This window comes from Dipteris shenzhenensis, chromosome 26, assembly GCF_047967505.1.
Source record: "Dipteris shenzhenensis isolate YYH24624 ecotype China chromosome 26, Dip_SZ_1.0, whole genome shotgun sequence".
NCBI classification, from domain to species: Eukaryota; Viridiplantae; Streptophyta; class Polypodiopsida; order Gleicheniales; family Dipteridaceae; genus Dipteris; species Dipteris shenzhenensis.
This window is the reverse complement of record NC_141621.1, coordinates 15,025,400-15,147,295: the sequence shown is the minus strand read 5'-3', so window position 1 is coordinate 15,147,295 and position 121,896 is coordinate 15,025,400. Positions and strand designations below refer to the sequence as shown.

Below are 121,896 nucleotides of genomic sequence, written 5' to 3'. Positions count from 1 at the left end.
GTAGTCTTGGAGCTTCCGTTCCCTCTTGTACGTATGAAATCTCTTCTTCTCCCTTGTGTTTATAGTATTTTGAGTTGCATTGGAGTGGAGTCTCACTCTATTGACAATGAAGATCACTTCATATTCCTTCTCTTGAGTCTCTCTTCCCTTTTCTTTCTTTTAAAGCCTTAAAAGTTTTTTCTATTTGGCCGCTCATTGCACACGCATGGTCCATCCATTTCTCGAGCCACCAAGGGAGTTACTTACCCTCTTCTAGGCGAAATCTATGAGTGGTGGATTGTTGATGAAGGTGGAGTCTTGAGGGAGCATCCTCCCCAGGCAAAATTAGCATGGGTGGAGGGCAATTTTTATGACTGTTTGACCCTCTGTTAGTGTTTTTCTCATAACTTTTTGTTTAATAGTTTGATTTTGATGAAACTTATATCAATGCAAAGCTCTTTTCAATGCACATGTCTCTATGTAATTAGACCTTGAATCAAATACTACTGCAAAAAGTTATGAGTCTCCGTGTCTGACAGTCTATTTTCATGATAGTTTTTACCCCCGTCTAGTAAACCACCCATAACTTTATGGCCGCTTCTTTGTTTCTTATGAAACATATATCAATGCAAAACCCATCTCAAGTCGCATCTCTTTATGTGTTTGAATCTTTGATATCTTATCTCTACTGAAAGTTATAAGCCTATGTGTCTAATGATAGTTTGCAGAGTGTTTTGAGCTAATTGTAAAGGTATCTATGAAGGAGGTGCAATGTTTCCGACCCAATCAGCCCCTTCAAACTCCTCGATATATATATATCAATTCATGTCATGTTGAGCCACAAGATCTTCTTTTAACAATGTATCGCTCTTCGCTTTGATGCAAACTGGCTTGCTGAGATTGTGGCCTCTGTTGATCCTTTTCTTCTCCCTACGGTTGAGTACAACATCACTTGGGATGTTACCATCTTCATTCTCATCTAAGGGAGGAAAGGATGGTGTGGTATCTTGGCATAAAAGCTTCTTTTTAATGTCCCTTTCTCAATGATAAATATCTCTTCCACTCAGTTCAAAAGTAGTAGGAAGTGAAGAGGTGCTTGAAGTTTATTACGCCCAACTTCATGTCATAGTACCACGAAAGTTACAATGCATTGAGAGTATACTTACGCTAACACATTGCCATGATATCTTGGCATTGAATTGGCAAAATAGCATTTCTTGGCTTGTAGATCCAAAGCTATCAAACTCTAAAGTTTCCTGCATGGCCAATTAAGAATCTTTATTATTTGACTTCATCTTACATCTTGCAAAAGTAAATATGAGGTCGCGGTGTCACTTACATCTCATTATATGAAAAAACAATAACTCGTACGTTGTCCATATTGAGAGTTTGCATCTAGGTGCAGATATCTTTTATTGACTTTCTATTATTATTGAGCCATGTAGAAAGCAGGGAATCTATGACATATACACACTTTCCAAAGGAAACCAAGATATCATTATACTACATCAAAAAATAACCAAACATTAGCTCATTAGATTTAATCAATATATAAATACTAAGCCAAGATAAAGTTTGTATCAAACCTGAGGGTAGCCTTTATAACTTTATCATTAACCTCTTTCCCTCAATATCTTAGGATTTTAAACTCTTTTGCACCAAATGATAGATATTGAGGTCATTGTCCAATCACAACCAGAACATCAAAGTTGCTTCCTATTTCTTGTAGCTTGGACAAATCTTCAGAATTCTTCAATGTGAGCCGCACCATCATCATATGCTTTAAGTTCCCATATAAGTGATGTAGTTGACTGTCTATGTTAGGAAAGTCTTTCGGTGATTCTTTTATTGTCTTAAATATTTCACTTTCAGTTTTTTCAACAATCACCATATCTATTAAACTTAAAGGAAATATTGTGGTCTTCCTAACTTCAGATCCATGTGAATTCATTTCTTCTTCCTTCCCCTCTGTCGTCTGTAAAAAATACAAAAGCTTGTGAGATTGATAGGTTATAGTTAAATGTAATGCTTGTAAAAGAAAAGTAAAGGGTCATAGCAAGATATGTGTCCGTGATTTCTTTGCGTAATCTTGTGAGCCAGGAAGATCATCCATGTCATCATCTGCAATCATTTGTGCATCACCTTCGTCTTTATCCTGGGAGCCATCAAGATCTTCCATGTCATCATCTCCAATCCTCTTATGTTCCACCTCTTTCTTGTAGCTGACAGTTAGATCAGCTCGCAAGTGGAAGTGTGCCATGCAAGCCTTTCTTTCAATAATATTAGTGGAATATCCTTTTTTGAGAAGATCTTCAAAAAAATATCCCCTCTGTAATAAGGTGACCTCCCAAGTAGGCGGTTGCAAGTATTCCAGCATAGTAATCAAAAGACTTCCACTTTTTGGAGGACATTTGTAGATTTTGGAGTGCACTTGATGATGAGAGGACCTGTGGATTTCTTTCTCCTCTAGCATGAGACACAAACTCTTGGAATTCCCCCTTATGTTATGTTGTAGGGACTGGTCAGGATATGGACTCCGCATGCATAAGAGGAATGATTCGAGGCATTGGATCTTTAATCCACATTCTCTCTTGCTTGTCTTGGATGCATACACACCATTGTAGATCTTGAAATCAGAGGCATAAACTTTCTCCAAACTGTTATGTATCTCTTCCTTGTTTTCTTTATTGACAAAAATGACAATATTGCAAATTCTAGCTCTACTAATGGTGGTGTAGAGTATTCTATCGATGAATTGGCGAATATCATTGGAAGAAACCTCATCAATAAAGAATACTTGGGGCTTATCCCAACTTGTTTCATCAAGTAAAAAGTCCTCATCTAAAATGCCCCTGTATGCTACAAGCTTTCTAGATTCTAAAGTGATGTTCACATTGAATTAAAAGCCATGGTTGACTGCACTTGTTATTCTCAGTTTATGCTCATTCACAAGCTTCTCAACATATGTAATGACCTATGGTGGGATTTTGGCTCTCATGAACGAGGTGACTACTTCGGCTCCATCTTCTTGATTCTTCATCCACTTATGTGCCCATGCCTTTTCCTTAGTTGTGGATAAAGCAGCTATATGCTTCACAATATTAGGGTCAATACACTCTTTCTCTCTTGTAATTTTTAAGAGTACGACACTTCTACTTGGCTCCCCATCCCAATTTCTTCTCACCTCCTTCTCTAGTACTTCTACTTGGCTCCCCATCCCAATTTCTTTCCTCCCCTTTCTCTCCCTCCATCCCACTCCCGAATGTCTGTCAATCAAAATTTCTGTTGTTGTTCAAATGTCCATCGCTTGCCACAACATCGATTTTCCATCTAGGTGACCTCTATGGGACTTGGATCGTTTATGAAGTCTAAGCATGGAGGTAGTATTCTCCCAAGTTGGCACCAATAGAAAGAGTAGGTGTTTTTCATGACAGTTTGACCCCCTGTTAGTATTTTGTTCATAACTTTTTGCTCGGTGGTCTGATTTGGACGAAACTTTTATCAACGCGAAGCTCTCTTTAGGGAGCATCATATTTTGTCTTCAGTTATTGTATTGGATGTCAAACCAAAAATCTATGACTCTTTGTGTGTTGGTTTCTTTTTCAGATAGGTTTTACCCCTGTTCAGTAAACTGTCCATATCTTTCTGACTGCTTCTCTGTTTCTTACGAAACTTATATTACAGCGAAGCCCATTTCAAGGCGCATCTTAATATGTGTTTGAATATTTGATGTCATGTCTTTGCAAGCTAAAGATGTCCACTTCCGGACCACTTTCAGGTGAGTGTGACACCCGCTCGAGTGAAAATACAAAGGTTTTGCTTCAGTTTGCAATACCTCGATCGAGGTGTTATCTCCAATGAAAATCACACACGAGGAAAACCGAGCCAAGCCAATACCTCGATCGAGGTCCTAGAATTTTTTCACCGAACTGAGCCTATACCTCGATCGAGGTCTCGTGGCATGCCACCTATACCTCGTTCGAGGTATCGTGGCAATCCAGCTATACCTCGATCGAGGTATTGTGGCAAGTCCACATACCTCGATCGAGGTATCGTGGATAGATGTCTTCGATCGTGTCAAATACCTCGATCGAGGTATGTGCCATCCGACAGGGTAGTTGACATACCTCGATCGAGGTATGCTAGACCGATGACTTGGCCACAAGTCTGATACCATGATCGATGTATTTGGCATCCGGCTGGCAGCTGACATACCTCGATCGAGGTATCATGGCAGGTCCATACCTCGATCGAGGTAGATGAACCGATGTGTATGGGGTATGTCAAATACCTCGATCGAGGTATCGAGGTATGACAGAGCGATGTATATGTGGCATGTAAAATACCTCGATCGAAGTATCGTGGCATGTCTATACCTCGATCGAGGTATGATGGATTGATATGTATGTAGCATGTGAAATACCTCGATCGAGGTAGCGAAACCCTAAATTTTCGTATATAAAGAGAGGGACCCCCCTCATTCTTCATACCTCAATCGAGCTCCTCCTCATCGAAATCGACAGATTTGCGAGAGCTCGACGGAATTGCGGCAGTGATGGAGAACGACCGACGGACGACGACGGAGATGGACGGAGCGGGAGATTCCAGGTAAGGTTTTTTTAATGTAGCATTTTTTTTTGCCAAAATTTATTTAAATTTTAGTTTATAGGAATAATTATAAAATATTTCTAAATTTCAAATGCATTTTAAAGTTTTTTAAAATTATTTTTTGAATTACGTAATTTTTTATTTAAAATGTGAAAATGTATATAATTGTTTTTAAAAATCATCTTTAAAAAAAAAGAGATTAAAGTTATTTTTTAAATTAGTGCTATTTTTATTTAAATAAAAAAATATTTAAATTTTATTTTTAAAAATCATCTTTAAAAAAAAAAGAAAATAAGAGTTTAAGGTAGCTTTTATGTTATTTAAGTTATTTAAGTTAGTGAAGTTTTTATTTAAATGTCAAAAAGTATATAATTTGTTTTTAAAAATCATCTATTAAAAAATATATATAACTGAAGTTTTTAAATTACTGAAGTTTTGAATTAAATATAACGTTTAAATTTTATTTTTAGAAATCATCTATTAAAAAAAGAAAATAAGAGTTTAAAGTAGCTTTTATATTATTTTAGTTTATAGGAATATGTAATTTAATTATAAAATATTTCAAAATTTCAAATGTATTTTAAAGTTTTTTTAAATAATTTTTTTAATTACGTAAATTTTTATTTAAAATGTGAAAATGTATATATTTTGTTTTTTAAAATCATCTATTAAAAAAAAGAGAGATTAAAGTAGGTTTTATGCTATTTTTCAAATTAGTACTATTTTTATTTAAATAAAAAAACGTTTAAATTTTAGTTTTAAAAATCATCTTTAAAAAAAAAAGAAAATAAGAGTTTAAGGTAGCTTTTATGTTATTTAAGTTAGTGAAGTTTTTATTTAAATGTCAGAAAGTATATATTTTATTTTTTAAAATCATCTATTAAAAAAAAAAGAGATTAAAGTAGTTCGCATGTTATTTTTTAAATTAGTAAAGTTTTGAATTAAATATAACGTTTAAATTTTGTTTTTAGAAATCATCTATTAAAAAAAAGAAATTATTGCGGTGTGCGTTTATCTATCTTTATGTGGAATATTATAGATTATATAATTGGTTAAGAGTTGTTTCATGATTTAGGTAGAGTAAGTAGGCTGAGTTAACAAGCTAGAGCAAGATGATCTAGTTAAGGCCTAGTCAAAAAGTTGTTTAGGGCTAGCTATTCCCAACTAGCTAGGAGCCAGTCATGCCAACCAATCATTCAACAGATGCTCCAAGTCAAGCAGTATAACCAGGGTTATCTCAATGACCATAACCTATCTCTATCCTATAAATATTGTCATTTCCTATATATTCTATACATTTAAAGATGCTATTCTACTTTAGTTTGGCATATGTTTAGAGGTGCAATTTGACTTCCACTTGCAATTATGGAGAGGTGCATTTGTCCACCTTCGTGTGGAATATTCTAGTATGTAGGTCTTGCCTTGGGTTATATCTTTCAAGTTAGCATCTATTCCTTGTAGTCCATTATAATGTATTGTACATAACATTTTCTTTCTATCACTCAGTATCTTTACATCTCTCTTTCAAAAATACACCTCTACTACATACTTTGACATGCTAGTAGAGCTCATGGTAGTGTAGAGCCTCAAAAAATGGAGGGAGCATCTAGAACAAAAGCTTTTTGCTATTAATTACAGCAAGGGTGGGTAGGAGAATGAGCTTGAAGAAATTGACTTTCTAAAGTAAACAACTTGTAAATAATTGTAAATACGAATTGAATTTGCGACATAGCACTGTTGTAGGCATAGCCACACATTTGGCCCATCTACCGGTAGGTGCATAGGATGATCCCAATGACATCCTACCTCATCAAGGAGTATGTACAAATAGTTTTCATTACATAAATAGATTATAAGTCATGTTGAATAGAATATTATTTTCATTACCTAAATAGAATATTAATTTCCATGTGTTTTTTTTTGCATGCGCTAGCCAGCGCGCAGGTTCTGGCACCACTATTCGTATGCAGATAGCGATTCTGAGAGCTGAGATGAGGGCACTGCAGGATGCTAGGGCACCCCCTCACTTGGTTGCGAGTCTAGATTCAGTAATTGATGCTCTGGGTCGATTGGACACAGTTGAGGATGTTGTGGATAACTTTCAGGCACAGGCTGAGGCAGAGATCACGAGTCATGGCTTGGATTGGAGAGCCATTCGAGAGTTGTTTGAGCGTGAGTCACCTCACAGGCAACCTTAGAGGATATGTTTTGGGATGGTCACACTGAGGTGATGCGATCACGATCAGGGCTGTCCTTTCATATTTTACATTGTAGGAACCCCGTCATAGTAGCACACATTTATTCGAGATATCTCGCTACGAATGGTGGTTGATTGCCTCACAACCGTCAGATAGCCAGGTCATTTGCCATGCAGCTATACGCTGAGTTTGTGCTTGGTCATCGGGTAGACTACCTTAGTACCCGTCTAGGATCAGGAGCGGGACATGGTAGGATGGGGCTTCAGGAGCGTCAGACTGCAGGTGTTCGGCGTCGATGCGAGGCACTAGAGTTGCACACTATCCTTGCACCGGCATTGTGAGCTGTTGGAGGACAGATTAGGGGGGATGTTCATTCAGTGGCATCATCCTTGACGACATGGTCTCTGCCCTATCGAGATCACTTTCGATTCCACCTCCCACATCCATGGAGCCTCCCACATCTACACCATCTCCCACATCTACACCGCCTCAGCACGAGTTGGAGACTCGAGACGCACGGATTGCAGAGTTGGAGGCATTGTTGGCTGAGTCTAGGGACAAGGTTAGTTATTTTGATTATTTTAGTTTATTTTTTTGTTGCGTGTTTTGAACTGAAGTTTTTTGGTTAATTCTCACCATGCACGCGACATGTTTGCATTGCAAGCACATCTATTGCGATAGGATATGGAGTCTCGTGTACGACTATTGGAGGCAGATTTGGAGGAGCAGAGGATTCGGACACGCATAATGTACCATCGAGCAGAGCACTATATTTTGCAGTTGAGACATATTAGTCGTGATCCATCTCGCCATAGTTCGACCCCAGCGTGGCCCTGTACCCTGCTCCTCCTATAGATGTGCTGACTAGGACACCCATAGATGCACCAGTCATAGCCAGGCTTCCTACCACCACTTGCATCCTTTGCCACGAGGAGTTTAATGCAGTAGGGTGGTTTGGACTAGGGTGCAGCCACATCGCACATCTCCATTGCATGACCTGCCACATGGTGGCACGATCAGTGTGCCCTGTATGCTTTGTTGACATTGATGTGGCCACATACATAGGACTAGGCATGGATGATCTATATCCTGGTCATCATCAAGCCATTGATCCATTCACCCATGTGGTCTTGACAAAGCACTACAGGGAGGAGGCACTGAGAGCTTTGCTGCAGTAGGAGGGTGCTGATACGTCAGTGGCTACAATGTGTGTTCCATGACGCTTCTCATATGGTGATTTCATGCCAGGTGACGAGGCACGAGCAGAGGAGGCACACCGTATTGAGCGAGAGGTAGAGCTTCAGACATCCTTGCAGCAGTGGGTGGAGCAGCAGCTTGGGTGGGGCTGAGACTAGTGTCTTCTACATGTAGAGACGATTACTCGCGCTGGATTTGAGGCACGAGTATTCGCATATGCATGACTTTGGGAGCTGAGACGTGCATACATAGAGGAGGCGAGGGAGGAGATGGCAGCGGTGGCTTGTGCAGCATGCCCTCCTCTTCATCAGGATGAGGCTGGCCCATCTCATGCAGGAGATGAGGCTAGCCCATCTAATCCGACTTTGCCTAAGGGCACATAGCGGACGGGCAGAAGAGGATAAGGCACCTCTTAGGAGAGATGAAGCTTGAATCTCTTGAGGCCAAGGGAGGAAGAGTGAGTAGAGGTTTTCTTGGGAGACAAGAAAGCATCAAAATGACCATTCTTTATAATGCCTTAGAGAATCCTCGTGCATGGCTTTGATAAATGAGGGCAAGTCATCTCATATGGAGATGGTATGCTAGTGATATGGAAGCATCTTCATGGCACATGTAGTGTTAAGAGGGCAAATATAAAGGCTAGGTAAAGACATATAGACTATGTGGTCCTCACCCTTGTGTGCCCCTACCTATCAGACCTAACAAAGAATTATCTTTTTCCTCACATAATTGGTAATTCCAATTGCAATTGTCATTCACATTCAAGTGCATACATCTTGAGGAATAAGGTGATAGTGATATTGATTAATTACTTCCCTAAGATATACAACTCTTCCTCATAGTATATCTACATTTAGATCTTTGTCTCACTTCAGTCAGAGTGCAATCAAACTGAACCAAGTCTGATCAACCAAAAGTCCAAAGAGCCATCATTTCATCAAAATCAAACACAAACCATAACATCATCATATTATGTCCAAACTACCCATTATTCAAATGGTGCTTACATAAAGTATTGGCTTTCTTAGTTTTTTTTTCTTAGGCTTTCAATATGAAATTATTTGATATGCTATACAATTGTTATTTTTTTAAGCTTTTGGGGTTCAAAAGTGATCTAATTCACTCCAGTCAACATTCGATCTTCACGGCCAATCTTTACTAGATAAATATGAAAGGTACTAAGTCCAATTCACTCCATTTGACATTAGATCTTCATGACCAGTCTTCATTGTAGAAATACAATAGGTACTAGGCTTTGTCAAAATCCGTTTCAACAACTTAGGTATCTTCCCCAAATGGAATAAGCAATGAACAATGATTTAATTACAAGAGGAACAACAAAATTAAAGGATTTCTCAATTCTCAAGCATTTTTACTCTCCCCATTAAATGATAGTGTAATGGTTTATAGGGAGTGGACACCTACCAATCATGAAATTATTTCACATTGAGGTTATGTCATCTTTTCCTAGAAAGACCAAAGATAGTGGATTATGATAACCATGCTATAGCTACCAAATTATCTTGTAACATAGACCATATAGGTCTATAACTTCCATATAGATTTATAAATTATGACAAATATATAATGCTTTTGTCTCCAAGTTGAAGTAATATTGACAGTCTTTCATTTGAATTAGGCTTACCTCGGTAATCCAAATCCTTTAAAGTCTTTTTAAGCATAGACTTTGCTTGAGCTTTTGTCTGGCTTGGAGGAAGATTCTTATTCATCATCCCCTTTAGCCTTTTTCTTTGTTTTCTTCTTGGCAGGCCAACTCGTTTTTAATGTGACCGATTCAAAAGTCTTGGTTGGATGGGAAAATTTTGGGTGACTATTAGTCAATCTAAGAACAACCTATAATCACAATAACCCAAAGTGACTTATCATCTAGTGGTGTGCTCAACTGATTAATTAGAGCTTGCATTCTAAACACAACGTCTTGAATGGACTCAATTTCTTTATGCTTTATGTCATTGACTTTGTGTGAACATCTTCCTCATTGATGTCTAGGCTTCATACATTTGTTGTCAATCTATAAATTAACTAATTGGAAATCGATTAAATTGCACTAAGCTGTCTTTGCCAAGGTGCAAGGAGAGTAATTCATGTACTTCTACTTCAACATGGAATCTTTTCCATGGCATACCCACATGAAAATCTATAAATGACTATAAAAGTGAAGAACTTCAGCTCCCTTAAATCCTTGCTGGGTCATATCATCAGTGCAGAGGGCATTGCATTTGACCGTGACAAAGTGACATTGCATTCACCAATGCAAAAGAGTGCTTGCATTTCTTGGGGTAGATTCGGTGGCATGGCAAACACTTGCAGTTTTTGGTGCACATGGCTATCCTATTGAATGCACTAGCACATGTGGAGCCTAAATCCTTATTGTGGTGTGCAGAATGTGAGAAGGCTTATCAGCAACTCAAGGTTCAACTCTCCTAGGTGCCCATTCTAATTCCTCCAGATTGAGAAAAGACATTGCATGTGTTCATAGATGCCTCTGATCGAATGTATCGATGCAAGAGGATGAGACGAGGTGGTTTTGACTAGTGTATTATGCTACCACCATAGGCTATCTGTAGCACAAGAGAAAAGCTATTTGGTAACAGGGCGAGAATGTTTGGGGATGGTATTTTTTGTAAATAAGTTTTGGCACTATCTCTAGGTCGACGGTTTGTGTTTCACATCGACCACTATGTATCTAGTGAGGTAGTAGAATCTCACAGGCCGACTTGCATGGTGGATGCTGCTTCTTTAAGAATTTGACTTCAAAGTTGTACATCGACTAGGGTCGCAACATGCGATGGCGGACTACCTGTCTCGCTTGGTTGGGCAAGCCCGCAAGAGGCATCAAGGATGAGTTCCCAGATCTGGAGCTCAATGTGGCCTTTATGGCAGCCGCCGCGGAAGTTGCTGCCTGTAGCAAAAAAGGTGAGTCAGGCAACCCCCTGGTCTTGGTATGACGAAATGCTCTACTTCATGACGTCCGGACAGATGCCGACTAGAGATTAACGGAAGCAGTCGACATTGAGAAGCTGGGGTTTGAAGTCGTGGTTGGGTAGCTTTACTGAAGACACTTATCGGATGTCCTACTCCAATGTGTGCTACCCATGGACAAGAAGCCATGCTCATGGAGGCACATTGTGGAGTGGAAGAAGGCCACTTCGTGGGCACTATCACGGCTAAAAAAGATGCTACGGACTAGTCTATGTGGCCCATACTATAGAAAGATGCTCGCCAATTTGTGCTATGATGCTATCTGTGTCAACGGCTTGGTTAACCTTCCGATCAGGATCAGATGCCTATGCAGCCAGTGCTACCTTTGGGACCATTTCAGAAATGGGGATTGGACTTCATGGATTCTTTCAAGCCTACAGCCGCACGGACCAAGAATTGCTATGTGCTTGCAGCCACACGGATTACTGTACCAAATGGGTGGAAGCTTGGGCTCTACAGGATAACGCCACACATTTCACAACCAAGTGCCTGTATAAAGAATTTCTTATGTTGGTTTGGTTGTCCCATTGAGTTGGTCAGTGATCATTGGAAGCATTTTGTGGCTCGAATCATGAAGGAGATGACTTCGTTTTATATCACATGCAAATGATTGCCAAAGCACATGCAAAGGACATGTAAAGCACATGCAAATCCACAAAAAAATCATCATCATACTATTTGCAACAAGCGAATGGCAAGGCAGAGTTTTCCAACAAGCAATTTAAGTGGATCACCACTTTGCTGTTGGTGAGTAGTCATCGCACAGATTGGGATGAGAAGCTACTATCTGTAGTATCGGCATACCGCACTTAGTTCAAAGTGGCCGGAGGTCTAATACCTTTCAAGCTTGCATTCGGTATGGAGGCTATCACTCCCTTGGAGTATGTGGTGCTAAGCTTCTGCATTGTGGTAGAAGATAGACTACTTCCACAAGAGTCAAAGGAATTCTAGCTTGATTTATTGGAACGGCTAGAGGAAGAGCGGATGGAGAGCTATTACCTAACTCAAGTGGTTCAAGCACATAGGAAACGGGAATGGACCTGGCCTCGAAGAATAAATTCTTCAAGAAGGGGCAATTGGTGCTCATTTTCAATAACCGAATGGGACGGATGCCGAGCAAGTTAAAGATGGAGTGGTCTGGCCCATTCTAGACTTTTGAGTATTACGGATCAACTTTATTTTACTTGGCCGATCTTCAAGACTGGGTGTTACCACTTCCACTGAATGGTTTCTGCTTGTAGAGGTACAATCATGAGAGGTGCCTTAAATGTCCATTCCCTGTAGCATGTGAGATACTCATTTCATGGCTAGGAGTGGGAGCATAGTATCCAATGGCAGGATCTTGCAATCCATGGCCTTAACTGCTAGTATTAGCTCGAGTTTAGTGACAGCCGCCATGCACATCTCGACCATTGATCCCTAGCATCACCTAAGTCCAATTCTTCCTATTGTTTACTCACAGTATCTCACACTTGCATTCCCCCTTCTGCTCATGCTCTCACCCTCAGTGTTCTACTCATCTCTTCATCAGCCCTTCTCCTCCACCTTACTCCCATCTCGCCATCAGCTTTCACCCTCATGGGCATGGCGTAGCTCAACACCTTGTTGCCAATACTAGTGCTTAGTGATGAAATCATCAACGAGCTAGCTTCGCCTTCGAAGTTTTTCCAACATTGTGCATCCTCATACACCCAAAGACAGTTCAACTATGCAAGCAACTTGCACAAGGGGATCGAGTGCAGACACTCGATGGGCCGTGCACTCTTATAATGGATCTGACATATGAGCGACTATTTCTACCCATGGATAGGGAGACACAAGACTTTCCCATGCTAGGATCATCAACGATGGAGGCGAAGTTTGGGTGACCAGTCAAAGGAGAGTATCGCCTCAGCAATCATGAGAGAAGGCTATTATTGGCTCTTGGAGGCATTATTTCTATAGGCGGAGGCGTATACGATCTGCATGCGCACCCAAGGGATATTACTGCTTGCAGAGTCTCCATTTATCGCATGGGCATTCATATTGAAGGACCACCTTCAAGCGGAGGCATCAAGGGTGGCAAAGGCAGCAACATGAGGAACCCCAATGATGATGAAGTTTGGCTAGGTGCTCAACCTTCTCTTTCCCCATCATTGGTGGCAACACGAACGTGCCTTGGGGCAACTATCTCAGCATTGGTGTGAAACGGTCCTCGAATTGTACTACCTAAACAACAAAAGAAGCAAAAGATGAACCAAGAGGGCGGCATCTCTTCTCATTTGAAGATACCCAGATCGAGTGCTTCGATAGTAGCCATAGTGTCCTCAGTACCCCCTTTGCCACTGCCCAATTCAATGCAGTAGATATCCCTCAACACTCCGGCAATTACTATTCTGCCAATCACAACAGCCCAGAAGGGACGCAAAGTGTGGCTTTGGTGATCAACACTTCAGAGTTGCCACGAATGGAAGGGATGATGAGTGCGGCTGCGGTGACTAGTGCAACTGCAGTGCCTAGTGCAGTGACCAATGCAGTGTCTAATGCGATGACCAATGCGATGTCTAGTGCGGCAACGAGTGTGGTGACTAGTGCGGTGAGTGCATCTACTACTTACCTCCAGACTCGAATCCATTTTGGGAGGGGCAACAAGTTTTGGTGACTCTCTCTGACAGTGGCAAGAGAGAATTATGCAGTCCATTGGCACATCGTCACTGGTGGCAACCACGACAATAGGGGGCACTTCAATAGTTTCCATGCAACTGGTTTGCTCTCTCCCTGTCACTACCCCTCTGTTTGTCATGGTGGGGTCCTCACCACCCACTGTGTTTTCAAGACCCTCGATACCACTGTCACAACCTGCCCAGTTAAAGGCTTGTGGTAGATTTTTGATGGGGTTGGCAAGACACTAGGTAGCACAACAAGTCAACCAATCACAACTGGAGGAGTTACTGAAGGAGAATGAGGATTTGCAGACCCAAAATTCCGTTCTTCAGAGTCAAGTGGAGTAGATGCAGATTCAACTCTAAACTCTGGAAGAGCATGCACGGAATGCAGAACATGCCCACACACTTTGTGAGGAAAGCCTCCAGAGCACCTTTGTGGAATCGCATCATCAATGCACATCAAATGCACTGGCACACTTTATGGCAATAGTACTCGGCACGGTGGTAATAAATGTGGATCAGGTCTTCAACTTGCTAACCCCTTTGCAAGATGAGATGCGGTGGGAATGGGATGCCCAACTCATGCACTGGCAACACGATTTAGCTCCAACCAGCGACAGTTGCTGTCTGATTCCACGACCACCTGTTGGAGGGGCAGGCGCACTTTTTGGTGAGGGTGCAGAAACAAGTGTGTAAGGGAACACGGTGAGCCACACTCCGACCTTCAAGAGGACTGGATCATAGTAGGGAACTACTGAGGGAGGCGGGTGCATGGCAAAATTAGGCAAAGCGGGAATGGAGGTGGCCGACGCTTCATGGGAGGATAGGTACAATGCCCTTGCAAAAGTCAGAGTGTGTGCACTCAGAGGGGGACAGCCCAACAAAAATATCCCTTCTATAGGCACACATTGAGTGTAGTGAAGTACTAATTAGGAGGTCTTTAAGTGTATGTGATTTGCATTAAGCTATGCCCATACTTGGGCTACTCACCATGGAGTGCAACATGTAAGGGAAATCCCTTGGCCTTGGAAGTACTCAAGGCATTTAGGTAAGGACTCAAGCCACTTAAGGTCACTCCCCATGTGTGCTTGTGAGAGTCATGTTTTGGTTGTAGGTGCGAGCGACAAACGAGCTTGTAAACCCTAAGGAAATAAAGCTCCCCAAAATGTGAACCCTAAGGCATTAAAGCTCCCCAAATTGTGATCTTCGAAGGATTTGTGTGAGCATTTGATCTCACCAAAGATAATCACAAGTTATGGGGACAAATCATAACGGTAAGAGCTATTCAATACATGAAGGATCTCACATAGGGGCTTGTGATTATGAGCTTGTAGTAGATAGCTTTGTGACTTTACTTGCCACATGAACTTGGCCATCAAGTACTCTGAGAATGTCACCCCTTGCCATCTAGCATGACACATTGACATGCCACATTATCAAATATTGCAAGCACAATATCCTTCAAAGTATTACCTCTTCCATGTCATCCAAAATTCGCCTAGCTTATAGAAACCCCAATTAGACTAAAAGAGTCCATTTATGTTAGTTTAGAACAACTAACATAAACGAATCTATTTTTTGAGAGTTAGATCCACAACGTCTAAATTGGTTAGGCAAATTTTGGTAATGTGTCCTTTTTCATTGACTTAATGATTTTGCAAGATAAAGAAGTCCCCTTCCCCATGCATCTTACCCCTTAGTTAAACTTTATTTTGTAACCCTTTTCAAAAGATTAGGGACCTAGTTGGCCTTTCTTTTCACCACATTTCAAAGCCATGCTTATAAGTCTCCATTTGAGGAGGACAAGGGGTTGGAATCTTGCATAAAGATAGGGTGTGAGATAGGGTTGGACTCTTGCATTTGGGGACAAGGTATTGGACTCTTGCATTTGAGAACAAGGGGTTGGACTCTTGCATAAAGATAGGGTGTGAGAGGGTTACCTATAGGGAAATTTTAGAACTGCATGGACTACCATCCGGGCATCACGTAGCATCATCATAGGTTGCATATGTGGTCTAGCATGAAGGGGCTAGATTGGGTTGTAACTTGGCCCAACATGCTAGGCTAGGTGGACATGGAGAGTGGAAAGCCTAATGGCAAGGAAAGGCCGATGGTTGGGTTTATAAAAGAGTTCAAAAGATGAGGTAGATGGAGGGCTATTATGGGCCTTACATAAGAGGCCACAATATAGTCAATTATGTCTAAATCAAGTAGGAGGCTAGACCAAATTTGGACAAGCAGATTATGGTCATATACTATACAACACGTCTCCATGCAAGGCTTCTTAAAGACTTTGCAAGTCATAGTTTTTCAAAGTCTTGGAACAACTTATCATTGAAGAATGCTAGGCATATATGTTACATTGTTAGGAATTCATGAGATGTAACTTTCAAAATAGAACTCCAAAAGGGGTCATGCAATTTATCAAACCAAATGGTAGGAAAAGCACTACACACTTATGATATATTCTCTGTTGTTAGTATACTTGTTCTTGGAAAATCCATTTCAATAGTTGTAAAATGATAGTATGCCACTTTGCAAGCCATTTAAAAAAACAAAAAGCATGCAAAACTCATAAGAAATGTACACATAAGTTCGTAAAGCCCTCTGCTCAAGAAATGGTTGGAAGTCTAACATATTAATGAATACTCATCTTGATATTGCATATAGTTGGATTGGCAAGTTGTGAATGTGCAAAGTAAAATTTTCTTACACAATATTCCAATAAAAATGCTTCAATAACGTTGATGATCAAAATATTAACAAAAATACGTGATTGTTTCTCTTTGGACATAATAGCTATTTTTTGGTGTAGTAAGAAATAAATAGTTGCTCTATTAGGATATAAATGCATGGCACTTTGAAATGGCTAAAAGGTGTGTATCTAGTTACAATTGTTACAGTCTACCTGAAGTGGCACCTATTAGAAATCCTTGTAACATTAAGAGTTTCTCCAAGAATCCCTTTGACATTATGAATTTTATCAGTTCTCCAAGAATCCCTTGTTTTATGCTTGGCTAAAGCATATTGAAATACATCATCGTTTAATTCCAGAATTGTTCAAAAGGGCCTATGACCTAATGCTTATGAGATTAGGGGATAAAACCAAAGCCTATTTTTGTATATCCTATGCTAACATGTGCATATGGATCGATTATTGTTAGTGGCCAATCCTAGATTACCATTTGAGCATGTTTCAACCCTCACGTTGACAACGTAGTATATTTCTTCTCATTTGAGCATGTTTCAACCTAACCCTAACTCAAAGCCTAACAAAGTTGTATATTTCTCTCTTATATTAAAAAAAAACATCCACACTTGCTCAGCAAGCTACCTCCATCCCTTGCCCAAACATTTGTTTATCCCATGTGAATCAAAGAGAGGCCCAAAATGACAAAAGGTCTTGCATACACACATTAATTATCAAGGAAGAAATGATACATTGCCCTCTGAAGTTACCCCAAAGGACCCATCTCATGAGGTCCAGAAGGAATTGATGGATACGCGGGATGGAGACAGCTGGAAAATTGTGGGGGGACGTAAAGGTAAAGCAAAGTATGTTGCTCTTGTCGACCCCCTCGGCCTATGCAGGTCAGTCTAAAACAAATGAAATTCATCCTTGTAGTAGTACAAAAACCCCCAAGGTGGTTGATGTGGATTTTGCTACCGAGCTGAGCAAGAAATCTTATAGTGCCTCTAGCAAGGGGGATAAAGAATCCTTGATTGTGCAGAAGACCCAGGAGAAGGTGACTCTGGATATTGTATGCCTGCAGTAATTAAAATGTGGGGAGCATGATCAGTTTTGGTTCTTGGTGAGCAAGCTTGGGCATACTATTTTTTGCGTGGAAGCTTCATCCCAAAATTTATCAACATTATGGATTGTAGAGGTAAAGCATGTCATTATGTAAATTTTAGTCTATCAAAATGGGAAGGTCTTGTATGGATGAGAATGTATGTGTATCAACATGGTATAGAGGCACCGTTCAAGAGGATTGAAGATTTGGGGGCAGTTCACCCCCTTTGTTGATGTAAGCTTTTCAAAATACACATTTTTATTTTTGTACCAAGTGCTTAAATCAAACAAGTACATGATGTACACTTGGAAGCCCATAGATATGGATGAAGCATTGAATGAGGTGTGGCAGGCTTGGCGAGCAGGTGGAGGGACATAAGGAGGGGGTGATGATGATGAAGTGGATGAAAGTGGTTATGGAGAGAACGAGGACTTGGACGGTGATGATGAGAACGATGAGTAAAGGGCTAGGAAGTAGCTCTAGAAGCTTTGTATAGATAGGAACAATTATATATGATACGAACAATTTTTGTTTAGGCATAATAATGTGATGAAGTAAGGAAGGCTATAGGGCCAAATTGCTATTAGAGCACGTATCTGTCATATCAAACCATGAGTGCTATTATGGCACATGGAGAACATCATAAACCTTGTATAAAGCGGGAGAAACCAACTAAAAGTTAGTGAAATTCACCATCCATTGTGGTAGTAATGCCACCTCTATGTTTTTTAAAACCACCTTGGCTAGTGTCTCCTCCTAAGAAATCTTTGTCAAGAAATCTTTGTCTTAAACCACCTTGCCTCCTCTTTAGAAAACTAGCACTTGACTAAGTGTTACTTACACATAACAACCCTCAACATTATAACCCATCAAAAGAAATTAGTATTGTGCATCAAGATGAGGGTATGCAAAGGAAGAACAAGGTGAAGAAACAACTCCAATAGGTTTTAACCATAGCACTGGTATTTTTATTTAGCACAGAGAGATGGGGACCCTAATACGATACAAGCGTGGTTTATAAGGGCCTTTATAGATCGGCAATTCTCTCACCTGCCAAGCCTCTTCTACAAGGGCAAGTTGTCTCATCAAAAAAATCATTGAGTCTACCATTCACGTCACCTATACAAAAATGAGCAAGCAAGATTCCCTGCCCAACCGTATGGGCAAGCAATGATAATAATACTAAAAAGTTATTATTAGTGCGGCTGGTGGGGCTTGAACCCAAAAGTCTTTTCGTTGGGCTATAGGCGGGTTTGCTTGGTGTGTATTGTCGACCCGTGCTGCCAAAAGGGAAAAAATTATGGCTTGGGCTTAGTGTGTACTTGGCCTAAGGACCACTTGCTCTACAAGTGGTGGGAAGGTGCATTGTTTTACTTAGACCAATCACACAAAATTAAATTTGCATCCGCCGTATGAAGGCCGCCCACCAAGTGGGTGGTTGAAAAATTATACTTGCAAGCCATGTTGAATCCGCACCACTTGACATAAAATTTTCCCTCTATCCACAAGACCAATCAAACTTAGATGTAATTCAATGTTGGCCCCCTCCTCCATAAAAGTTGACAAGCAAGTGGTGTGAACAACCACACCCAGTGGCCCTCCCTCCATTTTCATTCTCCATGGCTGGACGGGTGGTGTGAACTTGCCCGAAGAGGGCTCATTACGGAGAGGCTCATGAATGAGTTGGGTTTACTTCAGGTTACATGGTAAGAATGAGGTTAAGTAAAGTGAACCCTAGTTTGATTGTGCATTTATTTTTATGATTATGAAGGGGACGAGCATTTTCTGAGCGAAATCTTCCGAGCATCCGAGCGAAGGAAAAAAAAAGCTTCCAACTATGCATAAATATGGCAAAAATCGATCAGAAGAAAACATAGTTTCACTTAGAAATATGCAAAGTATTATAGCAATGCCTATTTTATACAAAAATCTTTAGGTGAATCTGTAGGAATGGTGAGAGCATAATGGGATGGCTTTTGAAGAAACCCACATGTAGAGTAGACTTCTCTATGAAAATTCCCTTATGATCCTTCTTACAACTTTTACTTAATAGGGGGTGACATTGAAAACCCTCTCTCAACCTATCTTCATGAAAGAGTTTCTTCAAAGAAAACTCATTGAAGCAAGCCATCCAGGTAGTTTCGCCAGCGAAACCCCTTTGAAGCAAGTCTCCCAAGGTAGTTTCGCTGGCGAAACTACCTTGGACAACACTTTTAAAAGTGACATAACTTTCATATCCAATGTCCAAATATAGTCATTCAACCACTCAAATTGATCGGAACACCCCATTTGAGCACATCTATGGAGTTATATTTTGGAAAATCTTTCATATATAGTATTAAATATTACATGTATTTTATGACAGTGATATATAAGCCCAAGTTATAGTAATTTAAACTTCTTTAGAAACATGTCCATAAATATGCTATAAAAACACTAAAAAGATATTGCCATATGATATAAATGTGTTAATAAGTAATTATATATGCATAGTATTATTACATTGAGAGTGATTATGAGGAATGTTTCTTAAAGGAATCAACACTTTTTTAAGGTAATAACAGGGGTACAAAGGGATGTCTCTAAATAAGAAAATTATGTTGTGTAAAAATGAATGAGTGACTAGTCTGTATATTTTTATGATAAAGGGACCTAGTTCTAGTGAAAATAAAAGTGTAAAAACCATGTTTCCTAAAGAAAAACATTTTTAAAAATCTCTTGAAAAACACGCTCAGATAAACCTGCTCATAGGTTTTTGCTCGTAAAATTAACGCATCCATGAAGGGCATGATCCGCAACACAAATAGGACTGTTGCCATTGTGCGATATCTTTTTTTTGGGGCGTTGTATTGAAATGGAAAGTGCCACAAGCACCTCCATACGGGGTGACCAAGATAGAATCTTGAGCTACTCCTGGGCCTTGAGCTTAGGTTTGGCACATTCACAAACCACACGTTTTAGCCTCTTGGTCTAAATGTTGTTGGCACCGCTGTGCGATGTTCAAACGGGGCGGACTCTTGTAGCTTTCCCCTGGCCCCCCATGGGAGGTGGTCAGCTGTTGCAGCTCGCTAGAGGTTGCCATTGGTTTTCAATTTCTTGACTGGTGCTTGGGCGGGGGGGGAGAGTGGTGGATGAAGTCTTTTGTGTGCGGACAGGTTTGTGCATACCCATGCAGCATCGGTCCGGTCTGAACCCACGCTGAGGCCACATGGCAGAATGAGGTTAAGTAAAGGGAGCCCTAGTTTGATTGCAGCATCAACCGCAATCAAATGAGCCAACTGAGCAGCAAAGCAGAGGACTTTTCGTCATAGCAGGGAGAGCTTCTACTCTATCACGCCATGTCCGCCCTTGAAATTGAAGCTCCTGAGTATGCTCCGCAATCTTTTCCTTTCTTCCATCTTCTTGAAATTTTTTACTTGCTTTCCCTGATCATGGTTTAGCTCAAGTCCAAGGCTTCTGCGATCGGGCTCGTTCATTAGTCTGTTTTAACTTGTTTTTCAAATTTAAATCTGGGAGAGTGGTTGGCTATAGCTGCCAAAATTTTCGATACGACTGGCAGAAGGCAGGCTAGTTACAAATTTTCTCGTTCAGCGAGAAAAGTGTACCTTCAATTATCTGGCATTCACCATGATTTTTGGGGGTATGTGAAAATGAGGAGGCTTTTCGTGGTTAAGGGGTGAGTATTTGACTTTGATGCAAAATGTGTCAAACATATTAGCAGGTTGGTGCTATTTACGATAGCTGGAACTTTAAAAACCATTTTTTGTTTTACAACCACACCAGTCTCCTTGGTGCTTAACATGCTGCATGTGTTTGTTAGCTGCGCTCTGATACTACTTCGTCCTTTCTCCATCCGCTAGTGCAAAAGCACAAGTCAAGGACATTAATGACGCATGACCTGTAGGCTCTTGGAAAAGATGTCACGTGGCATGTGAGATGAGTTATAATAGCCAATTGAAACAAGTGGAAACACTTTGATTTTGATGCCGCAGCTATAGGCTGCTCTTCGAATTCAATTGCCATGCCAAGTTTGCCTATTCATGGAGGTGACAGGCTGGTTGAATTAAAGAGGTTTTAAAAAGACTAGATCTCTTTACGTTGGCGATGGGTGTTTTGTGCATGGATGCAACCTACACAGAATGCAATGGATATGCTGATCTGCTTGTGAGAGTTCACTCAACTAGAAGCGAAAGTATAAACTTGAAACCACAAGACTGGATCTTCTCCAAAGAGTGGAGCTCAAACACATGCAGAAAAGTGTAGACAAACTTGACAAGAAGGGAGCTTAAGGATGAATTTAACGGCAGCCACAAAGGGGGCATCAAAAGTGAAGAAAGGAGCTGTAGACCTCTCCTTCCTGCTCATTTGGGCTGGAGATGAAAGTGGAGGCCTAGGGGAGCGATATTGGAATGGGCGCACTAGCTGACAGGGAGTTCGCCTACTAGTTCACCTCTAGTCTCCTCTAGGTCTGCTACATGAAGGCTGCAGTGTGGGCTAAATTATGACACAGGTTACTGGTTTGCCATTGGCTAGTCCCTCCGATGCAAGTAATTTTGGACCCCTCGACAGCTGCACAATTACGTGAAACCCTATTGTATCACTAGACCATTTACATTCCTCACAGTGGGGAATGAGATGTGAGCAATGGCTCAGACTTATGCACACAAGGTGGAGCATCAACTTTGCGGTCACTCTCGATGTCCAAACTATCGTTCTTCAGATGAAGAATATATGCATGTGAATCTAGTTTAAGCACCTCCATGAAGATGTTGGCATAGTATATGCGGTACAGTGGTAGGCAATCTTCATTTGTTTGTTCTAGTTCTTCTCATAAATGAAGTGGTACTAAACCTGAATGCCTTCGAGAGAGAGCATAGATTGCTGGTTTCTCCGAATGGCCATGCAACCCTAGTTAACCACCAAAAGAGCGCCTTGCTATATGACACATGAGGCTTATGGGTTTGGATGTATCTCGGAGGACATGGGAACATATAAGGATCCTATACTTTGCCCACGTGAAGGAAAGCACTAGTTCTTGTTGATCTAGGACACACAAACTTGTTTGAGCAAGAAATGGTAGCTCCAGGTTAAATGCCATGAGCCTAGATCACTTGCCTTGTTTGAGTCACAAAAGTTGTTGAGAGTGGCACGTGAAGGCCTGATTGCCTTCATGTATTTGATTAGTTGCATTTTGGCTTTCCAATGGTCTTGGCTTAGTTTATTAGGAAACATCTGAGCAATGTACGTGATATTGAGTTGTGTGTTGAAAAGATAGATCAATTTGCTGACCAACTTTCAATACAATGTTTTGTCAGCCATGACAAAGCGTCCATGATGGACAATTCACGTTTGTCTCCATAGGAGTAGCAGACTCCATCATCAATGTGTAGTGATGATGCATATGATGCCTCTAAAAATTAGGTAGTTCTCAATCTCTTGAATATGTGTATTGTTACAATCATCTTGCACTGTACAGGGAGAATGGCGTGCCTTATGAATGTTATCTAGAATGGCCTCATTGGTGGTAACCATTTCATTATATGTGTGTGTCAAACAGTTTCTAAATTCCCCACCTTTTTCAAAATTAAAAAACTTTAAAAAGCGAAAGAGCCATGTAACCTCTCTCTAACTAGAAAATTAAAACAAAGGGCAAAATTTGAAAGAATTTGTTTAGTATAACTTGGATCCAATTTCTAGACGACCTTTACTAGCTTTAGAAGCACTAAAAGATTACCACTCTTGAAGGAATCTAGGACATTTTTTGGGCATCCTTGACATCATTGATTGAGGTCTGCACTGGCATTAGTTCCAAAGGCTACATTCAGCACTTTGAGGCTGTTGTGGAGCCAAACTGAAGCAATCCTCAATAGATTGTCAACATCAGTAAAAATAAGATTTGCCAGGTGTTCATGTATCAATGCTTTACCTGAGCCTACCCACTACTTATGATAGGGGAAAAGAATGTTCAGTTGGGTTTAACATTGCTAGATACAAGATCTAACAAGTCAAGAACTTCCTTATCAGAAAAAGGTTATAGATTAAGCAGTGATTGCTCTCCTATTGGCCAACTTCTTAAGGGGCTCAAAAGTGAGCGGCAAGCTTGTAAGTTGCAACGCCTATTTGAGACTTTGAAACATCAAGTGACTACTATAACTTTGCTAGCCGTTGTTGATCCTAACAAGCCATTCATGATTGAAAAAAATGCTAGATATTTTGCTATAGGTGATGCTCTATTCTAAGATGGGAAACTAGTTGCTTTGGAAAGCAAAAAGTTGAATGATGCTCGACTAAACTGTTACCCAAAAGAATGAGTCTATGGTTTTAATCAAGAATTGCAGGAGGGCTAATCGTTGAATGCAGCTACTGTGGTTTTTAGAAAGAGTTTTGTTATTGGCAAAGTACGACTATATGTCTGAGGATAATCATTCCTTAACACAGCAGAATAGGGTGAAAAGGTAAACTGGCATGGAATTGTCCATGCAAGAATCATGGGAGAAATCCTAGGAAAGGACAAGAGAAGGAGTGTGCAACAATCCAAGCTCGGTGCGGTTTTAAAAGCTTTTTGTGCAGACTGAGAGTGCACCTACAAAGGGCTATTGACAGCCCCTGAGGAACATGAAGATTTGGTGGCTGGTTACAGCAGGGTAGAAACAATTAGGACTCTCATGCAGGCTGGTTATACCCAGGAGGAAATTGATCTTTCCTTCCAATTGACAAATTATGTTATGGATGAGCTCGTGATCCCAGAAGCTTCAGAAGCAAAGTGGGCTTAAGCTACTTCCAAATGTAGTATCAAGCTCGGAACAAAAGAGGAAGTTCAAGCTAAAGAAGCCACTGTAGAACAGTTGGATACAATCGATGCTGACAAAACAGAAGTGTGGGACATGCAATAGATACAGGAGCTTAACCATGCATGGCTAATGTTGGTTAAGGATCAAAAGAATTACTACGGATGCTAATCTTTGGCTAGATTATTTGAGTAATTGCTATTCATGTAACATCAACCAAGGACGATGAGAAAGATGGGTGGAAATACCCAGACCATTTCCATACACTAGCACACTATAACATAAACTTAAGCTTTGCACAATGTCACATCAAAATTGTGAGTCAAAGTAGGAACATGGCCACATGCATGGCATGCAATAATAGAATGCCATAATTGTTGGGTATTGCAATTTTAATTGGGCAAGGGCTATCTTAATGATTGCTATTCGCTTGATAGGTTGGAGAGTGGCATCATGGTCTATGATCTAGAATGTCTTGGACAGATCATTCACAATTTTGAGCGGCTTTCTAAGAACTTACTGTGTAATCGTTTGGGATATGTGGAGGTTTAAATGCAAAAGGTGTAGGTATGTAAACCGACCCCAACGATTCTTTCAATGTTCTCACGAGTGCGCTTTTGAGGAAGCAGATGGAGCAGCTTCTTTGATGGGTGGGTATAGGCCCATTGTGGATAAGGAGATGTCACGATCTGTGACGTATTCCTTTCTCTATACCTTAGACTTATGGATGGTTTAATGAATGGACACTTGTGGAAGGGTATGCCCTTTCGACAGGACACTTCCTATGAGGCACAACCCTTCACAAGAGACATTCTATTGAAGAGACGCTCCCATTGTAATGTACATTCTCATCAAGGGTCACACCCTTCACAAGGGGTACACACCTCTTCATGCACATACACTTTGGAGTACACACCTTTTCGTGTGTGACTCTTCACTCTCTATATAAGAGAGGCCCAATTGTATGAATGACACACGGCAGACACTCAAGCAATACAAATATTCCTTGTTCTCTGCTATTTCAGTCTCCTTTCTGTTCCTTAGCACATTTCTAAATACAGTAAATCTAGGATTTCTTACAGTGGTATCAGAGTAAATTTCGCTCCTGCCTGTAGGAAATGCCCCCTACCTTCTAGCGCCTATGTGATACATCTTTTTCCGCTAGAAGGATATCCATGCACATTGTGCATGGAAGAGATGGAGAGAATGAGTGTAAAATTTTTTAGCGCCAACCCCACCTAAAGTCATCAGTGGCTTCTCCATCTTCCTCACATCACGAGACGCATCTTTTCCACCATCGGACACACCTTTTGATGAAGAGTTTTTGACTCCTCACCCAAGGGACACACCCCATCGTGAAAAAAAGGACACATATTTTCGTGTGGGGACACCCCTCTTTAAAACAGGGTAACACCCCTTCATGAAAAGGTACACCTATTCCAAAGGGTCACACCCCTTAGAATAGGCACACCCTTTGGCACCAAGCACCACCCTACAAAAGGGTACCTAGAGGGCTTAAAAAGGGCAACCAGCCCTAAACCTAAGGCCCAACCCAAGATTACCCTTGCGTCCAAGTAACCCAACCTTTAATTTTTGGGAAAAGCAAGGCCTAGCAGTTATTGCAGCCTTCACAAATCGGTTTTTGGCATCTCGTAAGTCGCGCCCTCTTCTCGAAAGTCATGCCTGCTGTTCCGTACAGTCTATCAGGCCGATTCTGCCCCTCCCTTGCTGTTTTCTGCTTGCCAGCCCACGCCAAGCCCATGTCAAGCTTGCCGATCTCTGTTTGCAGGTTTTTGCTCAGCCTTTGGCAGCCTTTCATAGTCAAGCCAATCATGCCCTCAGCCTTCTATTTGTTCGCCAGCCTCTGCTCAACCATGGATGGGTTCCATTGCCCTGAAGAGTGACAGCCTGACGCCAATCTCTGCACAGCCTGCTAGATCTCTTCACCTCGCCATCTCAGCCTGCGAACAAAGGCCTTGTTGTACGGCAGCCCCTCTTGTACAAGAAAACCTCACCTCTATCAACAGCTCAAGCCCCAACTGGTTGATTGTGCCATTGTTGGTGACATATTTCTGCCCACAACCGGACTGTTTGGTCGCTGAATCGCCTCCCTCTACAGCAAACCCTAATTTCGAAATTTGAAGCCTGACTATTGCCTTCTACCAACTCGACATCAGGACCTCCTTCAACTCGCAATTGATGCTGTACTTTTTTTCCAGCCCAAAGCCCACCATTGGTACACGCTTTTCAGCACAGTCTGGCAGATCTAATCTATTTCAGGTGGATTCTTTCCATTCTATTTCTAAGGATTATCTTTCATATTGTTATTTGCTGCTCATTATCAAATTACAGCAAATGAAAGCCCCCTCCTTAAAGCATGGAAACCCTTGGTAATGCCCGAGTCCCTTCAAGGACACCTCAGGCATCATCTATCACACAATATCGTGTTCAGTTTGCACAACCAGCCCATTTCGGAGCTTTTGCATCGTGGGTCTTTTGTGTCACGTGCCCTTCCAGTGATTTGGACCACATCCTATACCTTCTGCGTGAGGCACCTCAATTGCATTCCTTCCTCAGCACAGTCTAGGTTGTGTTTCACGAGACACATAGATATCCAGAACCGGATATTCGTCACGAGTTTGTTGTCCATCTTTGGAGAGACTTTTACCCCTCAGCTTTAGCATCTCTAGGGTACTCTCCACCTCCTTCAGCTCTCAAATATCCTCGTGCACAGGCTTTACCTTCCCCAAGATAGTATTTACACTCTGAAGGCACTCCTTCTCCTGGATATCCTCCACTCCTGACAGCAGCTCCTTATCTCTTGTCAGATCCGTGGACTCTACAATATACCCCTATACTCTCACGAGCAGTAACACCCATTTCAGGCATCATCAGTGTTACCTCATACAGGACCTCATCTACCAGATTTCCACGGGTGGTTCCATCCTGCCTCGCCTGCCCCCTCCAACATGAGCAATCTCAGGGAGCAGCCCGGATCTTCTTCTAGGAATGGTACAAACTAGAGCACAGGTTCGTGCTCTTCGCACAGGGACCTCAGATATGTCGTAGCGCTCGCGTGCAGCCTCTTCGAAGATCAGCGACTCAAGTCCAAAAAAGACCCCTGAAGTCAACTTACAAGGTGAAGCACTACTTCAACTTCAAATTTTCCAGCTTCAGGACAGCATCTCCGACTTGGTCTTATTTCATTATCTCCACCAGGGTCTTATTTTGAGTGGGAGGGGATGTCACGATCTGTGACGTATTCCTTTCTCTATATCTTAGACTTATGGATGGTTTGATGAATGGGCACTTATGGAAGGGTATGCCCTTTCGACGAAACACTTCCTATGAGGCACAACCCTTCACAAGAGACATTCTATTGAAGAGACACTCCCATTGTAATGTACCCTCTCATCAAGGGTCACACCCTTCACAAGGGGTACACACCTCTTCATGCACATACACTTTGGAGTACACACCTTTTCATGTGACTCTTCACTCTCTATATAAGAGAGGCCCAATTGTATGGATGACACACTACAGACACTCAAGCAATACAAATATTCCTTGTTCTCTGCTATTTTCAGTCTTCTTTTTGTTCCTTAGCACATTTCTAAATATAGTAAATCTAGGATTTCTTACAGTGGTATCAGAGCAAATTTCGCTCCTGCCTGTAGGAAATGCCCCCCACCTTCTAGTGCCTATTTGATACATCTTTTTCCGCTAGAAGGATATCCACGCACGTTGTGCATGGAAGAGATGGAGAGAATGAGCATAAAATTTTTTAGCGCCAACCCCACCTAAAGTCATCAGTGGCCTCTCCATCTCCCTCACATCACGAGTTGATGTGAATGGACACGACAAAAATCGTGTCTTTTGATGTGCTTGGGCTGTCCCAAAACCAAGGGACGCACCTTTTCCACCATTGGACACACCTTTTGATGAAGAGTTTTTGACTCCTCACCCAAGGGACACACTCCATCGTGGAAAAACAGACACATCTTTTCGTGTGGGGACACCCCTTTTTAAAACAGGGTAACACCCCTTCATGAAAAGGTACACCTATTCCAAGGGTCACACCCCTTAGAATAGGCACACCTTTTGGTACCAATTACCAGCCTACAAAAGAGTACCTAGAGGGCCTAAAAAGGGCAACCAGCCCTAAACCTAAGGCCCAACCCAAGATTACCCTTGCGTCCAAGTAACCCAACCTTTAATTTTTGGGAAAAGCAAGGCCTAGCAGTTATTGCAGCCTTTGCAAATCGGTTTTTGGCGTCTCGGAAGTTGCGCCTGCTGTTCCGTACATTCTATCAGGCTGATTCTGCCCCTCCCTTGCTGTTTTTTGCTGGCCAGCCCACGCCAAGCCTGCTTGCCAGCCCACACCAAGCCCATGTCAAGTTTGCAGATCTTTGTTTGCAGGTTTTTGCTCAGCCTTTGGTGGCCTTTCATAGTCTCGCCAATCATGCCCTCAGCCTTTCTATCAGTTTGCCAGCCTCTGCTCAGCCACGGATGCGTTCCATCGCCTTGAAGAGTGACAGCCTGACGCCAATCTCTGCACAGCCTGCTAGATCTCTTCACCTCGCCATCTCAGCCTGCGAACACAGCAAATTTCCCTCAGCCCGCCCCTCTTGTACAAGAAAATCTCGCCTCTATCAACAGATCGAGCCCCAATTGGTTGATTGTGCTATTGTTGGCGACATATTTCTGCCCACAACCGGACTGTTTGGTCGCTGAATCTGTCACGATCTGTGACGTATTCCTTTCTCTTTATCTTAGACTTATGGATGGTTTGATGAATGGACACTTGTGGAAGGGTATGCCCTTTCGACGGGACACTTCCTATGAGGCACAACCCTTCACAAGAGACATTCTATGGAAGAGACACTCCTATTGTAATGTACCCTCTCATCAAGGGTCACACCCTTCACAAGGGGTACACACCTCTTCATGCACATACACTTTGGAGTACACACCTTTTCATGTGTGACTCTTCACTCTCTATATAAGAGAGGCCCAACTGTATGGATGACACACTACAGACACTCAAGCAATACAAATATGCCTTGTTCTCTGCTATTTCAGTCTCCTTTTCTGTTCCTTAGCACATTTCTAAATATAGTAAATCTAGGATTTCTTACAGTGGTATCAGAGCAAATTTCGCTCCTGCCTGTAGGAAATGCCCCCCACCTTCTAGCGCCTATCTGATACATATCTTTCTGCTAGAAGGATATCCATGCGCGTTGTGCATGGAAGAGATGGAGAGAATGAGCGTAAATTTTTTTAGCGCCAACCCCACCTAAAGTCATCAATGGCCTCTCCATCTCCCTCACATCACGAGTTGATGTGAATGGACACGACAAAAATCGTGTCTTTTGATGTGCTTGGGCTGTCCCAAAACCAAGGGACGCACCTTTTCCACCATCGGACACATATTTTGATGGAGAGTTTCTAACTCCTCACCCAAGGGACACACCCCATCGTGGAAAAAAAGACTCCCTTTCGTGTGGGGACACCCCTTTTTAAAAACAGGGTCACACCCCTTCATGAAAAGGTACACCTATTCCAAGGGTCACACCTCTTAGAATAGGCACACCCTTTGGCACCAAGCACCCTACAAAAGGGTACCTAGAGGGCTTGAAAAGGGGAACCAGCCCTATACCCAAGACCTAACCCTAGACTACCCAAGGGTTCTCCAAACCCACGTTTTAATTTTTGGTAACCACCACCTAGCAATAGGCGCACGAATCAAAACGCGAATTCTTGAAATATGTTTCGCCTTTTTTTGCCGTACGTGATTGCGCCATATCCTTGCAGCAAGCCGTGCCCTTCGTTAGGCCTCCATCTTGTGTAGTTCTTGATTGCCTGCATCAGCCAGCTCTTTTGCATACCTGCCTACAAGACCTTTTGATTGAACAGATCCCCTTTGCAGCCTCTATCGTCATCTTGCTGCCCAGATTTCTGCAAACAAGGCATAGGTGCCAGAAATTCGCCATCTTCTTCTACTGCAAATCACTTCAACCAGTCCCTCTTTTTCCAAGATCTCGCCTCTATCAACAGATCGAGCCCCAACTGGTTGATCGTGGTTTTGCTGGCAACATCTTTCTGCCCACAACCGGACTGTTTGGTCGTTGAATCGCCTCCCTCTACAGCAAACCCTAATTTCGAAACTTGAAGCTTGACATCAGGACCTCCTTCAACTCGCAATTGATGCTGTACTTTTTTCAGCCCGAAGCCCACCACTGGTACACGCTTTTCAGCATAGTCCGGCAGTTCTAATCTATGCCAGGTGGATTCTTTCCGTTCTATTTCTAAACTTTGGGGATGAAGAGTTGAGTACCCCTTCTAAGAGGTCCAAATTCCAACCGCGAGAGAGAATTGAGTTCCCTAAATATGATGGGGCAAGGGAGGCTGACAAAATCCTCAATTGGATTTGTCATTTTGAACTTTGCCCATCAAGACAAGACCGAGCAAGAGAAGCTTGATCTTGCCACATTGCATCTGCAGAAGGATGCTCTAATTTGGTGGTCCTTGTCACAAACAGGAAAAGAGCCTATTCATGAATGGGCTAAGTTTGTGGAGCAACTGAAAGCCACTTTCATGTCACCGAGGCATGAAGAGAACCTAACCTTTCGTAGGGAGAGGTTTAGGCAGTTCGATGATGAGAGTAATGCAGATTTTACAGCCAAATTTTGGAAACTCTCTCTAGAGTTACCCGAAAAGAGTGAGGAAGATAGGAGAAAGAAGTATTTAGCAGCCTTAAGCCCAAAAGTAAGGTACGAGGTTGAAATGTTTAACCCGACCACGCTTAAGGACCTCACTAAGTTGGCTGAAATAGCTGAGAGGAAATTGGATCCGCGTAAACCCTTCAACAAAGGAAATGAGAAAGCTATTGTACAAAATGTTAACAGCCAATCACGTCTTGGATGGATACCATTTCCTTCCATGACTGACGATGAGAAGAAAAAGCTAATTAAGGAGGGAAAATGTTTCGGATGTAAGAAACATAAGCCAGGGCATCCATGGCATAAATGTCCTACTCTATTAGCCAAAATTGTCAAAACCAATTCTGTAAAAGGGAAAGGCAAAGCATCCAAGTAGGAGGGTGAGGCTTCTACCTCCTCATCCCAAGACTCTACGATGAACATAGAACCAAGAGTAAATGCTATCCATTCAGCCAACACTGCTGTATGGATGTGTGAAGTGAATAGAGAGTAGGCATATTCATTGTAGAGTATGGATAGAGGATAAATATTTTTCTCCTCCGTGTAGAGCATCTGATAAGATAAATATGGCTGAAATAGAAGAGTTGGAAAAAGAGATTGAAGGTCTATAGTTTCTATAGACTAAGTAGCTCTCCATCTTAAAATCATCCATAGCCAAGGTCTACCTAGTTCAATGAAAACATTTGGGTGAGAGAATCGTTTTAATACTGACCAATTTGTTGAGGATGTGTTTAAGCTTATTGAGCAGGTTACTGTAAAGAGATTTCAGCAGCTAAGTATTCATAAGAGGATTCTGAGCATGAAGAAATAGTGAAGAGGCACTGCAGTGGTACTTTTGCATTTTGTATATTCGGCATCAAGAGGAACCAGAACTTGAAGATGAGATATAAGTTCGGATTCAGAAGAGATCGTGTACTACTAGGAGAAGATTATTTGCAGATTATGAAGAGAAGATGCAAATGCAGAAGTAAAAGAGAAGCGTACGCAAGAGAAAGAGACAAGAGAGGATCCAGAAGAGGACTCCTGCCCATTCAAGCAGGAGGGAGTGTCATGACAAGAGAAATCACTAATCTATGATTAGTAGACATTAAAACGTTATTATTATGTTATACGCCAATGGTGTAACATGTATTTGTATTTATGATGGACACCGACCGATTTGTTATGGCGGTGGATCATCTGAGTAGATAGGACTAGTCGAGCTGGAGCCACTGCTTCAGATGGCATCGAATTTGGACATGTGATACTTATTCTATTAATAAAAATGTGCACACACGTGTCTAGGTCCTAGGGGCAACAGGAAGGGAAGGGTGGATTAAGGTGCATTGAACGGTAGATGCATGGGTCATAGGTTAAGGGTAGGTGTAAATGGAAAGATGGAACTTGAGTGATCTCAAGGGACATTAATGAAAGGGTATCACTCTTTCATTGTGAATCTCACGTTGCATTCTCTCTACCACATTGCATTCATCTGTCATCTCTCTCCCACCTTGCATGTAGGTCGAAATAGAAACAAGTACTCTCACGAGGGCGCTCTTCCCCATTGGAGGGCCAATCGGAATTCAAATTATGCATGTCGAAATAGAAACAAGTACTCTCACGAGGGCGCTCTTCCCCATTGGAGGGCCAATTGGAATTCAAATTCTGCATGCATTGCACACATTTGTATTTTTCGAAAAGTGTGATTTTTCACACCTAGTTGCCTCTGCCCTACAAGTAAAGAAGTGGGTTCCTAAACGTCAAGTAAAGACTTCACTTCTGTTGGTTACGGCAGTAGAGGAGACACCAACAAAGGATCCTCTTGAATATCTCAACCAACCTTTTTTCCAGCCCTACTTAGATATTTTTCCACAGGAATTGCCAAAGCAGTTACTAAAACCGGAACTGATCGTGGGAAAATGAACAGCTATGGATTCACGTTATCTGACTGAGTTAAAACTGTCCACAGCTCTCCCTTCTCTCTCTCTCTCTGGACAAACACTAGGGCCCAGGACAAACTGTCGGGCTGGACCCCCCCGAAGGTCTTTATTACTTTCAGAAATACTGTTACAAAAGTTCAGCCTCAAGCTGTCTCGTAACTCTCTCTCTAAAAACGTCAAAAGAACTCTCTTTTTTACAAGGGCTTCAAGCCCCATTCAAATTGGCAACATGCCACTTGTCTAAAATCTAGACTAACTCTTATTACAAGCCACATAGGGCCATTCTGGAGTCTTCCAGGCTCTCGGTCACACGAACCGCTTCCTAGGTGCTTGTCAGGCTCCCATCTCGCTTAGGAAAATAATCCTTCCTAGTACCTGCAACAATTAATTTAAAGCGCACCACCATGGTACCCATTAATTGTTAGCGCTTTGCATGCAAAATAACACACTGTGGACTAATCCTAGTCACGGTGGGCGTCCCCACTGAACACATGTGCACATCTAAACAAATATATATATAAATAAATATATATATATATTTTCTCTGGTTGACCGAGGTCAACACTCTTGATTATAATTAAAGAGCTTCGACCAAAGGTCAAGGCGCTTTAATTATAGCCAAGTCTCTCCAACCGGAGTTGGCACATCTTGGTTAACCGGGGTTAACCCTCTTGGCGCATGCCAAGTCTTGTTGACCAAAGTCAACATTCTCTGACCGTAGTCAGGTTTACTTGACTGGAGTCAAGTATCTTTGACCGTAGTCAATCCTTTGACCATTAAAATAACTCTTTGACCGTAATTAACACATATAACATTCTTTAATTAAGATCAAATAAATGGTCAACTGTACTTTGACTTAGGATATTTACATTGTGGTGACATCCCCTCGGCTTCTATTCAGTTGACCTCAACTGAAAAGCTTCCTTGTAAACATCCAAAAGCTGTGGATGATCGGATAACATGTCTTCGTCCATCCACTTGGCATCTAATGCCGTATAATTCTTGAATTTTACAAGATACCTGTAAAATTCCTTACCCTGAGGGCCTTTACGTACAGTATGGTACACAATTTGCTCTGGCTGAAGGACTTCCTCCAGCTCATCCACTTCTGGTGGATCCTCTGATACTGGTTCTGTAGGCTCTGGTCCTTGAAATTTCTTGAGAAGACTCACATGAAATGCATTGTGAATCCTCCAATGCTCTGGCAATGCTAATCTGTATGCAACCTCATTTATTCTTTCTGTAACCCTGAAAGGGCCATAGTATCTGGGAGATAACTTTGCATACACTTTCTGTTTGCCTTTAAACTTGCGGAGCCTAGCTTTTTCAAACTTTAAAAGTACCCAGTCCCCTTCCTTGAGATCCAACTGTCTCCTATGTTTATCTGCAGCCCTTTTATGTTTCTCTTGAGACCTTTCAATTGCTGTCCGGACTTGGCTGTAAGCTGTCTGGAGGTCTCTTACAAACTGATCAGCTGCAAATATTTCATCTTTAGTCCTCAATATAGGTGGCAAAATCACCTTTCCATATATGACTTCAAAAGGGGCTTTTCCTGTAGAGCTATGTACTGTATTATTGTAAGCAAACTCTACTAACGGTAGGTACTTTTCCCAGTCTGAACTCTGGTCACCCACGTAGCATTTCAACATATCCAAAATGGTAGAATTTGCTACTTCACTTTGACCATTTGTCTGGGGATGGAAAGAAGAAGAAAAATTCAGATTCGTCCCCATGTTATCAAATAAAGCTCTCCAGAATAGACTGGTCATTCTGGGATCTCGATCACTAACAATGGACTTAGGCATACCATGATGTTTAAAGATCTGTGCCATAAACAACTTAGCCATATGATCTGCCTTTATGGTTTTGCGAACCGGAATGAAATGAGCTTGCTTGCTGAATCTATCAATGATAGTCCAAATCCCATCATTCCCTGACTTTGATCTCGGCAAATCAAAAATAAAGTCCATTGTAATATTTTCCCATGGTGCCTGAGGCACGGGAAGAGGCATAAGTAGGCCAGGTGCCTTCTGTCTATCATACTTGATTTTCTGACACGTAAGGCATTCAGTAACAAACTGATGTATATCTTTCCGCATTCCTGGCCAAAAGAAATACCTCTCTAGTGCTAGAGTTGTTGCTGTAATTCCTCTGTGTCCAGCATAGGGAGGTGCATGGCATTCCTCCAAAATCTTTTTCCTCATCTCCTGGGTGATGCATAGGCAATCATCTTTCATTAAATACCCATCTTTCAGGGAATAGTGACTGGTAGATTGTCCTTCTTGCATCTGCTGTAAAATTTCACCAAAATCAGAATCATGAGCATATTGTTCTCTCATGCCTTCCAGGTCCTGATGATAAGCAATAGTTACATTATTGACCTGGGGTCTTCGGGACAAGGCATCTGCCACTCTGTTCCGAATTCCTGGAGTATGGACAATCTGAAAATGATACATTGACAGCATGTTTGCCCATTTCATATGCTTCTCTGAAAGCTTGGTCTGAGTTAAAAAGTATTTCAGACTTTGGTGATCTGTTTTGACAGTAAAATCTGCACCCAAAAGATAGTGTTTCCATGTATGGATAGCATGAATTACAGCCAATAACTCTTTCTCATAGATTCCTAAATATCTTTCCGCATCCCGAAGTCGTCTGCTTTCATAGGCTACTACATGACCATTCTGATGCAATGCAGCCCCAACACATTCTCCACAAGCATCACAATCCACATCAAAAGACTGATACAGATCCGGAACTACCAGAATAGGCTCTGTAGTCAACTTTTCCTTGAGTGTATTGAATGCTTTCTTCTGTGATAATCCCCATGTGAAGGCTGCATTTTTCTTAGTAAGGTCATGTAATGGAGCTGCGATATCAGCAAAATGTCTGATAAACCTTCTGTAGTAAGAACACAAGCCTAAAAAGCTTCGAACTTCATGCACAGTTTTCAGCTCTGGCCATTCCTGAATGGCACGGATCTTTGCTGGATCCATTTGTATCCCATTCTTGGATATTATATGCCCCAGATAATGGATTTCTTCCAGGAAGAATTCACTTTTCTTGCTGTTTGCATAGAGCTGATGATTTCTCAGCTCTTGAAACACTATAGCAAGATGTTCTCTGTGGTCTTCATCTGTCTTAGAAAAAACTAAGATATCATCAAAGAAGGTACCGGTAAAATGCCTGTACTTCCGGAAGATGCGATCCATCATTCTGTTGAATGTGGCTGGAGCATTTGTCAATCCAAAAGGCATCACTAAGTATTCATACAACCCGAATGTTGTGCGGAATGCTGTCTTATGCACATCCTGAGGCTGTATCCTCACTTGGTGGTAACCACTCTTTAAGTCTATCCTGCTGAAAACTGAAGCTCCATTTAATTGATCCAAGACATCATCAATACGCGGAATAGGGAATCTATTCTTGATGGTCATTTTGTTCAGTGCGCGATAATCAACGCACATACGGAATGAACCATCTTTCTTCTGTACTAACAGTACAGGGGAACAAAAAGGAGACGAGCTGGGCTGAATCAAGCCTTTGGACAGCAAGTCCTGTACTTGAGCCATAATCTCCTCTCTCTGAGTCGCACTGACTCTGTAAGGGGGTCTGTTTGGTGGCTCACTACCAGGCATTAACTCTATCTGATGATCTTCTGGTCTCTCTGGGGGTAACTCCCCTGGTAAAACATCAGAAAAGCAATCTTTAAAGTTTACCAAAAACTGAAACTTATCTTTGTCTGCATCATTCATTTCAGCATGCATATCAGTCTCTTTTTCTTTTACAAAAACCATGTACGCAGAAATTGCAGACTTTATTGCTTTACTGCATGAAACATCAGATACAATGGGGATAGTATCCCCTTTATTCCTGGCAATTACACGCTGATTTTTCCCCCTATGTACAAATTCCAGCACTCTTTCAGGAAGAGTCAACTTCACTGCCTTGCGGTGAAACCAAGGCATCCCCAAAACTACATCATAATGTTTCAGTGGAGAAATGAAGAAGTCTTCCTGATCCACATAACTCTGAATATGAAGACGGAGCTTCCCTATCAAGGGAGTAACTGGCACAGGATTCCCACAAAACATTTGATCGGCATCCAAAGCCCTGCCTAGCTCTTCCGTCTTTATTCCCAGCCTCAGGGCTAGATCCTCTGATATGAAATTATCAGTAGCCCCTGGATCAAATAAAATCAGCGCTTGCTGGTCTCTAACTTTGCCCCATGATAGCAGCAATTCTCGTTCTTCTGGGTTCAAAGCATGACCCAGTATATCAGGAATACCCCCCCGCCATTGGCTTTTGCGGTCCTCGTGGCTTCTCTGCCTCTTTTCCCTTCGATGATGAAGGCTTTTCTGGGCACTGGGCAGCCACATGCCCCTCTTTTCCGCACCTGAAGCATTTCCCATCTCTACGGAATTCTGCTATCTGTTCAGGGGTAAAAGTAGATTTGCCTTTATAGGTCTTTGAGAACTGAGTACCCCTCGGCTTCTGAGACTGAAACCCTTTCTTTTCAGCCTTAGGGGACTCTTTCTTTTCTGATTTTTGAAAATCAGATTTCTTTTTATCAGCACGTCCTGCATGCAAGGATGGTACTGTAGATGGATCTTGTAGCGGTACAAGACTCGCTACTGAGGCTGAATGCATAAGATCTTGAATATTCTTTGCCCCCAAAGCATTCACTACTGCCTGAATTCTTGGAGTGAGACCTGCTCTGTACTTCCTCATCTGGGTACCTTTGGAGATCTTTTTGAACGGTGCAACCTGCAAATAAGCATCCCAGAACTTTTGGTTGTACCCATCCACTGTATCTCCTGCATCCATGTGCAAGCTGTCCCAGTCTTGAAGAACATGGTCTCTGAACTGTTTAGGCATGAACTGCTGGTAGAAGGCTTTCTTGAAGCCCTTCCACTTTCTTGGGGCTGACCCATCTGTAGTCAGTGCACTCCACCATGCACTAGCCGTTGCTGTTAAGTGTAAGCTGACCATTCTTAATTTGGAGGATTCTGAAAATTTCTCTGTACCAAATGCAGCATCAAACTGTCTGATAAACTGCAATGCTTTGTCTGTATGACCATACTGTCCATTGTAGGTCATAAACTTGACAGACTTTCCTCCCTCTTTAAATTCCTTGGTCGCTTTGGAAGACTTTCTCTTCCCAGACTTCTCGTGTTTCCTTCTTTTCCTGGATGGTTTATCTGATAAGGAAGAAGAAGACACAGAAGTCGAACTCGAGGTAGACGGTGATGGACTAGGAGATCGGTGACGATGCCTGGATGTCTTTTTACTATGGGACCGTCTCCTATGAGATCTATGAAATCTCTCTCTCTCAGACTGTACACGGGAGTGTGCCTCTGGCATTGGCACGTCATATACTGGATCAGGCATAGCCTCTGCTGGAAACAAATGCTGAGCCCTGGGATCCCTTTTTAGATTTTCCAGCTCTTGTATACGAGTGCGTACCATTTGTTCAAATTCTTGTTGAGTTTGCAGCACATTCCTCTGTTTTGGATGCTCATCCCTATCTTGAGAATCCCACTGGATAGGTGATTGATCCATATTCTGAGATCTGCAGATTTTCTCACACTGTGCAAGTAATTAATGCACACTACCTTTGCTTTTCCAACAGAAAAAGTACCTCAACAAGAGGTGTTTTGCACTCACAATCTATGCCAGTACGGGCTGTCAGTTCAAGGCATGTACCCACACAGTTGCCAAAGCATCATCAACTATGTTGCCCTGTTCTGGCTGCTGCAGATGGCTTCAAAAGGCATCTGTTTTTCCCTCTTTTTACTGTTCAAAGGCATGCATTTTCCTTTTTCTGCAAATCTCTGTTTTCTCTGCTTTTCTCTGGTTTTCTGCTACTTTTCTGACAGTAAAAACCTGACAGGCAGGAGAAAATTGATAGCCAAAACTGTCTCTGCGACTGTCTCTTTTTTTTTTTTTTTTTTTTTTTGTGAAAACAGTAACCAGATGGAGTGACTGTTAGTTAGTCTAACCAGACTAACTGGTTCTGGTTACACCAACCAAACTGATCTGGTTAGGCCAGATTAACTGGACCAGAGTTGAACTGACTGAACACTGGTTCAACTAACCAGAGTTAACTGACTGCAGTTGACTTAACCAGGGTTTCACTAACCACAGGTCAACCAACCAGGGTTTAACTGTACCAGGGTTAGCTTAACCACTGGTCTGCCAGGCTGGCTGCCACGTGTCAGTGTGCCACGTGTACTGCCACGTCATCAGTCTGCACATGCTGCCACGTCAGCACCCACGCGTGCCTGCCACGTGTCTGCCTAGGTGGCACCCTGGCCACGTCAGCACAGCCAAAGGTTTCAAACCTTGGCTATGGAGGAAATCATCGCGCGTCGCGCCTTCTGGAGATTCTGTAACGGGACCTTGTACGTGCGCCGAACCATCAGGCCTCCACCTTCGATTTCTTCAAGCAACGAACGATGAAAACACCCGTTCGGTGCAGGCGTCTCTCAAGCATAACTTTGGGCGTCAAAATCACTAGTCCTTCGTTATCTCCCGAGAACCTGACTGGCCTTACATGAGCGCAACTTACACATCCTTTCCCGAGGCAATAGGTAGCAGCTGGCTTCGCTTCTTCTATACCTACGCCAATTAAGGGCACGGGAGTCCTATTACCGCAGCCACAATCTCCTGATTGGAATTGATACCCGTCGATGATCTCCCGTGAGATTACGTGAATCCCGTCGATAGCCGAACTAAGGAAATCATTTCTGATCACTTTGCGCCACGAATTCTCTCTCTTACGCTGAATCGTCACAACCTGAGAAGGTTATGAACCTTCGCTCTGATACCAATAAAACCGGAACTGATCGTGGGAAAATGAACAGCTATGGATTCACGTTATCTGACTGAGTTAAAACTGTCCACAGCTCTCCCTTCTCTCTCTCTCTCTGGACAAACACTAGGGCCCAGGACAAACTGTCGGGCTGGACCCCCCCGAAGGTCTTTATTACTTTCAGAAATACTGTTACAAAAGTTCAGCCTCAAGCTGTCTCGTAACTCTCTCTCTAAAAACGTCAAAAGAACTCTCTTTTTTACAAGGGCTTCAAGCCCCATTCAAATTGGCAACATGCCACTTGTCTAAAATCTAGACTAACTCTTATTACAAGCCACATAGGGCCATTCTGGAGTCTTCCAGGCTCTCGGTCACACGAACCGCTTCCTAGGTGCTTGTCAGGCTCCCATCTCGCTTAGGAAAATAATCCTTCCTAGTACCTGCAACAATTAATTTAAAGCGCACCACCATGGTACCCATTAATTGTTAGCGCTTTGCATGCAAAATAACACACTGTGGACTAATCCTAGTCACGGTGGGCGTCCCCACTGAACACATGTGCACATCTAAACAAATATATATATAAATAAATATATATATATATTTTCTCTGGTTGACCGAGGTCAACACTCTTGATTATAATTAAAGAGCTTCGACCAAAGGTCAAGGCGCTTTAATTATAGCCAAGTCTCTCCAACCGGAGTTGGCACATCTTGGTTAACCGGGGTTAACCCTCTTGGCGCATGCCAAGTCTTGTTGACCAAAGTCAACATTCTCTGACCGTAGTCAGGTTTACTTGACTGGAGTCAAGTATCTTTGACCGTAGTCAATCCTTTGACCATTAAAATAACTCTTTGACCGTAATTAACACATATAACATTCTTTAATTAAGATCAAATAAATGGTCAACTGTACTTTGACTTAGGATATTTACATTGTGGTGACAGTTACCACCTCGACGATCAGTGGATCACCCAATTGAACTTATTTCCACCGTCGAAACCTCCTTATCGGGTTTCTTACACTCAAAATGAAGAAATCCAAAGACAGGTGACCGAACTACTCAACAAAGGTCACATTCGGCCTAGTCACAGCCCTTTCGGATCTCCTGTACTACTTGTGGAAAAAAGAAATAAGTTAATGCGCCTCTGCATCGACTACCGAGCCCTCAACAAGCTCACTATAAAAAACAAGTATCCATTGCCTCGCATCGATGATCTCTTCGATTAACTTCTACACGCAACACAATTCTCAAAGATTGATCTTCGTTCATGTTATCATCAAATTCGCATACGAGAAGACGATTAGTACAAGACAGCTTTTCAAACAAAGTATGGACACTATGAATGTTTGGTCATGCCTTTTGGGTTAAACAATGCCCCGGCCACATTCATGACATTAATGAACGACATCTTCAGGCCTTTCCTTGATAAGTTCGTCATCGTTTACCTTGATGACATTCTCGTTTTCAGCAGATCCCTTTCGGCACAGTAGTACAAGTTCTTTCAAAAGATCAACCTTCGACTTCCGAACAGAAGATTTTCTCATCCTATTCTTATACGGACGACCTTCTCTGTTATCAAGATCGCGTCTGTGTACCACATGATAAGGATGTTCGACATCTTTTGTTTAAAGAGCATCATGTAGTTCTTTATGCTGCCCATCTAGGCATCAACAAGACTTATAGGTTACTCAGTGCAACATACTACTGGCCTCAGATGAAAAGCGACGTCATCAAAATGGTTTCATCTTACGTCTAGTAAAGACTTCACTTCTGTTGGTTATGGCAGTAGAGGAGACACCAACAAAGGATCCTCCTGAGTACCTCAACCAACCTTTTTTCCAGCCCTACCTGGATATTTTTCCATAGGAATTGCCAAAGCAGTTACCACCTTGACGACCAGTGGATCACCCAATCGAACTTATTCCCGGCAGTAATCCACCGTCGAAACCTTCTTATCGGGTTTCTTACACTCAAAATGAAGAAGTCCAAAGACAGGTGACCGAACTACTCGACTAAGGTCACATTCGGCCCAGTCGCAGCCCTTTCGGATCTCCTGTACTACTTGTGGAAAAAAAGAATAAATCAATGCGCCTCTGCATCGACTACCAAGCCCTCAATAAGCTCACTATAAAAAACAAGTATCCATTGCCTAGCATCGATGATCTCTTCGATCAACTTCTACACACGCAACAGTCATCACCAACATAAAGGTGCAGCCACTGACAAGCAAAACAACCCTAGGACTTTGTACCATCTGTACGGGTGACCATAGATGGTTCGATTGTTCCAAGCGACCAAAGCAAAATTCCAATATGGAACCTAGTACTTCCCAAACGGAAGATGCTACCCTAGTACAAGACAAGAAAGGCAAAGCTGTTTGAATGGCAAATACCATCCATATGAGCCTTGCCAGTAACCCTGAACCTTCCCTGGCCACTTAAGTACTTTGTGTCCAAGGATCGATTCGTGGAACAACGGTCACTATCCTCATCGACAGTGGCTGCTCTCATAACTTCCTAGCTAGTTCTATGGTCGAAAAACTTCGGTTGACCACCAGTCCTAGTCCCATGGACTATCAGATTGAACTCGCAAATGGAACCACCTTCTTGTGCAACATCAGGATAAAAAACTTGTCTTTTCGCATACAAAATTATACGGACAAGTTGAACTTCGACATCATGCCTCTTTCTCGGTACGATGTCATACTTGGATAAGAGTGGCTCTACGACTATGATCCATCAATCAGTTTTCGCAGCCATACTATCCAGTTTGTCCACTAGAGAAAACTTATTGAGCTAACTGGTTCTAGGGACTCTCCTTCAACCCCAGTTGCCTCTGCCCTACAAGTAAAGAAGTGGGTTCATAAACGTCAAGTAAAGACTTCACTTCTGTTGGTTACGGCAGTAGAGGAGACACCAACAAAGGATCCTCCTGAGTACCTCAACCAACCTTTTTTCCAGCCCTACCTGTATATTTTTCCACAGGAATTGCCAAAGCAATTACCACCTCAAAGACCAGTGGATCACCCAATCGAACTTATTCCCGGTAGTAATCCACTGTCGAAACCTCCTTATTGGGTTTCTTACGCTCAAAATGAAGAAATCCAAAAACAGGTGACCGAACTACTCGACAAAGGTCACATTCGGCCCAGTCGCAGCCCTCTCGGATCTCCTTTACTACTTGTGGAAAAAAAGAATAAGTCAATGCGCCTTTGCATAGACTACCGAGCCCTCAACAAGCTTACTATAAAAAACAAGTATCCATTGCCTCGCATTGATGACCTCTTCGATCAACTTCTACACGCAACACAATTCTCAAAGATTGATCTTCGTTCAGGTTATCGTCAAATTCGCATACGAGAAGGCGATGAGTACAAGACAGCTTTTCGAACAAAGTATGGATACTATGAATGTTTGGTCATGCCTTTTGGGTTAAACAATGCCCCGGCCACATTGATGACACTAATGAACGACATTTTCAGGCCTTTCCTCGATAAGTTTGTCATCGTTTACCTCGATGACATCCTCGTTTTCAGCAGATCCCTACATGAGCACAAACAACATCTTCACCAAGTTTCTGAAATTCTCCGCGCGAATTTTCTCTACATCAACGTTGAGAAGAGTGAGTTCTTCAAGACCCAACTCGAATATTTGGGACGTGTTATTTCAGCGCAAGGCATCTCTGTGGATCCCAAGAAGGTCGAGGTAATCCGAAACTGGCCTACTCCTAAGAATGTTCATGATGTCGGCTCTTTTCTCGGATTGGCAAACTTCTACCATACAAAGGTCTATCAGTTTTCCGAGATCGCAACTCCTATGTTCGAATCATTGAAAAGCACAGCTGTTTTTCAGTGGCTTCCCGAAACAGAGTATAGTTTCCAACAACTCAAGCAAGCACTCACTGCCACACTAGTTATGGCTATTGCTGACCCAAACCTTTTATTCGAGGTCATGACCGACGCTTTCAACATCGCTACAGGAGCAGTCTTGATGCATGAGGCAGAGTTATTGCTTTTGATAGCCATAAATTTTTCGATATCCAAACCCGATACCCAGTTTATGATAAGGAGTTTCTTGCCATTGTACATGCTTATCGCTCTTGGAAACATCATCTCATGGGAGCCGAATCGGTAGTCAAGACAGACCATTATTCTCTAAAGTATATCTTTACTCAGCCCGTCATGAACGGTCGACAAGCACGCTGGATTGAGTTTCTGGCCAACTTTCACATGACCATTGAGTACATTCCAGTACTACGCAATGTAGTTGCAGATGCTCTCAGCAGGTTAACTCTAGCATCAATTATGGTAATCTCTACATTATCTGTGGATGTTCTGAATTCATTCAAAGGAAAGTATCTCAATGATAAAGACTTCGGCACAGCAGTACAAGTTCTTTCAAAAGATCAACCTTCGATTTCTGAACAGAAGATTTTCTCATCCTATTCTTATACGGACGACCTTCTGTATTATCAAGATCGCGTGTGTGTACCACATGACAAGGATGTTCAACGTCTTTTGTTAAAAGAGCATCTTGTAGTTCCTGATGCTGCCCATCCAGGCATCAACAAAACTTACAGGTTACTTAGTGCGACCAAACAAGCCTTGTACCTAGGCACATCATCACCTGTGACCTTCATTTTGTAGACCCATTTACATGGCAATGCTTTCTTTCCATTTGGCAAAGAAACCAAGTCCCAAGTCTTATTCTTCATAAGTGAACTCATGTATGATTGCATAGCATACTCCCACTTGCATTGATCCTCGTGCATCATAGCCTCTCTGTAGCAAGAAGTCTCCCCGCAATCAGTAAGCATCACATAGTCGACCCCTGGAACAAACCTATCAGGAGGTCTAGACACTCTAGATGATCTTCTCAAGGGCATTTCAGCTTGCTGTCCCACCTGCATATCAGCCACATTTGGCTCATCATTTCCACCAATAGATGATCCATCATCTACCCTTGATTGTATACCTGTGGGAGTACTTGGTGGTACCATTTCTTGCACATTTGGTGCATGGACAGCTTGCTGTCTATTAACATATGCAGGTGGATTCACATCTTGGAAAGTGATTCTCCTCATTTCCACATCCCTCATGGGTGCCTTATGCATCTTCTTCTCATTGAAGACTACATCATGGCTGCGTATGATCTTCTTTGCTTCTGGATCCCAGAGACTACTGCTGGTCTTAGATGAAAAGCGACGTCATTAAAATGGTTACATCTTGCTTATCTTGTCAACAAATGAAAGCAAGCCGACGACTCCCAATAGGACTTCTTCAGCTCCAACTGAAAGGTGGGAAAGTATTTCCATGGACTTAATTACAACATTACCACGATCTTCCAGAGGTAATACTTAGATTATGGTAATTGTTGATCAATTGTCCAAAATGGCACACTTTGTTGCTTGCAAAAGAAGTGCACAGGCTTTGAACATTGCCAAACTCTTCATACAACACATCTTCCGACACCATGGATTGCACAAGAATATCGTATCCGACAGAGATCCTAAGTTTACCGGTCACTTTTGGATTTCACTGTTCGAATCTTTGGGTACAACTCTATTGTTCAGTTCAGCCTACCACCCAGAATCAGATGGCCAGACTGAAAGAGTCAACCAAGTTTTGGAAGAAATGTTTCGACATTATATTCAGTCACGCCTAGCAGCTTGGGAAGAGTATCTACCACTCCTTGAGTTTGCTTATAATAACTCTTTCCATAGTGCCATCAGCATGACTCCATTCAAAGCAGCTTATGGACACACTCCTTGTACCAATGAATTTTGTACTTCAACATTGAGTGGCCCTAGTTGATCAATTGGTTCAAGAAATGCAAGACATTCTACTCCAAGTCAGGGATAATATGCGAAAAGCGCAAGAGCGGTATCAACGGTCCGCTAACAAACATAGACGTCACCTGGACTTTGAATTTGGCAACATGGTGCTATTATTTGTAGCCCGACATCGCTACAAGACGGTTAAGTCTGTGTTTCCTAAGTTGCGACCAAGATACTATGGACCTTTCTGGATCGTCAAGAAAAATTCACCTTTAAGTTACAAATTGGAATTACCACCATCATGGGGTAAAATCCATCCGACATTTCATATTTCTTGGCTAAAGACGTACATTCTAGGCGATGAAGCAGTTTCTCTTGCAGGTGATTATGTCCCAGAAATCGAAGACGATTATGTTCTCCTTATTCTTAAGCGTGTTCTGGACCATCGACAGTGAGAGACTCGACATCGACTTATCACAGAATTCCTTGTTGTTTGGCGAGATCTGGACGACTCCGACGCTACTTGGCAATCTGATGAAGACTTATAGCAGTACCCTGACATTTTACAGCAGTATTTTCAGAATTTACCGTGATATTTTCTACATCAGTTCATTATCTCCACCAGGGTCTTATTTTGAGTGGGAGGGGATGTCACGATCTGTGACGTATTCCTTTCTCTATACCTTAGACTTATGGATGGTTTAATGAATGGACACTTGCGGAAGGGTATGCCCTTTCGACGGGACACTTCCTATGAGGCACCACCCTTCGCAAGAGGCATTGTATTGAAGAGACACTCCCATTGTTATGTACCCTCTCATCAAGGGTCACACCCTTCACAAGGGGTACACACCTCTTCATGCACGTACACTTTGGAGTACACACCTTTTCATGTGTGACTCTTCACTCTCTATATAAGAGAGGCCCAATTGTATGAATGACACACGACAGACACTCAAGCAATACAAATATTCCTTGTTCTCTGCTATTTCAGTCTCCTTTGTGTTCCTTAGCACATTTCTAAATATAGTAAATCTAGGATTTCTTACATGAGAGGGGTGCCAACAGGGTCAACTCTCCACATGGGAGGCCCAATATGAGAGGGACGAGGGGGACGACCAACACTTGTAAGAACCTAGTGTTTGTGATATCACAAAGGTGGCCACCCGTAGAGACACATGGCCAACCTCATGGTAATTGAAGGTGAGTGCAATGTGAGAAACTCTTGAGTGCTAGGATGTGGGCAGCATTGTGGCTACCATTCAATTGTCTATTTGTTTTGTTTTATCTCCATGGGCCACACAATCCATGAGGGTCCCAACCTACTTACAATGCACCCATGGGCTTAATGTTGCTCATAGTATTGCACTTGCACAACATCTACCATTTGCTGATTGAGAACTTGCATAGTTCTCTTATTTTCCACATGGAGCTAGCACGGTGGAATGCGCCTGTTCTTATCTAAATTGTGCATTAAGTCTCAAGTTTAGTGGGTGATGATTGTGGGTTGCTTTAGATGAATATGCATATGAGAGTGATAAGAAGATAGGGTATCAGAGAGATGGTGAGTGAGAGTGAGAGTGAGAGAGAGAGAGAGAGAGAGAGAGAGAGAGAGAGAGAGCGATATTCCAGTTTTTTGGAAGATTTTGTTTCTTGACTTGCTTGTTTATTTTTGCTTAGTCACGTGCTTCCTTTCTTCTTTATTTCTTGTTTTCTTTCTCCTTTGTTTATTTGACGTATTTTAGTAAGCACTGGGTTTGCCCAAGAGACTTCGCGGGTCCTTTTTTTGTGTGTGCAAAAAGTAGTGCTAGTTATATTGCTTGAAAACGAGAGTAAAAGAGGGCCTAAAGGCCAGCAGGCTGTAATCACAAAACGGATACAGCCCGTGGTAACAAAATAATAATTACAAGCCTCTCAGGGCATAATCATCGGAGTGTGGACAAACAGCCACGGTGGGGGGGAGTAATGCCACTGAAGACTCTGAGCAGAGTGCTGGAAGAACAGCTCTTGATGGTCCCAGTCGCGAATGAAGCGCCGTCTCTTCTCCTTCCTTGCCCGGGACTCCCCCTGAATCTGATCCCACTGACCCTTGACCGTGTGAATGATCGTGCTCCAAATGTCCGCTAGGGTCTGGGTAGCAGAAGAAGCTTGATCTCCTAAGTTCTAACGTCTGCGCGCATCTGGAAGTCCAGATATGCCAGCCTGCAATACTCCCTATGATCTCCCAAACTGGGTGCCGAGTCATCACTCCTGCATCTGTCTTTGTCAGATGCCAAGGGAAGCTGTCCATGTATGCCTAGGTGGCCTGCGTGATGAAGAAAACTGGATCCTGCCTAGAGAACTCATAAGCCAAGTGATGTCCCATCTCGGTGCTGCACCAGCAACGGCTCCCCAAGTGACCAGTCCTAGCTCGGGTGCAGCCCTCGCTAAGATCCCCATGACTCCCTTCCACACTGTCTGAGCATGCGAGCAGCTCCAAAGGCAGTGCTTTAGGGACTCCTCCTCCTGAAAACACATCTGGTAGTGCCCCTCCTGCCCCATTTGCCTCAGCCATCTGCCAATTGGTAGCCCCTTGTGGGCCACCATCCAAAGAAAGTAAGAGATCTTCCTCGGCCGCCAGCTTGCCCAAAGAGTCTTCTAGAATGTGCGAAGAAAAACCAGAGATATCCCTTGGGCATACCAACTATGTGCCTGTGTGGGTAGCCTGCACTGGAGAGCCCCAAGAGCACGCCTACCAGTACGCGCACTGTATGAGAAGAAGGGGGTAGGGTTCTCTAAGGTCTCCAGTGGTGGCCAGCGCCACTCCCTTGGGTCCCACTCCACCTCTGTCAAGGAGCGGCCCTCCCAAATCCAGAGTCTCCAGTCCTGGTCCTGCATAATCAGGGGGTTTATATGCCACGTTTTCCCTTGCAGCCCTATGATGCGAAGGCGCTGCCAGGGATGCTGGGGGTCGATCACGGCCTCTCTGCTCTAGGGACGGCTACCATCGGCGACGGAGAAGAAGTGAATCGAGGAGTCCGAGAAAAGGCCTGCAACCACCAAAGGAATGCCACGGGGTGTGAACTACCCTAGCCACCTCTCATCTCCCGGGAGGAGCTGTTTGGTGATCATGGGAATCCTCCAACTTGCAGGAATGGCAGCATCGATCTCCGCTCGCCAAGCTTGGATCCCACGTGCCGTACCTACTGCTGTTGCCAGCTCGCCTGGGCTCAACTGGCTATAGACGTCCCTCCAAACCCGGAGCGAGCGCGTAGGCCCACGTGCCCAAAGCGCCCATGGGATATGGGATCTCTCTCCAAGCTGGTGACTTGTATCATCTGTCACCTGGCTGCTCGAGATCAGGGGCTGTCTGTCTATCTCCTCTCGGCAGATGGGGGGAACCTGAGAGAGGCTGCGCCGCAACTTCCTCCAGACCGAGACGAGGCCACGGAGGAAGGGGGAACGGGGTTGAGTCAGTGGGGCTGAAGTGAAAATCCACTGGATAGACGGCTGCCAATCACCCCCTCTCTGGGGGATACACGCGCTGAGACCATGCTGAAGCAAGAGCTTCCACGTCTGCCCTCTTGGGGTCAGACCGCGGATGACTAACTTGCCAAGTAATGCCTGACTCTGCAGTTCTGGATCTATGATGCCAAGACCGCCCTCTGTTTGGGGGAGAATGACCATCTGCCAGGTGACCCGGGCTCTGGTGGTGCCAGAACCATCTGAGCCAGACCAAAGAAAGTTTCGCACCAGTCTCCTCAGTTGGGCTACACACGATCTCGAGAAACACCAGCAAGATGCCACGTACCAAGCGGTGGCAAGAAGGACCTGATTGACCACAAGGGCCCTGCATGCCAAAGGAAGCCGAGCCGTGCTCCAGAAGGCTAGCTTCCGTCGTATGGAGACTAGGACCGGTAAGAACTACTGAGCTGCCGTGATATCCAGACCTACCTGGAATCCCAGGTAACGTGTCGTCTGTCCTCTAGGGATCCAGCGAAACCCCAGGAAAATACCTGACTGTGAGCTGGCTCCCGGATCCGTAAGAAAACCGACTGACTTATGCCAGTTGATTTTCGCCCCAGCGGCTAGGCAAAAAACCTCTAAAGACAGTCTCACTTGCTCCATTGACTCGATATCATCCTGCACATACAGGGCCGTGTTGTCTGCATACTCGGAGTCCAGAAGTTCTGCATTGTCTCGAATAGGGAGGCGCATCCCTCGGAGACCAGTGGTACGGGCTCGTAGGAAGTGAGTCATGGCCTCTGCAAAAAATAGGAAGAGGTAGGGCGCAAGGGGCAGCCCTGACGCACCGAGCGCTCGAGGGTGAATCTCTTCCCCATCCTGCCGCTGATGATAACCTGACTGGAGGCCGATCTGTAGAGACTAGCAATACCTCTGATCCACTCGTTCGGGAAACCGAACCGAGAGAGTGTACCTTCCAAGAAGGACCAGTCTACCCTTTCGTACGCCTTCTCAAAGTCAAGGAGGAGTATGGCAAGGTGCTGGCCATTGTGTTGGGCCCACTCCGTCGCCTCTGAGAATGTGAAAATGTTGTCCAAAATGCTGCGGTCTTGGACAAAACCAGTCTAGGTGTCATGGATCAAGTCATGTAGCAGGGGGCGGATGCGGCTACTGATCATCTTGGCGAGGATTTTATAGGCAGTCGGGAGGAGGGTGATAGGGTGCCACTGTCTGATCTCCTGACGGTCCCCCCCTTTGGGATGAGGCAAATCAAGCCTGTCGCAAGGCTCTCTGGCATCTGTCCGCTGGAGAAGATATGCTGGAAGGTTGCGAGCAAGGGCTGGTGGACCTGCTCCCAGAAGGTGGTGAAGAAAGCTCTACGAGCCCATCCTCACCTGGGCATTTCATCCTGCACATACAGGGCCGTGTTGTCTGCATACTCGGAGTCCAGAAGTTCTGCATCGTCTCGAATAGGGAGGCGCATCCCTCGGAGACCAGTGGTACGGGCTCGTAGGAAGTGAGTCATGGCCTCTGCAAAAAATAGGAAGAGGTAGGGCGCAAGGGGCAGCCCTGACGCACCGAGCGCTCGAGGGTGAATCTCTTCCCCATCCTGCCGCTGATGATAACCCGACCGATCTGTAGAGACTAGCAATACCTCTGATCCACTCGTTCGGGAAACCGAACCGAGAGAGTGTACCTTCCAAGAAGGACCAGTCTACCCTTTCGTACGCCTTCTCAAAGTCAAGAAGGAGTATGGCAAGGTGCTGGCCATTGTGTTGGGCCCACTCCGTCGCCTCTGAGAATGTGAAAATGTTGTCCAAAATGCTGCGGTCTTGGACAAAACCAGTCTAGGTGTCATGGATCAAGTCATGTAGCAGGGGGCGGATGCGGCTACTGATCATCTTGGCGAGGATTTTATAGGCAGTCGGGAGGAGGGTGATAGGGCGCCACTGTCTGATCTCCTGACGGTCCCCCCCTTTGGGATGAGGCAAATCAAGCCTGTCGCAAGGCTCTCTGGCATCTGTCCGCTGGAGAAGATATGCTGGAAGGTTGCGAGCAAGGGCTGGTGGACTTGCTCCCAGAAGGTGGTGAAGAAAGCTCTAGAGAGCCCATCCTCACCTGGGCATTTCTGCCCATCAATAGTGCTCACCGCATCCTACATCTCTGCCACGGTGAAAGGAGCGAGAAGGGTTTCACTCATGCTAGGCTGCACGAGCGACGGTGTATACCTCCACACCTCCTCCTTGCATCGGCGGGCACGAGGATCTGGGGGGTCCTGCTGGAACATGGATCTGTAGAAATCTGTCGCCAAGTCCCGGACCTTGTCTGGATTTGTCTTGACACTACCATCCTGCGCTCTAAGAGATCGGAGCTGTTCCCCTGCTGACCTCTGGCCATGAGTCCTGAAGAACTCTCTGCACATCCTGTCGCCTTTCCTAGCCCAAAAGGACTTGGAAGCATGAAACAAGAACTCTGAGTGTCGCTGGGTGATCTCCTCTAGCATGGCTCGGGCTCTAACCTCCTGTCGTCTGAGCTCCTCAGAGCCTGGACAAGACTGCTGCATCCGCTGTATCGAGGCAAGATCTCGTCTGAGACCCCTCTCCTTCGCCCACCACTGCTGCTTGACCTGAATCGCCTCCTGCTGATAGATGAGACTAGACTCGGCAAGAACCTGAGCTACTTGAGCGGCCGTATCCACAGGTCCACTATCCTGCTGCGAACCGTTGCTCTGGAGTAGATGGAGTCTGGGATCCGGCACGAGCGTGGAGGTAAGGAGTGAGAGGCTGAGTCCAGGACTAGGATGACTGGGGCATGGTCAGAGAGGGTCGTCCCTGGAACCACTCTTGACTCTCCACCTCTGCCTAGCGCCCAATCGCTGACATAGAAACGGTCCAACCGCTCCAGAAGTCTGCCTCCCTCCCTCCTGTAACCCCAAGAGAAGTCCAGACTCCCTGTCCATCTGCAAAAGGAAGGTTCCCTCCAACTGTCCCGACCTCCCATAGCGAACAAGGAGGAGTCCCAATCCGCCTGCTCCGCGTGAGCTATACCGAGGAACTCTGTGCCCCGTCCCTGCTGATCCTCTAAAGTCTCAAGGTTATTGAAGTCCCCTCCTACAATCCAAGAATCCATTTCTGGCAATAAGTCTGTCAAAGAGCTCCATAAATCGGCTCTCCGTCTGAGGTCGGTCGGGGCATAGATATTGAGGATGCCGATGCGGGATCCCTCAATATTCAAGCCCACCCAAAGCGCTCCCTTGCTCGCCAATTGAAGGTTCCCAGTAGGTGTGGGAGCGTCCTGTGAGGACCTTCCCACACTTATTGGTCTAAGAAGCTGAAAGCTTGTGTTCCTGCAATAGGAGCATCTACCCTTCCCACCAAGGCTGGCTGGAGCTCCTGTCTGAGCACCATCTTCGTGGGGCCGCGGGTTCCTGATGAGTGGAACCCGTTGATGTTCCAAGAGATAATGCGTATAGTCATGAAGAGGGAAGAGGGGAGGTGGGCCACAAACAGCTGTCTGCTTGCGGTCGATGTCGAGGTGGTCGGAGGATGTCCAATGTGCAAACGAAGGCACTTCTGTGAGGGTTTCGAAGGAGAGGCCGGATCATCGGACCCATCCTCTAAAACCTTCAACAGAGGGGAGAGGCCCTTCGTCCCATGGTGGTAAGCTCTCTCTAACCAACTCGAAGCCTCCGCCAGGGAAATACTGTAGAAGCCCGCTACCTCTGAGGTCCTCCAAGGGCGTTCCACGTAGATCCACTCCAGAGGCGGTCGAATGATGACCAAAAGGCGGAATCGTTTGGCGCTGTGGCGCCATCTCAGACGAACGTCACGCTCCTTCCACTGCTGCGAAAGAAGCTCTGTTGCTCTGTTATCGATCCAGCCCCGCACTTGCGCTTGGGACTGATCTCGAATCATCTCCCAAACATTTTCATTCGTCCATTGCTCATTCCCGTCACTGGTGATAGTGAAGGAATAGCTAGGACCATCATGGGGGGCAAGGACGAACACCTTACCCTCCGCCCCCTTTCGAAGGAAGAAGATGCTGATGTCTAGGCATGTAGGGAAGGAGCCAATACTAGCTGCATCCAAATAATCCCAAGGTCTTGCTCGGTAAAACTCCAAAGGTAGAGCTCTAGGAGTTGCCCTTGGGTGTGGGGACGAGGATGAGGAGTCAGAACCAGAAAGAGGGGTGCTGGCTGTCGAACGAGCTGGAGTGGTGCTGGCCATCTGCGGGGAAGGGCCTCTCCCCTCCACCAGGCCAGGAGGGATAGGCGCAGAGGAGGTCTGTGTTGGCTTTGGGGCCGCAGGCGGATGGGGGGGTTCCCTTGGGATCATGCTCGAGGGAGAGGGGGGGGGTTGAAACCAAAGGTGCTGGGGGGGATCCCGGAGGGGAGGGAGGTAGGGAGACCGAGGAGGAGGGGGGAGGGGGGGGGGCGGGGTGAAGGATGAGGGGGAGGCTGGCTGATCTTCTCCTTCCCTTTCTCATTCCCCTTACCGGGCTGCTGCTGATTGGTGACCACAGGGGTCTCTTGCTGTAGATGGGAAGGCTTTTTTGGTCCTGTTTTGTTTTCTTTTGACCTTAGTCCAGCCTTCCGCTTCGGGAGGGGGTGTCGATGCCTGACGGGGGGGATCCTGAGTTGCCTGGATGGGGGCTATCTGAGGTTCTGTCCTCGTGAAGCGAGGGCAGGAGCGCGCCTGGTGCCCGAAGCCGTGGCATCTCAGACACTGATCTGGGCGATCAGTGACCATAATGCGCTGCGTCACCACACCTGTGTCCGTCTCAATCTCGAACTCCGAGGGGATGCTCTGTGGATCTAGGACTGCCACTTTGACATGTGGCACCCCTTGGGCTGCCGCCGCATCAACGAAGGTGTCTTGCATGAGCCAGCCAAAGTGCGCCCCCAGGTCCTTGATGATTGGGCGAAGCTCTGTTGTGAGGCCTGGGAAAATGAGGGTAACTGGATGGCGAGGAATGCGGAAGCGGGCATCGAAGTCCGCTACACTAAAACCCCTATACCATGGGACCATAAGGATGATCTTCCCACCCACAGAAGTAGGGGACCGTCTGACCATATTGCTCGCAACGTGTGCTGAGGAGAGCTTGAGCCAGAAGATACCACGTCCCATGAGTGCGACCTCCTCAATGTGGCTGTCCTCAAGGTAGAGGGTGGACTACAACCAGTCCCTGATGTCTGCTCGTGAAGGGGCGTAGCCAATGACACTCCCATAAACAGACGTCTGGGAGAGGTCAGTGGCGGCCTGCTTCACCAAGGAGACCTGATGCTCTGTCAGTGTTATGCGGTAGGCTAATGGAGGGGGGGGTCCGTCTGGGCCACCGGTTCCGGGCTCACGGCCGCCATACCGCACCGACAAAGTGCGAAAGCTCCAAAAGGTGGGGGAAAGGAAATGGCAGAGGCGAGGGAGGGGGGAGTGGGATGGAGGCGGGGGAGGAAAGAGGGAGGGATGGAGAAGTACGGGGAAGTGGGGGGAGGAGAGGCGGTGGAGTGGGGAGCGAACGGCGAAGGGGGGAAGGAGAGGAGGAGGGAGGGGGGGGGCAGCGCAGCGCAGCGCAAGGCGGGGAAGAGGAGGGAGGAGAGGGGAGGGTGTGGCAGCGCAGCGCGAGGGGGGGCGGGGAAGAAAGGAGAGGAGGGAGGGGAGGGGGGGGGGTTGGCAGCATTGCGCAACGGTGGGGAAGGGGAGGAAAGGGCGGGGGGCGGTAGCGCAACGCGAGGGGGGGGAGGCGAGGAGAGGACGGAGGGGCGGAGAAGGAAGGAGAGGGGGGGGGATGGCGGGCGGAGAAGGAGGAGAGGGGGACGAGGAGGCGCGGCGGCTGCGAGCTGGGAGGCGGCGGAGAGAGAGGAGGGGGAGGGGAGAGGGGGCCGCGCAGCGCGAGGGGGGGGTAGATGGGAGCGGGGGAGGGGTGGGAGCATTCGCAGGAGCGTCAATTTTTTGATATGCATCTTCCTGCGGGTCTTTAGAAACCTAGTATAGCTGCTTATGCTTGGGCACTGATGACAACATAAGTGTTGCTTTGCTTGCTGAGTATGTCTTCCTTTTGTTTTTCATAAAAGTTTTTGTTTACCTCTTTTTTCCTCTCTTTCATATTCTCTTTTATTTTCTCTTTTATTTTCTGTGTAGATTTTTGATCTTTAGAACAACAAAAAATCTAAATTTGTATGATTGGACTTATTCTAGTCTTACAAAGGCAGCTCCAAGAGGAGCTGCCCACAGCCCAAGATAAAGGGCTGGTGGGGTGGGTCTTATGGCAGACTGGTCGGCCAGAATGAGGCTGCCAGTTGGCTGTTTCAAGGGGCCTTGGGCCCTATATAAGGAAGGCCATTGAGCCTCAGTTTTGCATCCAGCAGGTCAGCCATCAGAGGAGCAGCAGGAGCAGTGGTACACACACCCTCAGGCCTACATCCAGGAGGCAGAGGAGTCCAAGAGTTTCTGCAGACTGAGCTCATCAAGGGCTGGACCTTGGCTGTCTTCTAGGGCAGCAAGTAGCTGAGATCTTTGGACGGAGAGTCTACATACGTTTGAGGTGGAGCACGCGGTCTGAAGTTCTAAAGATATACGGCAGATAGTAGAAGTACATGTTGAGGATTCATCTCAACATCATGTGTTCATATGTGCATAGCACTAACGCATAGAGTGCTAAAAGGCACAAGGGTTAGAAGCCCTAACCCTTAACCTAAAAGGGATGTATATATTGATTCTTTAGTGTACAGCTAGTCATATGTGGTGTGCTCTCTAGCTGTGCCCTCTCTCCTCATCTCCACTCTTCTTCTCTCTTCTCTCCATATATGTTCATTGATCAGAGCTCCCTTGCCTTCTGTTGAGGCGTTGTGATCCGTATGAGAGTGTGTGATTGAGAGTTCTCTTGAGTGATTGTGAGTTCCTTCCGTTCACTTCTGTAGAGAAATTTTCGTTCATTTCTTTGAGAATTTCCATCCATTCTTTAAGAGAGTTATTTTCATCTTGAGTGTTTCTTGAGAGTTGAGAGAGTTAGATCTTTATGAGTTGTACCATCTTATTCTCTTTGAGAGAGAGAGAATTATCTTCTTCTTGGTTGAGAGATTCATTGTCCAAAAGAGATCTTTTGCTCTGAATTCTTCTTCGCAAGAGTGTCATTGAAAAAGCTTAGTATTCTTTAGAGAGAGTCTTAGACTCTGTGAGTCTATCCTACGACCTAAGCTAGTGCAAATTGACTCTAAAGGCGACTATAACAAGCGCAAAGGCTCCCTCGACTACACAACCCATACACTCGATCCACAGATCCTTATGGCAGCCTCCTGCGACTCTTCAACTAGCTAAGGTGCCAACTGTAGCTACAAGCTCCTATTGTTGCAGCATCGAGCGACCCTGCTACAACGCTCTTCTAACGCGGCTCACAAGCATAGCATATGCCAAGGGACGCCCACACACCCAAGCCTCATCAATCGGCTTCCGGTGCAAGCACCTTCCTCTCTTTACTACCTGACTTTACTACCTGACTTTCATCGACGACTATAGCAGATATTGTTGGGTCTACTTTCTGAAAGAGAAATTTGCAGTTTTTTTCAGATTTTAAGAATTCAAAGCCATGGTTTAGAACCAGACATGCAGAAAGATCAAAGTCATGAGATCAGATAGAGGAGGTGAATACATGCCTTCAACATTCATGAACTTTTGTAGAAGTAATGGCATTCGAAGACAATCCACATGTGTAGATACTCCTCAACAGAATGCAAGAAGTTAAGGAAGAACGGTACTTTCGCAAACAGTGCTAGAGCAATGCTTAGTGAGAAGCATCTTCCAAAGCAGTATTGGGCAGAAGCAATTGCCAATGCAAACTACTTGCTTAATTAGCTTCCGACTGAACCAATTCAAGGTATGACACCTTATGAAGCATTCATTGGACACAAGCCACACATTGGGCATCTTTGCATATTTGGTTGCATAGCATATGCCCACATACATGACGATTATTGAAAAAATTGGATGGGAAGTCACGCAAATGCATCATGGTTGGCTATAGTGAAGAGAGTAAAGCATACAAGTTGTATGATATCATAAACTGAAAGGTCATCATCTCCAGAGATGTAATTTTTGATGAAGAATCGGAATGGAAAACATCAAATTCTAAGGGGATGAGACATACCGATTACTCAGCCACCTATAGAAAAGGTTGATAAAGAAGAGCAAGAATTGGCAGAGACACCCCGAGAAGAGCGACTGTAACTCAGATGGTCTACTAGGGAAAGCAGACCACTAGCCAAATTGACATATGCTCAGAAAGGAAAAGCAATGCAGGTTGAAACTACCAATTAGAATTCGAAGAATGGAGTGCATGTGTGGAAAAAAGAGCCCTAAAACACGAGACTTGGTTGATAAAAACATGTAGAAGGACCGGAAAGCTGCACTCTAGTCTCGCTATCGGGCCGCGCCGTAGCCTCGCTGCTCCCTGCCATTCGAGCTAGGGGGGTGCTAAGCTTCCTGCTTAGCACTACCTCCCCTTTTTTTTCCTCTCTCTTATGCCTGGTCCTGCACCAAGGTTATGATTTTTAACACCTCACAAATAGTAACTTGGCTTTGGAAGTTCAAGACTTGCTTTTAGCGTTTTTGAAGTAGCTTCTCTCCTCTTCTTGCCAATCATCATCCCTCTGGGATGCCGACAATGGAGGGGACTGCCACTCTTGTCAACACATTGGATAGGGCTTTTGGAGAGCGCTTCAGGCAAAGCACGGTTTGCCTGTAGCCCTTTGTTGGTGTTGTCCCGTTTCTTCCGCACTTGGTGCACTTCAAAGAATAGTTTTCACCCTCCCTTTTCTCCCTCCAAGCGGTTCGATGGTTCGTGCTTCATTTCACACTTTGCTTCTTTGATTTAGTTTTTGGTGCATGTTCTTTATGGTGGACAAAAGTGGGGGCAAAATTTGGCTCCTTAGGCACGTCGTTGAAGGAAAACACGTTCCCCCTACACAACTGTGAGGAGGTTTTTTTTGTGGGTTTTTTTCCTTTGAACTGTAGTGGGGGTTTGGGATTGACTTTTGTGTCCCACCTCATGAGCAGGGTCATAAGAGGCTACCGATTGAGTTTTCTCTTTGCCTCTGGAGTTTTTTTTTTGGAGGGAGATTGTTCTCCCACCTCTGCTCGTTTTTTGGTATTGTGTTGTTTTGAATGGAATATATTAATTTTTTCGTTAAGAAAAGAGAGTCCTCAGAGGAATGAAAGCTATTTTAATTTTTTAGCCATCCAAAAGAAATGCATTAGGCACGCATTTGGGGCTGGAGATGAGGAAATCACTTTACATGATGTCAGTGCAAGCTTGGTCCCTAGGACTCGCCAAGGCGTGTTGCCAATGAGTGTTGGAAAAGAGTAGAAGCAGTACTAAAGATATTCGTTATACAAGAGCTTGGGATCAAGGTACAAGCACCATACCCTATAATGTCAGTAGAAACAAGTACGTTACCTTTTGAATGGGATGTACAATGCTAACACACATCCAATACCTCAACAAGGTTGCACAAATGGATACAAGCGGATTACCTCAGAAACTGATGGAGCAAGTAAACGAAAGGGTTGGTACAAAGCAATTGCAGGTGTTCTTGCGTTGTGTTTGTTCTTATATAGGGAATTTACTTTAGAGACGCATTCGGTAAGAACTCATGATAATCGTTTTGTGTTTCTTGTCTAATAGGATAATGCATTACAAATCTCTTTTTGCATGCTTAATTGGTTTGACATTCATGAAGGAATTGAACATTGCACAAAGAAGCGATAACTTAGAACTCTAGTCTTGACCTCTATTGCCAAAGGAAGAATCTAAGTGTTTGTTAGAGGAAATCAATTTTGTTTTAATGTACTAAAGGTAAGGAAGTAATAATGCTTCTTCCTTTTTTGCAGTGTCATCAAGATTGTTTTGCAGTTCTGTAAAGAGAACTCTTTGCAGCAGACTTTCCAGACATTGCAGAATGAATGCCAAGTTTCACTCAATACAGTAGATAGTCTTGAGACGTTTGTTGCAGACATCAACAATGGGCGTTGGGATGCAGTCCTTCCTCAGGTTGCACAGCTTAAGCTTCCAAGGAAGAAGCTTGAAGATCTCTATGAACAGGTCAGTATTGATTCTCTTTTCACACGCAAGTAATATTGCAGGGAGTGTTTTTATAGGGTATGTTGCCTCTAGCCTGCAAAGGAACAGCATCTAGAGCATAATACTGACTATGTTTTGCGAAGGGCTTTGCAGATTGTTTTAGAAATGATAGAGTTGCGGGAGCTGGATACAGCTAGAGCTATACTAAGACAAACGCAAGCCATGGGATTCATGAAGCAGGAACAGCCTGAAAGATACCTGCGTCTTGAGCACTTGCTAGTGCGGACATACTTCGATCCCAGGGAGGTAATGGGTTTATAAGCAGTCGTTGTTTGGATGGATTCAAGTTGCTGGGCAGGGTATCAAACGTTGAAGTTTATGTTGTTGGAACTTGGCAGGCATACCAAGACTCATCCAAGGAGAAGAGGAGGGCTCAAATAGCTCAAGGCAAGGAATTGTGTTCCTGTGCTTCTCTTTTGTTCACTATATATGATGTTGTGATGCCTCAATTTTTAAAATGTGTTTCATGCTAATCCGATAATTCAGCTTGATTTCGGTTAGCATGTCATAAATTGATTGTAATATTAGGGCTTTTATCTCACTTGCAATCCAGCTGCCTCTTTGAGGGGAGACTGAAAGCAAAGAGAACCATTTTGATCAATCAGACTGATTACACTTTCAGCAGTAGATTATCGTGGCCCTAAATAATGAGCATCTACATTGCTATATTTTCAGCCCTTGCACAGGAAGTAACAGTGGTACCCCCATCAAGGTTGATGGCCCTGATTGGTCAGGCTTTAAAATGGCAACAGCATCAAGGTCCCGCACTGAACTTATTTTTCTTTGATTTTCCTACATTTTATCGTAGCTAAAATGCAAGAGGAACATGTTTAGATTCTAGAGTCTGGATTTCCATCTCAAGACCGAGTAATTGTGAACACCAATATTTTTGTGGGCAATATATGTTCAGGGCTTCTGCCACCAGGAACACAGTTTGATCTTTTCAGAGGTACGGCTGCAATCAAAGCAGATGAAGAAGAAACATATCCCACAACACTAGCCCATTCCATAAAAGTACAATTTAAATCTCTTACTGTGGTCGATTGCTTTGGGTTTTAATATGTGCAAGATCGTATAAGCTTGGTTCTGTCAAAGCTACATTAAGCAAGGGAGTTCCAGTCTTGCTTTTCACTAAAGGTGCATGTTGTCTGTGTTTGATGTTGCACAGTTTGGCAAACAGAGTCACCCAGAATGTGCCCGGTTTTCTCCTGATGGTCAATATCTAGTCTCTTCTTCTGTGGATGGATTTCTTGAGGTTGGTATATGCTTAAGTTTACAGCCATACTTGCAACTTGGTGGCACATGGTCTTGCTTTTTTTTCCCTTGGTTCTCATGTAAGTCCATTCAAGCAGTAAGCCGTCTCAGATTTGTAGCTTAATCAGCAATTTAGTGCACACATGGGGCTGTTCTAGGTAATGAGATTTGCTTGTTGGGATGGTTAGAAGGGTGCACATTCTCAACTTCTGGGATGGTAAAAAGGATAAGGTTGCAAGGATGGCATCTTTTGTATTTGTGGTGGTGCAATGAGTTTCACACAGGGAGCTATTCTGTAAGGTTATATTGTTGGATGATTGCAGGAGGAAAAGTTTTCACATGGTGAGCTAATATTATTTTGGTGCTTGCAGGTCTGGGATTACATAAGCGGAAAGCTAAAGAAGGATTTGCAATATCAGGCTGATGTGAGTTGTGTGACCTCTGCATACTCCAGGTGTTTAGAAAGAGGAAAACAGAATGGCAGCAACACCTTTGTGTGCCTGATGACAGGCTAGGTTTTGAGAAGGAACAAATACACATCTGAGTTGCAAACGTGTAGGTTTAAGGACGATCCAAGTTCATGTAGTACACTCACCATAACCCTTTTGTTTAAGAAATGTAAAACAGAAAAGTGGCGAACTCCATTGTTTGCAACATGCACACATTTGTGGATTAAAAAGGAAACAGAAGCACGCTTGTAGGTTTAGTTGTTAAAGTGCGAGGAAGCTTGCTGAAAATGAGATCAAAGAGAGAGAGAAGGAGAGGAGCGAAGAGACACGTTGAGAAGCTAAAAGAGTAACTTGCATTAAAACTGAAAACTGCATACATACATACGGCGCCTAATGTTAGGGCCTCATTTATTCATACCACTCTTTGTACCTTAACAATTGGTACACATTTATTGTACTACCCTTCATTTATTTGCTGCCCCCTTGCACATTAGATTGACATCATTATTTTAACTCTCACACTCCCTCTTAATGATCAATCTGTTCTCTTTTACATTCATCATGTTTCTGAATTTTTCCAACTTATCTCGAGACAATGCTTTAGTAAGCATGTCTGCTGCTTGATCTTCAGTAGAGCAATAAACCAGCTCTATCTCCTTTGCTTGCACCTTCTCACGAACATAATGATAATGAATTTCAATATGCTTCGTCCTTGCATGGAATACTGGATTTTTAGCAATCTGAATACAGCTTTGATTGTCACAATAAATCATTGTTGCACCTGCCTGTACTTCATGTATTTCAGCCAATAAGCACCTCAGCCACACTGCTTCACAAACGGCACTTTTTGCTGCAATATACTCAGCTTCAGTAGAGGATAAAGCAACCGTGGGCTGCTTCTTACTCTTCCATGAAATAACTCTAGAGCCAAGTGAGAAACAATATCCTGAGGTAGATCTTCTGTCATCAACACTGCTGGCCCAATCAGAATCACAATAACCAGCCAGCAATAAATCACAAGATGCAACAAATTCGAGACCATAATTATAAGTGCCCTTAATGTATCTCAACAACCACTTTGCTGCCTTCATGTGGCTTTCCTTTGGATCTGCCATATACTGACTTAGAGCACTCACTGCATATGAAATATCCGGCCTCGTGATAGTAGCATAAATGAGGCTGCCAACCAGTTTCCTATAACCTGTGCCATCCACTTTCTTTTCATCTACACGTGAGGTTAGCTTCTCATTCAATTCCATGGGGGTGTGCATTATTTTTGAATCAGCCATTTCAAATCTTTCAAGTACATCTTTCACATACTTGGATTGGGTAAGAAACATACTGTTTTCCTGCCTCCAAACTTCAATACCAAGACAGTAATGAAGCTGTCCCAAATCCTTCATGTCAAATTCAATTGACAAGCTCTTCTTTATGCGCTTAATCAATGAGGTGCTGCTTCCTGTGATTACCAAATCATCCACATAGACAATGATCAACAATAAATCTGCATTTTCATGAAAGACATAAAGGTTGGAGTCATTCTTACTCCTCATGAAGCCATTCTTTGTGAGATACTCATCAATCCTTGAGTACCATGCCCTGGGAGCTTGTTTCAAGCCATACAACGCCTTCTTAAGCTTGCACACAAGCCTCTCCTTGCCTTTTATTTTAAAGCCTTGGGGCTGTTGTACATATACCTCCTCTTCAAGAATGCCATTGAGAAAGGCAGACTTGACATCTATTTGTGCGACAGATCACCCATGATGAGTGGCCACTGCCAAAACCAATCGTATGGTTGTCATTTTTGCAACTGGAGCAAATGTCTCCTCATAATCAATCCCTTCTTTTTGCACATAACCTTTAGCAACCAGCCTTGCCTTGTACTTGTCCAAGGTGCCATCTGCCTTGTACTTGATCCTGAAAACCCACTTAGTACCAATGGCCTGCTTCCCATGAGGTAACTCAACAAGTGTCCAAGTGTTATTCTTCATGATAGAAGAGTATTCTTCTTCCATTGCTTCTTTCCATTTGCTGTTTTTGATTGCTTCAGAAAATGAAGTGGGTTGATCATTAGAAAGAACTTTTGCCATCAAAGCAAAGTTCACATGTGACGTACCTTTGTCCTTGATTCTTTGTGATCTTCTCAGCCCATCATTGCTACTTTCAGCGTGCTCCAAAGTACTACTATCTTCAATAGTTTTAATGGTCCGAAACCGATCCCCTCTTGAAAGAGACAGTGGTATCCCCCTTGGATCTCATAGTAGGCCGGACAAATACATAGAAAATGCTCCTCTGTCTCGACCTCCTCCATCGTGCATAGTCTCCAGATCCGCTGTTCTCTAGGTATGCCGGCCGGTCTCCCAGCCTCAATCCGTAGTTGGTTGGATGAGACTCGTATCTGTCCGATAGCAATCCGGAAGGCGTGTGAGGCTCTCCTATCCTCGAGGTACTGGGGCCTGATGATGAGACCATGCTCCGATATCCTCAGAAAGTGGTCATGATAGAACTAGGTCTTGGTGGGGAACTCTTGACCCCCCTCCCAAAGCCCGAGAAGTATGAAACTGGAGAAGGTCTAACCGTATGATCGGTTAATCTCATCATGTGGAAGGAGCTTTGGTGGCGCATCCATACTGTACTGAAAGGGGGGGAGCCTATCCATCTGGATACCGTGGCTATCAAACCAAGTGGACACCCGTGCATACCATTTTGTATCAAAGCCTCTCTCTGCCAGGTGTCGGGATGACAGTCTCGATAATCTCCAGTGAGGTAGGGTCCAAACTCTATGGAGAAACATCACGGTTTGGAAGAGGACATCCACTTGGAGAGGTGTCATGGCGAACTCTGCCTGCATGATCTGATGGGGACTGAAGGCTTACTCCGAATCATCCTAGACCCCATGATCACCTGTAGCCTCTCAAATCCCTTCCAGTCAATAGCTGAAAGGTCACTCTTCCAAAAAGGTGCTGCATACATGGTAGTTGGTCTCATGAGAGTAACAAAAAATGCGCCTGGAAACACTCTCTCTCTAGTCGGGCCAGGGTTCCCTTCCCTTGTGTGAGTCGTGCTCTGGCGGCATGGGTCATCGTGAAGCTTGGTCCCGTGAATACTACCCCTAGGTACGTGTAGGACTGCACTATCTCCACTGGCTCCCCACAGTAAGTGAAACTATGGCAACGTTGATGTTGATGAAGCACTGCTTGGGATGTATTGAAGATCATAACCTTTGTGTTTCCAAGGTTGATTGTCAGGTCCCTCTCTCTGCAGAACATCTCCAAGGCCTCCAAGTGTTTTTGCAAACCCTCTGTTGAGGACAAAGTGAGGACTATATCATCTGCATAAAGTAGTATCTGTACCATCAAGTCAGCCAATAGGGAGCCCTCTCCTCCTAAGCGATCAACAAAGGATGTGATCTCATCAATGTATAGTCCGAAGAGAGTCGGTGAGAGGGGACAGCCTTGTTTCACCCCTATGGTGCTCTCAACCCAATTTGAAAGCCCCCCAGGAGCGCGGACACGCCCTTTGACAGACTCGTATAGGCTCATCACTCCCTAGATCATGACCTTTGGGAGGTGTAGCTCTTGGAGTCGCCTGATCAGGCGAGAGCGAGGGACAGTGTCAAAAGCCTTCCGAAAGTCCACGAAACAAGTGTAGACCTTCTGGCGTCTCGACTTCGCCTCCTTGATGATGGCTCTTAAGGTAAAAATGTGGTCCAGTGTGGAGTGCTGTCTTCGGAAGCTTGCCTGCCCAAGAGCCCACTGTCCATGGTCCTCTGGATAACTGTTGATCGCCCTCTCCAATATCGATCCGTAAATCTTAGCCAGAGTGTCGCCAATCATGAGTGCGCGGTAGTTCCTAGTATCCATGGGGTCCCCTGCCTTATGTATCAGTACAATGGTGGTAGTGCTCCAAGTAGGTGGGAACCTGTGACATACCGCATGGTTGAACAGTTGCGCTAGAACCGGGGCCAGGACCTCCTGCCCATGTGCAAAATGCTCTGTACGTAGCTCCTCATGGTTTGGTGCTCTCCGGTTGTGCAGACAAAGGAGTGTATTCCTTATGTTGTGCGCAGTGAACAAGTGACAAGTAGTGGGTCTAGGCATAGAGGACATATTTGGTGGCAATTGACCTAGGACATCGTATAAAGAGCATGCATATCTGTGCCAAATCTCTGGGTCCGTGATGGAATGGGCCTTTTCCCTCCGATAGGAGTCCCTAGCCGATAGTCGGGTCTCCCCCTTGAAAGGATCCGACCACCTCATCAATCCTGCGAGTGAGAAAAGTCTGCTTCTTACGTCGTGTCATCCGACGTGAGATGCGATGCGCCTCAGATGAGGTCAGGTGTCCCAGGGACTGCTCGTGTGTGAGGTGGCTCTCATCTCCTTACAGTCATCATCATACTAGGGATTCTGAGGCATCTTGCCAGGCCGGGCATGTGTGGGTCGAGTCGTAGGGAAAGATATGATGGCAGCCTCGTGTACCGCTGAAGCCAAAATGGCTGAAACTTGAGCAAGGTCTACCTCTACTCCGTGTAGGGTCAGAAGCACTCGAGCTAAATGACTCACGTAGACTGGATCGAGACTTTGGTCAAAGTGGACATGGGTCTGAGTGGGCGCATGGAGGATTCTCTCTATGACTGGCCTGGTGGTGGAAACACGAAATGTCAGGTATGAGTGATTTGCACCGAGTGGGGGAGGGGGTATTGCAAAGTCATGAATTTGAGATGCGAAGGCAAGGGAGCCCATCATGTAGTCCACTATACTTGTCCTGTCACCACAATGTAAATATCCTAAGTTAAAGTACAGTTGACCATTTATTTGATCTTAATTAAAGAGTTTTATATGTGTTAATTACGGTCAAAGAGTCATTTTAATGGTCAAAGGATTGACTACGGTCAAAGATACTTGACTCCAGTCAAGTAAACCTGACTGCGGTCAGAGAATGTTGACTTCGGTCAACAAGACTTGGCACGCGCCAAGAGGGGTTAACCTCGGTTAACCAAGATGTGCCAACCTCGGTTGGAGAGACTTGGCTATAATTAAAGCGCCTTGACCTTTGGTCGAAGCTCTTTAATTATAATCAAGAGTGTTGACCTCGGTCAACCAGAGAAAATATATATATATTTATTTATATATATATATATATATTTGTTTAGATGTGCACATGTGTTCAGTGGGGACGCCCACCGTGACTAGGATTAGTCCACAATGTGTTATTTGCATGCAAAGCGCTAACAATTAATGGGTACCATGGTGTTGCGCTTTAATTAATTGTTGCAGGTACTAGGAAGGATTATTTTTTTTCCTAAGCGAAATGGGAGCCTGACAAGCACCTAGGAAGCGGTTTGTGTGACCGAGAGCTTTGAAGACTCCAGAATGGCCCTAAGTGGCTTGTAATAAGAGTTAGTCTAGATTGTAGACAAGTGGCATGTTGCCAATTTGAATGGGGTTTGAAGCCCTTGTAAAGAAGGATTTCTTTTCACGTATGAAAGAGAGAGACTTACGAGACAGCTTCCTGCTGAACTTTTGTAACAGTTTTTCTGAAAGTAATAAAGACCTTCGGGGGGGTCCAGCCCGACAATTTGTCTTGGGCCCTAATGTATGATCAGAGAGAGGGAGTGAGGGAGAGCTGTGGACAGTTTGAATTCCGTCGTTGACGTGAAGCCATAGTTGTTTTATTCCCCTCCAGCTCGGTTTTATTGGTATCAGAGCCGAGGCTCAAAAACTTACTGAAGTTTTTGACGATTCAAAGTGTTGGAATAAAGAGGAGCAAGCGAGTGTTTATGCATACGGCGGCAAGTCTGGCTAAACATATTGCCCTACCGGAAGTGCAACTCCTCTTTTAGGCAAGAGCCCAAGTAGCGTTGTGTCTTGCTGGGTAATTACGTGATGGAATTCCCAAAGGAAGCTAAGGAGAGATTCCATGAGCCATCGTGAACGGCAAAGGAAGGGGTCCTGTGAATGCAAAAGGACGAACAATGGAAATCGGGAAGGCAATCTTGTGCTGATAATCCCAAAGAGACGTTTTTACGCGGGTACTGAATGGTTGGCAAGCGCGGGGGTGTCAGCTGGTGAATGATGACGAAGAGCTACGCTGGTCGACAGAGGCTTTGTTCCTTGAGACGGGACCTGACGCACCTTCACCAGAGAACAGCGCTAACACACCTCCACGCAGGTGTACGTTGACGGAACACTTTCCGCTGGGATTTTGTAGACGGGTGTCACGGCGACTCTTGTTCTTCACGCGTAGCATCATGGTGCCTGCAGGGGTGCTGCGTTGATGCTGACGTGGAGCGCTGATGTCATCTCTGCTGACGTGGCAGATCTGACACGTGGCGCTGACGTGATGCTGACGTGGCAGCCAGCAGGTACACAGTGCACCAGATCACGTGGCAGTGACACGTGGCACAAGACACGTGGCGCTGACGTGGCGCAGTACAGGTGGCAGACAGCTCAGATGCTGACATGGCACTGACACGTGGCAGCCAGCCTGGCAGACCTGTGGTTAAGTTAATCCTGGTAAAGTTAAACCCTGGTTGGTTGACCCGTGGTTAGTGAAACCCTGGTTAAGTCAACCGTAGTCGGTTAACTCTGGTTAGTTGAACCAGTGTCCAGTTAGTTCAACTTTGGTCCAGTTAAGCTGGCCTAACCAGACCAGTTTGGTTGATGTAACCAGTCCAGTTAGTCTAGTTGCAGACTAACCAGACCAGAATCAGATAGTCGGTTAGAGTAACCAGTAGTTACTCATCTGGTTACTGTTTTCAACAAAAAAAAAAAAGAGACAGTTGCAGAGACAGTTTTGGCTATCAATTTTTACCTGCCTGCCAGACTTTTACTGTCAGAAAAGTAGCAGAAAACCAGAGAAAAGCAGAGAAAACAGAGATTTGCAGAAAATGGAGTATGCATGCCTTTGAACAGTAAAAAGAGGGAAAAACAGATGCCTTTTGAAGCCATCTGCAGCAGCCAGAAAAGGGCAACATAGTTGATGATGCTTTGGCAATTGTGTGGGTACATGCTTTGAACTGACAGCCCGTACTGGCATAGATTGTGAATGCAAAACACCTCTTGTTGAGGTACTTTTTCTGTTGGAAAAGCAAAGGTAGTGTGCATAAATTACTTGCACAGTGTGAGAAAATCTGCAGATCTCAGAATATGGATCAATCACCTATCCAGTGGGATTCTCAAGATAGGGATGTGCATCCAAGACAGAAGAATGTGCCACAATCTCAACAAGAATTTGAACAAATGGTACGCACTCGTATACAAGAGCTGGAAAATCTTAAAAGGGATCCCAGGGCTCAGCATTTGTTTCCAGCAGAAGCTATGCCTAATCCAGTATATGACGTGCCAATGCCAGAGGCACACTCTCGTGTACAGTCTGAGAGAGAGAGATCTCATAGATCTCATAGGAGACGGTCCCATAGTAAAAAGAGATCGAGGCATCGTCACCGATCTCCTAGTCCATCACCGTCTACCTCGAGTTTGACTTCTGTGTCTTCTTCTTCCTTATCAGATAAACCATCCAGGAAAAGAAGGAAACACGAGAAGTCTGGGAAGAGAAAGTCTTCCAAAGCGACCAAGGAATTTAAAGAGGGAGGAAAATCTGTCAAGTTTATGACCTACAATGGACAGTATGGTCATACAGACAAAGCATTGCAGTTTATCAGACAGTTTGATGCTGCATTTGGTACAGAGAAATTTTCAGAATCCTCCAAGTTAAGAATGGTCAGCCTACACTTAACAGCAACGGCTAGTGCATGGTGGAGTGCACTGACCACAGATGGGTCAGCCCCAAGAAAGTGGAAGGGCTTCAAGAAAGCCTTCTACCAGCAGTTCATGCCTAAACAGTTTAGAGACCATGTTCTTCAAGACTGGGACAGCTTGCACATGGATGCAGGAGATACAGTGGATGGGTACAACCAAAAGTTCTGGGATGCTTATTTGCAGGTTGCACCGTTCAAAAAGATCTCCAAAGGTACCCAGATGAGAAAGTACAGAGCAGGTCTCACTCCAAAAATTCAGGCAGTAGTGAATGCTTTGGGGGCAAAGAATATTCAAGATCTTATGCATTCAGCCTCAGTAGCGAGTCTTGTACCGCTACAAGATCCATCTACAGTGCCATCCTTGCATGCAGGACGTGCTGATAAAAAGAAATCTGATTTTATAAAATCAGAAAAGAAAGAGTCCCCTAAGGCTGAAAAGAAAGGGTTTCAGCCTCAGAAGCCGAGGGGTACTCAGTTCTCAAAGACCTATAAAGGCAAATCTATTTTTACCCCTGAACAGATAGCGGAATTCCGTAGAGATGGGAAATGCTTCAGGTGCGGTAAAGAGGGGCATGTGGCTGCCCAGTGCCCAGAAAAGCCTTCATCATCGAAGGGAAAAGAGGCAGAGAAGCCACGAGGACCGCAAAAGCCAATGGCGGGGGGTATTCCTGATATACTGGGTCATGCTTTGAACCCAGAAGAACGAGAATTGCTGCTATCATGGGGTAAAGTTAGAGACCAGCAAGCGCTAATTTTATTTGATCCAGGGGCTACTGATAATTTCATATCAGAGGATCTAGCCCTGAGGCTGGGAATAAAGACGGAAGAGTTAGGCAGGGCTTTGGATGCCGATCAAATGTTTTGTGGGAATCCTGTGCCAGTTACTCCCTTGATAGGGAAGCTCCGTCTACATGTTCAAAGTTATGTGGATCAGGAAGACTTCTTCATTTCTCCACTGAAACATTATGATGTAGTTTTGGGGATGCCTTGGTTTCACCGCAAGGCAGTGAAGTTGACTCTTCCTGAAAGAGTGCTGGAATTTGTACATAGGGGGAAAAATCAGCGTGTAATTGCCAGGAATAAAGGGGACACTATCCCCATTGTATCTGATGTTTCATGCGGTAAAGCAATAAAGTCTGCAATTTCTGCGTACATGGTTTTTGTAAAAGAAAAAGAGAATGATATGCATGCTGAAATGAATGATGCAGACAAAGATAAGTTTCAGTTTTTGGTAAACTTTAAAGATTGCTTTTCTGATGTTTTGCCAGGGGAGTTAACCCCAGAGAGACCAGAAGATCATCAGATAGAGTTAATGCCTGGTAGTGAGCCACCAAACAGACCCCCTTATAGAGTCAGTGCGACTCAGAGAGAGGAGATTATGGCTCAAGTACAGGACTTGCTGTCCAAAGGCTTGATTCAGCCCAGCTCGTCTCCTTTTTGTTCCCCTGTACTGTTAGTACAGAAGAAAGATGGTTCATTCCGTATGTGTGTTGATTATCGCGCACTGAACAAAATGACCATCAAGAATAGATTCCCTATTCCGCGTATTGATGATGTCTTGGATCAGTTAAATGGAGCTTCAGTTTTCAGCAGGATAGACTTGAAGAGTGGCTACCACCAAGTGAGGATACAGCCTCAGGATGTGCATAAGACAGCATTCCGCACAACATTCGGGTTGTATGAATACTTAGTGATGCCTTTTGGATTGACAAATGCTCCAGCCACATTTAACAGAATGATGGATCGCATCTTCCGGAAGTACAGGCATTTTACCGGTACTTTCTTTGATGATATCTTAGTTTTCTCTAAGACAGAGGAAGACCACAGAGAACATCTTGCTATAGTGTTTCAAGAGCTAAGAAATCATCAGCTCTATGCAAACAGCAAGAAAAGTGAGTTCTTCTTGGAAGAAATCCACTATCTGGGGCATATAATATCCAAGAATGGGATACAAATGGATCCAGCGAAGATCCGTGCCATTCAAGAATGGCCAGAGCTGAAAACTGTGCATGAAGTTCGAAGTTTTTTAGGCTTGTGTTCTTACTACAGAAGATTTATCAGACATTTTGCTGATATCGCAGCTCCATTACATGACCTCACTAAGAAAAATGCAGCTTTCACATGGGGATTATCACAGAAGAAAGCATTCAATACACTCAAGGAAAAGTTGACTACAGAGCCTATTCTGGTAGTTCCGGATCTGTATCAGTCTTTTGATGTGGATTGCGATGCTTGTGGAGAATGTGTTGGGGCTGCATTGCATCAGAATGGTCATGTAGTAGCCTATGAAAGCAGACGACTTCGGGATGCGGAAAGATATTTAGGAATCTATGAGAAAGAGTTATTGGCTGTAATTCATGCCATCCATACCTGGAAACATTATCTTTTGGGTGCAGATTTTACTGTCAAAACAGATCACCAAAGTCTGAAATACTTTTTGACTCAGACCAAGCTTTCAGAGAAGCATATGAAATGGGCAAACATGCTGTCAATGTATCATTTTCAGATTGTCCATACTCCAGGAATTCGAAACAGAGTGGCAGATGCCTTGTCCCGAAGACCCCAGGTCAATAATGTAACTATTGCTTATCATCAGGACCTGGAAGGCATGAGGGAACAATATGCTCATGATTCTGATTTTGGTGAAATTTTACAGCAGATGCAAGAAGGACAATCCACCAGTCACTATTTCCTGAAAGATGGGTATTTAATGAAAGATGATTGCCTATGCATCACCCAGGAGATGAGGAAAAAGATTTTGGGGGAATGCCATGCACCTCCCTATGCTGGACATAGAGGAATTACAGCAACAACTCTAGCACTAGAGAGGTATTTCTTTTGGCCAGGAATGCGGAAAGATATACATCAGTTCGTTACTGAATGCCTTACGTGTCAGAAAATGAAATATGATAGACAGAAGGCACCTGGCCTACTTATGCCTCTTCCCGTGCCTCAGGCACCATGGGAAAATATTACAATGGACTTTATTTTTGATTTGCCAAGATCAAAGTCAGGGAATGACGGGATTTGGACTATCATAGACAGATTCAGCAAGCAAGCTCATTTCCTTCCGGTTCGCAAAACCATAAAGGCAGATCATATGGCTAAGTTGTTTATGGCACAGATCTTTAAACATCATGGTATGCCTAAGTCCATTGTTAGTGATCGAGATCCCAGAATGACCAGTCTATTCTGGAGAGCTTTATTTGATAACATGGGGACGAATCTGAATTTTTCTTCTTCTTTCCATCCCCAGACAGATGGTCAAAGTGAAGTAGCAAATTCTACCATTTTGGATATGCTGAAATGCTACGTGGGTGACCAAAGTTCAGACTAGGAAGAGTACCTACCGTTAGTAGAGTTTGCTTACAATAATACAGTACATAGCTCTACAGGGAAAGCCCCTTTTGAAGTCATATATGGGAAGGTGATTTTGCCACCTATATTGAGGACTAAAGATGAAATATTTGCAGCTGATCAGTTTGTAAGAGACCTCCAGACAGCTTACAGCCAAGTCCGGACAGCAATTGAAAGGTCTCAAGAGAAACATAAAAGGGCTGCAGATAAACATAGGAGACAGTTGGACCTCAAGGAAGGGGACTGGGTACTTTTAAAGTTTGAAAAAGCTAGGCTCCGCAAGTTTAAAGGCAAACAGAAAGTGTATGCAAAGTTATCTCCCAGATACTATGGCCCTTTCAGGGTTACAGAAAGAATAAATGAGGTTGCATACAGATTAGCATTGCCAGAGCATTGGAGGATTCACAATGCATTCCATGTGAGTCTTCTAAAGAAATTTCAAGGACCAGAGCCTACAGAACCAGTATCAGAGGATCCACCAGAAGTGGATGAGCTGGAGGAAGTCCTTCAGCCAGAGCAAATTGTGTACCATACTGTACGTAAAGGCCCTCAGGGTAAGGAATTTTACAGGTATCTTGTAAAATTCAAGAATTATACGGCATTAGATGCCAAGTGGATGGACGAAGACATGTTATCCGATCATCCACAGCTTTTGGATGTTTACAAGGAAGCTTTTCAGTTGAGGTCAACTGAATAGAAGCCGAGGGGATGTCACCACAATGTAAATATCCTAAGTTAAAGTACAGTTGACCATTTATTTGATCTTAATTAAAGAGTTTTATATGTGTTAATTACGGTCAAAGAGTCATTTTAATGGTCAAAGGATTGACTACGGTCAAAGATACTTGACTCCAGTCAAGTAAACCTGACTGCGGTCAGAGAATGTTGACTTCGGTCAACAAGACTTGGCACGCGCCAAGAGGGGTTAACCTCGGTTAACCAAGATGTGCCAACCTCGGTTGGAGAGACTTGGCTATAATTAAAGCGCCTTGACCTTTGGTCGAAGCTCTTTAATTATAATCAAGAGTGTTGACCTCGGTCAACCAGAGAATATATATATATATATATATATATATATATATATATTTGTTTAGATGTGCACATGTGTTCAGTGGGGACGCCCACCGTGACTAGGATTAGTCCACAATGTGTTATTTGCATGCAAAGCGCTAACAATTAATGGGTACCATGGTGGTGCGCTTTAATTAATTGTTGCAGGTACTAGGAAGGATTATTTTTTTTCCTAAGCGAAATGGGAGCCTGACAAGCACCTAGGAAGCGGTTCGTGTGACCGAGAGCTTTGAAGACTCCAGAATGGCCCTAAGTGGCTTGTAATAAGAGTTAGTCTAGATTGTAGACAAGTGGCATGTTGCCAATTTGAATGGGGTTTGAAGCCCTTGTAAAGAAGGATTTCTTTTCACGTATGAAAGAGAGAGACTTACGAGACAGCTTCCTGCTGAACTTTTGTAACAGTTTTTCTGAAAGTAATAAAGACCTTCGGGGGGGTCCAGCCCGACAATTTGTCCTGGGCCCTAATGTATGATCAGAGAGAGGGAGTGAGGGAGAGCTGTGGACAGTTTGAATTCCGTCGTTGACGTGAAGCCATAGTTGTTTTATTCCCCTCCAGCTCGGTTTTATGCCCCCCCTCCATGTGGGAAACAAGTGAGTCCACCGGATGATGGCCATCTCTGGAGGCCGTCGTATATGATCAGATCATATACTACTCCCATCACAAGTAGGTGCCGCCCATACCCCATCACCTGTGGAGCATCTGCTGAGTGTCTCACTATTCCGAGCTTTGCTGCATCTAACTCTGGGACTATGAGGGAATCGGATGCAAAGTCCATTAGTCCCACCTGGGTGTCCCTTGTGCGTGCATTGAAGTCACCAAGGAGGAGGGTGTCACCCTGTCTAGAGAACTCTGTGATATCATCATGTATACTCTCATACGGACTGTTCCCTTCTGTGGCAACCTCACGTGCATAGGATGATGTATCCGGAGGAAAGTAGCACACTGCAATGAAGATCGGCCGTGCATCTGGTATCTGAACTCTAATCCACATGTCCCATGCATGCTCCTCTTTCCTAACCACTGAAAGGAGTGGCCTCAGAGCTGATTTGAAGAGGACAGCCACACCCCCAGAACCTCGTGCTCCACCCCCAGAACCTCGTGCTCCACTATCCTCCTGAGTTCCCTCCTATGGGCAGACTCCCATGTGTATCCTGTCACGGTGGGCAGCCCTCTCTCTAGGCTTTCGTGTGTCTCGGTGTAGAAGACCATATCTCTGTTACTGTATGTCTCCAAGAACCCTCCTGGGTCGGACCAAAGGGTGCCATTACAATTCCAAACTGCCATCTTCCGTTTGTTTTGCATACTCGTCCCATTGTTCACACACTGTCATGTGCTGTTCCCTTCTCCAGCATCTCGTACTTCTCTTTCTGCCCTCTCTCGAAAGATCACCTTGCCATCTCTGTAAACTGCCCATTTCCCCTCTTGTCTTGCAGCCATCACCCACAACATTCCTTCCCTTCTATGCTCCTGTTGTAGGAGTGTGGCGTGCATCTCGATCTCCTGGAGGAGGCTCGACGCAAGACTAGAGCCACCGTGACTACCATGGGACGTGTCCCGGGTCTAAACAATGACGGGAGGTCTCCCAAAGTGATCTGTGTGTCCCCTCGATGCCTCATGTGTCGTGTTGCGGTCGTCAGGTCAGGGTCTCTGTCATGTCTGCGGCTACAGATTGGATGATCAATATCACTTGATGGTAAGAACTCTGTGATCCTGCTCTGAGAGGTGTCTGGTGGTGTGGCCAAGCCCCGTCACCTGAGTAAGTACTCTCTGTGTCGGACCCCCTCATGAATGAAGGCCGCGAGGCATCTCTGATCTAGGTAGGTGAGGAATATGGAAAGGGACCCGAAGCCGTCTCTGAAGAGAGACAGTGGTAGCGACCTCGGATCTCGTAGTACATTGGGCACCTGAAAATAAAATGCTCCTCGGACTCAACCTCCTGACAGTCGCACAATGTGCATATGCGATGCTCCCTAGGGATCCCCTCTGCTCTGCCGCTCTCTATGCGAAGGCGGTGTGATGATATTTGAAACTGTCCGATGGAGATTTGTAGTGAGTGAGGCATGTGTAGCTCAATGTACCTCAGTGGTGTGATGAATCCCTTCTCCGAAATACGAAGACAGTGATCTCTGTAGAAGCTCAGCTTCACTGGAAGCTCCCTCGGCTCCAACCAGGTCCTAAAGGTGTGTAGCTGTAGGAGATTCTCTCGAATGACCTGGTTGGTGTGTGGCCCGATCGGGATGGTGGGTGGGACTGTTGCCAACCTCATGGAGGAATCGAGAGCCAACCATGGCAACCTCTGTCTCCTTGATGTGCAGTCCCTATATGATCTAACCTGGTGTAGATATGTGATGGTTTGAAAGGCTGCATCTAGCTGGAGTGGAGAAAGAGATGTATTAACGTTTGTAGGAGGCTGCGCGGGCTTATGAGACAAAGTGCAAAACCAAAAGGTAACTCATACAAGCCACTAAGGGCTGAAGCAAAGGGCTCACTAAGGCCCTTGTTGAAAGCTAAAGTGCTAAGCTAGCTAGGGAACAAAATAGTATAGTAGCAAAATATCAGAAAGTATTAGGTGCTCAGAGCTAAGCTCCTAGTACATGGCCAAGTTATATATATATATATATATATATATATATATATATAAAGATAGATAGATATCTCCAGGTAACCGGGTGTCTCTCTGATGAGATGTAAGGAGCTCTCGTATTTGTGTCTGTCGTCGATGTGGTGGAGGGCGTGGTCTCCTCGATCTCTGTATCCGATGGGCTACGTCAAGTGTGATACCTTTGAGGAGGGCTGAAATAGACCGGACCTCAATCGTGCGTGCTCTGGTTCCTCTCCGTGTCGCATGTGGAGCGCGTGTCTCGTCTGGCAGCATCGTGGCGGAGAGTCCCACTGCTGATCCATGATGCTTTCATCTCATCAAGCTCCTCTCCCTCAGCCTCACCGGCAACTAACTCAGATGCATGGAAATCTGTAACAAGTTTTTGTGCTCTGTCGATCTCAGTGACCTGTGGCATCAATCCCTTTCGCTGCCTGGTCTGTCGCATCAGTATATCTCTCTGTCGTCGCATCTCAAGAAGAGCCCAGCACAAACCTGATCGGGAAAATGGATTAGTCGTGTAAGTGGACCAAAGCCATGCCCCTCCTAAAAGAGGCAGTGATATCGCCCTCGGATCTCATAGTACGTTGGGCAAACACATAGAAAGTGCTCGATTTTGGGGCAGAAATGGACCTTGACCAGGGGCTAGGACAGCCTAGGCCAGTGGCTGGTTGTAGAGAGGTCAAAAGGGATAAGGAGGTACTATATAAGTGATATGCACTCATGTGCAACTGTCCCCAGTGTACATAACCTGCAGATTTGCTGCTCTCTAGGTATGCTTGCAGCTCTCCTTGCCTTGATCTCTAGCTGTTGTGTCGACACCCGAATCTATCCAATAACAATTCTCAATGCATGTGAGACTCATTTATCCTCAAGGAACTGGGGTTTGATGATGAGTCTATCCTCCATACTCTCAAGAAGTGATCGAGATAGAACTGAATCTTAGTGGGGAACTCTTGGTCCCGCATAGACTTGGTGTCTTAGGAGTACATACTGCTCATTTTCCACCTCCTTGTAAGCCGGTTTTGCATAATCTTACTTTCTCTTGGGACTCTAGGTCTTGCCCACCTTCCCTTCTCCATCTCTAGATCATGTGAGCTGGTTCTCATTTTGCATGTTAGATGCCTCTTAAACATTGATATGTCTTCCTTAAGGTATTTTTTAATCCCATAGCTGTCCGTTGGATTAATTTCCAGTTTGTAGAACTGCATTTTTGCCCTTGGGTCTTCCCATAATTTTTGTAGCATCTTCTGTGTCAGTGATTGCTGATCTCACATGCATCCTTTGGTATATCAGCAGCTGTTATACCCCATAATTCCATCCATTTCATCCCATCTTGTTGCCATCTGATGGTTTTTGTAGCTTCCTATGCAGAGAGAGAGAGAGAGAGAGAGAGAGAGAGAGAGAGAGAGAGAAGTAGAAGTAGAATTTATTAACGTCCACGGGAGGCCAAAAATGACCCATGGGACCATCTCAATACAATGTAAAGAAAGTCTCCTAAAAAAGAGGGGTCAGGAATCTATGAGTTCTTGACGACATGTAAAAAGACGGGTGACAAAAGATCCCAACGCTGCCGGAGAGGCAGTAGAGAGAACTGATGTCAACTGAGCAGAGTCCTCCAGTATCTACTGGTAGTCCTCCTTGATATGTGCATATCGGGGGCACTGTAAAGCTACATGTGCCTCTGTCTCAACTGACTGCAAGTCGCATAGAGTACAAACTCTGGTGTGTCTGGGCTGATGCATCGAAGCTCCCTTCTCTATAGCAAGCGTTTGAGATCTGGTGCGAAACCTGGCTATATTTCTGCGAGAGAAGGGGAATAGGTGTGCTAATGTAGGGCTGAGCAGAGGCCTCCATGGACATGTATGTAGACCAACATGAAGGGTTTATGTTGTCCTGATAATACTCCAGCTTTGTCCTTTTTTCATTTGTCAACCAGTGGGTCTGCAAAGTGCTCAGTAGGGACATTTGAAATTCTTGCATGGTGACCTTTTCAGGCGGCATGGTCAAGTATGTATCTACTTTCCATCGGCTGAACCATTTCCTTATGTCTGTTGCCCACCCTGTACAAATGATCTTACTTTTGTGATTCTTTTGAAGCTTTGTGCTGGCAGTCCATGCTCTATAAGGTAGTCTATCTGGTGGCATCTGCTGCACCTCTAGCAAATATTGCATAACTCTGATCAATGCATGAAATTCGATCGGCCTCCTACCTGTTTCCAATAGAAGCACTGAGTATGGGGTAGTGGGTTTGACACCAAGGTGCCTGCATAGAAATGCTTTCTGCATTTTTTCAATCTCATTCCATGTAGATGCTGAAATACTGCCTCCCCTCCATATAACACTATCTGCACTACATATGCATCAAACAATACATTTCGAATTTTCCACTTCCTGGTGTCAGTGTGCCTGCAGTCATTCTTAAACTTGTAGTATTTCCCCCAACCAGTATCCATCCTTTTGTGTATGCATTGCCACCCTCTGTGATCCGCTGGGATGTCAATCCCCAAATACTTGAAGGCACTGACATATTCAATAATCTGTCCATCAAAAGTGATCTCAGGAGGATGCTCGGGCTGATTGGTACATACTGCCATCATCTTTGTTTTTCCTACATTCACTTGCAGCCCACTTTCACTGCAAAAAGTATTGAGCACCTTTAGTAGTTTGTGCATAGAGTCCGGGTCATATGCAAAGAGAACCACATCATCTGCGTATAGTAACAGTAGCACTGTCCATAATCCCAGTTGCGGTCCTTGCAACCCTTATTCCGCTACAAACTCATTGATGAGTTCTTCCAATTGATCAATGCATATGCCAAACAGGGTGGGTGATAGAGGGCAGCCTTGTTTCACTCCCATATTGCTTTCAAAAACATCTGACATGTGCCCTGTGATTGCTTGAGTCGGCATAGTACTTTCTCGTAGATCCGAGAAATGCCTACTCTCAAGGCCAAGGGGACTCCTATTTCTTGCATTCTTTTCCATACTCCTCCTCTCGGGACTGTCTGCTTTCTTGAAATCGGCAAAGCAACAGAATAGAGTACGCCCCTTAGTCTACTCTCATCCATGAGGACTCTCAAGGTAATGAGGTGATCTGCTGTCCTGTGTTCCTTGCGAAAGCCTGCTTGTCCAGTGGCGCGTTTCTGGGCTTCTTTTGCCCATGAACTGATTTCCATTTCAAGCACTGTACTGAAGAGCTTGGCTAATGTGGAGCTCACCATTATAGTTATGTGATTTGTGACTGAATTTTTGTCTCCTCCCTTATATAAAGGCCGATGGTTCTATGAGATTGATAAAAACCTGATACAAACAAGTAGAAGGGTGGAGCATCATCACCCATGCTGCATGCTAAGTCCTAAAAATACACAGGCCATGATGGAGCGCTGGCGGCTGTCTATGGGTGCAGTTCGTCTCGGTCTCCTGGCAATGACCTTGCTCCTAACCAAAGCTACTGTAACTCTTGTGGGCCGTTCTCTAGGTCTGAACAAGGAGGGAAGATCGCCAAGTGTAATCTGCGTGTGTGTCCGCTGTTGAGTATGGCATGTCTCGAACTCTAGGTCTCTACTGCGTCTCCCGGCAGGGTTTGTGTGGTCCATATGCTTTGAATGGAAAAACTCAGTACGAGAGAGTCGATGGAAGTGAAGGAAGCACAAGAGCTGAGTACAAATTAGGGAGGAGTCACATCAAATGATCGATTGCACATGAGAGGAGGGTACTCACCTCCTTATCCCTTTTGACCTCTCCATCTTGCATATCTTTTGACCTCTCTATCTTGCCAACACTCCCAAGTACTAACCACTAATTTGACCAACTTTGGCCTCACTACACTTTGACCAATCACCCCTTTGCTCAAAGTCTCTAGCACAACATTTGATGAAAGGGGATTTGGTCCTCAACTACCATACGAGCGTTCAACACTCCATTGTCCGTATATACCCAATCAGCCACCAAATGAAAGAAAGGACATTTGTGATTTCTAATCAGCCACCAAATGAAAGAAAGGGCTCATGCGTTACCATCTAGGCTCTCCACCAAATGACGTAGGTGTTTACATCATGGCCTCCGACATTGCAAATGGCACACCATAACCTTGGGGGTTGAGCCACCTCTGGAGTCTCAATTTGATTGGAAATGTAGCCTAGTCTCCGTATCGTCTTCTATGAAACTGTGGCACCATGGAATGAAGAAAATGAATTGTGAACCCATTGCTCAAATAGATTATGAAGTAGGGTGTGGGTTGTGGGTGTGTGGATTTGTATGTGTGAGAGCATATGTTTATACTATGGTCTACACCCACTGTTGGGCGTTGATGACGTCAGTGGGGATGTCATAGGAGCTGGTCCTTGCTATGCGTGATGGAGTTTATCGTTTTTAACCTTATGAGTGACTATCGTGAGATTGAAACTGCACTATGTTGTTTTTAGAGGATGAGTTTGGGCATGTTCCTAGACTCGTCTTGGTATATGCTTCTGCGGTATTAGCGGACATGCAAATTTCACCTCGTGAAGTTTTCATCCATGCTGCGGCTTGTTGGTTTTGCAATAATTCTTTCTATCTTAAGTGGTGCATTGCCCTATCAACTAGATTTAGATGCTTGTCTGGGAGAGACTAAAATGAAATCGTTTAGTCTTCACAAGGGGTTGTAGCTTGAATGAAGAGATTTTGGACTGTCCTCTGATTAGCCTTCTCCTTCGTCATGGCTGAGTCTGCCCTTCACCTTCGGAGTGCTGACAGAAACTCAGTATGAAGACTTTGTATAAATGTATGCTCAAGTATGTGTGGGTGTGTGGATGTTGGGGTAAAGGCACATTGCCACCCCTTTATTAAAGATATGACACCTATGACAGTCATAGGGTAAAACCCTAATCCTAATAAAACTTAAGAGTTTGTGGTGTGGCTCATCACTTCACACCCGCATGTTTGGAGTCTTCTCTCTCTCTCACTCTCTCCCCGTTGCACTTCTTCCTCCTTCTTCCCTTTTCAACTAGTATCAGAGCCAGCCTCTCTTCCCCCTCTACCCGTGCCTACCCACCCCCTCTACCTCTACCTATCCTTTGCTAGGCAGCAGATCTGGGCAGCGCGGGCAGCGTGCAGGCAGCGCGTGGGCGCAGGCAGCGTGCGGGCAGCAGCTGGGCATCGAGTCGTGTACGAACGTATGGCCGTCCGTACATCCGTACGGACACCGTACTGTCGACCGTACCGTACGGATCGCCGTACGGACTGCGACAGGGAGGTGCATTTTCGATTGGGAGCAGCGTCAGGTACACGAGCTGAAAGTACAACAGGTACAGCTAGTACAGCACTAGTACAGCTGGTACAGCTGGAATACGAGTTGTGTGCAGCACGAGTGCAACTGAACGTGCATCTAGGCACACAGGCCTAGGAAGCATTCGAGGAGGAAGAAGAAGAAAATCTCAAATTTCGAGAAAAGTACAGCAGGTACAGCGAGGAGATTTGGAATTTTTCCGAGGTGCATTGTATTGCGTGAAGTACAGCAAGTACTTTTCTTTTATTTTCCTCCTGTTTGGAGGAGGACTTGTGCACAGATATCGGAATTTATGCATTTGACAGAGGATATATGCTTTTACTGGGTTTGAATCTCAGTTTACGGGTGAGCAGATCATAGGGCTTTTGCCCGGCAGTTGATGCTTTGTATGCCTTGAGGTAGTGTGGTGCCAGAGTGCACACATTTGTCTCGATTTCTGCAGTGTGGAGATGACATTTTCTTGCAGGTCACATTTCTTGTGCAACACTCAGAGAACCTCAGTTGAGCCACGCTTGGCCAGGGCGCATCGAGTTTACTCGGTCCCTAACTGTCCATCGTTGACAGTGCTCAAAAGGTTCCTCATTGAGTGTTTGTACGTTGGGATCTGTGTATGTCACTTCTCCACAGGGCAGTATATGCATTACACTGTTAGTTGATTTTGTCAGAGAGATTTGCACATTGTATGCCTTATCCCTCATTGTTGAGGTTGTTTTTCACTTGGTACAGGTGTCAAATCAAGGGGCTTTTGCCCAGATTTTGCTTGTGAGCACTTGGGTTACTGTCTGAGACTTTCAAATGCCTTTTATCCCCTTGGCAGAAGGGTGATTGCTTGGGATTTGTCCCGATTTCTGTTGCAGGTTTGTGACAGGCTGAAGTGTCTGAAGCCTTTTTCAGTGAACAAAAACAGTGTATGACAAGTGGTTTATGCATATAAAATCAGTGCCATACCTCATCTGAGGTGGGAGAAGTGATCAGGACAGCAGTGCTTTGTGCTTCGTCAGCTGATGATGCACTGTTAAAGCATTCTGAAGTTACTGTTTTATGCCTATTTGAGCACGGTACAGTGTGTCAGAAGGTACAGTGACTGGAGGGAAATTTACTGTTTTGCTGCAGATTCTTTTGACAGTTTAAAAAAAAAAAAAAACAGCACTATTGTGAGTGCTTCTGGCTCTTGATAGAGCAGGTTTTTGCTGAGAAATCAGAACTTTATTCAGTCATCTTTTTGACTTACAGGGAGTCAGGAACTTTCCTTTTCTGATATGGCATCAGGGGGAAGTGAATCATCAATTCTGAACATAAAGAAATTGGAAGGAGCACACAATTATGCATTATGGGCAGAACAGTGTTTGAATGTACTTCTGCTAAAGAAGATTTCTAAGCCCATAAGGGTGAAGGGTGTCAAGCCATCTGACATGGCAGATGATGAATGGGAAGAGCTTGATTTGTCCGCAAGGGCAGCTATCATGCTTACTATTTCTGATACTCTTGTGTTCAATGTTCAGGCTGAAAAGACCTCTTATGGCCTATGGCAGAGGCTAGCAGAGTTATATGCCCAAAAGAGCTCAGCCAGTAAGGTTTATTGGTTGAAGAAGCTGGTTGATCTTCGCATGAAGGAAGGTACAACTATGACCTCACACTTGAGTGAGTTCAATGCCATCTTTACACAGCTGATTGCACAGGGTTTGAATCTTGATGAGGAGTTCAAGGCTACCTTCTTGTTGTGTATCCTCCCTGAGAGTTGGGACACTTTCAAGACCACCCTGTCAAATTCAAATGTCATTCTTATGTATGCTGATGTGGAGAGCTCTCTTCTTATGGAGGAGATGAGCAGGAAAAATAATATGGGCAGCAAGTCTTCAAATGCTTTGCAGGTACAGGATAGAGGCAGGACTCAGCAGAAGGGGAGATCTGCTAGTAAGTCTAAATCCCGCAGTCAGTCCCGTGGCAAAAAGGATATTGAATGCTTTTATTGTGGCAAGAAGGGACATGTGAAGTCTAAGTGCTTCAAGTTTATACGGGATCAGAAAGCCAAGAAGGCTGAAACAAAGGATGCAGGCAGTGGAAGCAAAGGCAAAGGCAAGGCCAAGGCAGATGACTTGGATGCAGTGAATGTTGCAGCAGAGGATAGTGACAGTGACAGACATGATGTTTTATGCTCTTCTGCTGTAATTGCACATACTTTGGTTATTGATGGCCATGACATGCACACCTGGCTCTTGGATTCAGGTGCTTCTTTTCATGTTACTCCTCATAGGGAGTGGTTTACTTCCTACACAGGTACTCATGGAGTTGTTCATCTTGGGAACAACTATGCATGTCAGATTGCAGGGATTGGCAGTATACAGATAGTATTCCCTGATGGACGCATATTTATGCTTGATGGTGTCCGCCATGTGCCGCAAATCAAGAAAAATCTGATTAGCACTGGCTTGTTGGATGACAGTGGTTACCACACCACATTTGGGGATTCCAAATGGGTGATTACTGATGGCCAGGTTGTAGTGGTTGAGGGTTATAAGAGTGATACCTTGTACCCTCTTTATGTTTCCAGTGTGGGTAATCATGTTGTTGCCATAACCGAGCTGCCAAAGGTTTCATTGTGGCATAGCCGGTTGGGACACATGTCTGTTAAAGGAATGCAAGAACTGTCACGTTTGGGTTATTTGCTGTCTCTTTCATTTTCAGATTTGCCTACTTGTGATCATTGCATATTTGGCAAGCATTCTATGACTCCTCATAAGAGGAGAACTCCCCAAAATAGAGCACCGCTTGATCTAGTGCACACTGATTTGTGTGAGATGCCAGTGCTATCACTAGGGGGTGCAAAGTATTTCATTACTTTTATTGATGATGCCACACGCAAAGTGTGGGTCTATTTCTTGAAGCATAAGAGCGATGCCTTAGATGCTTTCAAGAAGTTTGTCGCTCAGGTTGAGAATCGGACAGGTCGCAGGCTGAAATGCCTCAGATCCGATAATGGGGGTGAGTATGTGTCACATGCTTTTGTACAGTTTTGTGAAGCTAAGGGCATTAAACAGGAACTCACAGCCCCTCATAATGCATCTCAAAATGGTGTAAGTGAGCGGATGAATCGAACTATTCAGGAGAAGGTTCGATGTATGTTGTCTTATGCTGCATTACCCCATGGCTTTTGGGCAGAAGCCGTGCAAACAGCAGTTCACATTATTAACAGGTCGCCAAACAAGGCTTTGGAGTTGAAAGTGCCAGAGGAGGTGTGGTCTGGCAAGCCACCTTCATATAAGCACTTACGTGTGTTTGGCTGCGAGTGCTTTGCTTATATACGCAAAGAACTGCGCACCAAAGTGGAGCCAAAGTCTTTCAGATGCATCTTCATGGGTTATGGTGACGAAGGTGAAATGGGGTACAGGTTATGGGATCCTGTTAAACGGAAGATTATACGCAGCAATGATGTCATCTTTAAAGAGGATAGTGTCCACAAGGAACCCGTGCAACCTGTGGAATACAGGAGGGTTATTTATGATGATGTTGGACATGCCCATTTATATGCAGCAGCAGGCTGCTGCAGATAACCCTGTTCAAGAGGGTATACAGGCTGAAAATCAGCCAGATAATTTTGCCAATGATGCACCACTGGATATGCCAGCAGATGGGGCTGTAGAACAGCCAGATATGGTGGTACAGCCACCCGTCATGCATGACGAACAGGCTGGACAGCAGCCTAATCCGGAACATTTTGTTAGGAGGAGCACCCATGTACAACGGCCTCCTGCCAGGTTTGTTCCAGGAGCCAATAATGTGGCTGATTTTATCATGCTGACAGATTGTGGTGAGCCTTCCAGCTTCAAGGAAGCTATGGGAAGAAGAGAGAAAAGGAAGTGGGAGAAAGCCATGCAGTCAGAAATGGACTCCCTACTTCAAAATGATACATGGGACTTGGTGCAGCTACCTGCAGGCAGAAAGGTTTTGCCATGCAAGTGGGTTTACAAAGTCAAAGTGGATTCAAATGCTTTACCGAGGTATAAGGCCAGATTGGTTGCCAAGGGATTTAAGCAGGAGAAGGGCATTGACTTTGATGAGATCTTTTCCCCTGTAGTCAAGATGACTACTTTGAGAGCAGTGTTAGCTCTTGTTGCTCATGAGGACATGGATTTATGTCAGATGGATGTGAAGACTGCTTTTCTTCACGGAGATCTCCATGATGAGATCTATATGAGTCAGCCAGAGGGATATGCTGTTAAAGGGAAAGAGCAGCTTGTGTGTAAGCTCAAGAGAAGCTTGTATGGACTCAAGCAGGCGCCAAGAGAATGGTACAAGAAGTTTGATGCCTTCATGCAGTCCCAAGGGTATCATAGGTGTGAGACCGATCATTGCTTGTACACCAAACGGGCAAAGGATGGCAGTTTGATGCTACTCATTCTATATGTGGATGACATGCTAATTGCCAGTAAATCGCAGCATGAGATTAGTGCTTTGAAGAAACAACTGCATAAGTCTTTGACATGAAAGACTTGGGTGATGCAAACCATATTCTTGGCATGCGGATTACTCGTGACAGGTCCAAGGCACTTTTGTTTCTGTCACAGAAGGAGTACATTGACAAAGTACTGCAGAGGTTTAAAATGGAGGGAGGGAAGTCTATTAGTACCCCGTTGCCTCCACATTTAAAACTCAGCAGTAAGGACAGCCCCAGATCAGATGATGATAAGGCTGAAATGGCCAAAGTTCCGTATGCATCTGCAGTTGGTTCTTTGATGTATGCCATAGTTGCCACTCGTCCGGATATTGCTTTTGCGGTGGGAGTCATCAGCAGGTATATGGCAAATCCAGGCAAGCGGCACTGGGAAGCAGTGAAAGGTGTCTTGAGGTATCTCAAAGGTACCAAAGACTTGTGCATATGCTATGGTAGGCAAGATGCATTGGTGCATGGTTTTACCGATTCAGACTATGCAGGGAATTCAGATAACCGGAAGTCTACTACCGGTTATATTTTCACATTTGCAGGAGGTGCTATATCATGGGTATCTCGGTTGCAGAAATGCGTTGCACTGTCAACTACTGAAGCTGAATATGTTGCAGCCACTGAAGCTTGCAAGGAAGCAATATGGCTTACTCGGCTGGTGGGAGATTTGGGCATTACAGGAGATATGCCAGTTTTGCATTGTGATAGTCAGAGTGCTATCATGTTGGCAAAGAATCCGGTCTTCCATCAAAAGACCAAGCACATAGATGTGAAATATCATTTCATCAGGGAGGTACTGGAAGACAAGCGACTTGAGCTTGTGAAAGTGCATACTGATGATAATCCTGCAGATTTGCTCACTAAGAGCTTACCTACAGAGCGGTTTGCACATTGCCACCACATCATGGGATTAGGATGAGACCATTCTTAGTTTATGGTCTTGTATACAGTAACTGTATATTGCTGTAATTTTTATTCTTTTCTCCCCTTTAGGCACATTGGCCTTTAGGTGGGAGGTTGTTGGGGTAAAAGCACATTGCCACCCCTTTATTAAAGATATGACACCTATGACTGTCTTAAGACAGTCATAGGGTAAAACCCTAATCCTAATAAAACTTAAGAGTTTGTGGTGTGGCTCATCACTTCACACCCGCATGTTTGGAGTCTTCTCTCTCTCTCACTCTCTCCCCGTTGCACTTCTTCCTCCTAGTGGATTTGTAGGTGTGAGAGCATATGTTTATATTATGGTCTACACCCATTGTTGGGCGCCGATGATGTCAGTGGGGATGTCGTAGTAGCTAGTCCCTGCTATGCATGATGGAGTTTATGGTTTTCAATCTTATGAGTGACTATCATGAGATTGAAACTGCACTATGTTGTGTTTTTAGAGTATGAGTTTGGGCATGTTTCTGGAATAATCTTGGTATATGCTTCTGCCGTATTAGTGGACATGCAAATTTTACCTTGTTCATGTTGTAGCCTGCACTATGTTGTGTTTTTAGAGGATGAGTTTGGGCATGTTTCTGGACTCATCTTGGTAAATGCTTCTGCGATATTAGTGGACATGCAAATTTCACCTTGTCCATGTTGCAGCCTACTAGTTTTGCAATAATTCTTTCTATCTTAAGTGGTGCGTTGCCCTATCAGCTAGATTTAGATGCTCGTCTAGGAGAGACTAAAATGAAATCATTTAGTCTTCACTAGCGGTTGTAGCTTGAATGAAGAGATTTTGACTACCTTTTGATTAGCCTTCTCCTTTAGTGCTAGCCTTTGTCATGGTTGAGTCTACCCTTCACCTCCGGAGTGTTGACAGAAACTCAGTTCGAAGGACTTTGTATAAATGGATGCTCAAGTATGTGGGTGTGGGGATTTGTATGTGAGCATATTTTATACTATGGTCTACACCCACTGTTGGGCGTTGATGACGTCAGTGGGGATGTCATAGTAGCTAGTCCATGCTATGCTTGATGGAGTTTATGGTTTTCAACCTTATGAGTGACTATCATGAGATTGAAACTGCACTATGTTGTGTTTTAGTTTGGGCATGTTCTTGGACTTATCTAGGTATATGTCTCTATGTAAGCTTGAGCAGGAGAATTTCCCACCAGTAAATGGCTATATCCTATATGTGATTACTCTCTAGTGCAAGTCTCACTTGGGAGGCTGCCATAAAGTTCCTATAGATTAGGCGCGAGGGTTTTTGTCTATGTTGTTTTGTTCTTGAGTGAAGGTGTATCTAGACCTGCTCATGGAGGGCGAGGAAGTTGGAGGAAAACAAAAGGTGGAGGACAGACGTGCAAGGAGGGAAGGAACAGGAAGGAAGAAGGGGAGGACACTATAGAGAAGGCCAGAGCTGGGGTGGGCTGTGATTGAAGGCGAAGAAGAAAGGGCTCAGAAAAAAGCCAAAGGGAAAGTAGAGGAGATTCGAGAGGGAAGAGGGAAGCTTGAGAGCAAGGGCAGGGGGAGGGAGCAGAGGCAGGCTGCCTGCGGGTCTTCCAAGTGACGCACAAAGCCCAAAGTGGGCTTGGGTCTAGCTGCAAGGAAAGCCCCTAATGAGCTGCAAACCAGCTCGTCTGCCTTCCCTGTGGTTGGCAGAAGGGAAATGGTGCCCACAGGCAGCAAGCGAGCGGCATAAGGGGGAAGCCGGGGCAGAAAAAGGAAAGGGGGGGGTGGAAAAGGTATGTGGCAGTCCTTGAAAGTATGCGCTTCCAGCAGTTTGCAGGTTGGAAAGTGTCAACATGGGGGGGGGGAAGAGGAGTGAGAAGGAAGCAATGAAGAGGAGGAGCTGGGAGGTCTGAATTTTTCATGGCCCATAATGCCTAATGTGATAAATTATAGTCTATTGGTAACTGCTTTGCTGGTAGGATGTATGGAGGGGAGAACGAGGCCTTTATCCGGCAATTAAGTATGCTTGAACGCTCATAAGATGTCACCCACACTTTTCTTAAAATAAAATTTAGCCGTCTGTGGGTGATTCAACATTAAAGAGGGCCGTCAGGTTGTTGACTTTGTTACCTGTTTGTTGGTATTAATTTGTTTTTCTTTTTAAGAAAAAAGTCTGAGGAGACCAAGTTTAGTGATATGATAGTGGCGTACTTTTATGAGACGGATTGGTTGGGGTTTTATGGGTGCTTGCGATCGCTTTCTTGATCAGAATGGTGCGGCGTGCCTTTTGGAGTTTTTGAACCGATGTGAGCTTCAGCTCTTGTTTATTCTTTCACAAGTGTGCAAAGTGGATGAGCTGTAGCCTCTCGAATCCAGCCCTCTCATCGTCCTTGAAAGTCCAATGCCCAAAATGCTCCTGCATACAATGTTACCGGTCAGATAGTGAGTCAAATAAAAGGAATTTCATATTCACATGCTGACGATGGGCCTGACAGCACTGTGTCTCCAACTTCGTCAAGGAAGCACAGGCTCTAGTAGGAAATAGGATATCGTTGTTGTCTCAGGTGTTACTCCTGCATGAAAAAGGATCCCCTTCCTAATGAGAAGCGGATAATTTCATTCCCAAAGAGGTCAGTGAGTTAGATTCAGTTAGTGACAGTGCATGCTTAGTTTTTGCAGGGCTGTGTTGAAAGTTACGCGATGTACAGTTTTTCATCTGGCATATGTGTGTCTAAACAACTGGGTCATTGTCCTGTGGGTTTTCTTGTTTAGTGGGGTTCATCTGGATACCTCAAGTTCAAATTATGTTTGCGTCTTTTTCAGAATTGAAAACTTGTGATAAGATGCAGGATGAGGTTAAACTTGGTACCAGGCTCACCTTGTTAATAAGGCCATTTCCTTGCAGTCAGGGACAAGTGTTTCGAGAGAATTTACTCTAAAAGAGAGATGGAGGAGAAGTTAAGCTAGTAAAAGGCTAAAAAATAATACAGCATTTACATGTCTTTGGTATGCTTGATAGGCATTTTGATATCTAACTGTTCACCCGTTCAATTGTATTTTCAGGATGCATTCATGATGCATGATGATGCAGTCCTCTGTGCTGATTTCAGCAGAGATTCAGAGATGCTGGCATCTGGTTCACAAGATGGAAAGATAAAGGTACCCTGGTCATGTTTGATGCTCTGCTTTCCTCTGATTTTTATTTATTCAAGAACCCGTTTGTTGAAAGCAAGATTTTGGCCATCCACAAGTCAAATGATGTATCTCTAGTTTATCAATTCAAGGTGTATCTGTGGTGTATCAATTCAAGGTGGTTTATTTTATTCATTGCACTATATTAGCCTTTAGGTTCATGTTTCGACATGTTTCATGGTTTTCCTTGCTTGATTTATGATGGATCAGTTTTATGACCACGAAAATTGCCTTTGCTTTGAATGCCTTTTAGAAAGTTTTTTTGTAGCATCTGATTCTCTTAGACTGATGTTGCAGCCATATCCAACTTGAATTCATTTGAAGAAATAGAAAAGGGCCCGAATGGTTTTCTATGGGGAGGTGCTACCATTTTCTTCCTCTTGATGTGTGCAGGTTTGGAGAATCCGGACAGGGCAGTGCTTGCGCCGTTTAGAGCGTGCACATTCTCAGGGCGTAACAAGTGTTACATTTTCTCGTGATAGCAGTCAATTACTTAGCACTTCTTTTGATGGCACTGCTAGGTTGGTTTTTAATGCCTTACATTTTGCTTCAAAGAATGCAAGGAAACAAAATTTAACCAAGGTTAGATTGTTTTAGCTTGCACAGGGTACATGCTATTAGTGGACGCTGCAGTTTTTGGCTGGCTCAACCAAGTTTTTTTTTTTTTTTTTTGGGGGGGGGGGGGAGAGCAGATTACATGGCCTCAAGTCTGGGAAGACACTGAAAGAATTCAGAGGTCATTCATCCTATGTTAATCATGCCATATTTACCAGTGATGGGACTCGGGTCATAACAGCCTCCAGTGATGGTTCAGTTAAAGTGAGTCAGTTGGATGCAGAATTAAGATCCATAAGATAATTATTTTTGTTCTCATCTTTTTCGTTCATCTTGTTATGTATCTCAGAACACATATTGCACAATTGTTGCTATTCCTTGACAGGTCTGGGATATGAAGACTGCAGAATGTCTCCAAACTTTTAAACCTCCACCTCCATTGCGGGTATGCAATGGCTGGCTTGATGAAATCTTTTGGAAACCTTCATTATCCTTTCTTGGTGGAAACATATCAAGCTTCTCTTCATTACCTTTTTGTACTTATACTTTTTCATGGATATTGACTATACATTTTTAATGTAGGGAGGAGATGCAACTGTCAACTCTGTTCACGTGTTTCCCAAGAATTCTGAGCATATTGTAGTATGCAACAGAGCATCATCTATTTATATCATGACTCTACAGGGGCAGGTAATGTTTTCTATGTCCATGTTCTCATTACCTCAGGTTGTACAGACTATCTCGTGCCAATTACGCCAAAGGAGATGGAATGCATGCATTTTATTGGAGCATGAATCATATCTTTATATGCATCCATTTTTTGGTGTATATTATATTTAATTTTGGCTCAGTGGGATGCACCATTGAGCTGATTTGTTCAAAGCTGTATAGCATCGGTCCAAGTTCCTCAAAGGTGAGTGGCTAGGATCGCTTTGTTGTAGGTGTTGATGTAACCAATCTCTGACGCTTTTGGGAAGCTTAGAGTAAATTTGTGCTTTCTCAAAGCAACAGGGCTGTCCCTGCTCGAAGCTGGATCTGATTTTTAATGAGACAGCCCCAACTAGTCAAGTCACTTGTGACTGGTGGGGTAACAACTCCAGGCCAGTGTCCTCGATACCACTGAGCAATCCCACAAAACAGTGAAGGAACGGGAAGGTGGAAAGGAGGCAAGGAAGCTAGAAGGAACGGGAAGAAGGTGGAAAGGAGGCAAGGAAGCTAGAAGGAAGGAAGCATAACTTGAAATAGAAATGAGAACCATCCCTCGTCCACCTCCCCTTACTTGAACTGGGTAGGAGTCTCGGATAGCCATAAGAGTAGACACCCAATATAATCATTTTTTCAGGGGACTACCCACCCTTATTGACTCCAAAGCCACAAAAGCATACATCATTTTACAGGGACTACTCAAGGGAAAGGACCTTTATTGACTCGCATTAGAGAAATCATAATACACATGGGTCGTCATCCTCAATGAGGGCGACATAAGCAGATAGTGCTTGGTCGGGGACTGGAATCTCCTCTGGGGTCTCCTCTCCTTCAACCAAGTTGGCATGATGCTAGTCTTGCTCTTTTGCTTTCTTTGTATAGCAATGTGCTTCAATATGGCCCTTGTGCTTACAATACCTGCACGCGATGTTCTTATGGGCTTTTCATTTGCTGGTGGAGGCAAGAGCCTCTTCAGTGGTTGATGTAAAGAGCGGAGATTCTTTGTTTCGGCAATCTTTTCCGAGAAGAAGGGTCACCATATCATCAAAGGTTGTGTCAACGTTGTTGAGGCAAGCCTAAGTACTTCAAGAGAGTTCTCAAAATGAGAGACTCCTTTCATACTCTTCATGAGGACAGCCATTTTGTCCTTGTCGTCAGGTGGACACTTCAGGTTGGAAAGTAGAGATTGCATTTTTGTCGAGTGTCTACTTAATGCATCTTTATCCTCCATTTTTAACTTATGAGATTGTAGCTTCAAGAAAACCTTGGAGTCGCAAATCTCCTTGGCCGTCGATTTGAAGTTGATATGATGAATCAAAGTGTTTGTGAGGCAAAGTCCAATAAGAGCAATGGCTCTTGAGTTTTGTTGCTTCCATATCTTGAGTTGTTGAAGATCCGTTGTTGTGGTGAATTCACTTACATGACCAAAAGCTCCACTTGAGTTGATTGATGTGACAAGTGAAAGTATAACACTCATATAGAGTGGACACACACACTCAAGTACCATATGTATATGGGATAACTCCCAAGATGCCACATGACACTCTCTCACACAAAGACTCATGAACTAGTTTCTAGTACACACTAGAACACACTCTTTGACTATGATTTCTCTGACAAACAACCCACAGGGTTCGAGCTAGCAGCTTATCTCCCACTGGTAGGCTTAATATGTTGAGCGACCCTCGAGCCTGAGGTCTAGACCACTGGGAGAGCTAGCTAGCCTCAAGGTCAAGACATGGGCCCACATGACATGCCCCTTCCTTTAGTTGCTTCTCCTTGGTCGACAGGTCTACATCCAAAGGAGGCTCCAACTCCTCGGATCCCGAATATTGAGCCTCTGGCTCATACTTATGGGCCTAGCACTGGCTATCTTTAGCAGTAAGCCCTAAACTTAGGCCACATGCATAAAGTAGCTTTACTTTACTAGGTCAGGCTTTTTTACTAATCAACTGTGCTAATCTTAGGATAGTCATCCCCTTTTGAGGCTAGCCCAATCCATGGGATCTAATCCTCATCCTCGCTAGCTCTATTCTTAACTTGAGGTTAATCCAAACCCTAGGTTATACTATCCATAACCCTAGATTCCATCCAAGATCATAGGCTAGCTTGGCCTTGACCCTAGACAGTCTAGTCTTGGTAGGCCCTAGCTAGACCGGTTATGGACATAATTGGAGGTAGACGAGATTGACATGCCTTGCGACTAGAATATCTAGTTGATGTGTGTGTGTGTGTGTGTGTGTGTGAACACTACTCAACTCCCTTGGATTCAAGTTGCATAGATGATTAGAGCAATCTCTAAGCTAGTCTCTGTCCACCCATGTCTATCGTGCACGTATTGTCTGACGGGGTCTCATGGAAGGGCAATTATTGGAGCAAGGAGTCTTCACCCGTGAGTGTGGAGTTCTGCTTTAAGGCCCTTCTACTCCTTGACCTTGTCATTCTGCAACTTCTTGATGGGTTCTTTGAAATAGGGTGTGGTAAAGAGCATATAAGTTTTGGGATGGGGGATGTACTTTTGGCTGTAACAGCCACTTGGCTTCAAGACCTCGTAGATTTGGCAGGGCCAATATTCCACTGTGCCCAGCCAGTGTACTTCTTGACCCCTAGGACGATCACTACTACATTTTGAACCTTAGGTAGTCGTATTTGTGGCTGCTGCTCAATCTCCTCTCTGCATTGCAGGTTGGCAAGGTGTTAAGACCCATGCGAAGGTCCTCCACATCATTGTGGAGTTCTTCCTAGGGAGGGAACTCTAGTAAAAATCCATCTGTGATGAAAGGGCTGCCGTCCCTCCCCAAACCAATCCTCCTCCTCGAATCTGTCTTTTTAGTTTCAAAAAGAGTTTGATTGAGTATGCATGTGCTTTCTAAGTTAGGAATGTAATTTTGTGTCTTCGTAGGAAGCGGTGCATAAGTGTAAGGGGTTCATTTAGTTTTTATGTTTTAAATAATTCTTTCCTTTTGTAAATTCTTTCTTTCATTCTTACATGAGAGAGAGAGAGAGAGATTTTATTCTTGTTTTCTGGAAGATTTTGTTTCTTGATTTGCTTGTTTATTTTTACTTAGTCACCTTCTTCCTTTCTTCTTTATTTCTTGTTTTCTTTCTCTCTTTTTTTTTGTTTTTTGTTTTTGGACATATTTGTATGCACTGGGTTTGCCCAAGAGATTCCTCGGGTCTTTAGAAACCCAGTATAGCTGCTTATACTTGGGCACTGATGACAACATAAGCGTTGCTTTGCTTGCTAAGTATGTCTTTCTTTTGTTTTTCAAAAATTTTCGTTACCTCTTTTTTCTTCTCTTTCGTTTTATCTTTTTTTTTGTGTGTAGATTTTTGGACTTTCGAACAACAAAAAATCTAAATTTGTACGATTGGTTATATTCTAGTATTGCAAAGGTATATAATACAACGAAGACCTTATATATGATCAGATCATGTACTGCGCCCATCTCAAGTAGGTGTCTGCCATATCCTGTGTATCCTTTGAGTGCCTCACTATTCTTAGCTCTATTGGGTCAATCTATGGTAGTCTGAGAGGATCAGCTCTGAAGTCAAACAGATTAACTTGTCTGCTCCCCCTCTGTGCATTGAAATTACCCAATAGGTGAGTCTCCCCTTGCCTAGACAACTCTGTAATGTCATCATATATTGTCTCATAGGGGCTATGCCCGTGTGGTGACCGCATGAGCATATGATGATGTATGTGGAGGAAAGTAGCACACTGCAATGAAAATGGCCCATGCATCTTGTGGCTGGAACCGAATCCACATGTATTGTGCATGCTCCTCCCTACGCATCACAGTTGTGAGTTGTGATTTGAAGAGGACAGCAACACCTCCCGAGCCTTGGACGCGAGTATCTCTCCTGAATGCTTTCCTATAAGCTGACTCCCATGTGTATCCTGTTACTACAGGCAGCCCTCTCTCTGGACACTCCTGTGTCTTTGTGTAGAAAATGATCTCTACCAGTGTATGTCTCTGAGAAGCCTCCTGGGTCAGACCAAAGAGTTCCATACCATCCTATCAGACCAACACCGTCATGTGCTGCCTGCATCCCTTTCTTCTCTTCCTCCCTTTCTGTGATCTCTACCAGTGTATGTCCCTGAGAAGCCTCCTGGGTCAGACCAAAGAGTTCCATACCAGTGTATGTCTTCTCTGGACACTCCTGTGTCTTTGTGTAGAAAATGATCTCTACCAGTGTATGTCTCTGAGAAGCCTCCTGGGTCAGACCAAAGAGTTCCATACCATCCTATCGGTCCAACACCGTCATGTGCTGCCTGCATCCCTTTCTTCTCTTCCTCCCTTTCTGTGACTTTGCCATCTCTTTATACAGCCCACTTCCCTTCCTGCTTTGCTGCCATAACTCGAACCATCCCTTCTCTACGGTGTTCTTCCTGCAAAAGAGTGAGATCATCTAGATATGTCCTTGTCTCCTTCAAGGCGGCCCTCATACCCATAAAAGTGGACCTATCTGCCACTGTCTTGAATCTCATAATCATAGGTCTCGATGGTGCATCATCCTTGCCTACTCTCAATGCTCCTTTGAAGGTGAGGTTGACACCCATCTTGGTGATCAATGCCTTTGCATATGCCCTCTAACTAGGACATTCAATGCTTTATGCTGTCTTCTTTTTTCCTCTTCTTGGGCATCAGAGATAAATTCCTTTTTGGGGGCTGATGTGCCCTTCTTGACCACTTTGGTTCACTCCTTCATTTTTGCCTTCCCCTCATTTATTTGCTGAGAAAATTTGTGCGTGTTTCCCTTGCATGTTGGCCTGTAAGGCCGATATACCTTTCTTGAGTTTTGCATTCTCTGCTTTGAATTCCTCAAGTGCTTTGCATGCATTTGCCCCTTTCCCTTCTAGTGCTTGTTTTCATTTGTTCTTTGAGCACGCTCAGTTCCTCATTCAAGAGGGGCTGGATCTGACCTTCTTTCATTTGAGTACGTGCCTTCAGAGTTTCATTTTCTGCTTGTAGGCTGATAACCTTAGCTTCCAGATCCTTTATCTTTAGACATATTGGCTGGTCTTAGCATCCACCATCCGACCCATTTCTTCCTGCATTTTACCTATTTGAATCCCCATTGTACTTGCATTTCAGTCTTCCACTTGCTCATCTCCTCTTGCATAGAGGCATGCAATCTACGCATAATTTCATCATTGTGTTCTCCTATTTTCTTCTGCAAACTCAGAGATTTCTCTCATTGCGGCATGGCATCTTCTGAGTACTCATCTAGATGGAGCTGTACTTTCTCTCCTTCTCCCTTTTTCTCAGGTGAGTTATCCATTTCGAGAGAGAGAAAGGGGGGGAATGGGTCTATGAGATTGTGAGAAACCTGATATAACAAGCTGAAGGGGTGGAGGTACTAAACGAGCATCAACACCCATGCTAAATAGATATTAATGTCCTCGGGAGGCCTTGCGGGCCTATCGACAGAGTACACCATGAGAAGAAACTCTTACAAGCCTTAGTGGGCTGAAGCAAAGGGCGCTTTAGGGCCCATGCTGAGTGCGCATGGGTAGGAGGTCTTGACTCCGATCTTAGCGAAGATGTTCAATCACGTTGTATGCCACGGCTTCCCATCTGCCTGGAGTACTACGGCTATTGTGCTGATACACAAAGCAGGGGGATCTTGTGGATACTGGGAACTACTGCACATTGAGGATTGGTCGTATATTGGCCAAGATTTATGGGTCGGTATTATAGAGGGAGATGAACGGCTACATAGAGGCACACGAGTAGCGGACTCTAGGAAAGGCCGGATTTTGGAGATAGCACTCTACCCTAGACCACATCTTCACCCTACTTTCTATCATTGAGGCGGCAAATTCGAGATCCCATAAAGTTTATGCCTGCTTTATAGACTTTCGGAAGGCCTTTGACATTGCTTCATGATCTCGTATGATTAGGAGACTTCAGGAGATGCAAATTCTAGAGGTCATGATTCGGGGGTGATGAGCCTAGTTCGTCAGAGGGAGAGTCCAGGCCTATCAGATTGGGTTGAGAGCACAATCGGAGTGAATCAGGGATGCTCCCTTTCACCGACTCTCTTCGGGCTTTACATTGATGAGATCACATCATTTATTGACTGCCTAGGATGTGAGGGATCATTGCTGGCTGATTTGATGATACAGATATCGCTATATGCGGATGAGATAGTCCTCATATCATCTTCAGCAGAGGCGCTTGGAGGCCTTAGAGGTGTTTTGCAGAGAAAGAGTGAAACTGGCCTTCAATAAGTCAAAGGGTAGTAAAACTAACAAGTAACCAATCAACACTGTTACATTATCAATTCAGCAAAAGTATTACCACCTGATTGGGAGCTAGAGTGTCCCTGCACCAAGACAAAGGCATAGATTGGCTCCAAACCTTGGCGCCCCTTTCGGTATTTCTTTAATTAAGTGAGAGAACCTGAAATCTAGGCTACATACAGGATACACTCGAGTCTTTTTACAACTGGGGCATTCCACATCCCTGTGAGCAACCACATAGCCCTTACTGTTCACTACTCTCACTATTCCCGGTAGTAGGTCTCCACCCCTAGTCCAAGAAGCTTGCACACAGCCTGGAATTGTCACTAGTACTACACTTGGCCATACAGCTCCCCATAGCTGTTACCAGTGCTCAATTAGCCATCCATCTGCCCAATTGCAGAGAAAGAAAGCATACATACGCTTTCTCAAGTGTCCATGACTGCCATGACCAATAGTCTCTCACCCTATGGGTCACACATATCTTGATACAGTAACTTGTTTCCCAAAAGAGATCTAGCATCATAGTACAGCAAACACTATGGCAGTCACACCTGTACCATCCCTCTCAGGGTTGCAAGGATACTTCCCATTCCAAGCATGGATTCCCGAATCCGGCCTACTCAGCAATGAGGCTGTACAAAGATGTGCCGTCTGCCTAGCAACCACTGCCTGCATGTGACCCATCTCCTAGAGAAACCAAAAACATATTCCCACATGGAACATGTTACCAGCCAAAGCTTGCAAATAGGATCCACGATGAATTCGATCCCACTTGCATTCAAACTCTCAACAGGCATCAACTCCCATGTTGGGCTCTGTTCACATCATCCTTCTAATAGGCATCCGAATTTGTCCCGAGAGCTAGCAAGAAGTCTAGAAGCAATCCCGAGCGGAATCACACAACTCCCCTGCCAACCTCAAGTGTCCTCTGGACCACTGATGTGCCTCAAAGAAATGAAAAAAAGGAACTTACATGACCAGCCTGTAATCTTGAGAGTCCAACATCTCTCATGGAAGGTATTCCCCATGCATCTTCCTGCCTGCAATGGCTCTCCATTTTGGCTCACATTTGAGAGCAACTCTTAGAGAAGGAACAGGGCAATCTTATCCAGCCCAAGAGAAGAAAGAGTGGACTCTTCCACGAGCCCAAGCACTCGTGAAATGAGCTGTCACTTGAACGCTGGTATACAAGCTGCTGTCCGTACAACGTTTCCCAAAAAGCTGACCGTACAAGTAACGCAACAGCCTGAGCAACGTACTAATCTGTATGTACTGTAGCCGTACCAGCTTCGATCGTACAGCCGTACAGTCTCGTACACTGGATTCATTCTGTCCTTACACACGGCCAGCCTACCCTTTGCTCCCGTGCGTGATCCAGCCCCTCCACAAGCTCACCAGTTCTCCGTACGCCCATCGGCTTTCCTTTGTACGATCACCAGCAAACCAGCTCATTTACAAGACTGCAACCCGAGCCCTCATTTTCCATATGGGAAGTCCTCTCGTGAGCTCGCGCCTGCACGTAGTCCATCCTCCTTTCGTGATTTTGCCCCCACGCCATCCTTCCCCGTCTAATCTTTTTCCTAAGGCCTTCCTTGGCCTTCCTTTCCAAAAGGGGGCTGCATGGGCTTGCCACGTGGCAGCCCATGCCTTAGGTTGCCCCTAAGGGCTTCATTTGCCCCTAGACCCCCTCTAGTGGGGGCCTTTTTAAAAAGACCATGAATGACCAACTTGAAAATCCTAAGGTTCTTTGGGCCCCTTTTGGCCCCAGACCTTTCATTTGCCCCCAAGACACAAATGCTAGGGGTTCTAGCACATCGAGTATCCCTTGACCTCGCTCCTTGTTTTCCCAAGGTCCTGCGTACATTCAAGCCAACATGCATGCGCCAGAAATCACACCCTCGTGACAGAGAGACTTGACAATCAACCTTGGGAAGACCAAGGTTATGATCTTCAACACTTCACAACACAGTACTCCACTGACATAACTTCACGTACCGAGGTGAGCCGGTGGAGATAGACAGTCTTACACGTACTTGGGGGCAGTCTTTACAAGACCAGTTTTCACGATGACACATGCAGCCAGGACATGACTCAAGGAGCCTTAGCTCGACTAGAGAGACAGTGCTTTCAGACACACTTTTAGGATCTATTGACAAAGGGCTGGCTTTTTGACATCCCAATGAGGCAGACTGCCATGTATGCAGTACCTTTTTAGGGGAGTGACCTCTCGACGAGAGAGTGGAGGAGATTTGAGCGGCTATAGGTTATTATGGGGTGTAGGATGATTTGGAGTAAGCTCTTTGTTCCCCATTAGATAATACAGAAGAGTTTGCGATGACGTTTCTCCAGGTTGATGACATTTTTTAGACAATGACACTTCTCCCAGAGTTTGGGCCTTACCCCATTGGAGACTACGAAGACTTGCACTAGAGTCATCCATACAACTAGCAGAGAGAGGGGTCGGTATAGTGTGGTATGCGCGCCCGTCGCCTCCTTTTCAGGGCAGCATGGATGCACCACCCGAGTTGATCCCACAAGATGAGATCAACTGTATCATACAATTACGTCTCGGACTTGGGGGGGGGCCAGGAGTTCCCAAGATCCAGTTCTATCACGACCACTTCTTGAGAGTATTTGAGGATGGACTCATCATCAGACCCAAGTACCTCGAGGACAGAGGAGTCTCACATGCATTGAGGACTGCCATTGGACAGATGTGGGTCTCGTTCCATCAACTAAGGATTGAGGCAGGGAGAGCTGCAGGCATACCCAGAGAGGAGTGGTTTTGCAGGTTATGTACGCTGGGGGAGGTCGAGACAGAGGAGCACTTCTTATGTGGTTGCCAAGCCTACTATGCATAAGCTGCGGGGACGATACTATCATTTCTTCTAGGAGGGGCACGGCTTTGGTCCACTCTCGCATCCACTTCCATGACCAGGTCTGCATTGGGCTCTATCTGATTGAGATGCGATGACATAGAGATGTATTACTGCATAGACCAGAGAGCAGCAAGAGATGACCGTGCTGCAGGATGCCATGGTAGATCGAGCACAGCAACATGTCACGGACTTCTATGGATTTGAGTCAGCTCGAAGACGTGGTGGGGTGGATGAGGGCATTGTGGATTAGTGGGGAGAGACAACAAGACGTTGAGAGAGAGAAAGAAAGAAAGAAAGATATATTAACGTCCACAGAAGGCCTCGCGGGCCTATGGGACAAAGTGACACCAAAGAGAGAAACTCATACAAGCCACAAGGGGCTGAGGCAAAGGGCGTGCTAAGACCTTTTGTTGAGTACTATGCTGAAATAAAAAGAGCTCAATGGCTCAAACAAAAACAAGTACAAAAAATATATCATATCATATCATGTGCTATCTGCTATCAGGAGCAGGCTGACAACTAGAACTAGATTGGAAACTCAGAAACCGAAACCGGGCACCGTGGTGGCTCGTCTATGAGCGGTGAAAATGTCTTGAATTTGAGTCTGTCTGGCTGTCTCATATTGTGGCATCGAAGGGGGGCGTGGTCTCCTCGATCTCTGAGCCTGTTGAGCTATGTTCAAAGTGACCCCTCGTCTCGACGGTCCCCTCTAAGGAAAGATGTGATAGGGCGAACCTCAATCAAGTGTGCTATGGGCGTGGTCTCCGTGTCGTGGGTGGCCTCTGCAGTCCTCTCTCAGTAATCCAGACTGCCTGCATAGCAGCTAGCTCCTCCTCCTCCACCCCACTGTGTCCTGGAGCTGACTCGAATGCATAAAAATCTGTGACGTGCCGTTGTCTGTGGTCAGCCTCTGCATCCTGTGGTGTGATCGCCTCCTGTTGCTCTCTGATCTATCGTAGCAAGGTCTTCCTGTGTTGGCGCATCACAAGTAGGTAGAGCCCAATGCAAGTTTGGTCATGGAAATGGATCAAGCGTGATAGTGGGCCGAAGCCACTCCCGTCCTGAGAGAGGCAGTGGTATCGTCCCCGGATCTCGTAGTAGGTTGGGCAAGTGCAAAGAAAGTGTTCCTTTGTCTCAACCACTCCAAGTGTGCATAGCGTGCAGGTCCGCTGCTCTCTAGGTATACGTGCTGCTCTCCTTGTCTCAAGATGAAACCCGCATTTGCCCAATGGTGATCCTCAGCGCATGTGAGACTCTTCTGTCCTCGAGATATAGGGGTCTGATGATGAATCCCTCCTCTGAGACATTTAGGAAATTGTCACGGTAGAATTGTGTCTTGGTGGGGAGCTCGTGATCTTTCTCCCAAGCTCGAGACGTGTGGAGCTGTATCAGAATCCCGTATCTGGCAAACCATGTGGATATACGTGCATACCATGTGTCTGCCCCATCCTCAGCTAGTCGTTATAACTCCAGAGCCAGCCTCGGTAGTCTCCAATGGGGTAAGTCCCAGACTCCATGGATGAAAGTCACTGTCTGAAAGATGGCATCAAGCTGTAGTGGTGTCATGGCGAACTCTGCCTGTACTATCTCATGCGGGACTGAGGGCTTGCTCTGAATCATCCTAGATCCCATGGTCACTTGTAACCGCTTAAATGTCTTCCACCTTGCTGTCGGTAGATCACATCCCCAAAAAGGTGCTGCATACATGGCAGTTGGTTGCACTAGCGTATCGAAAAGCCAGCACTTCGTCGGTGGATCCTGGAAGTGTGCTTGGAAACACAGTCTCTCCAATGGGGCCAGAGCACCCTGTCCCCGTGTGAGTCGTGCGTGGGCTGCATGTGTCATAGTGAAAAGGAGTCCTGTGAAGACTGCTCCCAAATATGTGTATGATTGCACTATCTCCACTGGCTTGGTTCGATGTGTGAAATTGAGTCGTCGGATTACTGCATCTGAGCTGTTGAAGACCATAACCTTGGTCTTCCCAAGGTTGACTGTCTGGTCTCTCTCTCTACAGAACACCTCTAGGGCCTCCAAGTGTCTCTGCAGCCCTTCCGCTAAGGATGAGATGAGGACTACGTCATCAAAGTATAGCAAAATCTGTATCATGAGATCGGCCAGTGGTGATTTTGCGCCCCCTAGGCGCTCTATGAAAGAGGTGATCTCATCAATGTATAGCCCGAAGAGAGTCGGTGAGAGGGGACATCCTTGCTTCACTCCAATCGTACTCTCGACCCAATCCGATAGGCGTCCTAGGACACGAACTCGGCCTCTGACTGACTCATATAGGCTCATATCAGTGTCTCTTGAATCTACAGCTCATGTAACCTCTTGATCATGTGGTATCGTGAGACAGTGTCAAAAGCCTTCCGAAAGTCTACAAAACATGTGTAGACTTTCTGGTGTGTAGACCTCGCCTCCTCAATGATAGCCCTCAAAGTGAAGATGTGATTTAGGGTAGAGTGATGTCTCCAGAATCCTGCCTGTCCTAGTGCCCGCTGCCCCCGAGCCTCTGTATGACTGCTTAGTTCCATCTCTAGAACTGATCCATAAATCTTGGCCAGAGTGTGGCCAATCATAAGGGTCCGATAGTTCCCCGTTTCCATAGGGTCCCCGGCTTGGTGTATCGGTACAATAGTGGTGGTACTCCAAGAAGGTGGATATCCGTGACAAACAGCCCGGTTGAACATTTGTGCTAGGATCGGGGCTAGGATCTCTTGTCCATGTGCAAAGTGCTCAGTCCGGAGGCCCTCGTGGTCCTACGTACTTTGCGATTGTGTAGACGGCGAACTGCAGCCCGTACATTTTGTGTGGTAAACAAATGACAAGTGGTGGGCCTAGGCGTGGAGGACATATCCGGCGGTGTCTGCATCTGGGCATCATAGAGGGAGCATGCATACGTGTGCCACACATTTGGGTCAGAAATGGGGATAGGTGGCTTTCCCTCTGATAGAAATCCCCATCCAGTGGTCGGGTCTCCACCTCGGAACGATCTGACAATCTCATCCATCCTATATATGAGGAAAGCCCATCTCTTACAGCGCGTTAGTCGTCGATAGATCCTATGTGCTTCAGATAGCGTTAGATGACTCAAAGTCTGCTGCTGTGTGAAGTGGGCTCTCGCCTCTTTGCACTCGTCGTCGAACCAAGGGTTCTAAGGCATCTTCCCATCCCTGGCCGGCTTGGATTGGGTCATGGGAAAAGATCTGATAGCAGCGTCCTATACCACTGAGTGCGTGGGGGGAGCTCTCCCTGTGGTTGGCGTGGTGGTGGCGATATGGAAGGTCAAGTATGAGTGATCAGCTCTGAGTGGGTTGGGGGAGGGGGGGGTATGGCGAAGTCATGTATTCGTGAGACAAAGTCTAGTTGGCCTAGTAGATAGTCCACTGTACTAGATCCACCACCATGTGGGAAGCAAGTGAGTCTCCTAGAAGATGGCCATCTGTGAAGGCCATTAAAGATGATCAGGTCTTGGATTGTCCCCAGCTCAAGCAGATGTTGTCCATACCTTGTCACCTGTGGGGTATCTGCAGAATGCCTTACTATCCCAAGCTCAGCTGCATCTAGTTCCGAGACTATGTGTGGGTCTCTGTCATCATCTGAGAAGTCAAGTAGGCCCATCTGTCTATTTCCTGTCCGTGATGAAGTCCCCAACTCCGTGATGTCATCATGGATCGTCTCATATGGACTGTGTCCATCTGTAGTGGTCTCTTGTGCATAGGATGACGTGTTTGGAGGAAAGTAGCACACTGCAATGAAGATAGGCCGAGCATCTGGGAGCTGAACTCGTATCCACATGTGTCGTGCATGCTGCTCTCTCCGAACCATTGATATGAGTGGTCTCAATTGTGATCTGAAAAGGAAAGCCACTCCACCGGAGCCTCGAACTCCGCTATCTCTTCTCAACTCTCTTCTGTGAGCTGGTTCCCATGTGTATCCAGTCACTGTGGGCAGCCCTCACTCCGGAATCTCATGTGTTTCGGTGTAGAAAATCATATCTCTATCATTATATGTCTCCAGGAAACCTGTGGGTCAGACCATAATGTTCCATTACAATTCCATACTGCTATTTTCAATCCGGTATGTGCACACATCCTATGAGCTCGATACCGTCACAATTCTCCCTCTTCCTTCTCTTCCTTCTCTTCTTTATCCTCATCTCCTCTTTCTCGAATAATCACCCTACCATCCCTATATACAGCCCATTTCCCTGCTTCCCTTGCTGCCATTACTTTTATCATACCTTCCCTGCGATGTTCCTGTTGTAAGAGTGTGAGGTCGTCATCCAGGTAGATCCTGGCTCCCTTCAAAGTCGCCCTCGTGCTCATGAGGGTCTTCCTGTCCATGGCTGTCCGGAATTTCAGCACTAGTGGCTTTGAGGGTGCCTTCAGAGAGAGAGAGAGAGAGAGAGAGAGAGAATTTGAACCCTGGTAGGATTTTTGTTCTAGGAACAGACTTTCAGCAAAGTAGGTTCATTTCTACATCGTAGTACCCTTTATATAAATTAACTTTTAGGTTTAAAGACTTCTCTATTGTTGCAAAGTATACTTGTGGGGATTTCAATTCAGCATAACATAATGATTGATGAGTGGCTGGCAATACACGTAACTGCCTAACGTGGAGTTTCTTTTGTACATGAAGCTGTCAACTGTAGTGAAATGATGACACATGATAAGCGTTAATCTGAACAACTGGGTAGGGGGGGTTTCCAGACACAGTCGCATGGGGGAAGGACTAAACGCATTGAAACATTTTGGCTGTGACCTTTGGATAGTCTTAACTCAGGGATCATGAGTTTGGTTATCTTGTCAATTTGTAATTATGTGCTGAAGCTCATAGATGGTTTTTCTTTCACTCCCATCTCTCTGTTTGTCTCCAACTATCGAGTGGCTATTTAGACTACCTGAGGCCTGGAGCATTGCTTAGTCTATCTTGAGAAAGTACCACTAGTCAGAGCTATTAGACTGAAGTTCTATTTTTTGACTCCCTGCTTAGGCCCATTCTCTCATCACTGTATGCAAATCCTAGTTGTCTGCACTGTGGCATACATCCTAGGAGGTTAATTGTTGTCATAGTTACGGTGCTTATCGATCTTGAAAGTATTTGTCTTTTGTACCAAATTAAGACATCAGACATCTATCCTTATCTTCGGCCTTACATCAGATCTTCTTGAAAGTATTTAGCTTTTGTACCAAATTAAAACATTAGACATCGATACTTACCTTTGGCCTTACATCTGATCTTTTGTATGACATAACAGAGATGTAAGTGGCGCCTTCCTTGGGTTCTGGTTATGTCTCATAATTCATTCCTGGCCTCTTAAAATAGTTCATAATTTTACAGGTGGTGAAAAGCTTTTCATCTGGGAAAAGGGAAGGAGGAGATTTTGTTGGTGCTTGTGTCTCTCCTAAAGGGGAATGGATATATTGTGTGGGCGAAGACAGGTACTTCAAAGAAATGACAAAATTTGTCGTCATAAAAATGTTTGGTCGATATATGGGGTTTTCCTCTTTTTTGAATACCCTGCAGGTTTGTAAATGAGAGCATTGTTGACCATGTTTTTCTCTGTAGTTTAAAAGCATGAAAGCTCTCTCTTTTCTGTGAAATGCAGGATGTTGTACTGCTTCAGCCATCAATCAGGAAAGCTAGAGCATCTGATGAAGGTATCACATTGTCTGTGAAGTAGTGCTAGCATTAGCGTTCCACTTTGCTTTTGTTTTCACACATGCGGGCCCCTAATCTTTTGGCTACACAGGTTCACGAGAAGGATGTGATTGGGGTTACACAGCACCCTCATAGGAATCTTCTAGTGACTTATGGGGAAGACAGCGTAATGAAGTTGTGGAAACCATAACATCATGCAAGTTCATGTTACTGGGGAAGTAAATGGCCATTGTGCTTTTTACTTTGTAATTTATGTTCACAGGAAAAAGATGTACCTCAGTGAAGCATGTTTGTCCAGCTGTTTTTTGCTATGTTGTAAAAATTGCTCTTCATGTAGTACATGTCTTCCTTACTATGGAAGAGGAATCTCTATTCAATTTCTCAAATTTATTTTATACTAAGAAAATGCTTACTGGTATGTATGCTCTGATCTGTTTCATACCCATAGAAGGTCATCAAGTATGTTATTAGTGATAGATTATTTTTCTTAATTCTTGTGCTGCAACAGTCTGGGAAGGTTCTCAGACCAAGCATTTGTCATTTCCTACTGTTTACCGGTTGGTTCAGGAAAGTTGGCGTGCTCCAGAGCCTACTCTGATAGTTAAGTGTGCGTTTAAGGTTCAAAGCTCCTGTGATTCCTGTTTTGAATGCTGACAAACTGGAGCTGGTTACCTGGTTTCATTTTGTTGAAACGTCCAGAGCATAGAGAAGTTACATAATGGAAGGAGCGCTTGTGCTTGTGCTGCACACATGCATAATGGCATGGAAGCATTTGTGCATGTGTACGCCCACATTGCACACATTGCATGTCCCCATCAATGTATACATGCAATTGTAGTTGGCTTGGTGCATTTGCAAAGGGATGCATCAACACATGATCACCCCATGTAGGGAGGAGGAGATCTTGTGCATATTTATACTGTCCCTTGAAAGTCCTGCACTTATTGGAGATGCCGTGAGAATCTTCAATTGTTTCCATTGTCTGCTTTTGTCTATGGTCTCATATGTACATAGAGCTGGCCTTCAAGCCATATTTCGTAGTCCTTGGCATTCTGTATTGCCGATATTGAATAAACAGAAGCAGATATTGGCTTTGGTGTAATGTAGGTTGAGAACCGATTGCCAAAGTTCGCATGAGGTAGTGTTCCATTGGACTGTGCTATAACAGTAGTTGATTCTCAAACTGGGGTGGAAGAAGCTTGTGGTTGCTGGCACTAAATGTATATTTGATTCAAGAAGCTTAGAGCTAACACCAAATATTTGATTCCAAGAATGGTTGACCTTGTGTGTGTGTGCGCGTGCGCATGCGCACGCGCACGCATGTACGCAGTGTATGCATGAACGTGCACATGCGTGCATGTGTGTATTTGTGTGCACATTTCTATGCATGCACATGTGTGTGTGCATGTTTGCGTGGGGGTGCACATGCGTGCATGTGTGCGCACGCGCGCATGCGTGTGTGTATGTGTGTTGGGGTGGGGTTCATAAGATTCACTTACATGAAGATGATATTTATAAAACACAAATTTGTACACGTTACATCTTTTGCCTATATTTGAAGTGGTGTTCCTAGTATATGTACTCGCTATGGTAACACTTTATTTGGGAAACTTTTGGTAGTGTTTTAAGATAACCTTATCCATAGTAAGAATTAATAGGACATGAGAAATATTTTAGGAATATAGTGGAAATTATAAGGCATAAAAACCTTATGCCAACCAATTTGAGATTTTGACTTTCTAATATAAGATCCTTCTCATTGGCCATATTATGTCTACAATGGCATAAGTGGTGATTGTAAAAATGAAAAAAAGTATTGGAATGGAAAATTCTTAGAATGGCATATTTTAAGGTTCCAAGTTCTAGACTTACTTATTTCAAGTTTAAGGATTCTTGACTCACCTATTTTAGATTCTAGGTTCTAGGTTTTGAGTTGCATTGCCCACCTAACAGCCTAGGTACCTAGAAATAAAGCCTCTATAAACCCAAGTAAGTTCAAAATCTAAACCTCAAATAGAGGAATCCTCATCATCACTAATCCAAAAATCGTTGGTTTTGTGACAATATTAAAACGCCGTTGTTACAAGGAACAAAAATCCAAGTTTTCTTGAAAGAAGTGTACGTAAGCAAAGAGGCATCTAAACAAATTAATGTGTCATCTTCAAGCTGACTATCTAACAAAATCATCTTGTCCAAGGGCGAGTTTGAGGATGTCAAACAAGGATTTAAGAAAGAGACTCATGGCCTATGCCACAAATAAGTATAAAAGAGGAGTGAATGGGCACAACTCTATTAGAGTTATTTAGTAGTCTAAAATCTATCCCTTTGCAGCCCTTGATAAGAGCCTAACTATGGGCTAATCTATAGAGTGAGTGATCCACATGTCAGAACATCAACATACCCTCCAAGAAACCCTAGTCTACTTTGGCATAATATGTCTCAAATTTTATTCCATTCCCAAGGCTTCCTAAGATGCAAAAATAAAAATATGGTGTCGATGCAGAGAGCTAATCTAGATATCATGGATCAAATTAGAAAATAAGGGATGCAACCACAGGAGGTTGATTTCGTTTGCTAAGATTTTATATGTCCACCTCGACCCTTTTAAGCATGAACTTGGCATCAATTAAAAGCTTCAACAGAGTGAATATTTATCAAGTCTTTTCCAAAGACATTTATCCTATTTTGAGTATGGAAGGATGAGTTTAAGGGAGCTCCCTATGAATTTATTTGTTTTTTTATAAACTTGGGATTTCCTTCTTGCAATATTTCGTTTAAGTAATAATAGACTTTTCCTCTTAAGGATCTAGGGATAACCTTGATGAGAAATTAATAAGAGACAATGGAATCTAGAGAAATATCTTGGGATAAGGAGGGGGTCGAGAGAAAGATTTCTCATGGTTGGATAAGAAGAAATGATTATGAAAAATATATATTAGGATGATTAATTCAAATAGGCACAGAAAGTTCATGATGTTGGAAAGTTGGAGATTTCTTGTGCCCTCTTGTCCTTTTCTTAAATAGACCATAAAGAACTTTTACTTCATTCGTGTTATGGCCTTTATAACGCTTCAAATAATGGTTATGTGAGCTTTTAGAATAATGGAAGTATATATGTGAGTTGCCTATGTATTAAGATTGCATATTATTCATCTATTTAGCTAGATGTGAGAGCCCACAAATTTTCATTCATTGATCTTTATAGATTGATATATGGCATGAAGAAGTAGATTAAATGATTGATGATTTCTTCTTGCTGAAGTTGTGGTTTTGATTGGTCCTTGTAGGAGAAATGTCTTTACTTCCTGTCATGGAATTTTGGACACTATATTAATTATGAGATATTATAATAATTATTGGTATTATTATACTAGGATACTCGGGACTATCTACCTTTTCATGAATATTTATTTTACAAGTTTCTCATAGACATGCCTAATGGTTCTTGTTTGCAGGCCTAACATGATTCAACATTATGATTGGTTGAGAATTGATCAAAGGACAATGGGGACTTTGATTAATCCATATACTCCCTTGGTAATTGCTCTAATATTTTATAAGTATTTCATTAACTATCTAAATGCCAACCTATAATTACTTTTGAATACTACAATGCCAAGATCTGATTGTGCTAGTCTAGATAGAGTGACATGGATAACAATTGTGTGCCAACATTGAAGCCTGGCTACCAAAGCTTGGATAAATTGTTCTAACTTTCATTTGGTTGTGATGGTGCGAGGTGAGTCGGCATACCTCTCCATTGGATTTGCATAGCGGATTCTTCTATTGGAGACTTGTCTTTTTTTACAAAATATGGGAAGGATTGTTAAGTTGACTTCTATCTTTGTAATTTTTGAGAAGGGTCTTAGTAATAATGCATGACTCCCATTTATGACTATTTAAGATGACTTTAACTTAGCAATTTGTCAAAAGGAGTTGAATAGGAATGGATTATTCCCAATTATGATTTGGAAATGGGCAGTAGCACATGGGTGCATCTGGTTCACTTGAACATTTTGTTGGAAATGAAATTTGTCTCATAGTGAGCCAGGATAGATTGTTTACTAGGATAAACACACACACACACACACACACACACACACACACACACAATCCCTTCCTCCATTGGTTTGTTCACTTGCTCATTAGTTCTCCCCCCGACAACCCCCCCCCTCTCCTCCCCCCAAACCCCTCTTTCAATTTCTCTAAGGATTCTAATATGTCTTAAGAACACTTGTCTATTGAAACCATTCAAATACAAAAAACTGGCAATACAATTCCATAACTAGAGTCTACTCAATTCTCCCATATGTGATCTACCTCATCTTCATCACCCTCCCTAGTTTGGGATTGCTATATGGGTTTCTTAATCACTTTCTCTTTCACAACCTCCTTCTCCCATGTATCAGCTAGCTCGCTTGCCTCCGTAAAACCGGGTTTCAATATCTCAGGAGGTTGGGGTTCCCGTGACGAGGCCACCAGAACTTCCCACCTTTCAAACCAAGCTCCTGATGCTCATCAGGCAAGTGATGAATAGCAGTCACTCTCTTCTTTATGTAATCACATTGAATAGGATCTTTTTTATCTGCAATTACATTTCGACCCTTTTCTAAGGCACATGTTGTGACTGTGCTTGAACCAGCAAATAGATCGAGTACCCACTCATGCTCATTTGAAAATAGATCTATGAGCTGATGAATTAGGAGTTGTGGTTTTTGATAAGGATTTAGTATCTCCCCATTCTTATCCGTGGTCACATGCCTGAGCTTCTTCGTCACAGTTGAAATAATGAAATGATCAAGAGTAAATGGAGCAGATGAGGGAAAATTGATGTGACCAATATTTTTTTTTTCCATCCATAGACCAATACCCAACTGAAATGTTTTTTGTAGTAGATGTGAATCGATGTCCTTTCATTTGTCTCACATTGGGTTTCATCCTATGACATGTAATAAAAATAAGTTTTAAATTTATCAAAAGAAACTAAAATTATAACAATAATAATTGATCCAAACAAATCGTTGCATTTCATTACTGCACTCATTAATAAAGGTGGTCACATCCATCACATTTATCATTGATGACACTTCACTGTCCCAGACTGCAAGTCTATGAAAAATTACGACACGCCAAAGCGTTGCCGACGTAATTGACATGAACTGGTAAAAAAGACTCATTAGTTCCTTTGCTTTGTAAAAGACCTCATCAAAGGTGGATCTGGGAATATTAAATCTGTATGGTATGTTTGCAATGACCAACGTGTACTCATTCTTTGGAACTATCTTCGACAATTCATTGCAATCTCCGTTGAGCACACGATAAAAGTTTGGTGGATGGTTTTCGCCCTGTCAAACTCTAACATGTCATCACTAAGAGTGATAGATTGTTGTCAAGTTTGACGGTCCTTTTCTTTTGTAGCCTGATCAATCAATTGCTTAAAGCTTGCATGCATCATACTACTCTTAGATCCCTTCTTACCTCTTTTCTGAAGGTTGTTCTTAAAATAACAGTTCAATATTTTAAACATTCAAATCTACAATTCGAAAGAAAAAATTCCATTAGAATATGTATACCAAATTTGACATACCATGCTTTTGAATACATTGAAATATGGAGCCAAGCTCTCCATCCTGCTGCTCTTTGGATACTCCTCCCGAACAGCATTCCAATCCGGCATGTTCAATTGCCGGATCATTGCTTCCTACATTCTCATGTATATTTTATGCCTGCATTGAAAACACATGTAAAATTCTTCTCACTTTTACAGTTGAAACAAAGTGTATTGAAACATTATTTGTAAAGAGATTAATGTAAAAGCAAGGAGAGACATGATGCAAAAGAGAGAAGTTTACTTACTCATCAAACTCATTGTCCATTTCATCCAAAGAGAGATCCCCAGACACCACTCTACCAAGCACAGACTTAATTAGAATCTCATCTTTAATTCCTTGCATGCTCTTCCATGCTGTGGCTTGAATTTCTTCAGGTAATGCCTTCAACATCTGGGTTTCTTTCTTGACTCCTTTAGGTATGAGTTTTTTCTAGCCTTTGATTTTGAAATTCTCCCACTTGGAAAAAATTGCATTTATCAAATCCCAAACTTCTCCACTACGAATGCAATTTGAAACATCTCGTCCCATGATCTGAAGCTATCACTTGGCCTTGACGGATCTTTAATTGTTGCAGAAATCCCAGTCTCATTCAACAAAGACAAGCAAAACTCTGGAATGATCAAAGAACGATCCTCTTTGAGTTTCGTAATGAACTCATTGTGATAGAAATGAACCCGTTCTATCCCAGACGTGGACTTCCTATACTCATTGTCATTATTGTGATCAAAAGCTAGTAAGTTTGCCTCTGAATTAGTCAAACCAGCATAAATTGTACAATTACATGTCTTGTAATGAGAGTTGCGTGGAAACTCAATATTCAACTGCCTTTTTGCCTTTGCTGAATGGGAGCCTCCAAGAACAAAATAGTTATAATCATTTGCTTTTCGACGATCAAAAGATGCCTTGTCTGGACAATCTTTTGGATCCATGAGCACAATGTAGTTCACAACTTGTGCATGCGGATTGTCCTTCATTTGTGACTTCAAATTCTCAAAATGGAAAGGATGTATTTTTCGCACCTCAAATAGTCGAAGGCCAGTCCTAGGATCAATAGGAGGTCTGATAACATGATCAATGTGCAAGAAGAAAGTCTGTCAATCCACAATGTTATCTTGTTGTACCTTTGCTCAGACTCTATTTTGTTGTGTATCTGAGGTACCATCTCCAATGTCAGCTCCTGGTACTTGCAGCTCACCACTGCTTGGGATTTCAATGATATCCAATGGCTGTACTCTCCTTGGAGCCTTTGATCATGGTTTACTCCGCTTTTTCCCTTGTGCAATAGGTGGAGTCTCCTCGACAACATCCTCATAAGACTCAAGGATGTTGTCGAGGAGAAGGGAGGAAATGGTCAGAGCAAACTCTGTTAAACCTTCAAATTTCACCTGGAGCATTGCAAGTACTCTTCTAAACATTTTGTAGAATCGATATTTCCCATTGAGAAGCATCCAACATTTTAGCCACTGATTCATTTTAACCATGCAATTGGTTGGGCAGCTGTCGCCAATCACCTACATCACAATTTGTAAAATAAATGTCTTTGGCTTTCAAGTTAAGTTTAATTGTGACTTGCTCATTAGTGAGCCACTACATTTCTTTCTCATTCTAAAACATCCTCATAAGACTCAAGAGGAAATGCACTTGTAGCCAATACAAGTCTTTTTTTTGGGAGCGGTGCGCTCAAACCATGCCCACTTGGGGGGGTGCTCAAACCATGCCCACTTAGGGGTGCACTCAATCCATGATGGCCTGAAAGAGAAGGTGCTCTCAATCCATGTGAACCCGTGGGTGTTCTTAATCCTTATGTATGAGACCCAAATGTTTCAGCTTCAACACGAGAAGTTCCCTTTCCTTTTGATTTTGAAGAACCTCTTGGTTTGATTGGTGATGTTGTGGTATCTTCTTCATAACCCTCCTTTGTATGCTCCTCAGAATCACTATTGGAAGTTGATACTTCCATCTCCTTAATTATTTCATCAACCTCCACAATTTGATTCGTCAAGTGATAAATACGATCCTGGACACATAAAACAAAATTTAATCTCTCATAGTATTCAAAAGAAATTACATAAACAAAGAAAATAAGAAAATACTTATGGATAGTAACTAACCTTCCCTTCCTCTTTGATTTGTTTTAATTGTTCCGCTACAACGGGCGAAGTAACAGCTTTCAAAGAGACCTTCTCTTCTCTTCCATAACAATACAAACAAATTTTTTAGTGTTATCAATCCCAAGCATCTTAACACATTCCTCGTTGGACTCACTTCTTGCGATATCTTTAATCTTTATTATTGGCTTAAAAACTGATCTTCCAATGGGAAGTGTCTTTGGAAGCAATAGAGTCATCTCTTCCGCATCAGTGTCAACTTTGATGGTCCATTTTGAATCAATGTTATTGTGTACTTCCGCTATATCCCATAATTTTTGAATTTGCAACGAACCTTCATCAAACGGAGCAGGAACATCTAAAAAGACTTTGAGCTTCTAACATCTACATTCTCCATGGAAAACAATGTAGACATGCTTATTACTGGAACATTATTTTGGACTAGAGAATAAAAAACAAAAAAGCATGAAAAGTAACAACACTACAATGCAAAAATGATAAAATTATGGCCAAAACGCCTCTCTCTCAAATTTAATTAACAAACACTAAAAAACAACTCCATAATTCGAAGAGAAAATTCTACTTTTCAATAAAAATCAACCAAAAAATAAACAAAATTTACTGACAAATCCTCTCCCTCTCTCCCTCTCTCTCTCCCTCTCTTTGGTTTGTGTTGTTGTGTGTGTTGTGTTCGATCCTTTGTGATCGACTTCAGATGAGTTAGATTTGGCTCCTTGGGATTGTTCCTACGAAGTAAAAAACTCTCTCTCTCTCTCTCTCTCTCTCTCTCTCTCTCTCTCTCTCTCTCTCTCCTCTCTCCCCCCCCCCCCTCTCTCTCTCTCTCTCTCTCTCTCTCTCTCTCTCTCTCTCCCTCACACCCTCTCTCTCTCTCTCTCCCCTCTCGCTATCTCTCGATCTCTCTCTCTCCCTCCCTCTCTTTCTCTTTCTCCCTATTTCTCTCTATCTCTCTCTCTCTCCCTATTTCTCTCTCTCTCTTTTAATGGCTCTCTTTGTTTTGTTTTTGGAGCTAGAAATTATTTCTTACAAGGGACATCTAATCTAGATGGATCTCAACGACTGTCTTGGCTATCACAAAAGGGGAAGCGGAATTCAATCTCGTCTATTGAGGAGAGACTAAGGGGAAGACTAATGAATGTGGACCTCAAAAAGTCTAGCTACACAAGAGGGAGAGTTCGTATAATGCTAGACACCGCACATCTGAAAGAGACCTGCAATACTCCTTGTTGTAGCAGAATGTGCCTGGTCACTTTTGGGGTTGCAAAATTAAGGGTGTTACGGCAAAATTATGTTGAAATGAATAGAGATGATCAAAACTATTTAGCATGGTCTATAAGACCTAGGGAAAACAATATGAACAAAATTGTGTTTGAGTATTCATTCGGTTCAAGGATTGTTTGTCGCAAAGCATATAGACTTGCACATTGTCTTGGCAACAAAAGGCTAAAAAGATTACAAGTCCGCCTCTATAAAGACTCCCACATTTGTACAGTAAGACAAATGAGAGTGCATGGACCACATGGCAATATGATATGCTCGTGGTTGTTGCAAGACTTTGTGCAAAAACATGCCGAGGCTCTTCCAAATAGTGACCAGTTGCACTTACCGGATAATTTCTCCAAGCGTGAGATCCATTCCATGTAGAAGGATGCCATGGTTACTGTAGGTGACGAGTGCGTGACATACCAGCATTTTTGTAGGATTTGGAAGAATGAATTCAACAACGTGAAGATACCAAAGCTTTGTCACTTTGATGTGTGTGCCACATGTGCAGACTTGAAGGCCTTGTGTCAAGGACAAGAGAGAGGTGTGTGTAATGATGCAGTGAAATTTTGCTTCGTTTTGACAAAAATTGTTTGCTTACAACATCTAATCATTTTCTATATTTGCAGAAGAAGCAATCGCAGAGTTGCAATTGCATCGAGAAATGCAAGCTCTAGAAAGGAAGAAGTTAGCAAAGCATCGCAAGAAGAGCTACCAATAGCCTGTAAGTACATAACCATCATCATTGATGGGATGGATCAAAAGAAGACCAATCTTCCACACTTCAAACGAGTGCCCAAGGATTTGAAAGAGGAGAACTTCATCACATATCACATGGTTGGATGCATGATCTACCATGGTGAATTAATCCCCAAGGTTTATTTGACGACAACAAATGTAAGAAATGATCCTAATCTCACAGTTTTCGTTCTTAATGATGCATTGAGGAATCTTACACAACCTCTTCCAAAAGTGTTGTATGTCCAACTTGATAACACATCGAGAAAGAACAAGAATCAAGTTGTGTTGGCATATCTTTGCATGCTTGTGGAGAAAAGAAGACCAATCTTCCACACTTCAAACGAGTGCCCAAGGATTTGAAAGAGGAGAACTTCATCACATATCACGTGGTTGGATGCATGATCTACCATGGTGAATTAATCCCCAAGGTCTATTTGACGACACCAAATGTAAGAAATGATCCTAATCTCACAGTTTCTGTTCTTAATGATGCATTGAGGAATCTTACACAACCTCTTCCAAAAGTGTTGTATGTCCAACTTGATAACACATCGAGAGAGAACAAGAATCAAGTTGTGTTGGCATATCTTTGCATGCTTGTGGAGAAAGGCATATTTTTGAAAGTGAAATCAGGATTCCTTATGGTCGGACACACACATGAACATATTGATCAGATGTTTAGCCAGTTTTCAATAAAGCTGAGAAGGAAAGAAGCATGGGATGGGGATACAATGATCTGTGTTTTACAGGATGCATATGTGCCAAAACTGATAATTGCAAACATGGAAAAAACAACAAATTTCAGACGCTTTGTGTTTGGTGACAACGAGCGAATTGATCGATGTATTGAGAAGCTTAATGAGTTAAGCTTTCAACACCAATTTCGAATGAAGAAAGATCAAGAAGGCACGACGTTGTTGTGGGGGAAGTTCTATTCCACATCACTGACTTGGGTTCCAGTCAAAGGATTGAAGTTCTTGAAGTGTGTTCCACAGCATGAGTTGTATGTGGCACCCTTACAACCTTTACAATCAGTGAGGGAGTTGCAATGAGCCATGAAGGAGGGGAGAGATGTAAACCCTATAAGTTCTGTCAATGAGATTAGAGAAACAATCCAGCATGCTGCAACATATTTTGAAGATGTGGTGTGGACATGGTGGAATTCATTCTTTGCATCCCAAATACTTATCAATAAATGACCCCCAAGATGTGTCAGATTTTAGTTGGCCACAATGCATTGAACAAGATTTTGTAAATGCGCGTATGAATGCTTCTTCAAGTCGCATTTACATGCACCTTCAAAGAAGAACTATCTTGGGGAGGAGAGAGAAATGTACCTTGGAGCAAGAAAGTCCAAAAAGGCCTGGGAAAGGGTTCAAGAAATGTGGAGTGGTAGCATTGAGGACTTGGCAGCAGGTATGATGGTTGTTGTGCTAGCAACAGATGATCCTAGTGGATTTCCTTTTTGGATTGCTAAAGTTGTGAAAGTCAAAAAGGAAGGTTCAAACACCAAGTCAATAGAGGTGCATTGGTTTTTCACCAAGTCCATGGATGCTTTCATGGGTCGATATAACCCATAGATGGTGGTAACAAGGAAGCGTGGCCAAAAAGGGAAGAGGGCAACAAAAAATTGTCCAAGAATTGATACTCTACAATTGGATGAGGTAGATATATTGGTATATGCATTTCAATTAACACAAGCTGGGAATTTGCCAAAGGAGACACAATACATAATATCCCAACAAATTCCAAAGACATTAATTAGATGCAATGAACAAATGGAAGCCAAGACACACCATGCAAAGGGTGGCAGCTAAACTTGCCCAGGTTGACTCGGAGAATGTTCTAGTGGACAGCCTAGAGGAGGAAGGATCTTCAACTTCTACCGCACAAAGCTGAGGCTCTAGTGCATTTGAAGGTGTAGGATCATAGGATGAGTATTGTTCTTTGTAGGATCGGTGGCATGTATGTTTGTGTAACAATGTGATTTGTACCTTTTTAGGATTTTGAAATGTGTTATGCCATGGTCCTTTTATGTGCATTGGATGCATAGGCCCTTATTATATTAGTTTTAAAAAATTAATGTATTTTTTGCAATTTTGGTATTCCAAGTGTAGGTGTTTGTGCCCGTTTTCCAAAAAAACTTTGTCGACAAAATTTCATAAATGCATGGTTTTTATGTATTTTTTTAAAAACTGTCGTGCAAAAAGGCCATCTTTTTCAAAAAAACGTAAAATTCTCATGAAAAAGAGGGAATCTTTGAAAGATTCTCCTAGAGTTCTCTTTTTGAAGTTACAGTTCTCGAATTAGATGTTACACTGTTAAATTTTCGCCTCCCCCCTTCTCCCCCCTTTTTCCCCTAATTTTCTCCATATTTTTCCTACCATTTTTTCCAATTTTCTTCCTAAAATTGTCTCCTAATTTATATATATATTTTTGCCTATTTTCCTAATTATTTCATATTTCTCCCTAATTTTTCCTAATTTCTTCTAAACTCTTCCTAATTATTTTTCTATTTATTTCCTAATATATATTTTCCCCTAATTATTTCCTATGTATCCCAGACTTTTCTAAAATTGTAAACTTTCCTAGATACAACTCTAATTATTTCCTATGCATCTTATATACTTTACAACTCTAATTGCAAACTTTCCTAGATACAACTCTAATTATTTCCTATGTATCTTAATTATTTCCTATGTATCTCATAACCTACACTAGAGGAATCACATAAAACTTGGTCACAGCCTCGACTTTGGTTGCCTTTGAATACACTGATACTGAGGTACTATGTCTCCCATCGGCACGCAGTGGTACATCATTAAAGGCTATAACTACATGCCTTTCTATGCCTTTTTAATCCCCAATGATCTACTGAACTCTGATGTCCTGACTAGGCCTGCCTATTTAATGAGACTCCACGACCACAATCGATGTCCCGCATGCTAGTCTTCTCTCTTGCTACCTTCATTGCGCTCTGGGGCTCAGCCTTTGCCCTTGCTCTCTTAGTAGAAGCTGAGCTCAAGATGAGCTCCTAGGCTCGCTATCCCGTCCTAGGTTGGAGTTCCTTTCCTCCGGCATGAACCTCCACTAGCATTGGCTCACTAGTGCCACAATATTGTGCTAACGACCTCCCTTTTTTTTCGCTCACTAAATCTATGATCAATCGTCCCCCCGCACATCACCACTTAATCCAGCAATAGGCCGCCTTCTCCTCTCCTTGGAACCGAGGATTCACAGGTCACTTTTTACCTAGCTAATTCTTATTAACTATCCCCGCCCTCCCCCTCTCTTAGTTCTAGAAAAACCCCGTTCCCTTCTTTTTTTACAATCCTCCCATTTCCTTACTTTATGTAAACCTTTTTTGCTTTGCTCTACTTTCATATAAATTTCATTAAACTCTAAGCCCCCTTTTTTTCATAACATATGTCCTTTTATAATGTTTTAATTTCTATCCTATATATTACGACCTTAACCCTTAGTTTTAGCTTACTTTGCACTATGGACTCACGCCCCCCCCCTCTCCCCCCTTTTTTTCATATTGTTAGTAATTCCCTTATTTATTTCTATACCCCCCTCCCCTCCCTCTTTAAATCCTTTACTTTAATTCCTTTATTATAACCCCTCCCTCTTTTTTAGTTTTGCTATAACTCTAAGCCCTATTTAATCTTTTTAATGTATTATTGGTCTTTCTCTAACATGAGCTTGCACTTTAGTTAATTCTTGTTTTATTACTTGTTCCAAAGCACTTTTTATATTTATGCTCTCATAGAAGTTAATTGTCACTCCCTTTTCTTTTTTTCGTTACTTTTGCTAAAAGGTAAAATTTTCCCCCTATTCTTCAATTTTTTTTAAAATGTAGTCTTTTAACCTTTTTTCTATATATTTTTACAACCTTTTTTCCTCTTCTTAATATTCCCCCCTTCTATATGGTTACATATAATTCCCCTTCTCTCAAAATCAATGTCTAAATTCCCCCTGATTTTCTAAATATCTATTCCTTTGGGTCTCCCTAAGTCTCCCCACTATTTATCCCCATTTAAGGTTTCCTATACTAATCCCCCCAAGTAATTCTTTCTTACCCTCCAAAATCTCGTTATTGGTAACTACAATTCCACACCTAACATTCTACATAACTAACCTTTTACCTTATACACTCTACCTAATCCACACTTGAATTTTTTACATATCATGCTGGTTAAGTTCATGGCTAAGCTTCTATTTTATTGTGACCCCGATAACAAGGGAGGAGGGTTTATGACACCTGTCTTCCCAACTTAAGTTAACCTAGTTCTCATCATGTTTTCTTGTTGGATGGTGGCAGGTAAGTAGACTCCCCTCTTCAATAAAAGTGATCCTTGCCAGGGCTTATCCAAGCTCAACTTCTATACAGTTTCCACAAAGACATGTCTACAAAAGGGCCCACTACTAGTTTCCTTTACAAACAGGGATTCACCGACTTGTACAAACTTTTCCGTTGATTTGTTCTATTTCATTGTCTAGCTTTGCTCTTTTATCTTTTCACTATGCAAAGGGGTGTTGTAAAATCTTCCACACATAGGTCATTTTCATTGCAACTCTAGACGGTTGCACATAGTACACTTGAGTCATTAAGGCCGTTTTAGCTTCTTGACTCCCTTTTGTAACTTGTTCTTTATTTGTTTTAATTTTTTCTAAAAAACATCGTTCTAATCCCTCTCTTGTCCTTGCAAGATTATTCATCGGATGCCACACTCCGAATCCAAAACTCTCTACAGTCCTCCCTTGATTTTGGTTCCCACCTCCCATACAATACATGTAAATCATCATGGCTTTTTTGGCCTTTTGACTCCTTTCATGTCTCTCTTGAGCAACACTATTTTATTACACTTACCTTGTTGGTTTTTTCCCTTTTTATATAAAACTCTTCTAAACTAGATAACTATCCACTTCCTTTACTTGCCTAATATTACTATAAGCATAACTCACCCATATATCTGTTAAACCATTTTGCTTCCATACTATTTACCTACCTCACTCAAGTACTTCTCTTCCATTCCTTTTCCATTACTTTAAATTGCACTTCTCAATACTTCTTATTCTCTTCAGGTAGATAGTAGGTCATCACATTAGGTGATGAACTACTGTCTCACCTAGTGTGGTGTATCCTACTGGGGCAAAGGTGGGTACACGCATGCACACACACACACACACACACACACACACACACACACACAATCCCTTCCTCCATTGGTTCAATCACTTGCTCATTAGTTCTCCCCCCGACAACCCCCCCTCCCCCCAAACCCCTCTTTCAATTTCTCTCCCTAGTATTTCCCTCTTTTCACCCACTCTCCATTCATTTCCCTCACATTTCCCTTCTTAAAATTCCCCCCCCCCCTTTCTCCCCAAAATTTCCCCAATTTTTCTCCATATTTTTCCTACCATTTTTTCTAATTTTCTTCCTAAAATTGTCTCCTAATTTTTATGTATTTTTTGCCTATTTTCCTAATTATTTTGTATTTCTTCCTAATTTTTCCTAATTTCTTCTAAACTCTTCCTAATTTTTCCTAATTACTTCTAAACTCTATGTGTACCCTTACATACACATTCACACACACATACACACACTTACACACATGCTTATATACACTCTCACACACACTCATACACACACACAAAAACACATATACACACTCATGCACACATTATCATAACACTAGCACTACAATTAACACCTAATGATCATGATGGGAAGTAGCAAGCTAAGGGTGTCCACTTTTTGTTCACTCCCCAATCCTTAGGAGGTGGAAAAACGAGGGAAAAACAAGCTTTTTAGCACACAAAAATGCAAATCTCACCTACTTCCCTATGGATCTAGTCTGAAGTCTTCAAATACAACATCACACATGCTATTGTGCACATAATCATATAGTCTGATCGAAAATTTGATGCACACACAAAAAATTTCTTTGTGTCACATGGCATGGTTCCAGGGTGATCACACCTTTGTCATGAACAGAGAGTGTCATATTAAATTCTAAATTTCTCACTCATTTTAGATTAAATGTTATTGAAACTTTGTAGGTGGTCTCTTTACATTATGTAGAGCTTAACTTGATTTATTGGTAATTTTTTGAATGACTTATCTAATTATAAATAATTATTTATAATAAATAAAGTCATAAAATACATGCATTTTAGTAGCACACCACATTTTTTTAGTATTTTGAATAATTAAGCAAATCCAATTCGATGGAAGGTTAGTAGGCAGATATGGGTGTGTGGTTGAATCATCAAATCCCAAATCCAACGGTTAGATTTAGGAAGATTGAAGTTTAATTTTTACTTTTACTCCTTAGAGGATCAACAAAGAATATTAAAAATAAATCTAGTAATTCTCAAACATGACCAAACATTTCAAAAATGTCAATATTTTTAACCCCCCATGATGAATAAGAGGAAAAAATTTTGGTTAAATTTGAATAAGGAAAACGTACGATATGGCCTCCAAGAGTGAAATCTCCCTTTTGTGGGGGAAAAAGGGCCACCCAACCCTAATACCAAGACAAGGTAGGCTTGGTGAGGTAGGCTAGGAGTATCACCGACCCTAGTGGCAAGCCTTTGGAGTGTGCATGCTGCCCATGCAGAAGGCTGAGTCATCTATTTTTGCCTTGCAAGAGCCTTGCAACCATGCCACGTTGTTAGACCGCGTGGTGCCATGTCATCAAGGAGATGTGACATCACTCCTTGCCATGTCACCTTACATTGCCACACATGTTGCCACATCAGCCACATGTGCCACCTCATCATTCCACATCATAGGAA

General features: G+C 43.7%; 1 protein-coding gene across 1 annotated transcript; it reads left to right on the top strand.

Annotated features, from left to right (window-relative positions):
• Positions 1-20,550: 20,550 nt before the first annotated feature.
• SMU1 (transducin family protein / WD-40 repeat family protein) lies at positions 20,551-105,778 on the top strand. The gene is made up of 16 exons (XM_087397339.1): positions 20,551-20,791; positions 58,769-58,979; positions 59,112-59,264; positions 59,357-59,405; positions 59,694-59,777; positions 59,929-60,032; positions 60,187-60,273; positions 60,644-60,697; positions 89,166-89,261; positions 89,688-89,815; positions 89,987-90,113; positions 90,235-90,294; positions 90,432-90,539; positions 105,027-105,127; positions 105,295-105,346; positions 105,439-105,778. The coding sequence occupies exons 1-16, from the start codon at positions 20,763-20,765 to the stop codon at positions 105,535-105,537; spliced, it is 1,542 nt and encodes a 513-aa protein (XP_087253465.1). The 5' UTR covers positions 20,551-20,762; the 3' UTR covers positions 105,538-105,778.
• Positions 105,779-121,896: the final 16,118 nt, after the last annotated feature.

Excerpts from the sequence above, each read along its gene's own strand:
- SMU1 (XM_087397339.1), top strand. The coding sequence starts at position 20,763 with ATGTCCGCCCTTGAAATTGAAGCTCCTGA. Across the intron at positions 59,778-59,928 it reads AAAATGGCAACAGCATCAAG|GGCTTCTGCCACCAGGAACA; the intron begins GTCCCGCACTGA and ends ATATATGTTCAG. Across the intron at positions 90,295-90,431 it reads AACCTCCACCTCCATTGCGG|GGAGGAGATGCAACTGTCAA; the intron begins GTATGCAATGGC and ends TTTTTAATGTAG.